Source organism: Scomber scombrus, chromosome 14, assembly GCF_963691925.1.
Source record: "Scomber scombrus chromosome 14, fScoSco1.1, whole genome shotgun sequence".
In the NCBI taxonomy this organism is placed as follows: Eukaryota; Metazoa; Chordata; class Actinopteri; order Scombriformes; family Scombridae; genus Scomber; species Scomber scombrus.
This window is the reverse complement of record NC_084983.1, coordinates 26,748,025-26,892,203: the sequence shown is the minus strand read 5'-3', so window position 1 is coordinate 26,892,203 and position 144,179 is coordinate 26,748,025. Positions and strand designations below refer to the sequence as shown.

General features: G+C 39.4%; 5 protein-coding genes across 5 annotated transcripts in view; 2 read left to right on the top strand and 3 right to left on the bottom strand.

The window, feature by feature from the left end:
• Positions 1-66,821: 66,821 nt before the first annotated feature.
• On the bottom strand, positions 66,822-71,274 carry mrpl22 (mitochondrial ribosomal protein L22). The gene is made up of 7 exons (XM_062433417.1): positions 71,216-71,274; positions 71,085-71,127; positions 70,031-70,166; positions 69,861-69,926; positions 68,581-68,658; positions 68,421-68,490; positions 66,822-67,126 (listed from the first exon to the last, which is right to left on the bottom strand). The coding sequence occupies exons 1-7, from the start codon at positions 71,241-71,243 to the stop codon at positions 66,918-66,920; spliced, it is 630 nt and encodes a 209-aa protein (XP_062289401.1). The 5' UTR covers positions 71,244-71,274; the 3' UTR covers positions 66,822-66,917.
• A 123-nt stretch (positions 71,275-71,397) lies between these two features.
• On the top strand, positions 71,398-103,219 carry gemin5 (gem (nuclear organelle) associated protein 5). Its single transcript, XM_062433274.1, has 28 exons — positions 71,398-71,621; positions 72,289-72,443; positions 73,879-74,060; positions 75,342-75,493; positions 75,594-75,692; positions 75,908-76,040; positions 76,569-76,734; positions 78,944-79,156; positions 81,975-82,060; positions 82,755-82,837; positions 84,928-85,064; positions 86,368-86,441; positions 86,915-87,096; positions 87,646-87,785; positions 88,079-88,250; positions 88,919-89,140; positions 89,750-89,806; positions 90,963-91,082; positions 92,059-92,154; positions 92,307-92,444; positions 93,450-93,597; positions 96,856-96,975; positions 97,069-97,279; positions 97,479-97,763; positions 98,901-99,072; positions 100,542-101,022; positions 102,574-102,655; positions 102,966-103,219. Exons 1-28 carry the CDS (start codon positions 71,480-71,482, stop codon positions 103,161-103,163), a joined length of 4,446 nt encoding a protein of 1,481 aa, XP_062289258.1. The 5' UTR covers positions 71,398-71,479; the 3' UTR covers positions 103,164-103,219.
• A 1,950-nt stretch (positions 103,220-105,169) lies between these two features.
• On the bottom strand, positions 105,170-116,683 carry cnot8 (CCR4-NOT transcription complex, subunit 8). The gene is made up of 7 exons (XM_062433189.1): positions 116,635-116,683; positions 114,567-114,846; positions 113,363-113,556; positions 112,332-112,493; positions 110,959-111,103; positions 107,213-107,323; positions 105,170-106,196 (listed from the first exon to the last, which is right to left on the bottom strand). Exons 2-7 carry the CDS (start codon positions 114,681-114,683, stop codon positions 106,068-106,070), a joined length of 858 nt encoding a protein of 285 aa, XP_062289173.1. The 5' UTR covers positions 114,684-114,846; positions 116,635-116,683; the 3' UTR covers positions 105,170-106,067.
• Positions 116,684-117,187: 504 nt separating this feature from the next.
• Positions 117,188-132,343, bottom strand: fam114a2 (family with sequence similarity 114 member A2). The gene is made up of 14 exons (XM_062432929.1): positions 132,136-132,343; positions 130,070-130,365; positions 128,533-128,632; positions 128,272-128,370; positions 127,572-127,678; positions 125,912-126,046; positions 124,742-124,906; positions 123,404-123,527; positions 123,221-123,306; positions 122,585-122,686; positions 121,651-121,775; positions 120,634-120,706; positions 120,155-120,208; positions 117,188-119,038 (listed from the first exon to the last, which is right to left on the bottom strand). Exons 2-14 carry the CDS (start codon positions 130,343-130,345, stop codon positions 118,937-118,939), a joined length of 1,548 nt encoding a protein of 515 aa, XP_062288913.1. The 5' UTR covers positions 130,346-130,365; positions 132,136-132,343; the 3' UTR covers positions 117,188-118,936.
• Positions 132,344-142,966: 10,623 nt separating this feature from the next.
• The window catches only part of alkbh4 (alkB homolog 4, lysine demthylase), a 7,368-nt gene continuing 6,155 nt past the window's right edge, over positions 142,967-144,179 (top strand). The window contains exon 1 of the mRNA XM_062433385.1: positions 142,967-143,083. Coding sequence (XP_062289369.1) covers positions 142,967-143,083 — 117 coding nt within the window. The remainder of the gene's footprint in view (positions 143,084-144,179) is intronic.

Below are 144,179 nucleotides of genomic sequence, written 5' to 3'. Positions count from 1 at the left end.
TCTTTTTATGATGTAGCAGTGAAGACTGATGGCTCTAACCTCTTAATTTTACTCTCAGAGTGAACCAGAATGATGCATTTGACTTAAAAATGTGCCTCCCTAGAGCGTCAGACTGAGGTCCAACCAACATAATCTCTCCAAATTCAGTAGGAAACACTGGTACGGTTGCAATAATGCAGTGCAAGAAAAAGTGAAAGACACAAAGTGAAAAGCGAGAGAATGTGAGAACCACCTGGAAACCAAACTGAGCTCTAATGACACCTTCCTCAGGCAGGAAGGGGGGGGGGGGTTGATTGACAGCCAGGCAGATGATCACTGTGTTTCAAAACCTCTTCCTCTTCCCATCGTCTCCGAACATCACAGCCAACCACCCAGAGCTCAGCCAAGGTCGATGACATTTCCTTTTTTCTTTCTTTTTGAATTTTCTTCCTTTTGTTGTTGTTTTTTTTCTCTTTTTTTTTTACTCCTTCGAAGCTTATGAGCTTTGAAGAGGTTTCATAAGCCCAAAGGACATTAAAGCATTTCAATGCATAGAGGAGTGTGTACCCATGAAATTCAGTATGAAGTATGAAAATCATCAAAATCCTCTGTAGTTCACAGCAGAATGGCTTTAGGTACAGAGCAGGAAATGAAAAACCCATCGACCGGCTGACAAAGGACTCCGGGTTCACGGCCGCTGATAAATATTTGTTTATGAATAGCTGGCAGGTTCAACACGTCAAACACAGACCGGATCAGCTGCTCCAGATCAGCGTCAAAGGTATACTGAGTTAAAAACAACTTCTACCAGACAATTATAAATAGATATAATGAGTCAACTATAAACATCATGAAACTCTTAACTTATACATTTGATATCAGCACAGCAGAGTCAAAGCTCCAGCAGCATTTATAGTACAGAACAATGTTATTAACCCTCACATACTGTTCATAATTACTCTCTGCACCAATTCACATTCATTCATAAATTCATAAGTATTAATATATGTTTGATTATTCCTTAATTAAGCAGCCAGAGAGTGAACAAGAGTCTATATTATATATATATATATATCTATGGAAAAAAAGACATTCACAATCACTATTTTATGGTCCAGGAGAACATTTTATAGAATATGAAGAATGGTGATTTTTGAATCTTTTTAAAAACACAGTACAAATTTGGACGTGCATATATAGAAATGTGTATCAGCTGCACACAAAAATAAATAAATGATGTATTTTATTTCCATTTTTGTATATTTGGGGTCACAATAGGAAAATTCCTATTAAAGAAATGTGTTTAGGGTATTTTCTTTCTGTAAAAAAGTGGTTAAATGTGACCCTAAACAGTATTTAAGGGGTTAATAGACTAACGTGTTTTAGTTTGCAGCCTTCATCAGGGTCATCATAAAACACATTACCAGTAGTATTTATATAGGGTATTTTTTTTTAAACAGAAACAGAAAAAATTCAAAAAGGTTAAAATAATGTACAAAAAAAAGTACGGAAGCATTTTGCATTCACTTGAAAAAAGAACAGATGCTTTCTTGCCCTTTTTGAGAGTTCGATTTAATGGAAGCAAACATGGCTGGCTTGTTGTTGTTTTGGGTTTGAGACACTGGGACACTGGGCTGATAAGTTTAACCAATCACAGATGATTTCTTTGTTCTCTTAGATAGACTATAATAGTTTAGGTATAATCTTTGCTCTTTGAGATAAGCTGATGTCATTCTTTGTGAATGCTGTCTCCTTATTGTACAATAATAATAGTTTAATCTTTAACCCAGCAGTGTTTTGTGTATTATTTCCATAGACTGTATATAAAATGGACGTAACATATAAAATCAGGGAGGCCAACATTTCCCAAATGAACATCATACTGCATTGAAGAAGGCTTTAAACTAGCGATTGAGACCATAAACACATTTTGAAAACGTTTACTGAGGTTAGAAATCAAGTGAGAAGTTGGTGAATTCTCCATTGACTTGTATAGAGACGGAAGTCCTTTTGACACCAAAACGGTCGCCCCCTGGTGGCCTTTTGATAGAATGCAGTTTTAAGTTACTTCCGTGTTCGCATCATTTCAGAGGACCCGAACTCCCCGCCTGATTATTTCATATTTATCAAGTGTTCCACTGAGATGCTGCAACCTGTTGCCTGTTTCATGGAAGGACGATCATCCTGCAGCTGCATTAGGTAACTGAGGAACCTCAACCCTATCTGATTGGGTGTGTATTATTTCCAGAGATGCCTGTTGATCTTCCTTCCACTGAAACAGGAAACAGTAAATATATGTAACTCTTGGTGCATCGTAGAGATTTAATTGGCATGTACATTTGAATAGTTGTAGTTTTTGTTTGTTTGTTTCTGTTGTTCTAAGCTTAGAAACAGGAGAGAAGTTGAGTGTTTTCAGACAATTTACACCTAATATTCTAGGTGGTAATGAACAAAACAGCATCTGTAGTCACTACCGGTATCAGTCTGGTGCATTTTGACATAAACATACATCTATATACTGCATGTTCTCCTCCTGCTTCCTCCCACAGACCAAAAAAACATGCAGCTTAAGTTAATTGGTGACTCTAAATTGCCTGTAGGTGTGAATGTGAGTGTGGATGGTTGTGTGTTTCTATGTGTTAGCATAGAAACCCGTCTTTCACCCAATGTCAGCTGAGATTGGCTCCAGCTCCCACTACGATCCTCTAGAGGATAAGCAGCAAAGAAAATGAATGAATACATCAATATCTATGAAGCAGAGAGGAAACCAACAGCTAATTAAAGATACATTACATCATCAGTTTTATCTTAGATATTTTATCTGTGTTATGAATCTGTCTTGTTGTTGTTTTCAATGTTTAATTAATGCTAGAAAAACACGTTATTGTGTGATTTAAAGAAACAAATAAAAGTCATCATGCCTGTCTCATTACCGCTTTGCATTATGGTCTATGTTCTGACGCCGTGGGTGTCGGAAATCGCTCTCCTTGTCTCACTTTGACTTATTTCCCCCCCTCCCCCTGAGTGATATTGTCGAATGTCAGTTAAAATGAAGGCTGCAACACACATTATGCGGGAGTGACACCACAATGTGACACTTACTGTTGATGTTTGAGATTGATGAAACGGTTTACATGAACCCCAGCTGCTTGTGTGCTTTTCCGGCTAAAAACCCCAACCGAGCGATGAGTCAGAAGTCATCAGAGGTGAGCGAGCAAATCAAAGAGCAGCTCTGACAATGCGTCTCTGTACAGCTTGTCTTTGATGTCTTTCAGTGTCTGGCTTCTCTGAGAGCACCGGCGCTGCGAGGGGCTCGGAAACGTTGGCTGGAAACCGACGTGTTTGTGCTATTACTTTGTTCTCCGGGTCAAAGACTAAATAATGGAGCCGTGTAGCCACCTGCTGCTCGCCGTCATTTACCTCCATCATGTTTGACAATAACAGGAGGACAGTCGGAGGACGGACAGCAGAGAGGCACAAGAGCCATTTATCTTAGAAATGTCTGTAAACGGGTTGAGAGGTGGAAAGTCTGCAGCTACATATTTTTCTGATTATGTCCAGCTTATAAAATGTCAGAAAAAAATGGTTTAAAAGCAATTTAAATGTGACATCTTTTATCTAACCAACATCACAAAACCCCAAAATATGCAATTTACCATAATATAAAACAGAAAAGCAGCAAACCCTCACATTTAAGGGCCTTTTTTTTATATACCACCACTAGGAGTTGCCGATGTGGATCAAATCCGATAAATAAGGGCATTTAAAAAGGAGATTTATACACATTGGAAACCTTTGTCCTAAAGTTTAGGTCCAAATTAAACATGCAGGTCTAAGTTGAGACATGTACATTTAGTGTCCAAAGGCCATTCATTTAAAATAAAAAGATAAATATGTATAAATCTAATATTAAAACATTCAGAAGTATGTGTTTAGGTGTTTTTCTTCTTCTTTTTTCTTGTTCCTCTTCTTTATGTTGTCACTTGTTCCGTCTTATTATCAGCTTGTCAATCAAATGTAAAACACTTTAAACTACATTATTAACCTGTATGAAAGGTGCTTTATAGATAATGTTTGATTGATTGATTGAAAAATGTTGACTACCACATACCTGTGATTTTCATCCTTTCAGGCTTCTGACTTTCTTAAGCCAAGCGATGTTTACTGTGCACCTTCTGTCCAAGGCTGAAGTTTATTGTAGGGTTTTTTTTTCCTATTACTGATCCATAACTGAACTTGTAGCCATTGTTCTGGGTTTTTCTATTCCACTTTGCTCCGCTCACCTTGGAGACCAAGTTCCAGATAATTCAGACACAGCTGGTTGTAATAAATCAAGTTCCAGGTGAAGCAGAAGTCTCATCACATCTCAGTGACATCAAACTCAACTCAATTGTCAATTTTTATTTATTTCCATGTTAAAATAACGAAACAAAATAAACAGTCTGTGGATTATCACAAGATAGAAATGACAGCAACATTGTTTTTACACAAATAACAAATAAATCCAATGTTTGAGAGGGTGTAGGATGAACTTTTCTAATCCTGTTAACCAATACATCCACCAGGGGGCAGCACAGAGTCAAAAGTTTATGACAACAACAAACATCGACAAAAACGATATGTTTAAAGTTTCTAACCAACTCACACAACCTTTCCTCAAAAAGTTCCGCCATTGTTATTTCTTCTTCGTGTCTCACTACAGCTACGTATCAGGTAGTGACAGCAACACTGCCCCCCACGGTTTCCGGTGGTACTGCTCCGTTTGGCTCGTATCCATGAACACCACACAGTTTGAACCACAGAAATATTTAAAAATTGTCAAAGGTGATTAAAATTGACTTTATTTTGGAAAATAACACAAATCTCCACATGTTTTACTCCTAATTTATAACCTTTACTTTATCATGATGTACTTTTGTACAACTCTAAACCTATGTATGAATCTTAAGTGGATAATAGTAGCACTTTTTTCTCACAGGTTTTAATCTCAGTGAGACTATTATTCATTTAAATAAAGGAAAAGAATAAAAGACATCTATAAGAAGTAGAGCCAGTCAATACCAGCCTTATCAGGTGATTGATTATGAACAAAGACGTACTAATATCTCTTTAGGCTTCAGACAAAACTCATCTTTATAAGCTAATTACATGGGTTTAACAAATCTGACCATAATAACATTTATATCAACATTTCCATTGCCTGAAAGATAAATCCGTCAGCCGTAATCCGAGAACACAGAGCACAAAGCGGACATCCATGAAAGAAGATATCGCTCAATTAAAAGAGTTACCAAGCTGCATTATTATTTACTTTTTTAATCACTCTATACTGCAACATGTTTGGATAAACAGGAAATTAAAAATGACAGTAATTGAGCTTTGTTCTTAATCACACAGACTGGAAATATTAACTTAAGTCTCGAAATAAATCGCCATCATTGCACATTCAAGATAAGCGTTATCTGTGTTTTTAATTTGTCAGAATTGAGAATAAATGAGCCGTCTGCGCTGTCAAAAGCCATCCAAAGACAAGCCGAACTCCATTCCAGGCATTTTGTGTCTTGGTATTTATTAATACAGCTGTTGTGACAAGCCTTGCATGTAATTTCCGCCGCAGTATGTTCCCGCTCTTTATCGTCAAATGCAATTAGCCGCGACCTACTTCACGAGAGAGAGAGAGAGAGAGAGAGAGAGAGAGAGAGAGAGAGAGAGAGAGAGAGAGAGAGAGAGAAATACTGTTCTTTAATTGCTTTGCATCCTGGAGAGCAGCAAAGTGGGGTATGTTTTATATAATACTGCCAGTCAAGCTGCAGGGAAATAACGAGGGGGGGGGTTAATGACGCGCGTTCAGGAGCGCTTATCAGGAGGTTAATGAATAATTACTAACTTCCATCTGGAAAAAAAAGGAAGAAAATGAGGAAAAGATCCCATTTCATTCAAATTATGGGTAATCATGAGAAAATTTATGGGATGAACATTAAGTGAGCAAATATATGAGATATGCAAATAGCAACTCAGCCCTTTGGCAAACCAGCAATTTATTAATGCAAAGAAAAAAGAAAAGTGACTCTCCATTTAATTCATTTATTGTGAAATAATATCATTAAACATATCCTGTTTTAACTTAATGTGGTTAAAGAATTAAACACGTAAAAAAAGAAAAAAACCAGGAATGAAAGCTGCTCTTAATCTTAGTTAGATGAAAGTGTTTTAATTAGTAGTCAATAATATGTAAATTAATTTCACGGTCTCTGAATTTACAGTTTATTTTTCATTAATTGCACATAATAGTCACATAATGCACTTTATATATGAAGTTCATGGAGGTTAAAGATTGAATCTATGCACATAGATTTTCATTAGAGCGCCACTTCATAGATTTTTCTCCTCTCTGTATTTTGCACACTGGGGTAAAAACTCCTCATATTACATTCATTATGGTAAACTACTAAATGGACAGTGTGTATTATCTCAGTGCGCTGCGTTAGTAGATCAGCTGCACATTTTTTTGCAGGTGATGTCAAGTTTGCACACGTTTTTACACATGCAAACCTTTAGTAAATCAGGCCCAGAGAACAGGTTTTTTCCACCTGTGTTAATATTTTGGTCACTAATACTCTCCCATATAGTGTTTTTTTTTTGTTTGTTATCCTCTTCCACTAGAACCTTTAATTCCATGGGATCACATTTCTGCTCATCCAAACCAGGCGGGGAGTTCCGATGCCAACGCAGAAGTAACTTAAAACTGCATTCTATCAAAAGGCCACCAGGGGGCGACCGTTTTGGTGTCAAAAGGACTTCCGTCTCTATACAAGTCAATGGAGAATTCACCAACTTCTCACTTGATTTCTAACCTCAGTAAACGTTTTCAAAATGTGTTTATGGTCTCAATCGCTAGTTTAAAGCCTTCTTCAATGCAGTATGATGTTCATTTGGGACATTTTGGCCTCCCTGATTTTATATGTGACGATAAAGCAGGGTATGCATTAGGGCGTGGCTACATCATGATTGACAGGTTGATTGGTTCACAGGTTCAGGAGGGCGCCTCATGCTCCTCCTGATGCCCATATAAGTAGAATCCCTGTTGTTATTTTTCCCGGCATTTTCAAGATGGCGCTGCTCAGATCCGATACCATTGGCTTCCGGGCAGCAGTCCACAAACCAATGGGTGACGTCACGGATGTTACGTCCATTTCTTATATACAGTCTATGGTCCAAACTCTCCATTAAGACACAAAACTCTCATTTAAATACTGCTGTCTGCACCTGTTGTCATTTACACAGTTATTCTTAGTAGATCACCTGCAAAACACACGTAAGTACCCTTTATTTGTAATCCTATTTATATGGCTGTAGTGTCTTCTAGCACATATTGTACCACCAAAATCAGATATCTTGGTGGACAAATAGGAATGTAGGTCAAGATCCTCCTTCAGGCAGCATCTCATTCCCCAATCAAGTGATTTTTATGGACATGTGTCTCTGGTGAGTTCCCATCAAGAGGTTGTGTCTCTATGTCACTCTCTGCTGCGGCTGCATGTTGTTACCTTTCACTCTTATCAGAAGAAAACCTCATTGTTTGAATATGAGGGGAACAACACACTACAGTATATACACACAATCCTTGTCCGCATCTGTCAGTCATATGACTCCTGTCATGCTCCCTGTCAGACTCTCTCGCTCACTTGGTCCATTACTGTCTCTCCCTCCCCCCCTTTTCACCTCCTCTTCTCTCCCTCCCATCTTCCACCTCCCCCATCTTTGTCCACAGAGATGAAGCCATCACTGGGAAGCTCTTCATTACCCCCTTCTGCTGCAACCTCTACCCTTCCTCCATCTAGTCTTATTCTCCTCATCACTTTTTTTTTTTTTTTTCTTCTGCTGACCCGAGCTGCACATTTGGAGTCTAATTATGATCACCTGTCCACGGTCAGACACACACATACACACACACACACACACAGTCACACACGCACATGCACACACACGCACACACACACACAGTCACACACGCACATGCACACACACACGCGCACACACACGCACATGCACACACACAGTCACACAGTCACATACACACAGTCACACATGCACACAAACACACACACAGTCACACACACACATGCACACACACAGTCACAGTCACATACACACAGTCACATACACAGTCACACACACACACAGTCACACACACACACACACAGTCTCACACAGTCACATACACACAGTTACACTCACACACACACACACATGCACGCACACACACACACACACAGTCACACACACATGCACACATACACACACATGCACACACACACACACACAGTGGGCTCTGAGGTGACTCACTGGTGTAATTCTCAGCTCTTTGAACAGCAGGTTTCAGTTTGCTGCAACTTGCATCAGCTCAACCACAGCTGAGGTTTTAGTCGATCAATTAGCTGATTAATCCACAACAATTAAACTGACTTTAATTTATTAATGGTTAAAAACAATTTACCAAGCAAAATGTTCTGATTTCAGCTTCCCAAATGCCAGGATTTGCTGTATATGCTGCATCATATATATATTCATATTTACTGGCTTCTGCATTAGATTCAATCAATACAATTAGAAGTCTAAACAAACACAATGTATGAAAGCTTCTTTTGTGAGGATGGAAATCTGATTTAGAAAAAAAAAAAGAAATACTCGTGAGGTAGAAAACATCAGCTGCCTCTAAACATGCACGACAAAAGAAGAGTGGCAAAGGCTGCGGCACAAATTAAATCTAATGGATATGTGACACACAAACACTTCTGTGTCCACACATGCACACCAGTCGCCTAATGAATTATAATTGCCTTTCTCTCCATCTCTCTCTCTCCATCTCTCTCTGTCTTCTGCTTACTAATTGCTCTGAGTAAGAGTGAGAGTGGAGATGAGAAAAATACAACCTGCATTTTCCCACTTCACCAGTTTAGCTCCTTTCAGTTTGTCAGATTTGTGACAGTCGCCACTTTGGAAATCTATACAAAGATAAAGGAAATGAAATGTTTGCAGCCTTTTACAGCAGCTAGAGGATGACCACAGCGAGTTTAAAAGGTTTATTCATGATTTAACTCCTTAACCCTCCCGTTGTACTCGAGTCAAGTAAGGAAGGAAGGAAAGATGGAAGGGAGGAAGAAGGAAGGATGGAAGGGAGGAAGAAAGAAAGAAGGAAAGGAGGGAGGAAGGAAAGGAAGGAAGGTAGGAGGGAGGAAGGAAGGAAGAAGGAAGGGAGAAAGAAAGCAAGAAAGAAAGAAAGAAAGAAAGAAAGGAGGATGGAAGGAAGGAATGATGGAAGGGAGGAAGAGGGAAGGAAAGGATGAAGGAAGGATGGAAGGGAGGAATAAGGAAGGAAAGGAGGAAGGATGGAAGGGAGGTAGACAGAAGGAAAGGAGGAAGGAAAGGAAGGTAGGAGGGAGGGAGGAAAGAAGGATTGAGGGAGGGAGGAAGGAAGAAAAAAAAGGACAGAGGAAAGAAGGAAGGGAGGAAGAAGGAAGGATGGAAGGGAGGAAGAAGGAAGGGAGAAAGAAAGAAGGAAAGGAGGATGGAAGGAAGGAATGATAGAAGGGAGGAATAAGGAAGGAAATGAGGAAGGAAGGATGGAAGGGAGGGAGAAAAAAGGAAAGGAGGGAGGAAAAAGGAAGGAAGGATGGAAGGGAGGAAGAAGGAAGGGAGAAAGAAAGGAGGATGGAAGGAAGGAAGAAGGAAGGAAAGGAGGAAGGAAGTATGGAAGGGAGGAAGAAGGAAGGAAGGGAGAAAGAAGGATGGAAGGGAGGAAAAAATAAGGAAAGGAGGTTGAAGGAAGGAATGATGGAAGGGAAGAAGACAGAAGGAAAGGAAAGATGGAAGGGAGGAAGAAGGAAGGAAGGATGGAAGAGAGAAAGAAGGATGGAAGGGGGAAGAAAGAAAGAAAGGAGGGAGGAAGGAAAGGAAAGGAAGGAGGGTGGGAGGAAAGAAGGATAAAGGGAGGGAGGAAGGAAGGGAAAAAAAGGACAGAGGAAAGAAGGAAGGGAGGAAGAAGGAAGGAGGAAGGAAGGATGGAAGGGAGGAAGAAGGAAGGGAGATAGAAAGAAGGAAAGGAGGATGGAAGGAAGGAATGATGGAAGGGAGGAAGAAGGAAGGAAAGGAGGAAGGGAGGAAGAAGGAAGGAGGAAGGAAGGATGGAAGGGAGGAAGGAAGGATGGAAGGGAGGGAGGAAGAAGGAAGGAAGGATGGAAGGGAGAAAGAAGGAAGGTAGGAAGGTAGGGAGGAGGAAAGAAAGAGAATCAGGGAGGATAGAAGGAAGGGAAGAAGGAAGGAGGGAAGGAAGGAACAGTCAAAACAGACGGGGTCAATTTGACCCAGGATGACGACACAAAGGTTAAACAAGCAACGTCCACCAGGAGATTCACACATATACACATTGTTTTTATACGTTTTTAATAGGTGCAACGTATCCTGGTGGAGATACAACTCATAAAATCCAAAGTATACAACATATATTTAAAATTATTTGTGGACATTTTTTACTTAGGTGCAAATGAGATAACTAGTAACATCAAAGTCATTTTCCACTCCGGCCTGTTTAAGGGTTAAAATGATGTTTTACCTTTCTGAGCAACAGCTATGGGTTCATTACTGGCTTACAGTATGTGTTTAAAGTAGCTATAATTGCTATTTTAAATGTAACCTGTTTGTAATATCAGGGTTGCCACTCGTAGTGATGAATCTACATATAATTATCAGTGACCCTCGGCTTTACGGAGCTTTACAGCTCATTGTTTCTCTCTCCGGCTGCAATTTTACTGTTTTGGTTCTCTCTCAGTGCTCTCAAATCATTGTTTAGTTGCAGCAGGCAGCTGTTTTCAGAGGAAAAAGCTCTATAAAAAACCCTCCTACTCAGCCCAAAACAGCAGCTGTAGACTATCTGGTGAACAAAGTGGAGCATTTAGCAGCTTAAAGAGCCAGATGTTTCCCTCAGGAGTTGGTAGAGAGTAAAAACAGAGCTAAAAAAGAGAGAATATTGGACTTTACATTCAGCAGGTGGAAAGAAAAAAGCTCAACACATCAACTTTAAAAGGTAAAATAATATGTGAGGGTTGCCTTAAAACCCAAAATGGTGAATCTTAGAAGTTTAATCCTAGAATTTTAAAATGAAAATGAAATTTTCATGTCAAGACGAAACTAAAACTGATAAAGAATTTTTTGTCCAGTCTGTGAGAATATCGAGTAAATAATGTTTTGGAAAGGAGGAAGGAAAAGCTGAACCTTTTCACTGGGAGGTGGATTAGAGCCAAATGAATCAATCAGAAGTTAATACCTTCCTGGCCAGTCTTAACCTGCCTCTTATACGCACACACACACACACACACACACACACACACACACACACACACACACACACACACACACACACACACACACACACACACACACACACACACACATTACTGCCAGATAACCCTGGAGTGGAGATTGATTCATGAGGCGAGTGTGAAGTTCAAACCAAGGACACCTGAGCACCTGCTTAGAGCCAGTGACTGCTGAACTCCACTCACACCTGATCACACCTGCACGCCACCACTGACAGGTCACATACACACACACACCCACACACACACACACACACAGAAATACAAACACGTGGGGAGAAATAATGTTGCAGGTCACGACTGACAACTGTTCTTACAGACAGAGGGGACTTCAGGTGAGAGAACATGCTTCTAATGATTCAGGCTCATTTTAAATAATAAGGATTGTTATCGTGTATCTTCTGCACTCGTTGGATCATGTTTTACCCATAAACTGTATATAAGAAATAGACGTAACATCCGTGACGTCACCCATTGGTTTGTGGACTGCTGCTCGGAGGCCAATAGTTTCGGATCTGAGCAGCGCCTTCTTGAAAATTTCCGATGCATGCTGGGAAAAATAAAAACTTATATGGGCATCAGGAGGAGCATGAGGCGCCCTCCTGAACCTGTGAACCAATCAACCTGTCAATCATGACGTAGCCACGCCCTAATGCATACCCTGCTTTATCGTCACATATAAAATCAGGGAGGCCAAAATGTCCCAAATGAACATCATACTGCATTGAAGAAGGCTTTAAACTAGCGATTGAGACCATAAACACATTTTGAAAACGTTTACTGAGGTTAGAAATCAAGTGAGAAGTTGGTGAATTCTCCATTGACTTGTATAGAGACGGAAGTCCTTTTGACACCAAAACGGTCGCCCCCTGGTGGCCTTTTGATAGAATGCAGTTTTAAGTTACTTCCGCGTTGGCATGTACATTTTTAATAAAGTAGAAGGGAGAATCTTGCCTGTAGATGTCATTTCAATCATACTTTACTTAGTTTAGGATAAATTAGGTTTTATTTTAGTGGGAAAAAACAATAATACATGTACTGTACGTCCTCTAAAGTGTTTAAAAAAACAGGTCAACACATCTACTTGGGCTCAGCGATGTGACTCATTCAGTCTTCCGGTCAATTTAATCAATTTGCAAAGCTTATCTCATTAGTCACTTCCAGAAATGTCCTTATTAACCAAACTTATATTAAATAATAAGGTCAGAAAGTGATCCGATTTGCACAATATGTGAAATTAAAGCCTTTCCAATTACACTTAGAAAATGGATTATTTTTGTTTTAACTCGTTCTCTCGAGTTCAAATCAGCACAATGTTTATTCAAATGAAGTTAATTGTTTCCTATTTCTCTTCTCCAGTGGAAAATATAATAAAATCTAACTGAAAATAAATCATGATCTGGAAACATATATACACAATACATAGTCACACACACACACACACATACACACCCACACACACACACACACACATACATGGACACACCAATTGTGACACCACACCATCACACACACACACACACACACACACACACACACACACACAAACACACATGGACACACCAATGTAGACACCGCACCATCACGCGCACACACACACACACACACACACACACACACACACACACACACAAACACACATGGACACACCAATGTAGACACCGCACCATCACACACACACATACATACACACACACAGCGGAAAATATAATAAAATCTAACTGAGAACTGAAAATAAATCATGATCTGGAACCACATATACACAATAGATAGTCACACACACACGGACACACACACACACACACACCGATGTAGACACCGCACCATCACACACACACACACACACACACACACACACACACCGATGTAGACACCGCACCATCACACACACACACACACACACACACACGGACACACACGGACACACCAATGTAGACACCGCACCATCACACACTCACACACAGACACACACACACACACACACACACAGACACACACACACACACACACACACACACACACACACAGACAGAGGAGGTCAAAATTTGCCACTGAATCAAATTCTCGACACACACTCTTCCTTCTCGCTGGGAGATGGAAAGAGTCCGGCGGCTTCACAGCGAGGAGATGATGTCTGTGCAGCAGCTTAGCGATGTCATCTGGATCAGCGTGTCATCAAGAGGCATTAAGGTCGCTGAGCGTCATGTGACAGCAGGAAAGGGCGAGTCAATTACACGGGGGTCACATGAAAGGACCAACGGGAGACATTTTTAATGCCTGTAACTTCACCGTCTCCAGCGGCTCCTTTAATGTTCCGCTTCTCCATAAATGTTCAATTTGTCTGTGACTGTTCATCATAACACATTTAAAGCCTCTATGTGAAGTTGAAAATGTTATTTATTGATTGTGTATTATATATTTAAGTTTTTTTTAACCCTTACACACCGTTCATAATCAGGCATTTCACAGTATCCCCCTCATAATTAGTCTTTAATAAACTGGTGATTAACCCTCCTGTTGTCCTCGAGTCGAGGAAGGAAGGGAGGAAGAAGGAAAGAAAGGAGGGAGGAAGGAAGGAAGGGAGGGAAGGAGGGAGAGAGGAGGGAAAGAAGGAAGGAAAGGAGGAAGGAAGGAAGACGGAAGGAGAGGAGGGAGGAAGAAGGACAGAAAGGAGGAAGGAAGGAAGGGAGGAAAGGAGGAAGGAAAGGAGGGAATAAGGAAGGAAGACGGAAGGAAGGGAGGAAGAAGGAAAGAAAGGAGGAAGGAAGGGAGGAAGAAGGAAGGAAAGGAGGACGGAAGATGGAAGGAGGGAGGGAGGAAGGAAGAAGGAAGGAAAGGAGGGAAGAAGGAAGGGAGGAAAGAAGGGAGGATGGAGGGAGGGAGATAGGAATGAAAGAAGGACAGGGGAAGGGAGGAAAGTAAAACTCACAGGTAACCAGTGAAGGGCAGATTGGTGTGATGTGGTCTCAATACTGATGCCAGAATAAAGTGTGGTGCAATAGTCCAGTCTAGAGGTGATGAAACCTTTTTCTAAGTCTGCTGTTGAAAGAAAAGACCTGATCTTTACTAACTGTCTAAGTTAAAGCAGGATTGTAAAACTTTGGTTGGGTTATTGTTATGACTTCAGTTTTTGAGTCGTTCAATTGCAGAAAATTCTTATTCATGTCATTTTTAATTTCGTTGAGGCAGGACATGACACGTGATTCATCAGAGGTACCATATATTATATATTATTTTACATAGTCCCTACATTATTATATATTATATTATATAGTTTGTTTTGTTATTGTTTCGTGTCCCCCTGACTTCTCAAACCAAAGTTACACCCTTGAGTACAATGTTATTACAACTGATAAAACTGGCGGAAATAAAGACTAAATTGTATAAAAATAAAAACCACACAAAAAAACCCAAAAGCAAAACAAACCCCAGACAAGGAGGATAAATTCAGATGATGAAAAGGTCTCTGAGCTTCCCTGAGGCATTCCTGAGGTCTATTAAAAGATGTATTTGGTCAAAGTTTAATGGTTAAAACACAGACTGGTCTCTGAATCTTTGTGTGTGTGTGTGTGTGTGTGTGTGTGTGTGTGTGTGTGTGTGTGTGTGTGTGTGTGTGTGTGTGTGTGTGTGTGTGTGTGTGTGCACGTTCAGGATGTTGTGCAGTAACAAAAAACAAACAAACATAAATACATAAATGTCATGGGACAGTACAAATGGAAGAGGACCAGAAAAAACCTTAATACGTGTGTGTGTGTGTGTGTGTGTGTGTGTGTGTGTGTGTGTGTGTGTGTGTGTGTGTGTGTGTGTGTGTGTGTGTGTGTGTGTGTGTGTGTGTGTGCGTGTGTGTGTGTGGTAGTAAATGATAATAATATTTATCAGCGTAACAACAACCACAACCACACCGATAGCAGTCATGGAAATGGAAATTGGTACTGATGGTCATTGCAACTACACACACACACACACACACACACACACACACACACACACACACACACACACACCCTGTATTGATCTATTTCCAGCAGATATTGAAAATACCAACTGAAATGGTTCAGCTCCCAGATGTGTTTTAGGGTTTCAAGAGTAATAAATATGTTCCAGCTTTCATTAAAAGCCGATATATTGATTTTTTCTCTGCAGGAATGAATTCCAGGAGACGGCCGGTCGAGCGGTCGATGTGTAACGATTACTTTGTGTTACTATTATTTAAGCAAAAGCACAATAATCACATCAAAATTTACACCTGAATTCAACATTTACATCCTTCTTTCTGGGGTGTCAGTTGTTTATTACTCGGACATTTAACCTTTGTGTCGTCCTCTTTCTCTCTTTCTTTCCTTCCTCCATCCCCCTTTCTTCCTTCCTTCTGTCCTTCCTTCCTCCCTTCCTTCTTTCCTCCCTCCCTCCCTCCTTCTCTCTTTCTTTCCTCCCCCCTTCCTTCCTCCCTTCTTTCCTTTCCTCCCTTCCTTCCTCCCTCCTTTCCTTCCTTCTTCCTTCCTCCCTCCTTCCATCTTCCGTCCTCCCTTCCTTCCTCCCTCCCTCCTTTCCATCCTTCTTCCTCCCTTCCTTCCTCCTTTCTTTCCTTCTTCCTCCCTTCCTTCTTTCCTTCCTTCCTCCCTCCTTTCTTTCCTTCTTCCTCCCTCCCTCCTTTCCTCCCTTCGTCCATCCTTTCTTTCCTTCTTCCTCCCTTCCTCCTTTCCTTCCATCTTCCTTCCTTCTTCCCTCCTTTCCTTCCTTCTTTCCTTCCTTCCTCCCTTCCACCCTCCTTTCTTTCCTTCTTCCTCCCTCCCTCCTTTCCTCCCTTCCTCCCTCCTTTCCTCCCTTCCTCCCTCCTTTCTTTCCTTCTTCCTCCCTCCCTCCTTTCCTCCCTTCCTCCCTCCTTTCTTTCCTTCTTCCTCCCTCCCTTCCTTGACTCGAGGACAACAGGAGGGTTAAAGGTGAGAATAATAAACACACTGCTCCTAGAATCACAACCTCAGTTTCAGGTCAGGTCTGAATAGTTTCAGAGCTTATAGTCGATGTGTTAAATATCTAAATAGGGTTCAGCAACACAAGAACTTCATCATTAGGCAACACAAGAACTTCATCATTAGGCAACACAAGAACTTCATCATTAGGCAACACAAGAACTTCATCATTCGGCAACACAAGAACTTCATCATTAGGCAACACAAGAACTTCATCATTAGGCAACGCCACTGATCAACATCCTGAATATAAAGAATATTGCTCAAAGGAAGGACGCAGTGTTGAAACCCTGTTGAGACTCTTTAAACTTCAATATGTTTATTTTACACACAAAAAAAACTTAAATTAAGAATGAAGTCAGTTCAGCTACGCAGTGATAAGCCTGTTCATGTGTTTATTATATTGTTTCTTACAGACTATTATTACTATGTTCACACTATACACCCACATTTTCCATAAGAGGCTGGGTGCTTTTGGGGATGTGTAGCCATGCAAATGTGGTGGGGTGTGTGTGTGTGTGTGTGTGTGTGTGTGTGTGTGTGTGTGTGTGTGTGTGTGTGTGTGTGTGTGTGTGTGTGTGTGTGTGTGTTAATAGTGAATGTGAGTGTTTTAATGCTGAATGTGTGTGTGTGTGTGTGTGTTAATAGTGAGTGTGTGTGTTTTAATGCTGAATGTGTGTGTGTGTGTGTGTGTTAATAATGAGTGTGTGTGTGTTTTAATGGTGAATGTGTGTGTGTGTGTGTGTGTGTGTGTGTGTGTGTGTGTGTGTGTGTGTGTTAATAGTGAGTGTGTGTGTGTTTTAATGGTGAATGTGTGTGTGTGTATGTGTGTGTGTTAATAATGAGTGTGTGTGTTTTAATGGTGAATGTGTGTGTGTGTGTGTGTGTGTGTGTTAATAGTGTGTGTGTTTTAATGGTGAATGTGTGTGTGTGTGTGTGTGTGTGTTAATAGTGAGTGTGAGTGTTTTAATGGTGAATGTGTGTGTGTGTGTGTGTGTGTGTGTGTGTGTGTGTGTGTGTGTGTGTGTGTGTGTGTGTGTGTGTTAATAGTGAGTGTGTTTTTTTTAATGGTGAATGTGTGTGTGTGTGTGTGTATGTGTGTGTGTGTGTTAATAGTGAGTGTGTGTGTTTTAATGGTGAATGTGTGTGTGTGTATGTATGTGTGTGTGTGTGTTAATAATGAGTGTGTGTGTGTGTGTGTTTTAATGGTGAATGTGTGTGTGTGTGTGTGTGTGTGTGTGTGTGTGTGTGTGTGTGTGTGTGTGTGTGTGTGTGTGTGTGTGTGTGTGTGTGTGTGTGTGTGTATGTATATAGCCAATAATTGTGGATGTTTGGTTTTATTTTACACATTGGAAACTATTGAATGACTAAAGAAAGAAGGGTTTAGGTGCTATAAGCAACCCTGACCTGCTTTATTTATTTATTCATATTTTTGTTTTTGTTTCTTTTGTTTTCCTTTCGGCTTGTTAGTAGATGTGGTGGAGGTGAGATGAGTCTTCATGTGCATGAGTAAAAAAAAATTAATAAAAAAGGCAATAAAGTTAAAAGCAAAACAAGGAGATTTGAAAGAAAGATAAATATTTACTGGCAGACGAGAGGGAGGAAAAAGACGACAACAGAAATAAAGAGAAAGAGTGAAAGATTTAAAAAAAAAAGTTGGATGGAGTGAAAGGGAAACATTGAGAAAACTTTGGAACAGAAAGAAAAATAAAAAAAATCTTCATGACTGCAAACGGACAAAAAACAAACACAAAGCAGCACAAAAAAAAAAACCACAATATTTTCAACGGACTGGATCCACATTGCATATGCTGGTCTGGTTTGTTGCTGCAGGCGGTCCAGGCTTCTTGCCCGTGTGGAGGGGAGCGGCCGCCTTGGGCCATAATAACATATTTACTGACTATAGTGAAGAGTTGTGGACTCTCAGGCTCAGAGGTCACGCTGCCTCTGGCTGACAGCGTCCACAGAGATACAAACAGCTCATCTCAAGGAATGAGCCACTGATTTGCAGATGATAATTTGAATGAATGAACTTTATTTATATATATATATTTATATATGTGTGTGTGTAGCGTCTTACATGTATAAAAACAGCTCAAAAACCAGAGAGAAATAGAACGAGTGTTTCTATTTATACAGTTAATTTGGAAAGAAAACTCATTAGAGAAAAATTAGACAGACAGACGGAGGAAGGAAGAAGGAAGGAAAGGAAAGGAGGGAGGTAGGAAGGGAGGAAAGGAAAGAAGGGAGGAAGGAGGGAGGGAGGGAGGGTGGGAGGGAGAAAGGAAAAGAGGAAGGAAGGAAAGAAGGACAGGGGAAGGGAGGAAGGTAGGGGGGAGGAAAGAAAGAGAGAAGGAGGGAGGGAGGAAAGAAGGAAGGGAAAGAAGGGAGGAAGGAGGGAGGGTGGGAGGGAGAAAGGAAAAGAGGAAGGAAGGAAAGAAGGACAGGGGAAGGGAGGAAGGTAGGGGGAGGAAAGAAAGAGAGAAGGAGGGAGGGAGGAAAAAAGGAAAGGAGGAAGGAAGGACAGAAGGAAGAAAGAAAGGGGGATGGAGGAAGGAAATAAATAGAGAAGGAGGGAGGGAGGAAAGAAGGAAGGTAGGGAGGAAGGACAGACGGAAGGAAGTAAGGGAGGAAAGAAGGAACAGTCAAAACAGACGGGGTCGATATGACCCGGGAGGATCTTATAAAAGATTAAAACAGGCAACTGTTTTTTATAAACTATATTAAAAAGATAAGTTTTGAGCTCCTGTTTAAAACCGTCGACTTGAGCCAATAAATCTAATATTTAAAAGCAGAGTTCCTTATTTTTGGGGCGTTGCAGCCTGAAGGATTTCGTGGTAACCTAGGTAACGGTTACAAGTTCAAATGCAGATGATAATTGAATTAATTAACTTTATTTACATATATGTAGCGTCTTACATGTATAAAAACAGCTCAACGTGCTTCTAAATTCAGCAGCAACAACAATAATCAGAGAGAAATAAAACAAGTGTTACTTTTTATACAGTTTATTTGGAAAGAAAGAAAGTGCACCAAAAAAAAAAATGGGGAAAATAATAAAAGTCTAAAACAGACAACTGATATTTATAAACTATATTAAAACTGACCCAGTAAGTCTAATATTTAAAGGCAGAGTGTGCCATAGCTTTTTGGGGGCGTAGCAGCTAAAAGTAGCATCTCTGAAGGTTTTTATGGTAACCTAGGGAACAGCTGTGGAGGATTTTTAGGGTTCATGGAGGATCATAAAACAATAGGAAGTCTGTGAGAAAGACTTTAAAATCAATTCTAAAAGATACAGAGAGTCAGTGTAGGACACATAAAACAGGATCAGTCTCAGATGATCCCTCTTTTTAGCGTCTCTTAAAGGTCTGTAATGTCCCAACAGCTGATTTTTGGGCGGTAAACCTCTAGAAACAAAAGCATGCACAAGCTTTTCACCATCTTGCAGGTTCAATAAAGGAATATTGTGCAAATAATAAAGGCAGTTTTTGTCAATAAATTACAATGAGCCTTAAAATTTAGGTCAGAATCTAAATTGACTTAAAGTCTTTGTAAAGTCAATTCATTGATTTACTTCTAAACATATTATACATGTTGGAAAATGGTTACAGAAAACATGTGAAAAGGCTGATAACTATGCAATACTGAATGGTGGAGATAGAGCCTTAAACTATTTTTCACCCTCTCATTTTTCCTGATTTTCTGAGCCTGCAAAAAAGGGCTATCCCGTGACGTACCCGCGTGAACATGGTCCCTCCTCTACCATATAAGACTGAGAGTCCGCTCTCCTCAGTGGTTAACCTGCCTAGTGGCGAGTTATTGTTACTACATCTAACACTACTACTACTACATTCTACAGTTAGCCAGTTAGCCGAGTTAGCCACCGAGCTAGCAGCTGAGTTAGCAGCATAAAGCTCTCAGACCTAGCGTCCATGTTTCTGGTAGAGGTGGTGACTTTGATTGACAGGTGACACTTGGTAGGGGGCGGGGCTTCAGCTGACTCGGCGGCCACTCCCACAGCGTTTGGGAGCAGAGAAATAGGCAGACTTTTACACAACTTTGAAGCCTAATTTCATATATTTGGCTATTTTTTTAATCATTCAAATTTGGCAGGGTGGTTAACAACACACTTTTATGTGGTATGTCAAACTCAGAACATATTTATTATTACTTTACACAGACTTTAAAGGTTTCTTTCTTGTGGTTGTGTTAAATCAAGGGTGTGTCTGTGTGTTTGTCTCTTAACATATTAAACCAAAATAAAAATGAAATTTAAAAACTCAAGGGCTTTTTATTCCTCTAGTCCACATATGAGTTTAAATCGTCGAAATTGGTACAAATTTGGGTTAAAACTTTCAGAGAATAATGTTCGGAGTGGTGACGGATCATCACAGGAAGTGCTGGAGGATCATTCGGCCTTCGCAGTGATACAACTACATATTCAACAGAAGGGGAAAAAGACCGAGGTCAACCTTGTAGCAAAGGAAAAGATTTGGAAAATAAAAATAATAGCAACACCACCCACTCATTTATCTGGCCTTGGAGAATAAATGAAACTAAATATTGCCTTTAACTTGTAGAGTCACAGTCCTCCTGTTACAGAGAGTAGAAAGTAGAGATATAGTAGATAATAGTAGTAACTTACAAAATTACAGCACACAGCAATTATGTGTATGTTCACAAATACATCACTAGAGACATCAGGTACTTAGAGACCTTTGTTTTATTATTATATTTTTACATTATTTAACTGTTATTCTATTTTATGTGTGTGTATGTTTGAGCAGAGTGAATGGAAACAGTTTTCTTTTTATGAGAGACAGCTAATTTTGTTGTATTGTGAAAATGCAATGAGAATAAAAACATTAATTCATTCATTCATTGTTGCATGTCTCTCCCCTTATTTCCTGTCGGCCCCTCTGCCACCAACTGTCCAATAAAGCCCAAAAAAGCCCCAAAAATAATACTAAAACACAAACAAACAAAAAACAAAAATTGTGTTCTTGAAAATGTAGTTTGTTTGCTAATTTGTTGTATCAGTAACTTTCCATTTGACATATGACACTCCTTAACTTTCTCTGGTTCCCCCTCGATAGAAATGATGATGATAATAATAATAATCATAATAATCATAACACTAATAATAATAATAATAATAATAGAGATAACATTGATTTTAAAGCACTTTCCAAAAACAAACTACAAAGTGCTTTACAAAGACATAAAACCAAAGATAAATAAAATAATTATATAATATTAGAAAAAATCATAGACTGTATATAAGAAATGGACGTAACATCCGTGACGTCACCCATTGGTTTGTGGACTGCTGCTCGGAGGCCAATAGTATCGGATCAGAGCAGCGCCATCTTGAAAATTTCCAGTGCATGCTGGGAAAAATAAAAACAGGGATTCTACTTATATGGGCATCAGGAGGAGCATGAGGCGCCCTCCTGGACCTGTGAACCAATCAACCTGTCAATCACCACGTAGCCACGCCCTAATGCATACCCTGCTTTATCGTCACATATAAAATCAGGGAGGCCAAAATGTCCCAAATGAACATCATACTGCATTGAAGAAGGCTTTAAACTAGCGATTGAGACCATAAACACATTTTGAAAACGTTTACTGAGGTTAGAAATCAAGTGAGAAGTTGGTGAATTCTCCATTGACTTGTATAGAGACGGAAGTCCTTTTGACACCAAAACGGTCGCCCCCTGGTGGCCGTTTGATAGAATGCAGTTTTAAGTTACTTCCGTGTTGGCCTCATTTCAGAGGACCAGAACTCCCCACCTGGAAAAAATACACACATTTGCACTGAAACACAAAATATAAACAAAGTAATAGAAGAATAAATAGAATAAAATAAAGCATTTTAAGAGAGATTGTTCCAGAGTCGAGTCTTCTCTCTCTCTCTCTCTCTCTCTCTTCTTTCTCTCTTGTCTTTCATTCTTCCTCTTTTTTTTTCAGTGAAGTTGATTAAAGCATATTTAAACTTTAGTATCCTGAAATTCATTTCCATCCCTTGAATCCCCCAGGATCCCCGTACGGCAATTAGTTTGATCAATTGTAAATGAATTTGATAAAATGCATCGTGAAAGCACAATGTGAACTGAACATGCATATTTATTGAATCTTGAGGCTCTGTCAAAGAATCTATATCTATCTGTTGATATTAGCATACATAGTGCATATTCCTTATTTAATCTGGGGCTGATTAAATATTCCAGCATTAAAGTAGTCGAGCTTCCTTGTGAAGTTTGTTATTTGCACTGTAGACAACAGAACATGCACATTTCTACGTCTATATCTTTTATTGTTGCGGTTTAAATTAAATCTCTTTTGCAGCATCTGAGTTCAGCCTCTTTCTGAAACAAGCTGTTTTAGTTCCTGTCTCTTTAAGAAACGATCCTAATGAGCCAGCTCTGCTCTGATTGGTTAACCAGCTCCAGACGCTATGAATAAACTAACAGTAGTAGCTGTATTTTGCTTCTTTACTAAAAAATATGCAAACAGACAATGAAAACAACCAATAGAAGAATCTGCTACATCAGGGGTGGCGAACCATGTGCTATGGAGAGCAATGTGTATGCAGGTTTCCCTTCCAACCAAACACTTCAACAGGTGATTTCACTGATTAACACAGCTTCAGCCACAGAGGTGTGTTAATCAGTGAAATCACCTGTTGAAGTGTTATATATATCTCTCCCTTTAGATAATAATAGCTCTGGGCTTTTAAACCAACGCTGTCTCCTAGAAATGACTTTAAATACTGCTGGCTGCACCTGTTGTTATTTACAGTTATTGTAAGTAGATAACCTGCAAAACACACAATAACTAAACCTGCAATCTGTTGCACTGCACACGCAATTTAGTACTCTTTATTTGGGATCTTAGTAAATCGGGCCCTGTGTGTCATATCCTCTGACCATCACCGTTATCAAAGTGACTCCTGCCTTCACCGTCTCAAGCAGAGAGATTATAGTGTTTCCTTTACTGTGACTTTAAGGCCGATGCTTGACCCTAAATATGTCTTGTACGTCTGACTCTATAAGCATTAAAATATAACGCTTCATTCATTCAAAATAACGTTACGTAAACATAATCCATGCAGCGATTACGTTCTTGCTAATGCAGTGTAATTATTGGTGTGAACATTATTTCTAGGAGTGTTATAATGTTCATAATGGCTCCATTCAGTAATGACAGGGACTGTTAGAAATCAGCTGGTTATGCTGCTGCTTTAAGTGTTAAATCAGCTACACATTTATTACATTTCTCTCTCTGTGTGCATATTTAAACCTTGTGTTCGCTGCCTTTCTGTTAATGTGAAAGCTTTTATTTCATATTTGTTGAAAAATGCTACAGAGGTTAGAATACTAAGAAACTGTCTCTTTGGTTTATTCCAACATGAGACCCAAATGTAAAAAATTGCCTTAACATTAACGTAATGAAGAGGGGCATTTGACTGTCAAAATATGTTGCAAACACACAAGGGGAGGCTAAATTTAATTCCCTTTCTTTGGGGATTCTGTCCGAACAAATGACGATAAAGATAATTGTGAGTGAGAGCTGAATAAACTGGAGGGAAAGTTGGGAGCGTGAGGGTTCAACATGTTGCAAGGCAGGAGTAACGCTGGCCCCTTTCATCATGAATCATTGTAAGCTATATTATGATCAGCCGTGGCTAAACTGAGAGGAAGCACTCGATTTCCTGCAGAAAGAAAAGAAAAAGAGGAAACATAACTCATATGGAAGTTGGGTAAGGAGAATTGCAACTGACTCCTGCCATACTGTATAAAATGGAAGGAAATTTGTTAAGGGTGGTATTGAATTAAAATTGTTATTCAATCAAAGTGATGTAAGAGCCCTTGACAGTGTGTAATTGCAATCAGTTAAATTGCTTAATTCAAACGGAGAGCCATGGGGAGCCAGAGTATGCAGAGAGAGAGAAAAAGAGAGGGAAGCAAATAATAGAAAGAAGGAAATAGAGAGAGAGATAAGTAGAAAGAGAGAGAGAGAGAGAGGGAGAGATTGTGCACATTTTATTTATTTAATCCTAATCACCTCCAACAATATTTACATCAGACTGTGCAATTAATTAAATGTGGATATTGCAAAATGTTGCAGTAAAATGTCACTATGTCAGAAAGTGCTAAACTAATACACTTCTTATTGTTTTCCTGTTGTTTATAGTGTTTAAAATGTTGTTACTTGGTCTAATTACTGAAATAAATGCAAAATGCCTCTGTGTGTGTGTGTGTGTGTGTGTGTGTGTGTGTGTGTGTGTGTGTGTGTGTGTGTGTCAGAGTCCAGCAGCACATATAAATGGTTTTGGTTCTTGCCGACTGTCACTAAACGAGTGTTTATGCTGTGAAACCAGTGCAAGCAATCACATCTCAAAAATAAGCTTTCTGCAGAAACTAATCCCACTTAAGTGTTTGGTTTAAAAATAAATAATAATAAGACTTATAATGAATTCCAGTTGAACCTATTATCTGAAAAACTCTAATTATGTTCCCAACTGTCATGTAAAACTTCTGTCCTTCCTTCCTCCTTCTTTCTTTCCCTCCTCCCTTCCTTCTTTCCTCCCTCCCTCCTTCTCTCTTTCTTTCCTCCTCCTACCTTCACCCTTCCTTCTTTCCTCTGTCCTTCCTTCCTCTTTTCCTTCCTCCTTCTCTCCTACCTTCCTTCCTTCCTTCTATCCTCCCTTCCCTCCTCCCTCCTTTCCTTCCTTCCTTCTTTACTTCTCTCCTTCCTCCTTTCCTTCCTTATTCCTTCCTCCCTTCCTCCTTCCCTCCTTTCCTTCCTTCTTCCTCCCTCCCTCCTTCATTTCCTTCCTTCCTCCCTCCCTCCCTCCCTCCCTCCTTTCCTTCCTTCTTCCTCCCTTCCTTCCTCCTTTCCTTCCTCCTCCCTTCCTTCCTTGACTGGAGGACAACAGGAGGGGTAAATAAGTATTCCTAAAACAATAGTTAGGTGTTTGGTTTTTAAAAAATGATAATAAGACTTATAATGAATTCCAGTTGAACCTATTATCTGAAAAACTATTATTTATGTTCCCAACTGTCATGTAAAACTATATTATATAGTATATCATAAAGGAGAACGAGGGCTGGTAGTCACACTTTTTTACTTTCCTTTGAATTCATCATAAACTGGATCCTGAACAGATTCCCTTTTAATTTTCAATATCTTACAACGTGTCTTGAAGGGATTTTTAATAGCCAAAGTTAAAATAAACCACCACAAACTAAAGTGTGAAATAAGCAGCAATATCCTGTAAACTGTGAAGTTTTTTTTAACTCATCCATCTAACCCCAAACTTCAGACTTTGTGACTCTATAACGTCACCACGACAACCTGTTTCGTTTCTCAGCAGACAAGACTCAAAATGCACGGCCAAAATCTGCAATTAGTTAGAAACATACAAATTTCCAAGCGTGTGTTTGGAGCAGACGGAGAGGTCCGGTCCTCTGAAATGAGGCCAACGCGGAAGTAACTTAAAACTGCATTCTATCAAAAGGCCACCAGGGGGCGACCGTTTTGGTGTCAAAAGGACTTCCGTCTCTATACAAGTCAATGGAGAATTCACCAACTTCTCACTTGATTTCTAACCTCAGTAAACGTTTTCAAAATGTGTTTATGGTCTCAATCGCTAGTTTAAAGCCTTCTTCAATGCAGTATGATGTTCATTTGGGACATTTTGGCCTCCCTGATTTTATATGTGACGATAAAGCAGGATATGCATTAGGGCGTGGCTACGTCGTGATTGACAGGTTGATTGGTTCACAGGTTCAGGAGCGCGGACAGATAGACTGCAGGAAATAGCCGTGAACTTTTTTCACACCGACAGTTTTTTCCGGAGTTTTGTTGTTATAGTCGTAACAGCTAACTTGGTTAGCATCACCAGGTTGCCGGTGTAGACTGTGGTAGATCCAGCCCTCGCAACCTCCCCCGCTCCGCCTCAGTAGAATCCGTGTTTTTATTTTTCCCGGCATGCACCTGAAATTTTAAAGATGGCGCTGCTCAGATTCGATACTATTGGCCTCCGAGCAGCAGTCCACAAACCAATGAGTGACGTCACGAATGTTACGTCCATTTCTTATATACAGTCTATGGTTTGGAGTTTAGACTTTGACTAATAAGGCTGAACTCTTCATTTGCATGTTTTTCTCCTGTCTCCTTTTTCTATTTACCTCAATCATTCATGAGATCTAGCCATAAAACCTTCACATCCAAAAGTTGATCAAGCTAGTGAGGTAAAAAAATTTTTTTTTTAAACTTTTTCCAGTATGGGTATTTTCCAAGCAGCCATGCTGGGGGGTAAAAAATAGGTATTAGTGGTTTGAAGTAGTTCACTCCCCTTACTCATATGAACATCAGTGTATAATCAGGCATTAAAGTGGAGTGTGTTATGGCACTTCACAGAGAGGCAGTTTAAAACATTTCAGAGTGTGAGAAAGATAAGGAGATAAAAAAAAGGAAGAGAAAATGAGATGAAAGGAAAGAAACAGATATGAGAGAGAGTTTCATCAGAGAACCGGAGGAAACCAGATAAAGAAAGAAAGAAAGTGGAGGAAGAGAGAGAGAAACAAGGAGCTCTCTGTCACATCCTTCCATTATTTCATCCAGTTTTCAGCGCAAAGAGAGCCCTCTGATTGAAATAATACATTTGGAGTGTTAGTAATGCCACCTTAAGTGCTGCTGGAGGAGTAGGGTGAATTAATCGCCTCCTTGACTCGATCTCAGCCAATTACATTATCCCCTGATTTATGAAACAACAGACCTGAACGCCACCGCAACCTTGAGACCGAGAGGTGCTGACTAAAACCCGTCCTCCAAAGGCAGGATGAGAGAAATGTTAATGATGAAATAACATGTCAGACAGACGACAATCGCGGCAAAAAACGTGTTCATTTTGATGTGTTTGTATGTTGTTTCCAAACCTTCGTACGTTATGTTTTAGATTTGTTCGTATAACATCGGCTACTGGTACTGGAGCTTATTTATTTGTAATTGTTAAATATGTTTTATTCATTTAGTCGTTTTATATATTTAGATTTTTAGATGAAATACCTTCGAATGATTTGCTGTTTTTTGTATTTCTTACAACACCAGAAGCCAAGTATATTTAGTTTTTTGGATTATAAAGTTAACCTTCGTATCGTCCTCCCGGGTCAAATTGACCCCGTCTGTTTTGACTGTTCCTTCTTTCCTCCCTTCCTTCCTTCCGTCTGTCCTTCCTCCCTTCCTTCATTCCTCCCTCCATCCCCTTTTCTTCCTTCCTTCTGTCCTTCTTTCCTTCCTTCCTTCTTTCTTTCCCTCCTCCCTTCCTTCTTTCCTCCCCTCCCGCCCTCTCTTTCTTTCCTCCCCCCTACCTTCCCCCTTCCTTCTTTCCTCTGTCCTTCTTTCCTTCCTTCCTCTTTTCCTTTCTCCCTCCCTCCCTCCTACCTTCCTTCCTTCCTATGTTAATATGGACACCTGACTGCTGCTTTAAAAAAAAGTTTTTAAGACAGAAAAAAACATATAACATAAACCACTTTTTATATTCTCTACAAAAGAATTAGATTAGACTTGGAAAACTGTTGTCTCTGTTAGTCAGTGGACAGACAGAGAGATGCCCCCCGGTACAAAACAATCAGTTTCCTTTACTTTTAATTTTCACCGACTCTGGGATCGACTCCACGGCTTTATTCCCAGGAGCATCTGAGAAAAAGACAACAACCAGAAAAGTCAGCAGCAGCACCAGCCTCCCCGTCTTTTGACAGGCATTATGGGTGATTGGATTGTCTGTATCTGCGTGTCAGCGGCCGTGAGTCGAGCAATGGAGACCCTGAAGCTGATTAAAGGCTGGCGCCGTCCTCCGCCTCCTAAACAGCTTGTGACAGGCTAGAGTCCAGCAGGCTCCACGGAGGCTCCTGCTGCAGCGAAGCGGAGATCGGAGGTGCCATCGCTGCTTAGACTGTGTGTGTGACAGGAGCAGCTTTGCAAGCAGGACGGACAAAAACCCACAGAAATCAATGGATGCTCAGCAGCTCTGGTTGGCTGCTGCTGTTGTGATGTTGCATCTGAAAGCTGATCTGATTGTCGTTAGCTGGCGGATTGGCAACAGAGATGCAGATAGAAATTAAAACCAGCTCCCCAGAACGTCCTTTTCAACCTTAGAGGACTATCTGTATTTTTTGAGTGGCAGACCCACAAACAGCCGACTTAACGGCTACATGCAACAGTAAGCACAGAGCAAGGAGTGAACATAATGACTTTGCTCAGTACAGAACAAAGTCCCTCTCAGCTAAAAACAAGTTAATGGCTGCTAACGATATCCAAAGGCAAAAGAAAACAAAAACAGGTATTTTCACTGCATCAGGGGGAAAATATTATTCAGAGCTGTTAACAGCAGGAGATTACCAAGCCTTTACTTTTCTGGTCTTTGAGCTCCAAGGACGCTAATAGCTCCTATTGATATTCAAGGCAAAGCGTGCAGCATTTTGCCTTTTTCAGCCACATCAAAAGAAAGCAAAATACTGCAGCAGGATGAATAGAGGCTGGCTTTTCTTGTTATGTTTTTTTTATCAAACTCATTATGTTACATCCAGAATACAGTGTTCTTTATTTTCCTGAATACAGAGAATAGTATGTCAACAAGTCTGCACACAAACAGGATGTGTGCAGTTTCCATTTGTACGTGCCTAAAATCCCCTTTTTACTGGGCTGTTTTCTGCATATACAATGTAAACGTGGCTGTATTAATCTTTTAAGAGCATGTGCTGATATATTTATCATTTACTACAGTGGGCTAGCTTGATATTTAATGTAGCTGCAAAACACATATCTCGCAATTTACTTTTAGTGTGATGCAGGAATTTGTACCTGCAGGTAACGTTGAGACACTTTCAAGTGCTAATTGGAAATAAAAGAGCTGGAGAGTAGTTGCTTTGAAAGTTGTGTTGATGATGTCATACATAGTGAATGAATTAACCCTGCCATAACCCCACCAATGCAAACATACACTTAATATTCACAATGCTTTTCTTTAAAAACAACTTGTCTTCCAAATTTAAAAAAATACTTTGTAACTGACACTTGTAGGTGTTTTCTGAGTAGATGCTATAGTTACATATATATATTTATATACATATTGTTGTTTGAACATAAAAGATCTGTAACATTGTGTTTTGCACCATGTTTCAGCAAAGCATCGCTCACTCCTAGAAACTGGCAACTTTTTTTCAGGGTTTTTTTTTTTTTTTTCTCACGGCAAAGTCCATTCTCAGTGTTTGTGCACTGAGGCTTCAGAAACTTTCCCCCTTTGGCAGATTAATGTGAAAAAAGCTTTGTAGTGTCTAACTGCACATACATACATCACTCTGCACAGTGAAGCTCAAACACCACAGTCAGGCGACAATCAGAAAAACATATTTTTGGGTTGAAGGGGACTTTGAGAGTTAAAAAACACTTATTTTGTTTTCCAGGAGAGATGTGACTAAGATAGTAGGCTGCTTAAAAAGCAATACTTAATCCTTCCACTGGCTTGAAAAGGAATCAAACTTTCTGAGCAGCTCTTGCAGATGCAGCGGTGCAGCTAAATCAATTAAATATGGGACTTTAACAATGGCTGCATCTGTATACTGAGTGTGTGTGTGTGTGTGTGTGTGTGTGTGTGTGTGTGTGTGTGTGTGTGTGTGTGTATGGGAGAGAGAGAGAGGGAGAGTTGCCTGAGCTCTCTCCTCCTGAGAGAGGGCGAGTTGACAGTGCAGGCCAGGCCAGACAAATGACCATTTGCACATACACAGAGACCTACATTCAGGGTCAAGTGTTGGGGAGCCACAGATCCATTATCGAGATCAGCCTGTGGAGGATCCTGGTGTCTAGACATTGGAGCGCATTACATGATTAAGTTGAGTTAAGATGCTGCACAGGTCGAGTGTGTATGTGCACACCTGTTTGTGTATAGTGTGTGTGTGTTAGCATGTGTGTGTGTGTGGTGCAGATGAGGTGTACGCGTTACTTTAGCAGCTCGGGGCTCTCCTTGAGCTTTCAGATGAATCAATCCTCGGCCATCCAATTTAGCCTGTGGGGAAAGGGGCATCGATCCAGGCTCGGGGTTTTCCACACATGGTAGTGACTCCGGAGAGAGAGAGAGAGAGAGAGAGAAAGAGAGAGAGAGAAAACACTCACTGCACTTGTACTGCAACAGCCACTGCAGCATATTTTACATCTTGTTGCACACTTCAGAAATCTGTAAAATGATTCCTCTCCTTCTCTTTCTTCTTCTTCTTCTTCTCTGTCTTCCCCTCTTTCTTCTTCTTCTTTCTCTCCTCTTTCTTCCTCGTTGTTTTCCCCATAAGTGCAGAGTGATGTTAAGCTCTGAGCAATTTCTCTCCTGGGAAGAATGTAACTTTAGGTTTAATAAACTCCTCGTTGTAAAGATGTGCTCAGACTATAAACACAAAGGGTAATTTAAAAAGTAGCATAATTTGATTTATTGGTTTACTAAGTAGGTACTAATATGTTGACATATCAAAGTATGAAAAACATCCAAATTGACGGCTTTTCCTTCAGCTGCTGTTTCAGGGTCCTGATATTTTGGCTCACTGCGACACTGGCAAGACTCACTAGCACACTTAATGGTATTTTCTTACTATACCAAGTTAAATTGTTTGCTGTAAAAAAAATAAATAAAAAAATGCACCTACACAAGTTAAAAATGTTTCAAGCTCAGCAAATAATTCACACTTTCCGCAAGTCAGTATAGCTCTACTTTATGAGTGTACAGTGGCAAAAAGAGATTCAGTCAACTGTCTCCAAAACACACACACACACACACACACTCATACACACACACACACACACACACACACAGCTGTCAAGTTAAATTGAATGAAATAAAATATGGAGAAAATTGGAAATCTATCTGAACGTACCTCAACTGTCCATGTGTTGTCTTGTGTGAAGCAGTTGTATCGATTTTTTTATTATTTATATCGGGCCCAAAAGGTCATTAAAGGGGAAATATTCTGCACGTTTCCAGCTCCATATTTATATTTTAAGGCTCTACTAGAATATCTTTGCATGATTTCCAGTCATTATTTATCTTCTACTGGCCCTTTATGCAGATCCTACTTATATGGGCATCAGGAGGAGCATGAGGCGCCCTCCTGAACCTGTGAACCAATCAACCTGTCAATCATGACGTAGCCACGCCCTAATGCATACCCTGCTTTATCGTCACATATAAAATCAGGGGGGCCAAAATGTCACAAATGAACATCATACTGCATTGAAGAAGGCTTTAAACTAGCGATTGAGACCATAAACACATTTTGAAACGAGGTTAGAAATCAAGTGAGAAGTTGGTGAATTCTCCATTGACTTGTATAGAGACGGAAGTCCTTTTGACACCAAAACGGTCGCCCCCTGGTGGCCTTTTGATAGAATGCAGTTTTAAGTTACTTCCACGTTGGCCTCCGCTCAGAGAACTCCCCTTCTGTGTAAAACTGACAAATAATCACAAATATGCATGATATGTCCCCTTTAATGGTCAATTCACCCTAATTAAAAACTAATAAAATCCATTAATCACAGTGGAAATCAATGGATTTGTCTGTGTTACTTCAAACACCAAAAAGTGTAATTTGAGAACAGTTCATCTCTAATTGTAAAACTTCACTGTCAACTTTAGATTTATTCGAGGCATGTATCACTGCAGATTTGGCCACACATTGTTTGCCTGCCACTTGTATACTAGGTGAGATAAAGAGATGAGAGAAAACTGCAAAGACTCGATACAAAGAGGCTAAAAACAGAAGTAGATTTTTTTTAAAGAACATTTAGAGGACAGAAGAGCACAAGAAGAGTGAGGCGCTGAAGGAGACTGATACCTGTAAACGCATTCAGTTGAGCTAAACGGCCTCGTTGAGATGCTTCACAGTACGGCTCAAATAATGACAGCAAAATACTGCCTGGCCATCAAACCACATATAAACCTTTATCACCCTCAAGCTTTGACATTAAAAACACCTCAGAGTAAACAGTCCCCCTTATAACCAATATAACCAAAGCTCTCCGTCAATGCTGTACGTCTTGCATGTTGATCACCGTCAACACTTTGTCAGAAAATCAATGTCAGTCTGAGCCTCCTAAAGTCGCACGCTACACACGCTCATTGGAGCATTATATGATGGACCACAAGGGTCTGGAACATGGATTATGTCCATCACTCTGTTTACCTCATTGCACTGTCTGAATGTGTGTGATCATTTCTGCACTAAAAGCAATAACAGATGTAATGCTGCAACTTTTTGAGTTTTTATTTTACCTGTAATTTCATGATTTCAACCCGTCCTGGTGTCCTTGCACAAGATACTGAATCCCAGATTGCTCCCAATCAGTGGCGTGCACAGACTTTTTGAAGGGCAGGGGCGAAAAGCAAGAAAAAGGGCACATACAGCGCGTTCTCGCCACTGAAGAGGGTACTTTAGCATGCGTTTTTGCCACCCAAGAGGGCATTTTAGTGTGTTTTGCCAACCAGGAGGACACCTTAGCACGCGTTTTGGCTCCCAAGAGGGCACTTTAGCGCACGTTTTGGCTCCCAAGGCGTTTTTAAACAATTGGGCCACGAGGGGGGGGCGACCCCTTGTGCACACCACTGCTCCCAATGGTTATTTTAACACTATAAAACACTTAACCCTTTACATACTGTTCATATTCTGACCCATATCTTTACACTAATTCACATTCCTAAATTCCCCAATCAGTCATTCATTAATGTTTAATTAATCCTTAATGAAGCTCTCAGAGAGCAAGCAGAATGTATTATATTTATTTATGGGGGGAAAAAAGACATTTACAATCACTATATTATGATCAAGGAGGACATTTTATACAATATGGACATGTTTGAATGGTGATTTTTGATATTTTTAATCAATATTTGTATCAAAAATGTGCACAAAAATAAAATAATGATGCATTTTATTTCCATTTTTGTATATTCACAGTCACATTAGTAAAAGTCCACCTAGAATAAATGTGTACATGGTGTTTTTACAGCTCTCACATGTTAAAATGAACAGTATGTAAGGGTTAAAAGCACTATATTCACCTTATTGACCCACTTTGATGAGAGATGACCCCTCCCTTTACCAACACCTGTTTATGGAAGAAAACTTTTTAAACATACAACACACTGTTGGGAAAGTTTCCCTGAGATACTCTCTTGAAGTCTGGAAGTCATTTCTTTCATCAAAGGGAAACATTTCCATTAAAAGCAGAACATAAATCCCACTTTTATGCATCTTCGTCTATCAGTCACACACTCACACTTTCTCCTCTTAGGCTTTTTGGGAAATGGTCAAAACTTATTTTCTGAGGCAGTTAGCATTTTTCAGACTTGACACATGTTTCACTCCATGATTTCTGCTGTAAAGACTTAAGAAGATGCTGTCAGCTTGTTTTCACTTGTCACAAATATATTTCTTCTGTGGCAGAAAAACATGTCACCAGAGCCTTCAGAAACTCCTGCAGGTTAACCTGAGCTAATGAAACACTGTTAGGTGTGAATGTCTCAAATGGAATTGGAAACACTACTTTGCAAAGCAACACGAAGGCTGCAAACAGTCCATAATGTTACACTCATAACTACCTGCCAACTCCTTGAATAAAATATTGGCACCCCTGCACTTGACGCTATGGTAGGAGACCACTGCTGACACTTGAGTTTGCCAAAACTTACGTGACAAAGCCAAAATCCTTCTGAGAGAACATACTGTTGACAGATGAGACCAAAATAGAGCTTTTTGATAAAGTACATCATGGTACTGTTTACAGAAAATGAAATGAGGCCTTTAAAGAAAAGAACTGTTCCTTCGGTCAAACATGGTGGAGGTTCACAGATGTATTAGGGTTGCTTTGTTGCTTCTGACATTAGATGCCTTGACTGGGCATCATGAAATCTGATGACTACTAAAGAATTTTGGGGCACAACGTAATGCCCAGTGTCAGAAAGAAGCGTCTCTAGCAGAGGTCATGGGTCTTCCAGCAGGACGATGATCCAAAACACACGTCAAAAAGCACTCAGATATGGTTAAAAACAAAGCACTGGACAACAATGAGTCCAGATGTGAATCCCAAGGAGAACATCTGTGCAGAGGGAGAAGACATCCTTCAAATCTGAAAGATGTGGAGCAGTTTTGCAAAAAAAGAAGTGGTCCAAAATTCCAGTAGAAAGGTGTAAGAAACTCCTTCATGGTTATAGGAAGCGACTGACTTCAGGGTGTGCTACCAAATATTAAGCTGAGGGTGCCAATAATTTAGTCCAGTGCATTTTTTGAGTTCTGTGTTGAATTTGTTCGAATGCAAACAAAATAAATACACACGTATGAATAGCAAAACATTTGTAATTGCAATAATGTTCTGGGAGATGTGGTGCATTATCTGACAGAAGTGCAGAGGTGCCACTTATTATTGGCCATGACTGTTTATTCAGGCCAATACAGTAAATGCAGTCAGTATTTGTCATGTATTTAAAATACAGCTTGATATCTAAACTATGATATGTAGCCATGCAGACTGTCTGACATGTGGTAACTTTTATTATTTAGATCATGATTTAATTTTTCAACACTTACCAAACTAGTCTTCACACAGTGCTTTATAGAAAGAGGAGACAATGCTAAAAGGATGACCAGCTTGAACATCTCAGCATTAAAGCAACATTTTTACATGTGCACTATGATATTTAACTTGGGATCTTTAAAACACACTACTGATACATTCATCCTAACCCTCCCCCAACTGTAAAGTAAAAAGAGAATATATAAAAAAAACCTAAATTGCCATGTAACTACAACACAACAGCCACTTCAGATATGCTGTGTCCAATTGCTTTGAAACTTATAAGTGAATATGACACATAAAATATATGATCATGCTAGAAAAACCCCCAAAAAACCATTTACTGATACCATGTAAAGAGAAGCAACAATGGGGTAACTCATCATGGAAAGAGACAGTTATTGATCATTTTTACCATCGCTGACTCCAGACTCTTTGAAGCAATAATTGCAAGGCAGAAGAAAAGCTTATTGAGGGCTTTTTACCCCCTTTTCACAGACAATTTAAAGTACACAGCGCCCATCTTGTCACACTTCTTGTTAGACCATTTAATCTCTCTCCAAAGATTTGATGCAGTCAAACTGGCGGGCTTGCATCAAGTGTTTGGAGAAGGATTAAGATGGAGGGTTGGTGGCACAGTGATGCAGTGGCTGAGGCTCTTCTATGTGGAGATTGCATGTTCTGGTGGGATCTCTCCAAGTTCTCTGGCTTCCTCCCACAGACCAATAACATGCAAGTCTAAATTGACTGTGATGTCTCAAGAAAAAGCCTTCAGAAGTGCTTCAAATCTTGAGCAGCAGTCAGTTTCAGTGTCATTCAGGTGTTTGTGTGTGAACCTGGAACAGTTTTGTTTTATTGATTGTTCACAATAGATAAGTCGTCCCTAACATGCACAACATTTTTGCAACCAGGGCTGCCAAATTGGCGTTACCCTGGTAACAGATACTAATAAAAATGTGTTGTTGGATGTTCAAGAGCAGATGAGAATCCTTGACTGTGAATGGTGAGAGAATATGAGAATATAGCAGTGCGTTTTATTGAAAAATTGGAATTACTTTTCTGTAACTTTCATACTTTGCAAAGTTATCCAGTGGGCCGGATTGGACGCCTTCGCAGGCCGGTTCTGGCCCACGGGCCGTACGTTTGACCCGGCTGCTCGAGAGGATAAGCGCCACAGAAAACAAATGAATGACTGAAAATGGAGGGCTCTAAATGTTGATTTGTAGCTGAGCTTTTAGACTCAACTGACACTAAGATTTTTAATGAATATACAAACATCAAGCTTAGATGCTGCTTATAGGATAGATTATATAGTCTAACTAGTTAATTAAAGGACCATCCCAAAGGTCTTTCTGGTTGGATTTGGTTATTGGTTTTGGTGATTTTAGTAAGCTATGGAAAACATCTAGTACTGTTGTGAAGCTTTTTTATTCTACATAATCAGAGTCAGTCATGCAAATACATTTTATTTAACTGTATTAATTACATTTGTTGTTCTACAATAATAAAGACACCAAATAAGCAAGAATGGACTTTGATTTAGCTCTTTTTCTTGCATTAAAAAGTTGTTGATGTTTTAAGCATCTGTTATATCGGAGTCATATTTCAGTCTTTAGATAATACATCAAACACATCACAGAGCACATATAAGTGGAAGAATGCGTATTTGTTGCCAGACTATAGCTCCAACAGTCCCAGCAGCTTGTTGTCCTTGAGTCTCAATGCCTCCTGGAATCTTTGCCACAATCTGCTAAAAAGATGAGGTTCATTTATCTTTTTAAGTGGGAGAAGCACGCTGCGATGTTTTCTTGCTTGCAACAATCCACAACCTTCCCCCAAAACAAACTTGCGTGCAACATTTCCAAAGCAATTAAGGACGTAATTAATGAAACCCAGCACCTGTAGTGCCAGAGCAATCACCAGAGAGGGGACAGTGAAAAATGTAGCAATCAAATTAATCAAGCAAAAGGCACAGACCAATTACTCACAAACCATCTAGAGTATGGCGCCACACTCAGAGAACAGGTGATAGTTATCATTAAATTAGAGGGAGATCAGCGGCTCGGGCTGGTTTATCATGTGGGACCTTGATGAACCGCGGGCCGGGCGCCGCATTTGTTGCGGGCGCAGTGGCAGACAAGGCGGCCCATATGCTCCATTTTTTTTAAGAGGAGAGAGAAAGGGGGGAGAGGTGTTGAGATAATGATTAATGAAAATGTGAGTGACTCTGCAGCAGCAACACAACAACAACATCTGGTCCTGCATCGGGCCCTCGTGTACATCCAGTGGATCAGCGGTGGTCCTGCAGGTGAAAACACACACGACACACACGACACACACACACACACACACACACACACACACACACACACACACACACACAAACCTGCAGCTGGAGAAAGTTGTCAGTTGTTCAGCAGGTTTGAGAAACATTTGCAGGTATTTCACTGATTCCCTCACTACTCAGGACGGCAGCAGAAGAAGCTCGAATTCTTTACTTTTCATCACTGGATTTCAGACAGAGTCGACTTCCTCGGCTCGGTTGATGGAAAATCAAATCCAGAAAACAAACAGTAAGCCAACACTGAAAAATGTACCATATACATCTGCACTATAAATAATACAACTTTTATAAAAAGTCAACTAAATTGTGATGGATCACATCAAAATGAATTCAGCAGATGTAAATTAATCAGTCTACAAATTAGTAATCCTCTTGTAATGATGAATACAGATGGATGTCTTATTACAGGCTCATGTGACCCTGGTATTATATTATCATGACCCGACTCCATGACAGAGCAGAGAGGGAAACGCAGGCCGAAGGCAAATAAACAGAATAATCAACACAAAAAACAACAGAGAAAGAAAGAAAAAGATGGCATGTGAGCATCAGTCAAATCAGTGGTGAGACCATGTGTGTGTGTGTGTGTGTGTGTGTGTGTGTGTGTGTGTGTGTGTGTGTGTGTGTGTGTGTGTGTGTGTGTGTGTGTGTGTGTGCGCATGACACAAATTGACAAATGTGCTGGCGAGCTGAGAGAGAGAGAGGGAGAGAGAGTTCCTTGCCAGGAAGTCACCATCTTATAGGATGGCAGCACTGAGCCCAGGTGCTGCCAACTAAGGTGTCAAAAGACTCATCCTCCAGTTACCTGCTGCACAAAAAACAAAAAACAGCATAAGAAGAATCTACTTAGAAATATAAAATATATTAGAAATTCCATTGAAGAAGTTCCATTTAAGATTTTGGAGATGGGAACTTTACAGGAAGTCCTCTCAGCCTTAATAGGGACCTTGATAGGACCCACCGGACTGTGGAGGTGACGTAATCATTCTGTAACAGTTTCGATTGTCGTGTTTGAGTTTTATTACACAATCAGCACCGAGTCAACCTCAAACCCCACCCAGGAATTTTTCAGGGCCTCGTTTTGCCCCTGTAAAAGTTCCAGGAGATTATCCTTCATTGGCGGTTCCTGCTATGGAGACACCCGCCAACGGTCACAGCCCCGTAAAATTACCCCGAAGTTCCTACAGTGGAAACGGGCCGATATAGAGAACAACCTAGAGACCTGCCAGAGGACCATTACACCCCCCTCAGCAAGAATGAAGTCCATGAAAGCACCAAGTTACCCTAACTACAACAGAGATAACCAGACTACAACCCACTCATCCCATGACAGTATTTGGCTAATCCCCCCCCAAAAAAACCCTATATACATGACCAAAAGCCAATCTGCAGTGAACCATTACCTTCTCCAGTGGTCCAACATCCAGTGGTGCAACCAGGGATTTTGTGCCTTATGAAAAGATATCACATTGGTTCCTCACCACCACACACAGGTCATACCAACCATGCCCAATGTATGTAACCAAACCTCTACCTGTGCAGGCTTGCAACTCTCTTGTAGTCCAATAATAACTGCACAATATTTACTGACTCTGAGCTGTGATAATATAACACTGTGTAGACATGCAGGAAACACTCTGCATACAAATAAAGAGTTAGTTTAATGCATTAGTTTAATTGTAAATGAAATATTCTATTAATATCCTTTGAATCGTCCTGACTTTTCACCCCCTTATAGCGCCCTGCCAACATCCCTTGCACCAGATTGTCCACATTTTGGACGATAACAGAGATCTACAGCACAGAGGAAAAAGATAATGAGTCTTTGGATACACACACAATCCTAGGATGAGTTCATTGTTGATTTAGCTCTGCATGTTTATTGACAATAAGCAAAACAAAGAAAATCCCCAGTCTTATCCTTTAAAGGAGCAATGAGTCTCTTTTATTCCTAAACAAACACAGTCAATCAAAAGTTGTAACATGGGTTCAATCTGATGCCAATTGGGACGATTTTAAAAAGTTGGCAATCAGCAGCATCGTGTAAAGTTCTATTAAAACTCAGTCAGAAGTTAGTGAGATAACGTGTGTGATGATGAGATGTGGTGGATCTGTATTCTCTCCCTAAATTTCATCACGGGGGGGGGGGGGGGGGGAGGCATTAAAGGTTGTTGCTGACGCATTTGTCTTAAGCTGCCATCTCTTCTTTTTTACATTCCTCTAACTTACACATTTGATACAGCTTTGAACTCTTGAAGATATGCCACGCTGCTTTAACCGATGATCAGTCATGGTCCTCTCAGCGTCATCCATCAAGGTTCATTTTCTAGAACTTTGTCTCAAGCATATTAAACACGTTGTCTTCCCTCAACGACACAGGCTAATTATTTGGACAATAAGTGACAAGTTGCATCATCCATCCTGAAAGAGGGATCCCCTCCTCTATTGCTCTTCCTGAGGTTTCTTTCATCTTTCGTGTGTTGAGGTTTTTTTTGGAGGGAGGATAGAGACTACTTAAGCCCCTTGAGGCAAATGTGTGATATGTGATATTTGGGATATATAAATGAAACTAACTTCACCAAGTAAAAACACTTTAATTATAGCTCAGCCACCGGGGAAATCATGTCATTCATTCCAAAACTCCAGTAGACTTTTAAAGTAGCACAGAGACATGGATATGAATGTATCATACAGGTTCTTAACACTCACATACTGTTCATATTCAGATTCATATATCATAACACAAAAATAAGAAATAAATAAACAATGCCTTAGAACATCATCGCAGCATTCAGCTCAACCAAACTTGATAAGAAACTATAATAAATATAACAAATATAAGAAATATAACAATAAGAAGTATATATATATACTCATATTCGGTTTCTACACCAATTCACATTAATAAATTCCCCTTTTTTTTTTAACCCTCCTGTTGTCTTCGAGTTAAGGAAGGAAGGGAGGAAGAAGGAAGGAAGGTAGGAGGGAGGGAGGGAGGAAGAAGGAAGGAAAGGAGGGAGGAAGGAAGGAGGGAAGGGAGGAAAAAGGAGAGAAACGAGGGAGGGAGGAAGGAAGGAAGGGAGGAAGAAGGAAGGAAAGGAGGAAGGAAAGGAGGAGAAGGAAGGAAAGAAGGAAGAAAGGAGGAAGGAAGGGAGGGAGGGAGGAAGGAAGGAAGGAAGGAAGGAAGGAAGGAAGGAAGGAAGGAAGGAAGGAAGGAAGGAAGGAAGGAAGGAAGGAAGGAAGGAAAAAAGGGAGGAAAGGAGAAAGGAAAGAGGAAGGGAGGAAGGAAGGAAGGAAAGGTGGGAGGAAGGAAGGGAAGAAAGGAAGGAAGGAAGGAATGAAGGTAGGAGGGAGGGAGGGAGGAAGGAAGGAAAGAAGGACAGAAGAAAGAAGGAAGGTAATGGGGAGGAAATAAAGAGAGAAGGAGGGAGGGAGGAAAGAAGGAAGGAAGGAAGGAAAGAGGGAGGGAGGAAGGAAGGACAGAAGGAAGGAAGGAAGGGAGGAAAGAAGGAACGGTCATAAACAGACGGGGTCAATTTGACCCGGGAGGACGACACGAAGGTTAAAGGCTTAAATTCGGCCCTGAACGGTATGTAAGGTTTCAGTCATCACTGTTTTTAGATCATGTGTTTTTTTATATTTTATTACATTTCTTATTAAGTATTTAACCTCATCGCCTCTTTGATGTGAGCACTTCTAACCAAGCACATATCTCTCTGCTCTCTTTCTCTGTTGCTGGTCTTTTATTTTATTTATTTTTGAACATCTTTTACCTTGTTATCTGTGTGTGATCTGTTCTTTCCCTCCTTGGACAGTGAAGGTTATCTTATCTTATCAATCACATTATTCTCTTAAGCTCTGGAACAGAGGCAAAGCTTTTTTTTTTAGATGGGCATTAGTTCAATATCCCTCCAGTTTTAGACACAGCAGGGTAGATGTAGTTGTTCAATGCTAACAAAACAATCCATCCTTTATTATTATTGAATGTTTGTTTTCAAATGTAACTCTCCACTATAGTAGTAGATACTCATATATATTAGATTAAAGACATGAAACTCCAAAAACTAGTTTCATCTCTTTTATAGAGACCGATAAAAGAAAACAACCCTGGTGCAAATTCATAAATAATGTATTGTGGCCACTGATAGCACCATGATTTGTGCAATGCGCTACATGCACTATCTCAAGGTCTGATTCATGAATATTACACCAATGATATGATGGTGCAAACACGCCCACAACGTCTTGCAGCTGAGTGCAATTTGCCCTTGTTTTTTACATCTGTTTGATTGAGCTGAGCTGTTTCCATTGTTTCTGGCTTTTCTCCACATTTCAGCACTCAGATTAGTCCGTAATGAAGTGCAGAGAGCACAAAAGCCTCAAATTGCATGTCTTTAATTAGCCGAGCTGCGCCCACACAGAGCTCTACACAATCATAAAGGAAGTTGTATTTTGCTTCTTTTACTTCTGTAGTATTTCAGTTAATTCAGGGTTAAACATAGAGACATATAACTGAGAATCGTCTGTGTTACAATTGCAGGTGAACCACGTGGCCAATGAGCAACAGATACAAACTCAACAAACAATACAGGGCCAAGGACTGAGCAGTGACTTACCAATGAATTAAATGAAGATAATAACTCACTGATATGGAGTCAATGAAGAGTTGAGTTATCATCAGATGGTGAGTTCCGGTCCTCTGAAATGATGCCAACATGGAAGTAACTTAAAACTGCATTCTATCAAAAGGCCACCAGGGGGCGACCGTTTTGGTGTCAAAAGGACTTCCGTCTCTATACAAGTCAATGGAGAATTCACCAACTTCTCACTTGATTTCTAACCTCAGTAAACGTTTTCAAAATGTGTTTATGGTCTCAATCGCTAGTTTAAAGCCTTCTTCAATGCAGTATGATGTTCATTTGGGACATTTTGGTCTCCCTGATTTTATATGTGACGATAAAGCAGGGTATGCATTAGGGCGTGGCTACGTCGTGATTGACAGGTTGATTGGTTCACAGGTTCAGGAGGGCGCCTCATGCTCCTCCTGATGCCCATATAAGTAGAATCCCTGTTTTTATTTTTCCCAGCATGCACCTGAAATTTTCAAGATGGCGCTGCTCAGATCCGAAACTATTGGCTTCCAAGCAGCAGTCCACAAACCAATGGGTGACGTCACGGATGTTAAGTCCATTTCTTATATACAGTCTATGGCTCTGACACACATCTAAACATCAGCTGATACTCTCAGATTCAGATATATACACTGTGAAATTGTTTGTAGTAAAGCAGAACTTATGGCTGAAAATCCAAGATAAGCCGACCCTTTAGGATGCATTTCACTCCTTTTTGTGAGCGCTTTCTGAATTTCGCGGCTTGTTTTTAGCGGGCACAAAAACACCACAATCCTTCTGTGAATGCACCCCTCTGAGCAATGAAATGACCGTAATAGCAGTAATCAGCAGGACAACATCATTTGTTTGCTTTCCCAAACTGTTTCAAATCATTGTTAAAAACATCATGATGTTTTATGATGGGACAACACTGTGGTTAGTGGTCTGGTGTTCTGGTGGGCTCAATTATCACATTGTTAAGGTTAGAGAAACATGTAGTTTGGATTAAAGCTACTAATTCCTAAATGTTATGCCGCATTTACACAACATGATTTTCCACTCAGCAACAGTTTTTGGAGATAATTGACAAAAGCCCCCTGATCTGAGGCGGGAGGAAGGAAGGACAGAAGGACGAAAGAAAGGGGGATGGAGGGTGGAAAGAGAGAGGAAGGAAAGAAAGAGAGAAGGAGGGAGGGAGGAAGGACAGACGGGAGGAAGGGAGGAAAGAAGGAACAGTCAAAACAGACGGGGTCCCGGGAGGACGACCCGGGAGGACGACACGAAGGTTAAAATAATATTTCTACCATTGTTGCAGACTATCACATCAACATGTACTTTTCCAGGCTTTTGCTTTTAATGTCTTTTGCATGTTCTGTGACCCTGCAAAGAAATGAATTGTTGTGTGTGGATTTGTAAATAAATGGTGAATTTCTGCTGGGACCATGGGGGGGGGGGGGGGGGGGGGGTTGAAAGCAAAAGGCTGAACTGAGAGCGTGCTGGAGTGTGAACGGCGTTGTGCATTTCAATTGTGTGAAGCGGCGGCCGAGCAGAGTGAAGTGTGAGAGGTGCTGTCCGTGGTGCTGATTAGTCTGGACGTGCGTTACAGGTCGGCTGAATGGAAACAGCTCTGATGGACTGTGTGTAATAAACCATGATGACCTCCTGCTAATCCACACACACTGCAGCCCAGAGTATCAACAACATGGCCAGTGCATGTCCAGCTGGCCAGTTGCCATTCTGTATCTGCTATGGTTCAGTACACTGCATTGGAAATTTTAATTTTTGAACATATATAAAATCTTTATTTAACCCTTTGTAGGTCACACCAAGAAAATTGTATTTAAAAAAATATTTATTTGTTTTTCCTATCTCTTTGGGGCCATGGCAACATCAATTTTCGTTAAGATTTAGGCAGCTTTATTCATATAGCGCATTTCATACACAATGGCAACTCAATGTGCTTTACATATAACAAACATTTAACAGTAAGAATTGGAAACTAAAAACATGCAATTTGAGAAAAAAATAAAACCCATATAATAGTAAAACAACATGGAAACATTAAAACATACAATTAAACACAGAAAAATAGAAAGAGAGAGAAATAAAATACTAGAATAGAGCATTAAATATAAGGTTGCAGCATAAAATAATGATTTTCTTTAAAATAATTAAAAGGACATAGAGTGCAAATGAAAGATTAAAATCTGCTGGGTTAGGGTTGTAATTGCTTTTCTCAGTGTATTTTGTCTGCTTTGTTTGTTCCATTCACAGTTTTCATTGTATCAAAGCACAGATGCTGAGGCCAGTTTCCCCCTCACTTTTCTATTTTTATTTTTAATTGTTGTTATTATATATATTTGTAATTATTTGGTTTGTTCTATGTGTTCATATTATTTTCTGTAGAATTGTGTAATTTTAACATTTTTTAAGTGGATGCTAAAATGAGCCCATTTTGGTTTTCTGTCAATTAAAAAAATGTAAAAAAAAAAAACATTTCTTCTTTTCTTATTGGCGTTTTTCTTATTACAGACATCTACCAATTGGTTGAGCGTGTTTTCAAAAAAATTTCCGAAAGTAAATTCAAGTTCAAAAATGTCTGCAGCAAGATCGCTCATGTTGGCAATGATTTCGGTCTTGTGTCTTTCATCGTTGGTTGTACACTAACGCAGCCTGTATCTATAGCAACCATAGCACAATCTGGTGTTTTTTTGTGCATTACATGCCTCACACAAGTGGTAAAGATTGCTGAAAAAAAGTTTGAGTTAAATAGATTTAGTTCATGACACAAAAGGCGCTTTTCCACTACACAGTTCTAGCACTACTTGGCTCGACTCGACTCGGTACGGTTCCAGGAACAGACCTTTTCCATTAGAAAAAAGTACCTACTCAACGTGGGCGGGGTCGTCATAGCACGGCTCCGCGAAACTGCAGTGACTTTGTTTTATACGCGACACAAAACACATAAACAATGGAGGACATGAAGGCAGTGGTGTACTTGCTGCTGTATGAGGCTTTTTGACACACACACAGCAAGAAAATTGAGCTGTATGGCTGTAACGCTGTTACCGGTATTTAAAAATGCCGGGTTTTATTCTTGTGTGGGACGGCTCATGACTCTTCCAGCGACACATTAACTCGTTAACACATTAAGTATCGGCTTGGCTCGCTTGGAACCTCACCAGAGCAGGTACTAAAAAAGGACCAGGTACCAGGTACTTTCCCTAGTGGAAACTTCCAGTGACTCTCTGACCAATCAGTGGCCGGCATTCTGTTGACGTCACATTTAGTATCGGCTTGGCTCGCTTGGAACCTCGGCAGAGTAGATACTAAAAAGTACCAGGTACCAGGTACTATCACTGATGGAAACGCAGAAAAAAAACGAGCTGAGTTGGGTCGAGTTGTGCTGGAACTGTGTAGTGGAAAAGCGCCAAAAGTGACCATTGGTAAAACTTTGGCAGACCTACAAAGGGTTAAACAGGGAGGGCAACTGAGAGCAAGCTATAAAAACAATAAAAGTTACAGTATACATCAACAGATTATATAAGTAAGACGTCAATTCAAAGACAACAAATGCATTGACAATGCTTTATGTCATTCAAAAGAGATTTAAACTGATTAAAAGGGATTAGCTCGTCTAATTTTACAAGCTTCTGCAGATTGTTCCACTTATGTAGAGCAGAGTATCTCAGTACTAACATGGTGATTTTTGCAAAGACCAAATAGTCTTGGGACCTAGTGCAATGTGACAATGATCTATAGTTAAAAAGAGAAGTTTTCCAATAAGTGCTTTGTAAATAAAGAGAATGCAGTCCTGTCTTTCTCTTCTCACTGCCAACGACTGCCCTCCTCATAGTATACAACAATGTGCTCTAAACCCATCCCTAGAAAATTAACCTAAGGGCAGAATGATAGACTGCATTTAGAGGTTTGAGAGTAGAAGCAGGAGAGTGCTTATAAATTACATCACCATAGTGCATAACGGGGAGAAAGAAAGAAAAAAAGGTTGATTAAACAATTTACTTTCTGCAATTCTGGGTAATACATTCCTTAGTTCTGTAAAAGAATGCCAGTTTTGCTTTTAAGGACTTAGTCAGTTCATTAATATTCTTTTGAAGCACAGCCAGAGACCAAGATATTTATAAGAGGATACTCTTTCGATAAGTTTTCCATTAAGGGTAGTTATATTCACTTCAGTGGAACTATTGGTCGCTTTTCTAGAAAACAGCATTTTGTTTTATTAATTCAATTCAATTACTTTATTGTCATTGCACAACAGTACAATGAAATAGTGTGTCCCTTGTGGCTAATAGGAAATAAACATAAAACAACATACAATGAAACACATACAAAACACTATGGATTAATAAAAATTACTATAAAAATGGTAGTAATTAATATAGATGCAGTATATATCAGAATTAAAAAGTAATTTAACATCAATTAAAGTTTGTCTTACAGCTCAGAAATGAAAATGCAAGTTTTGAACTGCATGGGCAACAGAGGGCGCTGTTCTATGTAGAATAGTGCTTTCCATGTATTGATGAATTGTACTATTTCTAACATTGTCTTCTAAGTTATGTATAAAAAAACTGCGATTAAAAGTGGTCCTAGAATAGAGCCCTGTGGCACACCGTTGGTGTCCTTACATGACTTTTCATCAAATCCAAGAAGCACAGGTGGAGTAATTTCTCTTAACCTTCGTGTCGTCCTCCCGGGTCAAATTGACCCCGTCTGTTTTGACTGTTCCTTCTTTCCTCCCTCCTTCCTTTCCTTACTCCATCCCCCTTCCTCCCTCCTTCCCTTCCTCCCTCCGTCCTTCCTTCCTTTCTTCCTTCCTTCCTTCCTCCCTTCCTTCTTTCTTCCCTCCCTCCTTCTCTCTTTCTTTCCACCCCCTTCTTTCCTTCCTTCCTCCCTCCCTCGTTCCTTCTTTCCTCCCTCCCTCCTACCTTCCTTCCTTCCTTCCTTCCTTCTTTCCTCCATCCTTCCTTCCTTCCTTCCTTCCTTCCTTCCTTCCTTCCTTCCTCCCTCCCTCCCTCCTTTCCTTCTTCCTCCCTTCCATCCTTCCTTCCTCCTTTCCTTCCTTCTTCCTCCCTTCCATCATTCCTTCCTTCATTCCATCATTCCTCCTTTCCTTCCTTCCTCCTTTCCTTCCTTCCTCCTTTCCTTCCATCTTTCCGTCCTTCCTTCTTCCTCCCTTCCCTCCTTGACTCAAGGACAACAGGAGGGTTAAACTTTTAACAAGCTTTTAAGAAAATTATACTTGTTTTTCACTTTGGATACCAAGCATCGATTAGCAGAGATGGAAAGTTTGCAACTAGCTGATGAACTTAGTGGAACATTTAGCTATTAAAGAGGTAGATATTTCCCTCAGGAGTTGCTTTAGGATACAGGAGTGAATATTAAACTTATAATTATTAAGTCTGGCCAGAAACATGACTCCAAATAAATGTTTGTCTGTGTCTGTTGGATGTGTAAATAAGCAAGTGTTTCGCGACACATTTGCCATTACAACTACTGTATATAATGTGAGTGTTGTGCTTAATGTCTTTCTGCTCCAAAGTAACCAAAAAGAAAAGTATTAATGTTTTATTCAGTGTTTCTGTGTGTCCTTGAGGCCTAACAAATATGTATTGAATGCATGTAGTTCCTCATAAAACATTTGTAAAGTTGATTTCTTTTGCTAGTCCCCTTTTTCTTGATGTATTACCAACCAGAAAGATCAATAGAATAACATGACTTGATGATTCAATACACGTTTCTGTCACCACTATGTAGTCGGCAGGAATGCGTATGACATTATTCATGTGCTGCTTGTATGTGTACTTTTTCTGTCCTTGTGTGCTACAGTACATGCTGGTAAAGCACAACAAACAAGATACACAAAGAGAGAGAAGAAAAATAGGGCTCCATAGTGCTACTTAGGCTCAGAAAGCCAACAGGGTGCCTTTAACATCGTGGTATGGGCGTCTCTATAGAAGTAAATGTAAAAGCCAATGTGGTTAAAACAATAAAAATGCCAAATGCATTTTTAAAAGATGGGTACTCCTGTAGAAAGCACCTAGGTTGGGATAGTTTTTAACCCTCCTGTTGTCCTAGAGTCAAGGAAGGAAGGAAAGGAGGGAGGAAGGAAGGAAGGGAGGAAGAAGGAAGGAAAGAGGAAGGTAGGTAGGAGGGAGGGAGGAAAGAAGGACAGAGGAAAGAAGGAAGGGAGGGGGAGGAAAGAAAGAGAGAAGGAGGGAGGGAGGAAGGAAGGAAAGGAAAGAAGGAAGCAAGGAAGAAAGGACGGAGGAAAGAAGGGAGGAAAGTAGGAAGGTGAGAGGGAGGGAGGAAAGAAGTAAGGAGGGAGGGTGGGTGGGAGAAAGGGAAAGAGGAAGAGAGGAAGGAAGGGAAGAAGGACAGAGGAAAGAGGAAGGGAGGAAGTTAGGGGGGAGGAAAGAAAGAAGGGAGGAAGGAAAGGAAGGAAGGACAGAAGGAAGGAAAAAAGGGGGATGAGGAAGGAAAGAAGGAAGGGAGGAAAGAGAGGAAGGAAAATAAGAGAGAAGGAGGGAGGAAGGACAGACGAAAGGGAGGAAAGAAGGAACAGTCAAGACAGACGGGGTAAATTTGACCCGGAAGGACGACACAAAGGTTAAACTATATATGCACACAGTAAAGGTTTTATTTATTCAGTGTAGCCGTGGTTAGTAGTAACAGTTTGAGTTGTGAGGTTTACCAAAGTCAGCTGTTCAACACAGATACCAAAATAACCAAAACTCGAGCACCGAGTGGCTTCCATTTGGTTTGGATTAGTTTCTTATCTGTACTGTACAGATGGATACTACAGTGAAAACACATTCAAATTGTTGTCATTTTTTGATTCACGAGGTTCTCAAAAATTGGCCCAGCTCGGACACCAGAGACACACAATCCCATTATACTCAGTTGCTGATTGTGAACTACATTTGGAAATGTGACTAATTCTCTACTCTTTTTTTATTTTTTATTCATTTCTCTTTTAACAGCTCGACTGGAATAGGAACAAACACATCATTAAATCAGCAATGTCCCACTGTCGCTGTCATTATGAAACTCGGTTTGATGCCAACATCTTTCATTAAAAAAACATGCAGACATTTGGGGCCCTGAGTTCCCCTCGGTACGGAAATATGACGCTAATCGTGGACACAGTGGACACCAAGCCCATGGAAAATTACTCTCTCTGCTTTAGGAACGTTTTCAAATAATACCATTAAAAAATAATAATTGATGAAGTTGGCTCTGAGCAAAGGCACTAAGCACTTTAAAAGCTTTCTGTCGTCTTACAATACAATTTCCAAATCAATATTTCATTAACTGGATAGAGGTGCAATGTTCCTTGTTAATAAAGAAGGTTTGGCTCAGCACAGAGTTAACGTTTAGCCTTAGTGAATTTCAGGCAGGGAGGTGGGCAATTATGTTCCACCTGGCCTTCACACACACATATATATACACACACCTGCTCCTCCCTTGATTGTTTCTGTGTTTATGGGCCGTTTTATGACCGGAGAGCCCCTGATCTCCTGCGTCGGTGGGCATCAGGTGACTTTCCCGACGGCAAAAGCAAGAAACAAATGTGAAGACTCGTCTGACTTTGGCTCTAATTCAAGTGACAGAAAAGGTGCAAGCTGCCACGCTAAGAAACGCTGTAAATGCAGAGTGGAAATCAGGAGCAAATTAGCTTACAGAAAGACTGCATGCATCACATTCATAGAGCTGATTTGGATTAAGGAAGAGTTGGACTGAGTTATGACCATTGAGAATATTTATAACCACACAGCTCTGACAGCCTCATCTCATCAACATTCAACATTCATATTCAAAACTGGGGGATTGCTTGTTTCAGCTGTTCTTCTCTTACTTGTGGGACTAGCATTTTTACATTTATTCGAAAAAGTTTCACAAGCATATGGCAAAAAATAGTTTTATATGTCAAGAGTGTAATACCCCAAAACAATAGTTAATTTAATCACGGATAGGTGGAGAATGTGTAAGTATGATTGGTCTGTGATGATCCTGAAGACTCAAACATGAGACGAAACAAGGAGTTCTCTTCAAAGCACGTTTAATACGAGTTTGGGTCATAAGGCTACATACATGAGTCAAATGACAAACAAACAAAAAGGAGCAGCTTGTATAGTATTTCTGACATGCCAGCTGTTCTCCACTAAGTTTTTCAGTCCAAATCTCTCAGCGCCCTTTTTTTTTATCAAGCTTAGAGACCTTAAAAAAAACATACTAACAGTGAGATAATCTGATCTGACTGTAAGTGTTACTTACACTATTACATTTAAGTGGTTTTCAATGGAGAGATTCATACTTGGTCCCTCAACACTTTTATATATATTATTAATTATATTCGCAGAGCATAAGTGACGTAACTCATGTTATACTTCTTGATCTAAGTGCTGCAGTCTATCTCAGGATACTTCTAAACCAACTTGAAGATTGGTCTCTCTGGTACAGCTCTGAACTGATTTAATACCTAACTCACTAGAATATATTTTCTTTAACTCAGTGACCATATCTCAAACAATCATGAACTTCTTTTTGGTAATCCACAAGGTTCTATTCTTGTCCCTTTACTGTTGTATCTGTGTATGCCACCACTTGACTAAGATCATGGAGTCATTGTTATGGTGTAGAGATGGGTCATTAAAACCAAATAAATGAATCATCATTTGTGGGGACTAATATTGAAAAACTTTAATGAAGAGTTGAGCTGAGTAGTCCAGTATGACGGGTTCATTAGCAGCTGCTTGATAGCAATTTTCACTTTCAGCCACTAGGAGGAGCTCTATTTATTTTTCTGTAAAGCACCTCCACCTTGTGTTGAAGTAGACATCGAGTGAATTTCTACTTTGACTCGGTAGTAAGTTAGCCTGCTAGCTAGCTGACTGGAGGGAACATGATGCAGAGTCAGACGAAGCCACACAAAAGTCCAGCGTGGTTTAAAACCTTCCAGAAAGTAAAAGGATAATGTTGTCAGGTGTGAAATATGTGGAGCAGAGTTGAGCTATGGTGGCTTCACATGGACAAAAAGCTGCTGTCTGCTGTGATGGTTACTACGGGAGACGGACTTGACGCTAATCACCAAACTAGTACGTCAACGGTTATAACGGCTCCTCGAAAGTTTGACAAAAGTCTCAGAGAGAAAACTAACGGTACGTCTCTCATTGCTAACATGATTGTAAAGGAAATGCCCAGCGATGACAGGTAGGAAACTATGTTTTCTTAATTAATGTGTCTGTAAAGTTATTAAGGTTGATTATTATTTAAATTAATACAAGTTTGAGCAGTTAAAGCTTGTTTTCTGTTATGAATATTGAGTTATTTTTTGACGCATTATCTATTTAGCTCTTGTGAATGTTGGCATGTAGTGAATATTCGGTTATTCTTTGGTTTTTACCCACCGATTAACCGACCATGGGCTCATGCACAACCCTATTATGGTGATAAGGCTTCATCATATTTATTTGTAGTGCAAGGATATACTGATGCCTTAAATCCATTGATAAATTGCCTCCCCAACATGTTACAGTGGACGAGTAATAATATCTTATAACTACTAAAAATGAACAAATAGATAAAGATACTTAGGAAACTTGGAAGTGTGGCTCTATAGAAGAAGCCTGAAGCAAAAACAAACAAAACAATTCTTGACTCTGAGTTGGATTTTAAATCACATATAGACAATGTTACAAAGATTAAAGGACGATGCCAAAAAGTTGATCCATCCCTTTGTATTTTCTTGTCTAGATTATCAGATTGCGTCTATACTGGATTCCCTAAAAACACGCAAACACTCATTGATAGCAACAAAATGCATCAGCCAGAAGTTTAAAAAAAAATTGGATAAGAGAACATCTTACACCGGTTCTACCGCCAATACACTGGCGACCTGTAAAGTTGATTTTAAAAATTATTTTAATTGTTTATAAGGCCTTAAATGGTTTATCACCTTGAAACCTCTCTAATTGCTTATCTGAGTACGTTCCAAATTGTTCCCGTAGGTCATTTAGTGCTGGTTTGCTCAATTTACCAAAAATGGATCTCAAAAAGTACGATGAAGCAGCTTCCTGTTTGGAAAGGTTTGAAACCAATTCCCATTACAAATCAGACAACCTCTATTAATAGTTTTAATAAACAACTCAATACTTTTAATTATCTTGCTTTTAATTAATTTCCTTTTTTTAACATCATTGTCATTATTTGATATATCTCATTTGTTTCATGCTTCTTTTTTATTTATATCTTGATATTGTTTTTAACATTATCAACTTGTTTTTATTAATTATATTATCCTTTTCTTTTCTTTTCTTTTTTAACATCTCTTTAGGGGTTTGTTATTTGTACATTTCACTTCTTCTGACTCCTGTAATAATAGCTGTTATTGATTTTCATTATTTCACTTGTAAAACACTTTGAGTTGCTTTTTATGATGAAAGGCGTTTTGTTATTATTATAATTGTTATTGTGCTGATTATTTATGTGGTTTCTTCAAGTAACAGTGTCCAATACATTTATTCTGAAAACCTTAACCTTACTGTCCTGCCCTGGTGTTTTTCCACACATACCACGTTAATCGACATGGACTCATTTCATTCGTCTTCCTCTTTCTGCCATTTCTTCTGTCTGTCTTAACTACTGTCTGTCAAAACGAAGGCAAAAATGTCTCTGGTTCTGGTTCTAAGTGGTAGTTGTCCTCTGGCTCGTCCCTTACATATTGTTCAGGTCACATTTTACCCATTTTGACATTTGACAGCTGTAAAAAACACCCCAAAATATTGTTCTTCTACTCTGACATTTGATGACTTGTCCTAAAGTGGCCCAAAATCCACAAAAATGAAAATATTTGGAAATACTTTTATATAGGTGCTACTAAATGTTTGTCCATTGAGGCTGTTCTGGGTCAGATGAATAGTTAATAGTTTTAATAAGATAGTAGTCATGAGGATTTCTTTTTATGATGTAGCAGTGAAGACTGATGGCTCTAATGGTTATACAATAAACCCCACAGCTCCATAAAGTTCTGCTCATTTTACCTTTACATATAAAATAACATTTACATCATTAGTGCTATGTTATATTTTCATGTCTGAGGTAAAATAGGACATGATATTGTGTGATAGTAGCTGTTCTTTATTGATCAGTCAGATTGACTATTGATGCTTTCTGAACACATCTGTGGGTCAACATTTGGTATAAACACTTTATGAAGGGATTCGGGATAGACCGGGTCAAAACTGACCCAGAACATACTGTGATGGTGTACAATATGAACAGTGTGTAAAGGGTTAAAGGAGCTGTGCTACTCACATTTGAGTTTAGAGATTTGTAATACACTTGTGGAAACCCTGTTTACTTTCATATTTTAAGTGATGTCCAAATGTCCAGTGAGCATCATTTTAACCAACAGTGCTGAATTAAAATTATCCTGCAGTGCTAAAAAGAAAATTAGACATGAGTGTACAATCAATACTCTCTAACAAGAACTAACTCAAAACAAACAGTACATGTTGGTGGCTGCAGGGTCATTTGTACTGATATTGTGTACTGATATAAAAAGAGTGAATAATATTCAGTCGGAGCTACTGTTTTTATACTTCCTCTTAATAAATAAATGGAATAAATGACTCAGAGATGTTATGTTGTTGCACGCTGATGCAAAAATATAACCTCAATGTTCTTTGGTGGGCTTTTTAAAGGCTGTACAAAATATTGACACACAGAAAATCCCTGCAACAGAACCGGCAGCATGACTCCTGATTCTTTTTTTAAATTTTAAACTAAGAAAAACATTCATGCACAGATGTTATGATAAAAATCAGGTTTATTCTCATGACAACTGAAAAACAAGCTGATTTTTTAATCTCTTTTTATACATTTATTCAGTAGGGACCACAGATGGATGTCATTCAAAAGTTTTGATTAAGTATCTTCTCAAAGTTTGATAACATGTGAGTTTTGAGGAGTTTGGGGCACAAAGATATAACCATGTGTGAATCCCTAAAGATTTTAAGCAATTTTTCTTCAAGGGCACCACAGTCTGTTTGTCAAGTGCAACCAAAGCTTTAACATTCAAGCACAGCACTATCCATTTGTACTTGTTTATCGGTTGCTTTTAGTGTGTACATTCTGATTTTTCGGGCCCAACTAGAAGCTTCTTTAAAGGACAGATTCACAATTTTCCTGGCTGTGCTAAAACAATAATCAGTAATCAAGTGAACATTTAAAAAGGTTAGCCTTACGGTAATGATTCCTCCTGTTCATACTGACCATTAGTAGATCCCTTCATAATGCACTTATAAGTGATGGAGGACGAGATCCACAGTCCTCTTTCTGTGTAACACTGTATTTTCAAGTTGATGTGAAGCTAAAATGAAGCTTCAGCGTCCAAATGAGTCAAATCTTCATCTTCTATGTTTCAACGTTACAGTGTTTTTAGTGCCAAAGTCTTTGTGTTACTATACTTCCACCACAGCTCAACAGGAAACACTAAGAGGGAATCTGATGCTAAAAAGACTGTAAATACTACTACTACTGTAGCAACAACTACTACACAAAGTACTACTTCTACTACTACTACTACTGTAACAACTACTACTACTACTATTACTACTGTAAAAACTACTACTACTACTACTGTAGCAACTACTACTACTACTACTACTACTATTACTACTGTAACAACTACTACTACTGTAGCAACTACTACTACAAAAAGTACTTCTTCTACTATTACTACTACAGCTACTACTGTAACAACTACTACTACTACTGCTACTGTTACTAGTACTACTACAAAAAGTACTACTTCTACTTCTACTACCATTATAACTACTATTACTACTGTTATTACTACTACAAAAAGTACTACTACTACTTGTACTTTCCCACTCAGTAAATGTGTCAGATATCACTTGATATGACTAACTCAGACTGATGAAGCTCAATAGAAGCTGATCATCGACGTTTAAATGACTGTGTGGAAACACTGTAGATTTTGTCCTCCATCACTTTACATTGAAAGCACATTTGAAGGAGATCTTTTAATAGTCAGTATGAACAGGAGGAATGATTACAAAGAGGAAAACCAATGTCAGTGCTCATATGGAAACCTGATTGCTGGGTTAAGATACACTTGAAAAACTGAAATTACCCTTTAAAGTGTTGAAAAACAGGAACATATAGATCATGTCACATCACTCAAGGTATCAATAAATGAAGATATGAAATTGTACCCAGAAATGTATAATTTGGACAAAAGGAAGGAGGCCTGGTGGAGGTGATGTGAGACCTTGTGCTTCGATCGTGTTTGTTTCGCTTATATTTCTGACTTTGTGCCTCCGCAGTCTGCAAAATTCACTTTACTTTTATTCAGTTTTGGACGGATTTATGGAGAGAAATCACTGTGGAGTTCTGGCATCAATGCAAATTCAGTGGTGCTTGTCATTCAGGGCTGTGTGCCTTGTCGTTTGATTGACTATTGTACGGCTGTAATGAAATATTGGAATGCACATGCACAGTATCAGAATTACAGAAAGTCAATTTTACTGTAACACTCTTTAATAGTACCTTTTTCCTCAGCCTGCTGCACATCATCCCTGCACTGCATGGCTCTTAGCGTAGAACTGCAGCATGCGTGACGAATTGAAATATTGAAATTCATCTTGATGAATTGAAAGACATGAGGCACACATACCCGGCAGGATTGTGTCAGATTGATTTCTGTGTCTCTGGTTTCATGTGGGATGTGATCCGTTGGAGGAGTCCACAGACATGTTGGGGGGGGGAAGCTGTCCTCTGCGTCCTGTTAAAAAATTGTGACTCTCAGGGTTTGTGATGCTGCTGCTGCTTCTCCTGCTGCTGCTGCTGGAGTCTCACACAGGCAGTTTGGGTCAGGAGGGCTCAGATGTGATGCAACAGTGACACCCAGTGCACTGAAAATGCATTAGTGATGCTGATGTGCTGCCAGGCATGTACTCTGCTGTGTGTCAGAGAAATCTTCATGGTAATTGCTGCCAAGAAAACAGGAACATTGACTCCTTTACCTACCAAAATACCAGATACCACTTCCTGGCTGCAAGCAATAAGAACTGAATGTCTGTGTGTAAAACCTATGCATACTAATGTATACTGTAATTACAACTTATTTTGAGATTTATGTAGTGTTGGGTCACAAATTCAGAATTAACTGTGAAAACAAATACACCAGTTACTTATTTTCCACCTTTATGCATTGTATTTAATTAATTTATTTTAATTTTCTAACATACTATTTGGACTGCTTATTTGATATAGTTGTAAAAGTAAATGTTTCCCCAAACCTCTGACTTTCACTGATTGATGGACAGATTGTAATTATCATGTAGTCCTTAATAATCACTGGACTCAGAAGCTTCATATAACATTTGCACACCTAAATGGATATGCCATACTTTTCTCTCCCTTGTTTTTTAAATGTTTTAAAGGAAGTCAGTCAGTGTAGCTCGGCTTAGCTCATTGGGAGATGCAGAACAGCACATATGCTTTGTGTTCTTGAACAAAGCATTGAGACAACATACAGCAGGGAGGTTTAATGGTTTGAATCTGCTGTCTGCTTATCTAAAAGGCCTCTCAGGCTACAGCGTTTCATTGATGTCTACCTTTAGTTATTATACATGTTTCTAGACTCTAGAAACCAGGCCTATGAGAAAATGGAGAGAGGTGGTTTGAGCAGCACAACAGCAACATATTTATCTATATTTTGATGATTTGATTACTGTTTGTGACATTCGGAGTTGGTTGCTGCCCTTAATGAAGATGTTAAAGTATCTGTATTGCAGATACAAGCAGCCATAATGACTTTCAGTTGCAGTGTCATTGAACTCACCTTTAAAGACACAGTAAAGACATCCAGAAGGAGCTTGGAGCCGTTGCTGGTTGACGTGGTTCAGCATCTGATAAGGTTGCCTCCTGGACGCCTCCCTGGGGAAAACATTGTGGACATGTCAAACTGGGAAGAGACCCTGAGGAACACATTAGAGAGATTGCATGTCCCATTTGACCCGAGGACACTTTGGGATTCCCCATGAGGAGCTGGAAAACGTGGCTGTGGAGAAGGAAGCCTTGGGAAAAGCCTCAGTATAGCAAAAGAGCTTGTTGTATCGTCTGATAGGATCTGAAACAACCTCTCCAACATCAGAATCGGTGGGAAGTCGTTGACAATTTTTTGTAACTTTCCAAAAACAGAGAATACAACATTCACACTCACCTTATGCAGGTGTTAAAGTAGATTTCTCTTTTACTTTTATACCACAAATGCATTTGAGGAATGAGAGATGAGAAGAGTGTGTTGATATTCCCAGCTTTAAGATTCATTGGTACATGTCTTTATGGTGTGGTCAGTCAGAACAAGTTGAATTACTTGACTACAGACCACCACAACCCTGATAAGCAGCAGAAAATGGATGAACATAAAATTGGACAGTAAAAGCTGTGAAACCCATTGGAGTAGACTGTAGGTGGTGACTTTAGTCCTTATGCACTCTTCTCACGAACGAAGCCATAATCTACCTTTCAAGCCAACAGGATATGTTTAATCCTCAAAAGATCCAAAAAAGAGTGTGCTGAGAAAACTGAGAATTAAAATAGAGCTTACTGTTGTTAATTAAAAAAAACAAATCAGCTAAAATACAGAAGAACAAGAACAGACTTCTTCTAAGGTGCTTTTGTTTCTGCTACCTTTGTCCCATTTTTTAAATCCCTGTCAAAGAGATATAGACTGTGAGCTTTTTTTTCAGGGGGAAAACAGGTGAATGTAGCGTTATTGGAGGCAGCCCAGAGAGCTAACAAAGTGTTTTGTGTCTGGATTTGTTTCTCAAGGGCAAAGCATCCAGCGCCGGCCAGCAGGCAGCCCGCTCTGTGGTGTTTGTGCCGAAGATTTCATTTGGGAGCTAACACCATTTTGCGGATGTCATTCTCTGCAACCACAAAGAGAGAGAGAAAGAGAGGGGGGGGGGGGGGGGGGGGGGGGGAGAGGGAGAGAGAAAAAAAAACATAAAATGGAAAAGGTAAAAGGAAATGAATAACATCCTGAGGCACTCCCCACACAACTGGCTTCTGATTTCTATTTGTTTCTCAATCTGAGCCTCCGCTGGGCCGCCCAGCACGTTGACCGACAACCAACATTAAAAACAAATGAAAGGAGGCATCACGGCTTCCTATTCTTTCATCCGAGGTGTGTGTGTGTATGTGTGTGTCTGGCCCGCCTGTGTACAGAATATTTTCAATGCACAATTTCACCCGTCATGAATAATAAAGTCCAGACTATTTGAATCTTTCCTCCAGTTAATTCCCAACGCTGGTAGCATGTTTTCTTGTCTTGTTGCTGGATGAACTCATGCTTGGAATGAGACGATACATAATTCACTTCATGTAACCACTGAACTCCTCGGTGGCATCCCTGCGGAGGGATGTTTGGGGGGCAACAGAGCCGGAGAGAATCTTAGTTTCGCATTTCTGATCATTTATTTATTTTACGACTTCTCATGAAAACCACAATGGTGGGAAATAAATGTTTCACCACATTTAGATTCTGGAAATGATGTGTTAGTTTTTGCACATGCTTACAGTGTATGTGTGCATGGTGCTTATATAAGGAAATGTTAGTTTGCAGGTGGAGCTTACTGTGTGGTAAAAGATGTGTTTACTGGTAAAGTGGATGAGTAATATATGAGTAATTATCCCAGAGGAACGTTTGTCTTTGCACAGACAGCATCTACAACAGGAGGGTCAAACTCATCTTCATTCTGATGTTCAGACAAAGGAAGGAAGGAAGGAATGAAAGAAAGAAAGAAAGAAAGGACAGATGGAAGGGAGGAAGGAAGAGAAGACAGGAAGGAAAGATGAAAGAAAGAAAGAAGGAAAGATGGAAGGAAGGAAAAAGGAAAGAACAGATGGAAGGAAGAAAGGGAAGAAGGAAAGATGAAAGAAGGAAAGATGAAAGAAAGAAAGGACAGATGGAAGGAAGAAAGGGAGGAAGGAAAGATGGAAGGAAGGAAGATAAGACAGGAAGGAAGGAAGAGAGAAAGAAAGAAAGGAAAGATGAAAGGAAGGAAGAGAAGACAGGAAGGAAAGATGAAAGAAAGAAATAAAGAAAGGACAGATGGAAGGAAGACTGGAAGGAAGGAAAGATGGAAAGAATGAAGAGAAGGAAGGAAGAGAAGACAGGAAGGAAAGATTGAAGGAAGGAAGAGAAGAAAGAAAGGACAGATGGAAGGAAGAAAGGGGGAAGGAAAGATGGATGGAAGGAAGGAAGAGAAGACAGGAAGGAAAGATGGAAGGAAGGAAGGAAAGATGGAAGGAAGAAAGAGAAAGAAAGAAAGGACAGATGGAAGGAAGTAAGGGTGGATAGAAAGATGGAAGGAAAAGAAGACAGGAAGGAAAGTGGGCCAGATGGAACTCCTCGGCGTGCCGGTTCTGGCCCACGGGCCTCATGTTTGAGGTCCCTGATCTACAATGAGTCACTGACAGACATGATATGAACACAAAGCTAAATATAAAGTGAAAAGGTTGAATTATGAGCTGGCAAAACTCCAGAGACACTTACTAAATTATTCCAGCTCCGTGTCAGCTGAGCATCATCTTCTGAAGTTAAAGTCGAGTGGAATAAACACTGTGACTGTGTAACGTGTTGGGTTCCACTCAGCTTAAGTTTCAGCTCATCATCAGGCTGCATCTTTACTGTTTTGGTTCACTCTCAGTCCTCTCAGCACGCAGCTCAGTGTTTGTTTTTGTCTGTTTTCAGAGTAAAAGCTGCTCAGCACCAAACGGCAAACAGACACACTTAGCTGCAGACGAGCTGGTGAAGAAGTGCAGCATGACTGAAAGTTTGAAACTTAAGAGCAGAGAAGCTTTATGTAAACACTCTTCAAGGTAAGACTGTGTATTATGTTTTATATAATGAAACAGGTTTGCTAAATATGTATCCATTAATTACAATTTGAATCAGAGTTTGAATGTAACAGTACACATAAATATAAAATGAACACGTAAGAAAGCAGAAAAATAAATATAGTATGTTTCCTGTACAAAAATGATAAATAACTGTAATTTGTCATAATACTTAAAATAATAGTTGAGTTGTTTATTTACAGATAATGTCTATAAAATTATATAATAAATAATGTCCAAGATTTACCTTAAAAATGACAAAGAAAAACATTAAATTGTTAATATGGACATACACTTTTTATATAAGAGGTTACATATCTAATTACTGATAATTATTTTAATTTTACATATACTTGTATTTAATTTAAGAAAGCAGGAAAAAAAACTATAAATAACAGTATTTTTGAATATTATTTGAAAAAACAAAAATGACTGTAAAAATGTAAAATTATTTTCTAGGGTTTCTTTTTTTTGTAAGTGTATAGTGGAGCATTAAGCAGCTAAAGAGCCAGATATTTCTCTCAGGAGTTGGTAGAGAGTAAAAACAGAGCTAAAAGAGACAGAATATTGGACTTTAGATTCAGCAGGTGGACAGAAACACGACACAACGAATGATGATGTTGATCAGTGGAAATAAATGTTCACTACTTGTTTACACTGCCCCCAAGTGGCCAACAAGTGGCCACTCATTTTTGGAGATAAAACAGCTCCTATCACACAATATCATGTCCTATTTTACCTAAGACATGAAAATATAACATAGCAATAATGATGTAAATGTTATTTTATATGTAAAGGTAAAATGAGCAGAACTTTATGGAGCTGTGGGGTTTATTGTATAACCATTAGAGCCATCAGTCTTCACTGCTACATCATAAAAAGAAATCCTCATAACTACTATCTTATTAAAACTCTTAACTATTCATTTCACTAAAACACATGGCAATAGATACGGAGATAATCTGACCCAGAACAGCCTCAATGGACAAACATTTGTAGCATCTATACAAAATATAACATTTTAATATATTTTCATTTTTGTAGATTTTGGGCCACTTTAGGAAAAGTTATGAAATTTCAGAGGTAAAGACAATTAGGGTGTTTTTACCTGAACAGTATGTAAAGTTTAAAGAAAATACATTCAATAATACACACACACACACACACACACACACACACACACACACACACACACACACACACACACACACACACACACACACACACACACACACACACACACACACACACACACACACACACACGTGGGCTGGTCACTCTCACACACACATGGCTCAGTATTCACACATCCATTAATCAGCAGTATTGCATCACTTCACCAACACTCAGAGGAAAACACTGTTATCTGACAGAAAAGCCCAGATGGACCACGAGCCTCTCAGGTTTATTGGCCGAAGCTTTGCCAAACATTTTTCACTTCAATCTCAGCGTGTATCTGTGCGTCCGAAGCCGCCGGCAGAGAGAAAGGCAGTCATCTGTACAATGTCGGCTAATTGGTGGAGGCATGACACACGAGCATGTAGTGTGTGTGTGTGTGTGTGTGTGTGTGTGTGTGTGTGTGTGTGTGTGTGTGTGTGTTTGCATGATTACAGTTGGAAAGGAAGAAAGTTCTCAGAAAACAAAACTTATTGCTGTTTCTCTGTGCTCTTAAATGCACCGTTGCTTTGTTTACTGACTTCGTGGATCAATGAGTGAATCTTCCGGTTTAGTCTCAATGAATTTAAAGAGACACTAACCGATTAGTTCATGGATTTTTTTTGCGGGAATGTTCTTCCTTGTCAGACTGTACTGACATCTTTAGTTGTAATGACAAATGAAAAGCTCAGTTATCGGAAAAGGATTTTAGAATTTATTTAGTAAGTGATCCAACAGAACAGAACAGGGAACTTTACGGGGTTGGTTGTCGCATTCATTAGATCTCGGTCTCTAGAGAACATTTAGTGTTTTTTTTTAATGTGAAAATGTAAATATCCAACTCTTCAGTGTTTCTCTTCTTGGCTTTCACATAATGAGTTTATAACAAAAAAAAATAATTACCATTAAAAAGTATGAAGAGAGAGCGATAGTTATTTAGGTTTTTTTCGTAGCTGCGCCAAAACATCTGGTTGTTAGCTTTGCTGGTAGCAAAAAATCCCAGTTGGATATGTTTGTCACAGTCTCTTCAGGGTTGGCTGCCACATGTTGGCATATATACATATATGATGTGATATATTTAGTCCTTTCTTTCTTTTAAGAGAGCACAATGAGCAGGAATTTAGGCAGGAAGACAAACAAAGAGACAGATTCCTCCAGATGTGAAGCTCTCAGAGCAGTCAGAGAGGTTAAAATGCACAATATTGTTATATAAGGATTTTAAAAAATGCATTTATAGGAATGATTTTTCCTGTTTATGTTCTTTTGGTGCAGAAGATTTCAATTAAACTAAACCAAACCCCATAGTGTGAGACTACCAACCACACAATGGGGACGGTTGTCAAAAGAGCTCAAGACATATTATACGGCTCATATCTTTTGAACAGAATCAGCTGAAGGAGAGTAAGACCTTTTCTATTCCTACCTGACACTTTAGGCTTTCATTACAAATTAAAAGAGAATCTATTCAGTATATGGTTTATGAGGAATATAGGAAGTAAAAAGTGTGACTACCAACCCCAGTCTGAATATGAACAGGAGTCTGCCCACAATAATGTGCTGATAAGTAACCTTAACTCTTAGTTTGTTTTCATCTGGATTTGTTTTTGTCATCATTAACTCTACATTCATCTCATCATTTCATACCATGCGTCTACTAATTCCCCTCACCTGGTTTTTCCCTCGCCCATCTCCTCACCTGCAGCCCATTTGCTCATCAGTCCCTCAGTGTATATATACCCGTCCATTCTCACCTGCTCCCTGCCAGATTGTGTTGTGTGTTTCCTGCCAAGCTCTCCAACATTTCTCATTCTGTTTCGCCTGTTTTTTTTTGGACCTTGGATACCTGCCTGCCCCTTGTCAGATTTGTTTGCCTGTTGGACTGATGTCCTGGTTTTAACAGACTTTTGTGTCACCCTTATTAACCTGTAATGTCAAACAATGAAATGTATCACCTGGTTGTGAGATGGAAATGGGTCAATGATGTGATGCAACCCAGTGTCAAATGGTTTAACCAGTATTTTCTTCCTTAAAATTCAGATTATATATATACAGGAAAATACATGTGGAATAAATATAATCCACTTTTAGCAATGCACCACTTTGTTTTGTAGCAAATTTTACATCATTTGTCAAAACTTATTTAGAAAAAATGGTTATGCTCAATATTGACAAAATGCTTTAAAATTTAAATGTATAAATACTCCAGAAATGTTTTTCTTTTCATTTGATGTTTTAAAATGAAGTAATTATTGGTATAAGTCCACTTAAATACACTGTAGGTGGATAAAATATTTAATATTTATCATTCTTTTGTGGTTACACCATTTGACATTTTCAGGAGCATTCAGTCTTACTTTTGGTAAAAAATTGTGTTTTCAGTGCTCATCTTGCCAACACTTATTTGTTACTGAGCCATATATCTTTTTGGATAAAAATTGTGAAATTCTGGCCGATTTCTTTTCTTTTTTTGACTCTCAATTATCAGTGTTGGCAGCCTCCAAACATCCAGTATGGATAGCTGAAAACTGTGTGACTATAACTGTTTTAATAAATTGTGAATAATAAATATTCCACTAAATGTTTTCTCTACACAGAGGTAGAAGGAGGGCATGAAGAGGCAGACCATCAGGTAGTAAAAGTCTATAAAAGAGAAGAAGAAGAAAAAGAAAAAGGAAAAGAAAAAAAAAAGATTAAACCTTTTGGTCTTTTCAGAAGCCAGCGCTGCTTTGTGCGGTGGGACCGAGGTGGCCCCCAACCTGAGATTGAGGGCACTTGTGTGCTGAAATTGGGGCCAGCAGATGGCATTTTATTTGAAAATACACTCGAAGCTGCTCAGAGCTGACAGGGGCTTTGGATGGGGGGGGCGGAGGGGGGCGTTGTGACGGGGGGCGGGCGTTGTGACAGGCAGATACACGAGCTTTATCGCTCACATCAAGGAACAGGAAACTGAAGGCCAATTAGGAACAGTGAGACCAAAGCACTCTGGGACACAAAATACAAATTCCCAAAGAGGAACATGTTTTCATTCTTCCATCTCACTTTATTCTCCAGAGGATGCTTTTCTCTTCCTCCTAAATTCATTTTTTAAAAGCAGAATAATGAAAAGTTGGAGGCTGAGTAATCAAACAAATAGAAAAATAGTAAACAGATGAAAAGAGAAAGATGATGCTTTTAAATGAATGTAATTAACCCCTCCTGTTGTCCTCGAGTCAAGGAAGGAAGGGAGGAAGAAGGAAGGAAGGAAGGAAGGAAAGATGGACGGAAGGAAGGAAGGAAGGAAAGGAGGGACGAAGGAAGGGAGGAAAAGAAAGAAGGAAGGTAGGACAGAAGAAAGAAGGAAGGAGGGAGGGGGGGAGGGAGGGAGGGAGAAAGGAAAAGAGGAAGGGAGGAAGGAAGGAAAGAAGGACAGAGGAAAGAAGGAAGGGGAGGAAAGAAAGAGAGAAGGAGGAAGGAAAGAAGGACAGAAGGAAGGAGGGAGGGAGAAAGGAAGGGAGGAAAGAAGGAAGGAAAGGAGGACAGAGGAAAGAAGGAAGGGAGGAAGGTAGGTAGGGGGGAGGAAAGAAAGAGAAGGAGGGAGGAAGGAAAGGAAGGAAGGAGTGAAGGAAAGAAGGATAGAAGGAAGGAAGAAAGGGGGATGGAGGAAGGAAAGAAGGAAGGAAGGAAGGAAAGAGAGGAAGGAAAGAAAGAGAGAAGGAGGTAGGGAGGAAGGAAAGGAAAGGAAGGGGCTTTTAGATAAGAGCAACAACAAAAAAAACTAACAAGTTGAATGAATGAGCAAATAACACATCAATCCTCCCACCAGTGTGACTTACAGGCATTTAAAACATAACGAGTGCTGTAAACACATAATTAAAGTATTTTAATTTAATTCCCATGACATGTTGTCTCTGTTTATTTTGCTCTTACCTACAACATTTATATTTAAATGTACCTTTAAAACCTCTGAAATCTCCTCACTCTGAGCTCATCATTTCATGTGTTTTTATGAAGGTATAGCGAGGCGGCTCTGAGGACGCCTGCAGGCCGGTTTCTCACCGAGCTGCGGTCCAAGTGACGGGATGAAGAGCAGTGAAGCTGACAGGTTTATACTCAGAGGAGGTGTTGTGGTGATTCCTGTCACCCTTAAAAAAAAAGTGAAGCTGTGACAGTGTGACACACACTTAGTTATATTCTCCTCAGGTGCAAGTGGGATGTTTCTTATTTGCCTGTTTGGTGTTTTGGTGACTTGCTGAGTGCTGCAGTGGGAGGAAGAGGAGGAGGAAGAGGAGGAGGAAGAGGAGGAGGAGGCACAGCAGAGGGATACTTGTGTGTAGTACTCTGTGAACACTCTGGACTAACTTCGTAAAGGCCTGCGGTTTATTAAGATGCTTCAGTAAATATTTAATACGCTTCCGATTGATCCGTTCTTATTGGAATTGGCTGAAGAGCCGGTCGGTGTCGTTGATGGCTGCAGAGTACAGACACAAAGTCTAAAACACAAAGTCTGAGACACAAAGTCTAAGACACAAAGTCTAAGACACAAAGTCTAAGACACAAAGTCTAAGACACAAAGTCTAAGACACAAAGTCTAAAACACAAAGTCTAAGATGGGGGGGTAAAACATGCGGCCTGTGGGCCAGAAACGGCCCACCGAGGGGTCTGATCCGGCCCTCTTTCCTTCCTTCATTCCTTCCATCTTTTCTTCCATCTGTCCTTTCTCCCTTTCTTCTATCTTTCCTTCCATTCTTCCTTCTTTCCTTCATTCCTATCTTCTTTTCCTTCATTTTCTTTCTTTCTTTCTTTCTTTCTTTTCTTCCTTCCATTTGTCCTTCCTCCCTTTCTTCTATCTTTCCTTCCATCCTTTCTTCCTTTCTTTCTTTTCTTTTCTTTCTTTCTTCCATCTGTCCTTCCTCCCTTTCGTCTATCTTTCCTTCCTGTCTTCTTTTCCTTCCATTCTTCCTTCTTTATTTCGTTCCTTCCTTTTCTTTCTTTTCTTCCTTCCATTTTTCCTTCCTCCCTTTCTTCTATCTTTCCTTCCTCCCTCTTTTCCTTCTTCTTTCTTTCCTTCCTTCCATCTTTTTAATGGTCCAGCCCACATGAGATCAAATTGGGCTGTTTGTGGCCCTTGCTCACAACCAATCAACAGCAAGCTTTCTCTGATTTAACGCATCATGTGATTGGTCCACTGCCACAGCAGCTACAACCCGTCTGTGGTGGTGAAGTCGTGGTGAATTTGAGTTAGCGCGTTTAGCAGTTCAGCAGCCAAGATGCCACCTAAACGCTCTAAAGTGTGTCTACACTACACGCCTGATACACCAGATACAAGACAGAGACCTACATGTGTTAATGGGAATCTAATGAATTGGTATCAGAATCACTTTAAAGGTTCTTAGATTATAAATTGTATAAAAAGATACCCAGCTCTACTGTCTACGTTAGCCATCAAAGAATGTCAACAGGACACAAAATGACAGTTTTGATAAGAAGCTATCTTTATAAATAAATATATGCTTGTTTTTTTGTTAAACATCATCAGTAAATTTATATAATCCCTATTGATTTAATACTGCATATGTGTACTTATTATATTTATGTATTTATTGAGGCAACAGGTAGTATTGTATCATTTATTGTTGTGCAAATGTTCAACTTTACTTTTACTTTCTTTGTTCTTTTTAACTATGGCGGCAGCTGTCTCAGCACGTAGAGTCCAAGACAAATTTCCCAAAGTATCTATCTATCTATCTATCTATCTATCTATCTATCTATCTATCTATCTATCTAACTGGACAGAGTCAATATTATTTAACTAAAGGACAAAGAAAAGTGAGCAATGTTAGAATTAAATCACTCGTTAATTTATTTACAAATATCAAATGAAACATTCACACAGAGAGAAACAATAGTTATGATAAGTTGCTGGATGTCTGATCTATAGACTGTGGATGATGGTTCGGTTCTTCAGCCTCTCCACGTACTCTTTAGCCTGGTCGAAGCTCGTCTTCTCCTCCGTCTTAGGAGGCGATCCCTCCACCAGTTTAACAAAGTAGTTACAGTAAACTTTCTCCATGATGCCAAACATCCCTCTGCCATGGTAACGGATCCGCTTCAGGTACTTCCCTTTGCCGGAGTAGGACTCGGCTGCAGGAGGCGAGGGGGGGAGGAGACGGGAGGGGGGAGGGTGTTCGATTAGAAAGAGGGGGATGAGATAAACAGAGAGGAAGATAAGGTACAGAATTACTGGTTTAATCATAGAGGTGCCTTTGAATGAAAACAGGTCAAAATAACAAGAATGGTGCAGAGTTAAAGCTTATCTGTAATGACGTCCGCAGCTTTGTATAAACGACTCGGAGTCTTAACACCAGAGAAATCTGCTGCTTTTTTTAACTAAATATTTATTGAGCAGCTTCCTCCTCCTACTGAAGGTCATTTTCTCACTTAGAAAAGGTTTTATTTTCTGTCTTTTGGCACAACGGCTGACAGCGTGATGAGTAATATGACATTTCTGTGAATATGTTTGGAAGGGCAAAAAATTATTCATTTGCGAGTTTTAAGCCTTTGAAGAAAGTTTCAAAGCCTAAAATAATGTTGCTTATATATTTCTAAGTCTTATATTATTGTCCATTTGACGTATTAACTTGCAGAATGTGTCAAAACCTCCTCAGTAACTATTTAATGTTGAGATATTACAACTCGCTTTAACTAAAGACATTAAAAACAACATTTATAGAGCAGAATCTAAGAGGCTATTCATATTAAAGCCCGGCTGATATTAATAATAATATTAATAATAATGCATTTTATTTAAAAAAGGATCCTTTCAAAGCACTCAAGGATGCCTTACAAGACCGAACATTAACAGTACATTAAACAATATAAATCAGCTAACATTGATGTGGAAGTAAGTATAATTTTTTACAAAGATAAATAAATAAATAAATAAATATGAATGTGATTACATAGTCGGGATATCAACCGATCACAGATATATCGGTATTGGCAAATATGTTGTCCTACATGTGCCGATTTTTTTCTTTCTTAATTAAAGTTTAATATATGCATTTTTTTTGGTTCTGTTTTATTTTATTCGTAGATAACTATAATTATTAAATTCCCAGTGAAGTTTACTGTTTCAGTGCACTGACACATTTATCCCACATTTGAGGGATCATTGCTAAAAAAATTTGCATTTATATAAAATGATCTTCAAATAACAATAATATCGTTTATCGTGATTATTTCTGAGACAATATATATCGTCCAATAGAAGCAGTTATTGTGACGCACACACACACACACACACACACACACACACACACACACACACACACACACACACACACACACACACACACACACACACACACACACACACACACACACACACACACAGCTGCAGAAGGTGAAGAAGGAGAGAAGCCCTGCAGACACTTACCTACATACAGGTTAGATTTATACTCTACGTTGTGATTCTTCACCGCCTTCTCCTGAGCTTCCAGAAGAACCTGAACAGACGAGAAATGAGGGACGACGTCAACAATAATACAAGAATAAATGACAACTCAATTAATGAAACCATGATTGTGACTACGGACCTCTTTCATGATCTTAGCTCCTTTCTTGTCGTTGAACTCCAGCTGAGCGACGGCCTGGTCGATGCTCATCCCCTGGATCTGTGGAGGAGAGAAAACACTTAAGACGATGCGACCAAGTGAAGGTTTGGCAAGATGAGCAATTCAAAAATATGTTTAAAAAAATATATTTAAAAGCAGCATCAGGTTTGTTAAAATGTACATTTAGTATTTTTGTTGGTTTTATATCATTTGAAATCACATTTGCACCATTTTTTACCAAAAGTAAGACTGAATGCTCCTGAAAATGTCAAATGGTGTAACCACAAAAGAATGATACATATTACATATTTTATCCACCTACAGTGTATTTAACCCTCCTGTTGTCCTCGAGTCAAGGAAGGAAGGAAGGAAAGAAGGAAAGATGGAAAGATGGAAGGAAGGAGGGAAGGTAGGAAAGAAAGGAAGAAAAGGAGGGAGGAAGGAAGGAAGGGAGGAAAGGAACGAACGAAGGGAGGAAGGATGGAAGTAAGGAAGGAAGGAAGGAAGGAAAGATGGAAGGAAGGAAGGAAGGAAGGAAGGAAGGAAGAAGGAGGAAGGGAAGGAAGGAAGAAAAGGAGGGAGGGAGGAGGGAGGAAGGACAGATGGAAGGAAGGAAGGAAGGAGGGAGGAAGAACAGACGGAAGGAAGGAAGGGAGGAAAGAAGGACGACACAAAGATTAAGTGGACTTATACTAATAATGACTTCATTTAAAACATGTACATGTTTCCTGATCTCCATGGTTACCAGATTAAATGTAATATTTAGAACAATTGTATTCCATTACCTTTATTTAATATAAAGTTATAATGTAAGATCATGCCAAACTAGTTGATTTGGTGTTTTATTGACAATTTACTGTTTTTAAGCAAGTTGAATTATTTGGTACAAAGTTTTTATGGTTACACCACTTAGACATTTTTGCCATAATCCTCTAATATATTCTCTCAAAATGGATTAAAAGCAGAAATTTGATGCTGGGTCCACAAAAAAAGAACGTGTGCAAGTTATTCATTTATATTTCCACGTTTAAATTTTAAAGTATTTTGTCAATATAGAGCAGGAGTTACATCACATCATTGACCCTTATAATATATATTTGAGCTTCAAGCTTTAAAAACTGTGTTGTGAAACTCAACATAGTTTCATTATAAAACATCTAACTTCTTGTTTAAAGAGTCTGGATGTTTAAAAGATGATTCACTGCTTCATGTTTTGGCACCAAAGTGTTTAAGGATGTGATTATTTATGACAGAAATCTCACCATTTTTGCGAGGTACCACATCTTGTCTTTGCTGTATTTAATCTGTCTCCTGGAGTGGAAAACTTCCTGTGAAAAGAGAAAAAAAACACCAGAGGGTTCAGATTATTCACACTGAAATAACAGAAGAATTTCACCCTCTGCTTCTTTATTATTATTTTAGAAAGACGTACAGCTGGTCTGCGGGGCTCGTCTGGAAGCTGCGGAGGAAACACCTGTAGGTTCTTCCTCTCCCAGTTCTTTGCCTCCAATGATGTGCTGGTGTGGAAGCATGAGAGCTGCTGAGGGCCACCAACCAGAACCGGTAACCTGGAGAGAGGAGGATGAAAAAGAAAAAAGATCAGACATGCATTTAAACCAGCTCAGATATTCACACATGCTAACATCTGTGGTGCTTTATCTGCATGTATGTAACGTTTCATCTGCCTGTGACATTTTACACTGATGTCTGATTATGTGTAATGTTGCTGATACTGTGAACTGAGTCTTATTACCAACCAACAATCCAAATATCCACCAACGTCTAGTTAAAATAATAATCTAAAGGTCACAAACTTCCCCATGTGAGAGAAGCCCAGCTGTGTTTTAGGATGAAAATGGCTTATTCTGATTATTATGTGGAGTCCTTGAACATGACTGATGATTTCTTAAAGTTTTTCCCGATTTATCATTATAATAATTAGCCGTAAACAACCCAAAATCAACCTAAAGTTTCTTGTTTTCATCAGGACGAAGAGTCGACAATCCAAAGATATTCGGTGTATTGTCACAGAGGACTGAAGAAACCAGAAAACATTCATGATGCATATGTAAAAATGTGCATCAGCTGCACAAAAAGGAAAATTAGATGCATTTTATTTACATTTTTGTAAACTGTGGGTCACATTAGAAAAAATCCAATTAAAATAAATCTGTATAATGTGTTTTTACAGCTCATAAATGTACAAAATTGATCAAATTTGACCCCTGAACAGTACAGCAAAGTCAGTTATTTAAGCATTTATCAGCCTTCAAACTAACCTCAACGAGCTGTTTCTAATTTAATTTCCACCTTCAGCTACTTCACACCTACTAATCCTGATTATGCACGTTTTAAGCTGATCATATTAAAGCATTAATAACTTTATACTGTAGATGAGAAGCAGCTGATATGAGTTTAATTTGTCCTTCTGCAGCAGTGACAGTGATAGCATGTTAGCTCCGATGCTAAATGTTATTGATACTTACCTTGAGTGTAGCAGCCTGGTTATACTCCTAACAACAGCCATACCTGCACACAGTTACGATACATAATTACAATTAATAATAACAATGATATAATGGCTAAATGGTAGAAGATTAAGCTTAATTTCTCTTACCTCGACCTGTCGTAGCGGTGGCTGCCATGTTGCAGTTTTTTTACGACCTTCGCTTTTTCTTTACGTGCTCACATTAAAGAACGTCTGTGTTTGAAGTTTGACCCAGCAAGGATTCCGTAGTAGGCGCCGGTGTGGATTTACGACACCACGCTGAACGTACGGCTGTCGTTGCTGCACCACCGGATAGTGTTGGTTGCCATGTGAGAAGTTTAGTTTTTGGTAATTTCTAATAGTTTAAATAAGGTTTAAAGTGTCCGAGCAGACATGCACGAGCGGTCGCTACCCGCCTCCCCTAATTGGTACTGCTCGCGCTGCAGTGACGTCAGCAGCACAGGGGTGCTGGGTGTCGGAGCCAAAAACATCATCTACTTGGTGGAGGTGTGTGCGTCCTCATGCAGAGTGTCAGGTGAGTCTGATAACACACACACACACACACACACACACACACACACACACACACACACACACACACACACACACACACACACACACACAGAAAGAGAGAGATAGAGAGAGACACACAAACTACTACTAAAACCAGCTCTGCTCCCAGTACAACCAGCAGTGCTCCTAGTAAAAAAAGCACTGCTCCCAGTACAACCAGCACTGCTCCCAGTACAACCAGCACTGCTCCCAGTACAACCAGCACTGCTCCTACTTCAACCAGTACTGCTCCCACCACAACCAGCTCTGCTCACAGTAAAACCAGCACTGCTCCCAGTACAACCAGCACTGCTCCTACTTCAACCAGCACTACTCCCACTACAACCAGCACTGCTCCCAGTACAACTTACACTGCTCCCAGTACAACCAGCACTGCTCCCAGTACAACTTACACTGCTCCCAGTACAACCAGCACTGTTACCAGTACAACCATATTTAAAGTGTGTGTAAGTTCAATACTGTACTTCCAAACTATTTGTAACGTCCCTTTAATTTAGTCCCAGCCCTAATAAAGTCTGTAGTTTTGTGAGATATTTGATGTCTTCTCTCTCAGTTCGGCTGCATCTTCTCCATCTCTGTAAAGACACTGACGTCGAACCCTTTGTGTGTTTTCATTCCTCTATCTCCAGGTGAGCTCGTCGGCCATAAAGGTTTAGTGTCGGGCTTTTCGTTCTGTCAGCACGCCGGCCAGAACCACCTCTGTGTCAGCTCCTCCAACGATGGCAACGTTCGCTTCTGGGACTCGGACAGCAAGACTCTCATTAGAGAGCACACAGCTCATCAGGTGAGTCCTCCTGTAGGTGGAGATGATGATGCAGCAGCTCTCTCCAGCTCGGATGCTAAAGCATTTTATCTTGATGTTATGATGCCAGTAAATGTCTGTTCCAAGGTGCATGAAGAAGGAAAAAAAGGTCTGAAGATGGTCAAAGCAACACTTGTAGTAAACAGAACAACTTTATTAATAGACCAACACATGCAGCCTTCATCAGACTCATCTTAAAACACTTTACAAGCAGTATTTTAATAGGATAGTTAATGAAAACAACCAGTAATATGCATCCAGGTGTGTATCAGCTAATGGGTAATCCACCAAGGTAGGTTTGGGTATTTGGTCATGTGACTTCAAGCCAATTATTATTATCCCAGACAGGTAAGGAGGTGAGGAGAGGATTCAATAAATTACATTACTGACACCATATTTGGTCCATGAACCAGAAAAATACAACCCGAAAATCTAAACTGTGTCTATTTGATATGACGTATTGGCTAACATGATGTATGCATAAATATACATATGCATATTCACATATATAGATACATACATACACACATACATATATGCATAAAAAATACTCTCATACACATAAAGAATATGCTAAATTTGGGAGTAAAAGAGTAAAAAAATATAATAGAACATTATAAAGTAAAACAGCATAAAAACTATTAAGAAATGACATAAAACGAGATATTTAAAAAAAACTTAAGAAAATCACTAAAAGCTATAAAATCTCTATAAAAACTATAAATCTGTAAAAACTATAAAATCTCTATAAAAACTATAAAAACTCCATGAAAACTATAAAATCTATAAAACAAAATCTATAAACTATAAAATCTCTTAAAAAAACTCAGTGATTGAAAACTCCTCATTCAGGCCTCCTGGAAATTAACCTTTGAAATAAAAAAAAAATTCAAAATGCTTTTCTCTCTTTTTTTCCTGAGGAAATTGACATTGACCTCTTTGGCTCGGCTTAAAAGCTTCTAGGCCGATTAAAAATAAAGATGTCCGTCTAGATCACACTGTGTGATACACACCGATGTGGTCAAGAGAGAGAAAGTTAAACCTTATTTACTTTCCATTATTTACTGCAAAATTCTGCCTTTAAGGGCAATTTTAACGTGACTTTACTCCAAAAGAAAAAAACCCCCAGTAGTCACAGACAGGACGATGAAACTTACATTTTAACAGACAGATTCAGACCTTGACTCGGTGTAGTTTTCAATTTGTAATGAAGAGAAATGAAAATTAAGACACTGTGCATCAACCTTGTGATACAACTGGTGCTTTATTGCTTCTTCTGTCTTTTTAAAGTTATCTTATTAATAGCAGCTAATACTTATAACTGTGATTTTAGTCTGAGATACTTATATTAAATGTGTAGTTTTAAAAATGCTCACACACTCACTTCCAGCTGTTGTCTCCTCTCTCTCTCTCTCAGAGCCCGGTCTCGGCCGTGCACTGGTCCCCGCTGGATAAGAACCTGGTGGTGTCTGGAGATGAGAAGGGCGTGGTGGTTTGTCACTGGTACAACACGGGAGACACCAGCAGCTTCTTCCCAGAGCCCAGGACCATCTTCTGCCTCACCTGCTCCCCTCACACCTGGAGCTGCGTGGCTGTGGGGTAAGAAGAAGCCTGCAGAGTCACGGCACCGTACACACTGCAGAGTCACGGCACCGTACGCACTGCAGAGTCACGGCACCGTACACGCTGCAGAGTCACGGCACCGTACGCACTGCAGAGTCACGGCACCGTACACACTGCAGAGTCACGGCACCGTACGCACTGCAGAGTCACGGCACACTACACACTGCAGAGTCACGGCACCGTACACACTGCAGAGTCACGGCACCGTACACGGCACCGTACACACTGCAGAGTCACGGCACCGTGCACACTGCAGAGTACACGGCACCGTGCACGCTGCAGAGTACACGGCACCGTACACGCTGCAGAGTCACGGCACCGTACACGCTGCAGAGTCACGGCACCGTACACGCTGCAGAGTCACGGCACCGTACACGCTGCAGAGTCACGGCACCGTACACGCTGCAGAGTCACGGCACCGTACACGCTGCAGAGTCACGGCACCGTACACGCTGCAGAGTCACGGCACCGTACACGCTGCAGAGTCACGGCACACTACACACTGCAGAGTCACAGCACCGTACACACTGCAGAGTCACGGCACCGTACACACTGCAGAGTCACGGCACCGTACACACTGCAGAGTCACGGCACCGTACACACTGCAGAGTCACGGCACCGTACACACTGCAGAGTCACGGCACCGTACACACTGCAGAGTCACGGCACCGTACACGCTGCAGAGTCACAGCACCGTACACGCTGCAGAGTCACGGCACCGTACGCACTGCAGAGTCACGGCACCGTACACGCTGCAGAGTCACGGCACACTACACACTGCAGAGTCACAGCACCGTACACACTGCAGAGTCACGGCACCGTACACACTGCAGAGTCACGGCACACTACACACTGCAGAGTCACAGCACCGTACACACTGCAGAGTCACGGCACACTACACACTGCAGAGTCACAGCACCGTACACACTGCAGAGTCACGGCACCGTACACACTGCAGAGTCACGGCACCGTACACACTGCAGAGTCACGGCACCGTACACACAAAATCTCAAAATGATTCAATTGTTTCAGCTACAGAATCAGAATCAGCCATTAAAACTACATAAAATCAAGCTACTACTACTAGTACTAGTACTAATACTAGTATTACTGCTACTACTAGTACTACTACTAGTACTACTACTACTACTAATAATAATACTACTACTACTACTACCATTAATACTACTACTACTACTACTAGTACTACTACTACAGATAATCCTAATATGCAACACTGTTATTATACTATTTAAGGTACAAAGATGGGATGATCGTGCTGATTGACGTGAGTAAGAAAGGCGAGGTGTTGCACCGTCTCCGTGGACACGATGATGAAATACACTCGCTGGCTTGGTCGCCGCTGGCCAATGAGGTCGCTCTCTTCAGCAGACCTGAGGACAGTGAAGGTAGCAGCTTTAAAAATATACTCAGAGTACATTATGTGTGTGTGTGTGTGTTAACTCTGTGATGTGGTGATGATTTTTGTTTTTATTCTTCATCCCTTAGTAACCAATGGCATAGCAACAGGAGAGGAGAGGGGCTGCTATCTGGCTTCTGGGAGCAAAGACCAGACGGTGAGGGTCTGGAGCACAGCGAAGGGCAAAGGTGAGAGAATCAGCCAGTGAGCTACAACATTTATGTATGTATGTAATATTGTTGTAATATCGATATTGAAGTGTTTAGTCTAAAATATTGTGATATTTGATTGTGTCCATATCGCCCAGTCCTAGTTATGCACATATTTTCCAGTTTGGAATTTGAAAAGAGAAAATAAAAGATCTCAAACTCATAACTCTCTGTATTCCCCCACCCTCCTGCAGCTGTGATGACCATGAAGCTGCCGTATCTGAAGAAGAGAGGCTCTGCCGTCGACCCCGGGGTCAAAGAGAGACTCTGGCTCCACGTCCACTGGCCTAAGGGACGGCCGACGCAGCTCGTGTCCAGCTGCTTCAGGTATAAGACAGAGCCTGATGAAACGTAACAGCTCAGTAGTCAGTAGGGTTGGATTTGATATAATTAATTATAATTAATTAAGAAGAGAGGTGCGTACTGTCCCTTTAATTAATAATATTCTGGGTCTTATATTGTTTTAATTCTTGTACCTCTACTGTAATCCAGGGATAAAAGCATTGATACTGTACAGAGGCAGTGTGATCTGTAAAAGCTTCAATGAGTTACTGAGCATGTGTGTGTGTATCTTTGTGTTTGTGTGTCTGTGTGTGTGTGTGTGTGTTTGTGTCTCTTTGTGTTTGTGTGTGTGTGTCTGTCTATGTGTGTTTCTATATGTCTGTCTGTCTGTGTGTGTGTGTGTGTGTGTGTGTGTGTGTGTGTGTGTGTGTGTGTGTGTCTCTCTATGTATGTGTGTGTGTGTGTGTGTGTGTGTCTCTCTATGTATGTGTGTGTGTGTGTGTGTGTGTGTGTGTGTGTGTGTGTGTGTCTCTATGTGTGTGTGTGTGTGTGTATCTCTCTGTGTCCATCCAGTGGTGAGTTAGTACTTTGGGACTTGACTAAGACGGGGAAGCACCGCTGGTCTCTGTTCGGCTCGTCTTCGGAGGGTCAGAACCACAACAGGATCGTCTTCAACATGAGTTCAGTTCAGCTGCAGGACGGCAGAGAGCTGCTCATCAGCACCTCTATGGACCGAGAGGTGCGTCATAGCATCACACTTCCCTCCTTTCACCTTAACGTGTACCTGAAAAGTTCACTGTTTACTTTGCTGATGATTTATTAGTTTAAAAGCAGAATATATTATATTACTTAAGGGACGAGACTTTGTGACCTTTTTTTTTAGTTTAAACACTGAATCAGCAGTCGGGTCTCACGTTGACATTCAGCAACTTCAGCTCTGCTTGCTCTGCTGTTTTTTAACAAATCTATACTTATGTGCATCAGGATGGATTTTTACCTTTTTCATAAAAGAGGGGAAAAAGATGCACTGATCCAACTTTTTTCAGTCCCGATAATGATACCGATACCTGGGCTTTGCATATCGGCTGATATCCGATACTGATCTGATATCATTGTTGAATTAATAAACTATAAACCTCACTGTGTGGGGAAGAGACTGAAGGCAGGAGGCTTCACTTAAACATTATTTTCCTAACGTTGTAAAACAAAATATAACAAACTAACACATAGATATATATAAGGGTCAATGACGTGATGCAATGCAGTGTCAAATGGTGTAAAAATCTGATTATATAGAGATTAAATAAATGTGGACTATATATATAATCCATTTTTATGTTTTTAGGATATGTCCTGCTCAGTAGTGACAAAATGCATTAAAATTTAAATGTAGAAATACTGCAAAAAAAAACCCCAAAACTTTTCATTTGGTGTTTTTAGATGTAGTAATTATTAGTATAAGTCCACTTAAATACACTGTAGGTGGTAAAATATGTAATAGTTATCATTCTTTTGTGGTTACACCATTTGACATTTTCAGGAGCATTCAGTCTTACTTTTGGTAAAAAAAAAATGGTGCAAATGTCATTTCAAATGATATAAAACCAACAAAAATACTAAATGTACATTTTAACAAACCTGATGCTGCTTTTAAAACTATTTTAACATATTTTTGAATTGATCTTATTGCCAACACTTATTTATCACCCATAAATGTACTGAACTCTTATTTATTATTAACATTATTTACACAGGCAGCAACTTTGAACAACATTCAAAATAAACTGTAATCAAACTTCTTTGTAAACATTTATTTTTGCATGACTTTGCATGTGTAGAAAACATAGAATCTGCCCCGTTATCCGATTCCCAATCTAGCTATTCAGTCAATATCGGGACCAATATCTGATATTAATATTGGATCGGTGCATCACTAGTGAAATCTGGTGAAGAATAAACTGCTTTACATCAATACTTTTAGTTTAGTTTAGTTTATTATGCACAAGTTAAAATGTACACAGATAATATCAGATAATGACAGATATAATATAGAGAGCAGGGAGAGGCAGAAAAATATATATAATAGAAGAGTATTAAGTATTACAGCATAAAAACTAATAAGAAATTACATAAAACGAGAAAATCACTAAAAGCTATAAAATCTCTATAAAAACTCCATAAATCTGCAAAAACTTTAAACTCTATAAAACCTATAAAAACTCCATAAATCTCTATAAAACTTCTTTCTTTGAAAACTATAAAAACTATAAGATATCAATAAAATATCTATAAAAACAAAATCTCTAAACTATAAAATCAGAAAACCTGAATGGGCTCCACCTAAAAAATAAATATTAGATACATTTCTTGCACCGTTATTTATGAGCTGATGAGTTGATAGTAGTTAAAGAGCTGGTTCGGCTTTTATTGATAACTTCTGATTAACCCTCCTGTTGTCCTCCGGTCAAGGAAGGACAGGAGGAAGGAAGGAAGGAAGGAAGGACAGAAAGAAAGGAGGAAGGATGGAGGAAGGAAGGAAGGGAATAGGGAGGGAGGTAGGAAGGAAGGAAGGAAAGAAAGGAGTAAGGAAGGAAGAAAGGAGTGAGGAAGGAAGGAAAGGAGTAAGGAGGGAGTGAGGAAGGAAGGAAGGGAGGAAAGGAGTAAGAAGGAAGGAGGTAAGGAAAGAAGGAAGAAAGAAAGGAGGAAGGAGGAAGGAAGGAAAGGAGTAAGAAGGAAGGAGGTAAGGAAAGAAGGAAGAAAGAAAGGAGGAAAGAAGGAAAAGAGTAAGATGGAAGGAAGGAAGGAAAGAAAGGAGTAAGGAGGGAGGAAGGAAGGAAGAAAGGAAGGAAGGAAAGAAGGAAGGAAGGAAAGAAAAACAGTCAAAAAAGATGGGGTCAATTTGACCCGGGAGGACAAACGGAGGGTTAATGGTTTAATTCATATTCCAGGTGAAATGTTGGGACTTGTCGTCTCTGGACTGCTGCTGGACTCTTCCCACTCTGGGCGGTTTCGTCTACGCTCTGACCTTCTCCCCCGTGGGCGCCGGGTGTTTGGCGCTGGGCGTCGGTGACAACATGATCCGGGTGTGGAACACGTTGACCACACAGAACCAGTACGACACCAGAACCTTCTGGCAAGGCATCAAATCCAAAGTCACTGCGGTAAGACGTTTGTTGGCTTTTGCAGTATTTAACTTTTATTTATTTATATTTTTAACCAATGCAGCAGTTTAGTGCTGTGTTTAGTTTAACCCTTAAATACTGTTCAGGGTCTAATTTGACCCAGAGTTATATTTCAGACAAGAAAACACAACATAAAAACTTTTCTTTTAGCCACTTTTCCTTTATATGACCCAGAATATACAACATTTTTTAATATTTCAACTTTTTGTGCAGCTGATACACATTTGTGTTCAGTGTTTGACCCATATTTATCCAAAAATACAAAAAAACACCATTCAAAATATTGTTTATTCATACACGGTCGCCCATAAAGTTGGAATAATTTAGTTTTCAGCATAGACTGTATATAAAATGGACGTAACATCCGTGACGTCACCCATTGGTTTTCTGGACTGCTGCTCGGAAGCGAATAGTATCGGATCTGAGCAGCGCCATCTTGAAAATTTCAGGTGCATGCTGGGTAAAAAAAAAAACACAGATTCTACTTATATGGGCATCAGGAGGGGCATGAGGCGCCCTCCTGAACCTGTGAACCAATCAACCTGTCAATCACGACGTAGCCACGCCCTAATGCATACCCTGCTTTATCGTCACATATAAAATCAGGGAGGCCAAAATGTCCCAAATGAACATCATACTGCATTGAAGAAGGCTTTAAACTAGCGATTGAGACCATAAACACATTTTGAAAACGTTTACTGAGGTTAGAAATCAAGTGAGAAGTTGGTGAATTCTCCATTGACTTGTATAGAGACGGAAGTCCTTTTGACACCAAAACGGTCGCCCCCTGGTGGCCTTTTGATAGAATGCAGTTCTAAGTTACTTCCGCGTTCGCATCATTTCAGAGGACCGGAACTCCCCGCCTGGTTTTCAGACACATTCCTCTTTTTATTTTCTATTTATACACATCAGTAATCACCTTTGACCAGGTGCAATGAGATTGATCAATACAATTTTGAGAATATTTACACTTTATCTATCAAGAATAAATCACACTGTCACAATCATTTCATGAGAACAGGTACAAAATATTTTATTCCAACTTTATGGGCGACCGTGTATTTAATTACTTTTTCTTCATCAACAAAAAGGTTAAAAACTAAAGAATAAACTCTCTGCTCTTGTATGTACAGAGATACGAGGGAATACTGTTAAATGCAATATGAGCAGTATGTAAAGGGTTAACTTCTTTTCCATTTCTTTTCAATTATGAGATTTTAGTGATAAAGTTTTGTGTTTCTTGTGTTTAATGAACAACAAATGATGCAGTATGATATAAAAATGCAGCTACAGTCACAGTTGTGATTTCATCCTCCACAAATGCATCTATGAAATTAAAAAGAAACTTTAAAAACTTCATAAAATGTCAAAGATTTTATTCTATTATTGATGAATCTGCAGATTATTCACTCATTAATTGAAAATAACGCCTTTTTAAATGTTTTATTTTATAGGAGCAATGATCCAACATCTAAAAGAATTCAGTAATAATAATAATGATATAAATAAAATATATTATTATATCATTATTATGTATGACAAGAAAGAAAAGCATTAAATCATCACATGTGAGAAGCTGAAAACAGCAAATTATGATTTTTTGGTTATAAAAACAGCTGATTAATTTTATATTAATCGACTTCTTGCAGCTTTAGACTTAACGATGTGTGATATTATATAAACACATCGTAGTTATATTTCATATGGTCATCATGTTGGTGCTTTGGGAGTTTTTCTCTAATGTATTATGTGGAAGAAGAACTCAGAGCTGTGAGAAAAAGACAAAAACAATTACATTTCTCTTCTATCTAAATGTCTGCTTTTTAATAAATGCTTACACTGAACTGCCGATAAGACCACACACACACACACACACACACACACACACACACACACACACACACACACACACACACACACACACTCTTATCACCCGCTCCCAGGCATAAAATTCAAAAAGAAACATTAGTGTAAGCTCTCAGCGACTCAAGCTGTGAGATATTAATTCAAACTTAACTCGATTCTTCATTGAAATCTTAAAACCATCCATCATGTGTGAGGTCGATGCAGCGGCGGAGCGATAGTCCGACATCTCGGCCTGGTTTCACTCAGAGCAGGTAGAAACTTAACCCTAACCCTTATTATTATTTATTATTATTATTAAACCTGGCAAAGATAAGAATAAGAAAGAAAGAAAGAAAGAAAGAAAGAAAGAAAGAACAAGAAGTAGGAGGAAAGAAAGAAAGAACAAGAAGTAGGAGGAAAGAAAGAAAGAAAGAACAAGAAGTAGGAGGAAAGAAAGAAAGAGAGAAAGAACAAGAAGTAGAAAGAAGGAAAGAAAGAAAGAACAAGAAGTAGGAGGAAAGAAAGAAAGAAAGTACAAGAAGTAGGAGGAAAGAAAGAAAGAACAAGAAGTAGGAAGAAGGAAAGAAAGAAAGAAAGAAAGAAAGAAAGAACAAGAAGTAGGAGGAAAGAAAGAAAGAACAAGAAGTAGGAAGAAGGAAAGAAAGAAAGAAAGAAAGAAAGAACAAGAAGTAGGAGGAAAGAAAGAAAGAGAACAAGAAGTAGAAAGAAGGAAAGAAAGAACAAGAAGTAGAAGGAAAGAAAGAACAAGAAGTAAGAAAGAAAGAGAACAAGGGGGAAAGAAAGAAAGACAAAGAAGTAGGAGGAAAGAAAGAAAGACAGAAAGAACAAGAAGTAGGAGGAAATAAAGAAAGAAAGAAAGAAAGAAAGAAAGAAAAAGAAGCACTCCGTGTAAGATAAAGAGCATTAAGAGACGTTTTCCTTTCCTTCACAGCTAGCGTGGCATCCTAAAAGAGAAGGATCGCTGGCTTTTGGAACAGATGATGGGAAAGTCGGCATCTATGAAGTCTTCTCAAATAAGTAAGCTTCCTGTCTTTTCTTCCTTTCTTTTCTTCCTTTCTTTGTTTAATCTGATTATTTCTACATTTATATTCACCTCGGTTCCTTAGTTTGGAAACTTTAGTTGGAAGTCGTGAAGTTAAACCGTTTAGTATATGGGGATTAATGGGAATATACGGGAATTAATGTGGCTATATGGGAATTAACAGGGATATATGGGAATTAACGAGAATATATGGGAATTATTGGGAATATACGGGAATTTACAGGAATATATGGGAATTAATGGGAATATATGAGAATTAACAGGAATATATGGGGATGAACAGGAATATATGGGGATTAATGGGGATGTATGGGAATTAATGGGAATATACAGGAATAAATGGGAATTAACAGGGACATGGGAATTAATGGGAATATATGTCAATTAACAGGAATATATGGGAATTTATGGGAATTATCATGAATATACTGGACATTTACAAAACTGCATGTTAACCTATAACATGGAACTTAAATGTAGTTATAAAAAAATCATGTTGTATCATAATCTTGGTTAAAACAACCAGATTTAATATAAATCGAGTTGATCCATTGTTGTTGCTATTATCATTCACTTCATTACCCCCCCCCCCCCCCCCCCCCCCCCGCTGCTGTGTCCTTGTCACATCCTCCTGACTGGTTGTTGCTCTGCTTCGTCTCCTCCTCTCAGACCTCCGCAGATATCGAGCTCCTATCACAGAAAAACCGTGTACACGCTGGCTTGGGGACCTCCAGTCCCACCGATGTCATTTGGTAAGTTCCTAATGAACTGGTAGCGACTGCTGCTGCTCTGACCAAGCAGAAAACACTCGGCGGTGAGGGATTCCCGAAACAGGCCAGTCAGCAAAAACCACCCCTCCCAAAAAACAAACAAACAAAGTCCCAACATCTCCGCACGCCCTTTTTTTTCTAATCGACTTCTTGTAATTGAACGAGCTGAGAAAACACTTAACAGCTCACCTCCTTCCACTTCAGCCGCTCGGTGGGAAATCAAGACGCGGGAAGTTAATTTTAGCAGCTGTCTGCAGATGACATTTTGATTAGCGTATCAGTCACTCGTAAAAACGTAATTGTTGCCTCGCCAACAATCTGCTGATGGCTCCTAAACAAAGGGGGAAGAAAAGGAGGCTGTTTTTTTTTTTTTGAAGTTGTTTACCTGCAGCACTGCAGCACCGGTTCAGCTCTGTGGTGGAGCGCTGCGATCTGATTGGCTGAGATCGACCTGTAATAGGTGTGCAGAGGGAACGAGCAGCAGCTGTCTCTTTACCTGCTGACTGTGCACTAACGCAGGCTCAACCACACATTTAAAACCATTAACTTGTTCTATAAAATGATTTCAGATACAATCCTTTTTTCATTTTAACCCTTTACATACTGATCATATTCTGCACCCTCATAAAAAGTGTCTATACCAAATGTTGAACCACAGATGTGTTTAGAAAGCATCAATAGTCGATCTGACTGATCAATAAATGTGTGATTAAACCTCCTGTTGTCCTCGAGTCAAGGAAGGAAAGGAGGGAGGAAGGAAGGAAAGGGAGGAAAGGAGGGAGAATGGAAGGAAAGAAGGGAGGAAGAAGGAAAGGAGGGAGGAGGGAAGGAAGGAGGGAGGGAAGGAAAGCAAGGTGGGAGGGAGGAAAGAAGGAAGGAAAGAAGGAAGGGGGAGGAAAGAGAGAGAGAACCTCCTCTCTTTCTTTCCTCCCCCCTTGTCCTCAAGTCAAGGAAGGAAGGGGAGGAAGAAGGAAGGGAAAGAGGGAGGAAGAAGGAAAGGAGGGAGGAGGGAAGGAAGGACAGAAGGAAGGAAGAAAGAAAGGGGGATGGAGGGAGGAAAGAAAGAGAAGAAGGGAGGGAGGAAGGACAAATGGAAGGAGGGAAGCAAGGGCGGGAAGAAGGAACAGTCAAAACAGACGGGGTCAATTTGACCCGGGAGGACGACGATTAAACCTTGATTAATGTGTCAGAGAGCAGAGAAAGTGTATGTTTTAGCTTTTACACCACTAAACATCTCCTATCACACAATATCATGTCCTATTTTACCTAAGACATGAAAATATAACATAGCAATAATGATTGAAATGTATTTTATTGGTAGTTTTGAGTCTCTTTAGTCACTCCATCTCATAGTTACCATGGTAACTAGATGGCAGCTGTTACTCAAACTAACTGTAGGTTGTTTTTAGTCATTTTTGCATCTCTTTTTGGTGGTTAAATGTTATTTTATTGAAAGTGTATTTTGTATTTTTGGAGAAAAAACATCTCCTATCACACAATATCATGTCCTATTTTACCTCAGACATGAAAATATAACATAGCAATAATTATTGAAATGTTATTTTATTCATTTTTATTTAAATTGCACACTTTTCCTTGCCAAATGCATCATTTTGGTGCACTCTGAGAGCAAAATTAAGACAGTTTTATGCTTTAGTAATTCAACTACTGGTGTTATAGGTTTGAATGATGATTACACAGAAGAATAAGAAATAGCTGTATCTTTATGAAGTCCTCTTACAAAAATGAAGGCTGCACACAAGTTTTGGAGTTTCTATTAAAATGTATTCAGTCAGGATGCTTCTGAAACTGTATTTAGGTTATAATAAGACACCAAAACACTTTAATTCAAATTCAACATAATGAAATTCTTCTGATCCTCAATACTGATCAGTGAGATACAAACAATGTTCATAAATAACACTGACAACATTGGATATAACTGATTTATTTTCAGTCTCAACAGCAAGTCCAATAAATTAATAAACCACATCGTTCTGCTCCTTCTAGCGTATCATCATCAGTGATTTTGTGTGTGTGTGTGTGTGTGTGTGTGTGTGTGAGACGTTCAGGTGCAGCGGGAGGAAAGTCGTCCCACAGCTTGTATAGCTGCGCTGGTGAAGGCGTCATCCTGCAGCACGATCCATCTAACCTGAGCGGAGAGGCGTCAGATATCGACACACTGATCAAAGACACCAACAACATCAAGGTGGGAGGAGGAGGAGGAAGCTGATGTTAATTTAAGAGCCGGTGCCAGGATCGACTCAGTGAAACCACACAGCGCTGTTTATTACACTCAGCATGTTATTAGAGAGCAGCAGCTGGGTGGGAGAGCATGTACACACAGGATATACTCTTATATTTCCATTTAGATAAGTTAGAAGTAGTTTAACCTACTTAATTTTTAAAGTCCTTATATCGGGACAATGGGTTTATCTTACTGTATAACACAATTAATTTACTAGTGTATTCACCGAATGATAATGAAGTCCCAATGACCTGTACTTCTTGATTAGTGGTTGCTAAAATTAGCCAAATTTGTGTCAAACTATAAACATTATTAAGCATAAATAAACAAGTTTCAACCAGGCGGGGAGTTGTGGTCCTCTCAAATGAAGCCAACACGGAAGTAACTTAAAACTGCATTCTATCAAAAGGCCACCAGGGGGCGACCGTTTTGGTGTCAAAAGGACTTCCGTCTCTATACAAGTCAATGGAGAATTCACCAACTTCTCACTTGATTTCTAACCTCAGTAAACGTTTTCAAAATGTGTTTATGGTCTCAATCGCTAGTTTAAAGCCTTCTTCAATGCAGTATGATGTTCATTTGGGACATTTTGGCCTCCCTGATTTTATATGTGACGATAAAGCAGGGTATGCATTAGGGCGTGGCTACGTCGTGATTGACAGGTTGATTGGTTCACAGGTTCAGGAGGGCACCTCATGCTCCTCCTGATGCCCATATAAGTAGAATCCCTGTTTTTATTTTTTCCCAGCATGCACCTGAAATTTTCAAGATGGGTAGGTGGCACCACTAGGTGGCACAAAAAAAGTGTGTACAAAAGAGAGCAACAGGCCAAAGTTAAGTATAAGGTCCGGCAAACCCAAAATGTAATGTCCCCATATGAGGATGCAGGAGGTTAATGAATCAAAATTAAGTTTTAAATTACATTTTAAAGATAAAATTCAGTGCAGAATTGACCTTCTTTGACACACATCACTGAGCTCCTGTAAGAGACACAACGATGACCTCGACCTCTGTCTGCTCTCACTGTCCTCTCACATACCTGCACACACGGTTCATATCGCCTTTAGCAAACCGGGAGCGTCTGTCAGCTGCACTCACACCTGACAAAGGCACCTCCAGGTGGAGCGCAGACCAAGGAGAACTCAACATGAGGAGTAGCGTGTTCATGTTTTAACGGTGCAGATCCTGCGGCTTTGTGTCAGTAGCAGAATGTAAACGCAGGTGATCTGTATACGTTATGAAGGTGAGCTCTGCTTCCCAACAGCACAAACTGTCTCCACATACCGACCTCAGATGGAAGCCAGATGGGAAAGTGGTCGCCATCGGCAACGAGGACGGGTGAGTGAACGGGCAGGCCTGACCCGTCTCAGCCTGTAGAGTCTGCTGACAGTGTTCAGCCTGCAGGCTGCAGAGTAATGGATCAGTACTCTGATAACTAGGTCACATTATGAGCTACTACTACTTCTACTACTACTACTACTACTACTACTACTACTACTACTACTACTTCTACTACTATTACTACTACTACTGCTGCTACTACTAGTACTGCTAGTACTACTGCTACTAATACTACTGCTAATACTACTGCTACTACTACTACCATTACTGTCTGCTACTAATACTACTACTACTACTATGTTCTTGTCATTTAGTTTCAAAAGAGCAGATATCATTTTCTTCAAAACAGCCAATATTTAAGAAACTTTTTCTATCACTTCTATCTTGTCTTTTTTCCCCCTCATTTTAAATACATTTACTGATTTTTCTTTCTTTTTTGCACATGTCTGACTTCCTGCTCTGTGCTGCAGGTGCATTGATGTATACGAGGCTCCCAGTCTGAGGCTGCTGTGCAGCATCCAGCAGCATCACAAGATCATCAACACGCTCCGCTGGCATCACGACCACAGCGCTGCCTCAGAGCTGCACTTCCTCCTGGCTTCAGGCTCCAGCAACGCCATCGTCTACGTACACGACCTCCGCTCAGTCATAGGTGGGACGAGATGTTCACTCACTAACCCTGTCTGAGGAATTTAACCTGGAAAGCACACAAATCTGAATAATAATGATAATAATAATGATAATAATAACTTTATTTATATAGCACCTTTCATTCAATAAATGCAGCTCAAAGTGCTTTACAACCTAATAAATAAAGTGTTTTTCATAAAAGGAACATAACATTTAAAAAAAGAACAGAAAAGAAAGAGGAAAGAAATAAAACAAATGTAATATTAGATGGAATATAATATTAAGAATAACCATAAAATTATAGAGCGTTAAAGTCGAATAAAAACTGCATCAAAGTGAGTAGATAAGTTTTGAGATTTGATTTGATTATTACACATCAAACATTTATTTTGTGTGTTTGTGTTTGAAAGTCTCCAAAATAACTGTAAGAAGTCACAAACTACAGTAGAAGTAAAAGCTACGTTATTAATATATAAGCAGTTATTTAGGGAGGAACATCACATCTTAGTTCTGTAACCCTTTTTAAAGAGCTCAGCAGGTATTTGAAGGCATCATTTTGTTATTCACACAGAGAATCCTCCGGAGAGCCCTGCGGTGTTGACGGAGCCGTACCGCCGGCTGTGTGGTCACACAAATAAAATCACCAGCATGGCTTGGAGTCCGCACCACGACGCCCGGCTGGTCACCGTCTCGTACGACGGCACAGCGCAGGTCAGTAGAGGGCCGCAGATAGTGGGGAAATCACAATGAACAAACAAGTATAAACATATGTGTTTTATAAATGAATAGTTACTGGTGCATTCAAATAAACCAGTCTTTAATAGGAGAGTGTTTATCCCAGCATGACACCTCCCAAAATAGACTGTGACTTATACACCGATGTGACTTATACACCAGTTTTTATAATATATGATTTTGTGGTACATTTAGTGAGATCTGTCTTGCCTTGTTTATCATTCTTCCTTAAAGCAGAAGGTTTCCTCTCATTAATCTGTTGTGTTCAGGTGTGGGACGTTCTGCAGGAGGAAGCTGTCTCTAACTATCGGGGTCACGTCGGTTACCTTTTATCTGTCGACTGGTCGCCCGTCGACCCCGATGTGATCTGGACCGGAGGAAAAGACTTCACCCTGCAGGAGTGGAGAGTCTCCAAGCAGGAGTTCACTAAACCGCCTAAAGGTGAGAATCATGTCACCAACTCCTCCAGCATTTAATAATAATAATAATAATAATAACTTAATTTGTAGAGCAGCTTTAATACAATAAATGCAGCTTAAAGTGCTTCACATTAAAGAGCCTAAATGCAGCATGAGTCATATTGCTTTTGATTAAGAATTCAATTGTTTATAATCTTTTTTTTCTATTTTATTGTATTTGTTTTGATGTTTTAAAATGTTCATCTTCTTATTTTTCTATTTTATTTTAAGCTATTTTATTATTATCTCCTTATCAATTATATTTGTCTGTTTCTTTTGTCTTTTAATCTATTTTTTAACCAAGTTTTAATCCAACTTTTATTAAACTTGATCTTTTATTTTTTATTTTTAATCTATTTTAACCTAGTTTCTTTTTACTATAGCTTTTAATAAACCTTTTCTCTTATTCGTTCTTATTTTACTTATTTCATTTTTACTTATTTTATTGACATTTTTTAATCATTGTGATTTTCTCTTGCGTACATTGGTCTCAATTTTTGTACTTTTTATTTTTTTGTTTGTGTTTTATTCCTTTTCTTTATGTCTCTTTGAACTTTGACCTACATTAACCTGGATGAAAGCTGCTGTATAAATAAAGTTTGATTGATAAAAGCCAGTTAAACATCAGTTTCTCTGCTCTCGTCCTCTCAGGGAAAAAGACGGTGGACTTGTTGGAGAAGGTGAAGGCCAACCCCAAACTGAAGAGGAAGAACAAGAAGTCATCGGGGGCATCGGGGGCCGCCGGAGCGACGCCTCCTCCGCCAGAGATGAACGGAGAGTCTGTTAGAGGAGGAGAGAAGACAGGACAGGAGCCGTCTGATGAAGACGAGAAAGATGAAGTCAGCTCCACTAACAGCTCCATACCTCCATCAGGTAACGGAGGACTAAACACACTCGCCTAGGGGGGTGGAATTCCAGGAATGTTCAAAGTTGGGAACAGGAATTAATGGGAATATATGGGAATGCATGGGAATTAATGGGAATGTATGTGAGTTAATGGGAATATATGGGAAATAATGGGAATATATGGGGAATATATGGGAAATAATGGGAATATATGGGAATGCATGGGAATATATGGGAAATAATGGGAATATATGGGAATGCATGGGAAATAATGGCAATATATGGGAATATATGGGAAATAATGGGAATATATGAGAATATATGGGAAATAATGGGAATATATGAGAATGCATTGGAAATAATGGGAATATATGGGAATGCATGGGAATATATGAGAATATTTAAGACATATATGGGAATATAGGTTTGTATACAGTTGATTAGCCAAAATGTCCAGTTAATTTCCATATATTTCCACAAATTCCCCAGCTTAACTTCCCATGGAAGATTGCTGGAAATTTACCAGAAACTTTCCTGCCCCTTTGCAACCGTACACATGACCGATTTCATAAAGAATGAGATTATTGTGACCTTTTTAAAGTGTGACGTTAACTTGACTCTGAAATGTCTCATCAGCTGCTCTCGAGCCGTACAGACGACCGGCCGCTGCAGTAAAGAGCAAAGACAAAGCAGGTAAATAATTCTCATGTGATAAAGTAACTTTGACCCAATTAAAGTTACTTAACCTTTGTGTCGTCCTCCCGGGTCAAATTGACCCCGTCTGTTTTGACTGTTCCTTCCTTCCTCCCTCCCTACTCCTGTCTTTCTTACCTTCCTCTCTTTCCTTTCTTCCTTCCTTGTGTCCTTCCTACCTCCCTCCCTCCTTCTTTCCTTCCCTCCTTCCTTCCTTCTTTCCTTCCTCATCCCTTTTCTTCCTTCCTTCTGTCCTTCCTCCCTCTCTCCTTCTTTCCTTCATTCCTCACTTCCTTCTTTCCTCCCCATTACCTTCTTTCTTTCCTCTGTCCTCCCCTCCTTCCTTCCTCCCTCCTTTCCTTCCTCCCTTCCTTCTTTCCTCCCTCCTTTCCTTCCTTCTTCCTTCCTTCCTCCCTTCCTCCTTTCCTTCCTTCCTTCTTCCTCCCTTCCTCCCTCCTTTCCTTCCTTCTTCCTCCCTTCCTTCCTTGACTCAAGGACAACAGGAGGGTTAATTGAGTGTAATATATCATTTTCTCCCTCTGAAATTATGTGTTCCCTCCCAATTCATGTCCTTGTCATGTTTTGGGAGGGTGGAAATATTGTTCATGCATTATTCCCGCAACGCAAACTTAAACCCTACCTTTTTAATTTAGCTTTCAATTGAATTTTATTTATCTTTTATTTTCTATTTAAGCCTGTTTTTACTACTTGGACTCTTCTGTTTATTCTATTTTATTTTCTTCTTCATAACTCACCTTCTATATGTCTGTTTTACTTCTTTACTTTTACTCTTTTACTTCCTAACATCTGCAGTTTTACTCTGACTTTATTTTACTCTTTTACCTTTTTACGTATTTTTTATCTTTTATTAATCTTTCATTCGCTATTTATTTAATTTTATTTATTTACATGCTTATCCTACCTCTGCTGGTTCCTCTTTGCAGATTCTTGAGAGTTATGATAGTTTCCTGAGTTCCTGTTTTTAATGATTTATTTTTCGTAAAAAATGTTACTAAAATAAAGTGTGTGTGTGTGTGTGTGTGTGTGTGTGTGTGTGTGTGTGTGTGTGTGTGTGTGTGTGTGTGTGTGTGTGTGTGTGTGTGTGTGTGTGTGTGTGTGTGTGTGTGTGTGTGTGTGTGTGTGTGTGTGTGTCCAGACTTGCTGAAGAGGAAGAAGCCTCGCTCCATGCTGCCTGTCAGTACTTCCATGGATCATCGCCCCAAAGATGAGCTGCTGCAGGACTGCATCACTCTGGCCTCCGTCAAACACAGCGAAGGTACTAATAGAATAAAATGTCCAGAAGGTTTAACTGTGTTTTATTTTAAGGAGGTCGCTAAAAGCCAGGAAGGAAAGAAAGAAAGGACAGATGGAAGGAAGGAAGGAAAGATGAAAGGAAGGAAGGAAAGATGGATGGAAGAGAAGACAGGAAGGAAAGATGGAAGGAAGGAAGAGAAGACAGGAAGGAAAGATGGAAGGAAGTAAGGGTGGATGGAAAGATGGAAGGAAGAGAAGCCAGGAAGGAAAGAAAGAAAGGACAGGAAGGAAAGATGGAAGGAAGAGAAGACAGGAAGGAAAGATGGAAGGAAGGAAGAGAAGACAGGAAGGAAAGATGGAAGGAAGGAAGGAAGGGAAGATGGAAGGAAGGAAGGAAAGATGGAAGGAAGAGAAGCCAGGAAGGAAAGAAAGAAAGGACAGATGGAAGGAAGGAAGAGAAGACAGGAAGGAAAGATGGATGGAAGGAAGGAAGAGAGAAAGAAAGAAAGAAAGGACAGATGGAAGGAAGTAAGGGCGGATGGAAAGATGGAAGGAAAAGAAGACAGGAAGGAAAGTGGGCCAGATTGGACTCCTTGCTATGGTAACGACTGCTGACTTTCAGCAAACCAGTAAATTCTGCCTCTGAAACTGAAGACCAAGGGCCCGACTGATACTGGATTTTAGGGGCCGATGCCGATACCGATATTGGGGAACAAAAAAATTCCAATATGGAAACATTGGCTGATAATGTTATATGTCCAGAATATATACATACACACTTTTTTTTTAGCAATGGCCAAAAAAAAAAATCAGTAAATGCAGGATTAAAGGTAGATTTTTGCCATTTTCGTGTGGACAAGTTAATTGACTTGACTGTGTGTGTGTGTGTGTGTGTGTGTGTGTGTGTGTGTGTGTGTGTGTGTGTGTGTGTGTGTGTGTGTGTGTGTGTGTGTGTGTGTGTGTGTGTGTGTGTGTGTGTGTGTGTGTGTGTGCTCCAGCGCCCCCTGCAGGTTGTGTCCCAGGTCAGGGAGAGCACATCCATCTGGGTCTCTTCACTGACCGACAGGCTCTGCATCGCATGTTTGAAGCAGAAGGTTTGTTGTTGTTTTTATTTTCATCCTTTTTTCCTTTAGTTGTAAATCTACTGTTCATATTCTGACTCTTAATTAGTCTTTTAAAAATAGTCTGATATACTCGTGATGAATGAATGAGTGTGTTCTTCATGCCGTCTGTCTGGTTTCCTCAGAGGAGAGTCACGTGGAGGCGGGTCACTTTGAGACCGTGGTGTACCTGCGGCTGTGGAGCGGTGACCTGGAGGGGGCGCTGCAGCTCGCTACGGAGAAAGGAGAGCTGAATGATCACCTGATCTCCATCGCTCCCATGGGTGACGACTCCTTTACATTCAGCATCTCATGTTTAGACTCATAGATGATGCAGAATGATCAGGCAAAATGGATAAAAATGAAAAAAGAGAGGGATTTATTTTACATATTTGTCATTCGAGAAGAAAATTAGTTTTAAGTTGCTGCATCTTACCAGGATTATTATAAGTAACTAAAATTATAACTAAATACTATTAATTTAGTGTCTCAATACAAAGAGATACTAAATTAATATTCTGATGTAAGTTTTTGAATACAATTCTTATATTAATTTGACTTTCTCGTCATTTTGACTTTAACTCAGCTGCTCTGACTCATTTATTAGATGTTGTTTTTTTATTTAGTTTTTCAATTTGCTTTTTATTTAATTTCAGTTTAGTTTTAGTGAGTTTAACAAGTGATGAAGTTGAGTTCTTATTTTGAGGAATTGACTAGTTTTAGTTTAATTTTGTTTAGTTTTAGTTTCATTTAATTTAGTTTTAGTTTCATTTAATTTAGTTTGAGATTTTCATGTATTAGGAGGAAAGCTTTGATTTGTAGAATCATTTTCCGCCTTTAACGAAACGACAACGAAGCTGATTTTATGTGCAGTTCACTTTAGTTTTAGTTAGTTTAACAAGTGATTTAGTTTAATTTTATTTAGTTTTAGTTTTGCAGGTATTAGGAAGAAAAGTCTTATCTGCAGTTCAGTTTAGTTTTAGTTAGTTTTGCATTGTTCATTGTAGTTTTTATCTTTATTTCAGTTAACTAAAAGATTTTTTCACTGCTAGTTTTAGTTTTAGTTAACTATATTAACCCTGCTCTGACTTCATCTTTAGTAACCTGTAAATCTGTCAGATCTCTCCGTGATACTGAAATCAACACAAACTTTTCCTGCACTTCTCCGACTCTTGTGTAATTATAGTGTGTCCTGATTTGAAGTTAAAAAGATGATGAAATACATGAGGAGGCTTTCTGTGAAGACACTGATTTAGTGTGTTTTTGTCGTCCCCCCCCCCCCCCTCTAGCTGGGTTTGAGGTGTGGAGTCGGACGGTGGAGGCGTACGTGAAGCAGCTGTGTCTGCAGGAGCAGTACCTGAAGGCATCGTCTCACCTGCTGTCAATCAACAGGCTGTACGAGGCCGTCGACCTGCTGCGCTCACACAAGCTCTACAGGTTCAACCTCTCTCTATGTCGACCCTTATTCACTGTGTGTGTTTATAATGGTGCTAAATTAATGTGCTTAATCTTATCTCATCAAACTTTATACAGCAGCTTTAATTCAGGTTAATAATGTAGTTTAAAGTGTTTTACAGCTGATTGATAAACTGATAATGAGACAGAACAAGTGATAACATAAAGAAAAGGAATAAAAACAAAGAGACAAATGCAATCAAGAGAAAATGAGAATAATAAAAATGTAATAAAAAGAGGTTTAGGATGTTTAATAAAAATCTAAACTGAGAGAAAATAAAAAATAAGAGAATAAAAGAACAGGTTTATCAAAAGTTAGAGTAAAAAAAGTAAGTTAAAATAGATTAAAAAAGACAAAACAAAAGTAAAATGAAATGCAAGAGATAGAGTTTATTAGAATTAGGTTAAAAAAAATTAAAAAGACAAAAGAAACAGAGACGAATAAAATTGATAAGAAGGTTAAAAAAAATATAGAATGATAGTAATAATAAAATAATATAAAATAAAGTAGAATAAAACTTTAAAACATGAAAACAAATAAAATTACAGTAGACGATAAAAATGCAATATAAAAGATTTAGGATGTATAATAAAAATCTAAAATGAGAGAAAATTAAAAATAAGAGACATGTTTATTAAGTTAAGAGTAAAAAAACTACATTAAAAAAAATTAAACAGACAAAGGAAACCGATGAATAACACTGATAAGAAATATAAAATTATAGTAATTAAATAACATAATATACAGTAGAATAAAATGTTAAAAAATTAAAACAAATAAAATAAAAGTAGACAAAAAAACCCAATAATAATATAATTATTTTATAGAATTTTATTTTTCCTTTTATTGTTAAACAACATAACAATCACACATAATAAACATCTATCACAACTATTCAGACAACAATGACAGTATCATCTCTGGCTGTTAAAATAATATAAAATAACAGTTAAAATATGTATTAATAGGAGTAAAGAGAAAGAAATACAATTGGTTAGAAAGAGAAGAAAAGGGGAAAAGGAAGTGGAAGGGGGGGCAATGTATGATTAAGGCAAAGTGTAATGCTAAGGAAGAAAAAAATAAATAATAATATATAATATAATTCTTAATCAAACGTCAGGCTGCTCTCATGACCCAGGCTTCTTGCTCAATATACTAATTTATTTGTTGTTGTTTTTTTCCATTTGAGTCTTTTTTTAGTCTCACAGTAAACAATCGGTAGTAGAGCGTCAGTAGAGCTTTAGTAGAGCTTTAGTAGAGCTTTAGTAGAGCTTTAGTAGAGCTTCAGTAGAGCTTCAGTAGAGCGTCAGTAGAGCTTTAGTAGAGCTTCAGTAGAGCTTCAGTAGAGCTTCAGTAGAGCTTTAGTAGAGCTTCAATAGAGCTTTAGTTGAGCTTCAGTAGAGCTTCAGTAGAGCTTTAGTAGAGCTTCAGTAGAGCTTCAGTAGAGCTTTAGTAGAGCTTCAGTAGAGCTTCAGTAGAGCTTTAGTAGAGCTTTAGTAGAGCTTCAGTAGAGCTTCAGTAGAGCTTCAGTAGAGCTTTAGTAGAGCTTCAGTAGAGCTTTAGTAGAGCTTCAGTAGAGCTTCAGTAGAGCGTCAGTAGAGCTTCAGTAGAGCTTCAGTAGAGCTTTAGTAGAGCTTCAGTAGAGCTTTAGTAGAGCTTCAGTAGAGCTTCAGTAGAGCTTTAGTAGAGCTTCAGTAGAGCTTTAGCAGAGCTTCAGTAGAGCGTCAGTAGAGCGTCAGTAGAGCGTCAGTAGAGCGTCAGTAGAGCGTCAGTAGAGCTTCAGTAGAGCGTCAGTAGAGCGTCAGTAGAGCGTCAGTAGAGCGTCAGTAGAGCGTCAGTAGAGCGTCAGTAGAGCGTCAGTAGAGCTTCAGTAGAGCTTCAGTAGAGCGTCAGTAGAGCTTCAGTAGAGCTTCAGTAGAGCGTCAGTAGAGCTTTAGTAGAGCTTTAGTAGAGCTTCAGTAGAGCTTCAGTAGAGCTTTAGTAGAGCTTCAGTAGAGCTTTAGCAGAGCTTCAGTAGAGCGTCAGTAGAGCGTCAGTAGAGCTTCAGTAGAGCTTCAGTAGAGCGTCAGTAGAGCTTCAGTAGAGCGTCAGTAGAGCGTCAGTAGAGCGTCAGTAGAGCGTCAGTAGAGCGTCAGTAGAGCTTCAGTAGAGCTTCAGTAGAGCTTCAGTAGAGCTTCAGTAGAGCTTTAGTAGAGCTTTAGTAGAGCTTCAATAGAGCTTTAGTTGAGCTTCAATAGAGCTTTAGTAGAGCTTTAGTAGAGCTTCAGTAGAGCTTTAGTAGAGCTTTAGTAGAGCTTCAGTAGAGCTTCAGTAGAGCTTCAGTAGAGCTATAGTAGAGCTTTAGTAGAGCTTCAGTAGAGCTTTAGTAGAGCTTTAGTAGAGCGTCAGTAGAGCTTCAGTAGAGCTTTAGTAGAGCTTCAGTAGAGCTTCAGTAGAGTTTCAGTAGAGCTTTAGTAGAGCTTTAGTAGAGCTTCAGTAGAGCTTCAGTAGAGCTTTAGTAGAGCTTCAGTAGAGCTTTAGCAGAGCTTCAGTAGAGCGTCAGTAGAGCGTCAGTAGAGCTTCAGTAGAGCTTCAGTAGAGCGTCAGTAGAGCTTCAGTAGAGCGTCAGTAGAGCGTCAGTAGAGCTTCAGTAGAGCGTCAGTAGAGCGTCAGTAGAGCGTCAGTAGAGCTTCAGTAGAGCTTCAGTAGAGCTTTAGTAGAGCTTCAATAGAGCTTTAGTTGAGCTTCAATAGAGCTTTAGTTGAGCTTTAGTAGAGCTTTAGTAGAGCTTCAGTAGAGCTTTAGTAGAGCTTTAGTAGAGCTTCAGTAGAGCTTCAGTAGAGCTTCAGTAGAGCTATAGTAGAGCTTCAGTAGAGCTTTAGTAGAGCTTTAGTAGAGCGTCAGTAGAGCTTCAGTAGAGCTTTAGTAGAGCTTCAGTAGAGCTTCAGTAGAGTTTCAGTAGAGCTTTAGTAGAGCTTTAGTAGAGCTTCAATAGAGCTTTAGTTGAGCTTCAATAGAGCTTTAGTTGAGCTTTAGTAGAGCTTTAGTAGAGCTTTAGTAGAGCTTTAGTAGAGCTTCAGTAGAGCTTTAGTAGAGCTTCAGTAGAGCTTTAGTAGAGCTTTAGTAGAGCTTCAGTAGAGCTTCAGTAGAGCTTCAGTAGAGCTTTAGTAGAGCTTTAGTAGAGCTTTAGTAGAGCTTCAGTAGAGCATCAGTAGAGTATTAGTAAAGTGTATTAAGGTTGTTGTTGTGCTTTATTTCAGGGAGGCCATCGCTCTGGTCAAAGCTCGGCTGCCGGAGGACGAGCCGGTCCTGAAGGAGCTTTACACCGTCTGGGCCTCGGCGCTGGAGAGAGACGGACATTTCTCTGCTGCTGCTAAATGGTGAGAACTGGAAGGAATCAACTCTAGCTTCCTCTAGCTTCTAATAAACAGAGTATTTAAATTAACCATTTCTTTCTTTGTTTAATCTCCTAGCTACGTGGCTGCCGGCGCTAGCTTCGACGCAGCCAAAGTCATCGCCCGGAAGAACGACGTTTCCTCGCTGAGGACGGCGGCCATCTTGGCGAGGATCTCCGGGGAAACGGCTCTGGCTCAGTCGCTGGCGCTGCGCTGTGCTAAAGATCTGGCTGCTGCTCAGGACTGGGTCCCAGCTCAGGAGGTGCTGAGCTCCCAGGACAGTCTGCTGGTCAGTGGAGCAAATACCTGAACACTAAAGTCAACATTCATTTACTATTAAAGGGTCTCAGGCCAAGAACTGAGAGATAAGATAAGATATGATAAGATAAGACATAAGATGCCTTTATTAGTCCCACAATGGGGATATTTGCATTATTACAGCAGCATTATTATTGAATATAAAGTAAATGTCTTGGATGTTGTTTCAGGTCCACAGGCTTCACCTCTGTGTGGCGGAGCTGCTTTCTGCTGTTCTGGCTCCAGTCGTTCCTCAGTCCTGCGTCTCCAGTCACGCCTGGACGAGGACGATGACGACGACGACATCACCGCCGGGCGAGCGACGCGTCCGCCTGCAGGACCGAGTGAGAGGAGTGTGGAAGCAGCAGTTTGGTGTTTCTCAGGACTCGGCAGGTCATCGTAGCGTCAGAGCTTTGCTGCAGGAGCTGAAGTCTGCAGAGAGTCCGACGCCCACCGCCAGCGTTCCTCTCAGACAGGTAAACAGTAAACAGGCTGTTATTAGTTTATAATGATTAATAAAACATCACTTTATAAACTTAGAGGCATTAAAGGGATTTAAGTAGGATGTCAAGTATACTTATAGTTTGATGTTGTTTATTCTGCATCTTTCAGAACTTCTTAGTAGTTTTATTGTCATTATTTTGAGGATCAGACAACAATATAACAATATTTAGAACAATTAAAAAATAATTTAAGACTTTAAAGCTTTGCATTTGTGCTTCTTGTCAAATGTTTCGTGTTACTAAGTAATTACTCTTTTTTTTTTAATTTTAATTTATTTACATTTTTTATTTTGTTGGTTTGCACTTTTCTTCACTTTGCTTTGCATCCGTCTTTTTTCTGCACAATAAAAATAAATTAAACGACACATTCAAACATAAATGTAGATGATTTTTTTAAAAAGTATATTTTACCTTTTTAATCTATTTTAACCTATTTTTTTATTTAACTTTTAATAGTTTTTTTCTTAGTCTCTTTTATTTTTTATTCATTTATTTTTTCTAATTTATTTTACTTTATTAAAACATTTTTGTAAACATTGGTATTCTTATTTTCTCTTGTGTGCATTAGTCTAATTTTTTTTCTTTGTTTTTATTCCTTTTCTTCATGTCGTCACTTTGTTCTGTCTTATTATCAGCTTGTCAATCAGCTGTGAATCAAATCACTTAAAGCACGAACTCTCATCACAAAACTTCGGCAGAAAGCAGACGTTTCTTAAATCATTATTTATTAAACTATCTGTAGAAATGTTTTGTTTCTTCCTTTTGAGCTTTTCCAAATTCTCCTAAAACCATATTTTTAACCTTTCTGACGATATCGGACTCAATATTTCTGTCTAATAATTAATATTTTCTCAAGATGTTTGATGTAACTAGACAGAGAGATTTCATCTTTGCTGTCTCTCTCTCTCTCTCTCTCTCTCTCTCTCCCTCCCTCCCTCTTTATCTCTCTCTCTCTCTCTCCCTCTCTCTCTCCCTCTCTCTCTCCCTCCCTCCCTCCCTCCCTCTTTATCTCACTCTCTCCTTCTCTCTCTCCCTCTCTCTCTCTCTCTCTCTCCCTCCCTCCCTCTAACTCCCTCTTTCTCTCTATCCCTCCCTCTCTTCCTCCCTCAGGTGCTGATGTATTCATCCCTCCATCTGACCCGCTCTGTGTTGAGTTGGTTATCAGATGATGATGATGATGATGAGCAGGTGATGAAGGAGTTGTGGCGTTCGGTGTCTTGGTTCAGAGACTCAGGAAACTTCAGTGTGTCAGCAGAGATCTGCAGGATGCTTTTCCCTGAAGGTTCGTCTCAGTCCGTCATTCAGAAACCGGCTCAGCCTGTCATGTTTCAGTGTTTCAGTGTTTCAGTGTTTTCATTGATCCTGAGGATATTGTGTTGTGGTGATTTGGCGCCACCTGGTGGTCGCTGCTGGTTTTGGCAGTTTTGTTAAAAGGAAACTTTAGACCAATTTTAAGGATGAAAAAATAAGGTTAAAAATATAAAAGTCTTATTGGTACAAGAGACTCTGAGGAAGGCAGCTGTGCTTATACACGCTTTCTGTTTTTTGGTAAGGCTTTTTATTTTTAACCACTTTAGTGTCTGGAGTTGGATTTTGGGTTTAAGATTTTTATGCTACAGCCAATCCATAGATGTATCTCTCTCTATCTCTCTCTCTCTCTCTATCTCTCTTACTTTCTCCCGCTCCCTCTCTCTCTCTCTCTTTTCTCTCTCTCTCTCTCTCTCTGTCTCTCTCTCTGTCTCTATCTATTTCTTCCTCTCTTTCTCTCTCTTTTCTCTCTCTCTCTCTCTCTCTCTCTCCCTCCCTCCCTCTCTCTCTCTCTCTCTCTCTCTCTCTCTCTCTCTCTCTCTCTCTCTCTCTCTCTCTATCTCTATCTCTCTTACTTTCTCCCGCTCCCCCCCCCTCTCTCTCTCTCTCTCTCTATCTCTCTTACTTTCTCCCGCTCCCTCTCTCTCTCTCTGTCTCTATCTCTTTCTTCCTCTCTTTCTCTCTCTTACTTTCTCCCGTTTTTTGAACAGGCTTTTTATTTTTAACCACTTGACTGCCTTGGAGTTGGATTTTGTGTTCATATTTTTATGCTACAGCCAATCAATAGATAAGATCACATTTTTTTCCTTTTCATAATAGTCTTGTCCTCCTCTGAGAGAACCAGGTGTGCTCCTGTTTTTATTCCTTTCTGCTGAACTTTACAACAAGTTTAAAGCAGGACGTCTCCTAAAAAAAACACCATTTTTTTTCTAAATAGGGTTTTGACAAATTGTGTAAAATGTTACAAAACAGTGTTGTGTTGCTAAAAGTGGATTATATGTATTACACATTTTAATTCACATTTATTTTCCTGTGTGTATATAATCACATCATTGACCCATCTACAGTAATGTTATTAGCTTATTACCTACTTAAAGTAGGACAGAGGAAAGAAGGAAGGAGGAAAGAGAAGGAAGGAGGAGGGTAGGAGGGAGGGAGGAAAGAAGGAAGGAGTGAGGGAGGGAGAAAGGAAAAGAGGAAGGAAGGAAGGAAAGAAGGAGGGATGGAGGAAGGAAAGAAGGAAGGGAGGAAAGAGAGAGAGAAGGAGGAAAGACGGAAGGGAGGAAAGACGGAAGGAAGGAAGGAAGGAAGGAAGGAAGGAAGGAAGGAAGGAAGGAAGGAAGGAAGGAAGGAAGGAAAGAAGGAACAGTCAAAACAGACGGGGTCAATTTGATCCGGGAGGACGACACAAAGGTTAAGAGCCATATTTTTCTCTGTTATCAGGTGACGTCGGCGTTTGTTCCAGGAAACAACACATAGAAGGAGAAGAAGAAGAAAAAGAAGGAGGAGAAAAAGAAAAAGGAGAAGAAGAAGCTGCAGCTGACAGTCTGCAGGCGTTCGTCCTCCAGCATCGCCTCTATGAGCGCTGGTGGAGCCTCTCAGCCGACACACAGCGAGTCCCGAATGGAGACGAAGCGAAGAAGGAGGACGAAGCTGTGAACGGAGCATCATCATCATCATCATCATCGGGACGCAGCGTCGATGATAAACTGGACTTTGACGCGTCGCCGCTTCTGTCGGAGCGTCACGCCGCCTGTCAGGCTGCTCAGAGATCAGTGAGAGAGATCCAGGAGCGTCTGTCCTCCATGGTGCTGCAGCACAGCAGCAGAGCTCAGGGAGAACAGCTGGATGCAGATGTTTCCTCCTCTTCCTCTTCCTCCGTCACCGCAGCAGAGAGCCGGGAGACATCTGAGGCCGGAGAGAGGTGAGGCATCCGTTATTGATTATTGATGATCGTTAGTTTAACAGTGTTTGGATTTTATTATCACATCTGTAATTATATGAATCAGAAAGGTTAAACTGAAGATTTCATCCCAAATAATGTCAGTAAACAACTTTTCTGATGAGTTTCTTTACAAAACTTTAAGTCTTTAAATCTCTCAGAGCTCAACGTTGATTCTTCATCTTCATTTCAAACTCTGATTGTGTATAAATTGGCTTTTTTTTAGGACATCTATCTCATTGTGAGTCATTTTCATACTTAAATTGAGCCCCTTGTCCCAGATTGGCATAGACAAATGAAATTCGGTACACATATGTATTATGTAAAGATGCACAAAAAAGTCTCTTGGACCCATACCCTAACTCCAACGGAAAGTCAGCCATTTTGAATCGAATTTGCGATTTTGGCGATTTCCACGCATTGTATGTTTCCGAACTCCTCGTACAGATTTAATCCGACCAACTTCAAATTCAGTCGTTATGATCTTAAGACATTGTAGATTATCAAATTATCAAAATCTTTCGCCCACATTAAACCTGCTGGCCGTGGGGCCGTTCATCGCTGATTGCAGCTTTAATTATTATTATTATTATTATTATTATTATTATGGCTGAATTGGAGCCATTTTTAACTACTGACTATTTTAATCCAGTCACTAATAACTATCAGTGTCAGATTAAGTACAGTATAATCCTCTTTAACACGGAGGCTGTAATAAGAGTATTAAATAAACTCTTTAAAGTTCAGTGTTGTAAATGTAGTTTCTGACAGTTTTAAAGCTTCTCTCGTGTCTCCTGGAAGTTTTTACAGACACTGAATAAACTTTGAAGTGATCACAGTATCAGAGATGTGAGAGATTATAAGCTCAAGATCCTTAACCCTCCTGTTGTCCTCGAGTCAAGGAAGGAAGGGAGGAAGAAGGAAGGAAGCGAGGGAGGGAGGAAGAAGGAAAGGAGGGAGGGAGGGAGGAAGGAGGGAGGGAGGGAGGAGGAAGGAAGGGAAGAAGAAAGGAGGGAGGAAGGTAGGGAGGAAGAAGGAAAGGAGGGAGGGAGGAAGAAGGAAGGAAAGGAGGGAGGGAGGAAAAAGGAAGGAAAGGAGGGAGGGAGGAAGGAAGGGAGGAAGAAGGAAGGACGTAGGAAGGAAGGGAAGAAGGAAAGGAGGGAGGAAGGAAGGGAAGAAGAAAGGAGGGAGGAAGGAAGGGAAGAATGAAGGGAACGAGGGAGGAAGGAAGATAGGACGGAGGAAAGAAGGAAGGAGGGAGGAAGGAAAGAAAGAGAGAAGGAGGGAGGAAGGAACAGTCAAAACAAACAGGGTCAATTTCTTCTGTTCAGGATCAAATTTGACCCGTTTTATTTTACATTTAAGAGCCGTAAAAACACCATATACACATTTATTTTAGCTGGACTTTTACTAAATGTGACCCACAGTATATAAAAATGGAAATAAAATACATCTTTTTTATTTTTGTGCAGCTGATAATATTCTATTTTCTTTCTTAATGTCTCTTTGTGTTTTTTTCTTTCTCTCCTTCAGGCCTGCAGAGACTCTGCTCTCATTGTCTGTGAAGATGTCCGAGTATCAGAAACATCTGGCCGACTTCCCCCAGATGATAAAGGTACGACAGCCAACACATCACAGTATTTAACCTCTTAGGTCAGGGGTGTCAAACATAAGGTCTGTGGGCCAGAACCGGCCCGCTAAGGGATCAAATCCGGCCCAATGGAAAACTTTACAAAATATTAATATTACAGAAAGATAATTACAGTTTTTTCTATATATATATTTATAGGTAATTATATAGTTTTACTGGTTTAACCCATTTGAGATCAGTATGTGACCCCTGAACTAAAAATGAGATTTAAAGCAGTAAGCATATATTCATCCTGATATTGACCCATCACATCTGTCTCTGTGTTCCCCTCCAGATGTTTCCTCACCCAGATGTTGTTGAATGCTGTCTGGTCGTCCTTCACCTCAGCAAATCTTCCTCGTCTGTCTCCGAGTCGATGCGGCACGAAGCCAAAAGTCTGCTCCAAAAATACGGAACGAGCCCCTCCGTCCTGAAAGCGTCGCAGTCATTCCTCACTGAACCCGAACCCGAACCTGTAACTGTCACTCAGTAGACTGAGAGGAGCAGAAAGAAGCACTTCCACTGACTGTACAGCCTTTTTTTGTTTGTTTGTTGGTTGAATTAAATTTGGATTAATTACAAAATGATCCTGAGTTGGTTTGATTGTGACTTTAAAAACCTGGAGGGAGATTCAGGTGTAAGCATCACTTGTTGCTAGGCAGCATTTTAAAGGTTTTAACCCTAGACTGTATATAAGAAATGGACGTAACATCCGTGACGTCACCTATTGGTTTGTGGACTGCTGCTCGGAGGCCAATAGTATCGGATCTGAGCAGCGCCATCTTGAAAAATTTCAGGTGCATGCTGGGAAAAATAAAAACAGGGATTCTACTTATATGGGCATCAGGAGGAGCATGAGGCGCCCTCCTGAACCTGTGAACCAATCAACCTGTCAATCACGACGTGGTCACGCCCGAATGCATACCCTGCTTTATCGTCACATATAAAATCAGGGAGGCCAAAATGTCCCAAATGATCATCATACTGCATTGAAGAAGGCTTTAAACTAGCGATTGAGACCATAAACACATTTTGAAAACGTTTACTGATGTTAGAAATCAAGTGAGAAGTTGGTGAATTCTCCATTGACTTGTATAGAGACGGAAGTCCTTTTGACACCAAAACGGTCGCCCCCTGGTGGCCTTTTGATAGAATGCAGTTTTAAGTTACTTCCTTATTTAAGTATTATTCTACATGCTTTAACAGGTGTTCCTTATAAATAATCATGAAAATGTTATTTACACTTTATAACATCGCATAAAGTGACATTTTTGATTTCTTTTGATTGGCTGTCGTGTCTTCATGTTAAAATACAGCTGAACGTCTTTTATTAAAACTACTTTTTATATATTAATTTAATCTGTAAATGTTTATTCTAATGTGACTCAAGTTAAATGTCAAACCACAGTTTACTGAATCTGTTACACAAAGACCTGAGACAATTAGTCAATTAAGAGAGAATTAATTAATTAACCAGGAACTAGTTTGATTAATTCATTTAAGCAGAAAATGTATAAAAAGCCAAAATATTTTATATCTTTCTTTCAGGTTTTGAAATAAATAACTTCATTATTTTACTTTAAAAATACCTGAAACTATAAATAAAGTAATTAAATGTGCAGCTTTTACAGAAAAACCAGAACTAGACATTTGACTTTTTTTCTTTGCTTGATAATCAATTAGTTTTTTTTATAATGTCCTATAAATTAATTGACTTACTATGTCAACACTAAGTTGCAGCACATTAAAAAACATTATCATTAACCAGCAACTAGTTTGATTAATGAATTTAAGCAAAAATATTTGTATTTTTTAGGCGATTTTCGGTTGATGTATCTTTTGGTTTTAAAATAAATAACTTCATTATTTTTCTTTAAAATGCCTGAAAATATTAAATCATTGAAATTGCAGATATAACAGAAAAAACTACACATTTGGCTTTTTATTTTGCTTAATTATCCATTTGTTTTTGTTTTTTAAATGTCCTATCAATTAATAGCTATGTCAACACTAGTTTTTTTATTTTATTTATTTATAGTTTAATAAATTAATTTAAACCAAAACAAGGGAAAAAAAGCCAAAACATTTATATCTTTAAACTTTCCAACAGGTGAGGTGATTATCCACATCTCTGCTGTATTGTATTTTGGGGTTTTGAAGTAAATAACTTCATTATTTTAATATTTTTATACTTTAAAAATGCCTGAAACAATAAATAAAGTAATTAAATGTGCAGCTATAACAGAAAAACCACAACTAAACATTTGGCTTTTTTCCCTTCATTATAAATTAGTTATTTTAATTCTACTATAAATGAATAACCAGCTATGTCAGCACTAGTTTTAACGAGTTTAGTTGCAGCACTTTTTGTTTTTAAGTGTTTTTTCTACTTTAGTGAAAAAGATCAAATACTTTTTTTTTTTACATTCAAAATACAAAAAAACAATTTAATATACAACTGCTTAAAACAATGAATGTAAAAACAACATGTGTAAACCTGACTGTGGACAGTTTTTAGGAGGGGGGGGAGGGGTGAAATGTACAGAACAACAACAGTAGTTTTTACCCAAATGGAGGAAAAAAAAGAAAAGAAAAAAAAAAACACACACATGCATAACCAACGACACAGTTATACACATCTGACGCTTATTGTTTCTTGTTTTTAAAAAGTTTGTTTTTCTTTTTTCTTCTTTTGTGTTTTTGGAAAAAAGCTAAAACATTTTTTTTATTTTCATCAAAATTATACATTTTTAATTTACAGGCCCTTCCAGCATTAACTTAAAAAAAAAAAAAAAAAAAAAAAGGAAAAAAGAAGAGAAGAAGTAAAGAAATCCCTGCTACAAGAGGAAAAAAGTCCCGCTGGCTGGTGAGAGTCGATGTTTTAAAGTGAAGAATCTGTGTTATTGGTCTGAAATCACAGTTGGATACAGGAGCTGGTCCCATGCTGTTAAAGAAGGGTGCAAAAAAAAAAAAAAAAAAAAAAAGAAGAAGAAAAACACAATAGAGAGTTTAAAAAGAAGTCTGAATATATGCCCATATACTCAGTAAAAGCGACTAAAAAAGAAAAAGAGAAAGAAACGTCCTGTCAGGTTTGGGGGGGTGTGTGTGTATGTGTGTGTGAGAGAGTGTGTGTGTGTGAGAGAGTGTGTGTGTGTGTGTGTGTCAAAGAGTCATTTTTTACAGTCGCTCAGGTTCAGGAGGGGTGAAGGGTGGTGGAGGGTTTTTAAATTTTAAAGATTTGGTTTTGTCTCGTGTTGAAGGGGAAAATCTGCTGGTTGGCGGAGGAGGAGGGGGCGGGTTGGGCAGGGGGGGCGGGGGGGTTAAAAACAAGTGCGTGCTCCACTTGAAGAGTCGACCTCTCTCTCTCTCGCTCTCTCTCTCTCTCTGGCTCGGAGGGTCAGTGCTTGTTGTTGGTCTCCTCTTGGCCCGAGCTGGAGAGGCCGTTCTGAGGTTGAGTGGAGCCCGAGCCGAGTCCGTACAATCTGCCGCAGTACTTCGCGTCGTCGATGTTGTCTTCAAAGAAAAGCTGAAGGAAGAAAATAAACATAGAAGAGGTTTTAAGTTTGAGGAACATCTCAGCATGTTATATATTTAAATGCATTTATTGTGGGTCAACTAAGGCTCATGATTACGATTTTGGAGGGAAATGATTTTTGTCATTTTCCTGCAAAAAGCCGTGCATGCATATTTCCGTCCCTCCCCCACAGCATGCACTGGACAAAGGTTTTATTTTGAAAGCTTAGACAGGAAGTCGCCACAGCTCTGTTAGTTTGACAGAAGCTGAAACACAACATGCGAAATGTTTTTAACTGTAAATAAAAGTGCAGAGTTTCCAACCTGCTTCAGACGATGCTGAGTTTACTAATTATTAAAAACCAGGAAGTGATGTGTGAATTATCATCAGCACTAATATCTCCGCACATGTTCTGCTGTGTGTTGCTTTAAGCGGCAGATAAAAGGCTGCTGGGAGAGAAGATTAATTAAGCCAAATGGACAAGAAATGCATAATGTTTCTAAAGTTTAAAAAAAAAATCATTTTAATAATCGTGATTTCAGTTTTGACCCAAATAATCATAATTATGATTTTTTCCATATCAGGTATAGGGTCAATGAAGTGATGTAACCCAGTGTCTTGTTGGTGTAACCGGTCATTTTTCATACAGGGAAAATAAATGTGAATTTAAAATGTAGAATAAATATAATCCACTATGTTTATTAACTCATTTTACATCATTTGTCACAAATTATTTAGAAAAAAAATAGTTGTTTTAGCTCAATATTGACAAAATGCTCTAACGTGTAAATGTGTTTTCGACATGATTACTCAAGTTTCGTCCCCCCTCTGTCTCTCTCTCTCTTTTTTTAACCCTTGCGCTTCACTAACGACATTTTTGGCTTTTCATTTTTAATTTTCTTGATAATTGTGGGCTGTTTACATACATATGGCATCAAGTGTTTACAATCTCCTGCTCTACTTTAAAGAAGAACTAAAGCTGAACAAATCATATCGTAGAAAAGGTAGAAATCATAAGATGCTCGTACCTCTTTCATCCTGAAGAAGGCCATGCCGGTTAGCAGAGAGTCCGATCCGGCCTGATGCTGCCGTCCGATCCTCTTCAACTCCAGCTGGTCGGCTACTTCCTGCAGACCTCCCTGAACACACACACACACACACACACACACACACACACACACACACACACACACACACACACACACACACACACACACACACACACACACACACACACACACACACACACACACACACACACACACACACACACACACACACACACACACACACACGTTTAAAGACTTTCAGTACGACACACACACTAAAATAAATCTGAGGCCACCATTAGATTTATGGTGCTATACTAACGCTATAATAACCATAAATAATTATTTTATCAGTCTCTTTAATAAAATACAAACAGAAAATACAGGAAATGTGTATAAAGTATTAAAAAAGAAAAAAGAAAACAGCTTCTAAAGGCTAAAGTGGCAATTAATAATAATATTTAATAATTAATGTTTGTGTACATATTTCACAGTACTGTAAATATACACAAGACAAGAAGGAAGGACGGAAGGAAAGATGGAAGGAAGGAAGGAAGGAAAAGAAGACAAGAAAGTAGGAAGGAAGGAAGGAAAAGAAGACAAGAAAGAAGGAAGGAAGGAAGGAAGGAGGAAGGAAGGAAGGAAGGAAGGAAGGAAGGAAGGAAGGAAGGAAAAGAAGACAGGAAAGAAAGGTGGAAAAAAGGAAGGAAGGAGGGATAGATGGAAGGAAGGAAGGAAGGAAGGAAGGAAGGAAGGAAGGAAGGAAGGAAGAAAGAAAAAGAAGACAGGAAGGAAAGTGGGCCAGATTGGACTCCTCAGCGGGCCGGTTCTGGTCCACAGGCCTCATGTTTGACCTCCCTGCTTTAGAGACATTTTACTTTCTGACATAATTAAACATATTTTATCTTTTCTTATAAACACAGACTTCATCCCCCTCTCCTTCTCTCTCCTGTGAGTCTATCTGCTCTCAGACTTCATCCCCCTCTCCTCTCCTCCTCTATCATGTGAGTATATCTGCTCTCAGACTTCATCCCCCTCTCCTTCTCTCTCTCCTGTGAGTCTATCTGCTGCTCTCAGACTTCATCCCCCTCTCCTCTCCTCCTTCTATCTCCTGTGAGTGTATCTGCTCTCAGACTTCATCCCCCTCTCCTCTCCTCCTTCTATCTCCTGTGAGTGTATCTGCTCTCAGACTTCATCCCCCTCTCCTTCTCCTTCTCTCTCCTGTGAGTCTATCTGCTCTCAGACTTCATCCCCCTCTCCTTCTCTCTCCTGTGAGTCTATCTGCTCTCAGACTTCATCCCCCTCTCCTTCTCTCTCCTGTGAGTCTATCTACTCTCAGACTTCATCCCCCTCTCCTCTCCTTCTCTCTCCTGTGAGTCTATCTGCTCTCAGACTTCATCCCCCTCTCCTCTCCTTCTCTCTCTCCTATGAGTCTATCTGCTCTCAGACTTCATCCCCCTCTCCTCTCCTTCTCTCCTGTGAGTCTATCTGCTCTCAGACTTCATCCCCCTCTCCTCTCCTCCTTCTCTCTCCTGTGAGTCTATCTGCTCTGACTTCATCCCCCTCTCCTCTCCTCCTTCTCTCTCCTGTGAGTCTATCTGCTCTCAGACTTCATCCCCCTCTCCTCTCCTTCTCTCTCCTGTGAGTCTATCTGCTCTGAGACTTCATCCCCCTCTCCTCTCCTTCTCTCTTCTGTGAGTCTATCTGCTCTCAGACTTCATCCCCCTCTCCTTCATCCTTCTCTCTCATATGAGTATCTGCTCTCAGACTTCATCCCCCTCTCCTCTCCTCCTCTCTCCTATGAGTCTATCTGCTCTCAGACTTCATCCCCCTCTCCTCTCCTCCTTCTCTCTCCTATGAGTCTATCTGCTCTCAGAATTCATCCCCCTCTCCTTCTCCTCCTCTCTCTCTCCCGTGAGTCTATCTGCTCTCAGACTTCATCCCCCTCTCCTTCTCCTCCTCTCTCTCTCCTGTGAGTCTATCTGCTCTCAGACTTCATCCCCCTCTCCTTCTTTCTCCTGTGAGTCTATCTGCTCTCAGACTTCATCCCCCTCTCCATCTCCTCCTTCTCTCTCCTGTGAGTCTATCTGCTCTCAGACTTCATCCCCCTCTCCATCTCCTCCTTCTCTCTCCTGTGAGTCTATCTGCTCTCAGACTTCATCCCCCTCTCCTTCTCCTCCTCTCTCTCTCCTGTGAGTCTATCTGCTCTCAGACTTCATCCCCCTCTCCATCTCCTCCTTCTCTCTCCTGTGAGTCTATCTACTCTCAGACTTCATCCCCCTCTCCTCTCCTTCTCTCTCCTGTGAGTCTATCTGCTCTCAGACTTCATCCCCCTCTCCTCTCCTTCTCTCTCTCCTATGAGTCTATCTGCTCTCAGACTTCATCCCCCTCTCCTCTCCTTCTCTCCTGTGAGTCTATCTGCTCTCAGACTTCATCCCCCTCTCCTCTCCTCCTTCTCTCTCCTGTGAGTCTATCTGCTCTGACTTCATCCCCCTCTCCTCTCCTCCTTCTCTCTCCTGTGAGTCTATCTGCTCTCAGACTTCATCCCCCTCTCCTCTCCTTCTCTCTCCTGTGAGTCTATCTGCTCTGAGACTTCATCCCCCTCTCCTCTCCTTCTCTCTTCTGTGAGTCTATCTGCTCTCAGACTTCATCCCCCTCTCCTTCATCCTTCTCTCTCATATGAGTATCTGCTCTCAGACTTCATCCCCCTCTCCTCTCCTCCTCTCTCCTATGAGTCTATCTGCTCTCAGACTTCATCCCCCTCTCCTCTCCTCCTTCTCTCTCCTATGAGTCTATCTGCTCTCAGAATTCATCCCCCTCTCCTTCTCCTCCTCTCTCTCTCCCGTGAGTCTATCTGCTCTCAGACTTCATCCCCCTCTCCTTCTCCTCCTCTCTCTCTCCCGTGAGTCTATCTGCTCTCAGACTTCATCCCCCTCTCCTTCATCCTTCTCTCTCATATGAGTATCTGCTCTCAGACTTCATCCCCCTCTCCTCTCCTCCTCTCTCCTATGAGTCTATCTGCTCTCAGACTTCATCCCCCTCTCCTCTCCTCCTCTCTCTCTCCTGTGAGTCTATCTGCTCTCAGACTTCATCCCCCTCTCCTTCTTTCTCCTGTGAGTCTATCTGCTCTCAGACTTCATCCCCCTCTCCATCTCCTCCTTCTCTCTCCTGTGAGTCTATCTGCTCTCAGACTTCATCCCCCTCTCCATCTCCTCCTTCTCTCTCCTGTGAGTCTATCTGCTCTCAGACTTCATCCCCCTCTCCTTCTCCTCCTCTCTCTCTCCTGTGAGTCTATCTGCTCTCAGACTTCATCCCCCTCTCCATCTCCTCCTTCTCTCTCCTGTGAGTCTATCTGCTCTCAGACTTCATCCCCCTCTCCTTCTCCTCCTTCTCTCTCCTGTGAGTCTATCTACTCTCAGACTTCATCCCCTTCTCCTCTCCTCTCCTCCTCTATCCTGTGAGTCTATCTGCTCTCAGACTTCATCCCCCTCTCCTCTCCTTCTCCTCCTTCTCTCTCCTGTGAGTCTATCTGCTCTCAGACTTCATCCCCCTCTCCTCTCCTTCTCTCTCTCATGTGAGTCTATCTGCTCTCAGACTTCATCCCCCTCTCCTCTCCTTCTCTCTCTCATGTGAGTCTATCTGCTCTCAGACTTCATCCCCCTCTCCTCTCCTCTCCTCCTTCTCTCTCCTATGAATCTATCTGCTCTCAGACTCGGTGATGTTACCTTCAGGTTCTTGCAGCTCTTCATTAAGTACTTGACGTCGTAGATTGCGGGGAAGAACAGGTTGAGGATCTGGAAGAAGTCGTGTTCCTCTTCAGGGAGCCGAGCGTCCGTCAGGAGCTTCACCAGGTAGCCGAAATCATAACCGCTGAGAGAGAGAGAGAGAGAGAGAGAGAGAGAGAGAGAGAGAGAGAGAGAGAGAGAGAGAGAGAGAGAGAGAGAGAGAGAGAGAGAGAGAGAGAGAGAGAGAGAGAGACAAGGGAGTAGCAATGTTAAAAACATTTACATTCTCCTTTATTACTAAATATTAATGTTACAGATGGTGATAGCTTCACTCTCTCTGCCCACATACACACAGATATTATAATAATAATAATAATAATAATAATAATATATATATGAAACAAATAAGGCTTCAAAATGTAATAAAACTGTTGTTAAAATAAGACAAATTAGGAATATTTGCTCAGTTTTAATGAAGAATTGTATCTGAGCTGAAATATGACTTTGAATTGTAAACAGAAATATGTTTATTCTCTTTGTGAAACTATAAGTTCATATTTAAATATATTGATACAAAAGAGATAGAGAGAAAAAGAGGGAGAGAGAGGGAGGAGCAGAGGGGGAGAAAGAGAGAGAGAAAGAGTGAGAGGAGCAGAGAAAGGGAGAGAAAGAGGGAGAGCGAGCAAGAGAGAAAGAGAGCAAAGGAGAGAGAGGAGCAGAGAGAGAGAGAGCGAGCGAGAGAGGGAGAAAGAAAGATAGAGAGAGGGGGGGAGAGAGCGAGCAAAAGAGAGCGATAGAGAGAGAGACAGAGAGAGGAGCAGAGAGAGGGAGAGAGAGAAAGAGCGAGCGAGAGAGAGAGGGAGAAAGAAAGAAAGAGAGAGAGAGAGAGAGAGAGCGAGAGGAGCAGAGAAAGGGAGAGAGAGAAAGAGGGAGAGCGAGCAAAAGAGAGAAAGAGCGAGCGAGAAAGAGAGGGAGAAAGAAAGAGAGAGAGGGGGGAGAGAGTGAGCAAAAGAGAGCGATAGAGAGGGAGACAGAGAGAGGAGCAGAGAGAGAGAGAGAGAGAGAGAAAGAGAGAGCGATAGAGAAAGAGAGGAGCAGATAACGGGAGAGATAGAAAGAGGGAGAGCGAGCAAAAGAGAGAGAAAGAGAGCAAAGGAGAGCGATAGAGAAAGAGAAAGGAGCAGAAAGAGAGAAACATATATATTGTTTATCACTCATTTCTGGGACAATATGTATGTTTCTCTGAGGGTTAGTTATCTTTGACACTAACCTGTGGAAGGAGATATATTTATTTATATATATATATTATATGTTACTAACCTGTGGAAGGAGAGACATAAATATATATATATATTTATATATTTCAGACCAACCTGTGGAAGGAGAGCCACTTGACGTTTTCACACAGCACCAGACCAGACGTCATGAGGAGCTCGGCGAAGTAAAGCGTGTCGATTCCTTCTTCTTCATGTTTCTTAAACTGGAGGCCGGAGTTCTGCAGCAGGTCGATGGAGTCCTGAGAGTACATGTCTTCTCTGAGAGGAGATTAAAATAAGATAAAAGATATTAGTTTAGTATTTAGTTCACGTCCTTATTCTATTTTATTGTATTTGTTTTGATGTCTTAAATGTTTTATTGTTTCCTACTATTTCACATTCCTCTATTATCATTCTTTAAGTGTTATCTTCTTATTTTATTCGTCTGATTCTATTTTCTTTTTTAACCAAGTTTTAGTCCAAACTTTTGTCTTTTATTCTATTTTATTATGTTTGTTTTGATGTTTTACTTTTTTTTTTTACATTATTATCTTTCTATAATTTTACCTTCTTATCTTATTTCACTGTTTCTTTCGTCTTTTCATCTCTTTTTTAAGCTAGTTTTAGTCTTTTATTAAACTTTTTAACCTAGGTTTTTTTTTACTTTAACTATTATTGAACCCTTTCTCTTTTCTCTCTTACTTTACTCATTTAATTTACTTATTTTATCAAATTTTTGTCAATTATTCTCTCATATTTTATCTATTTAATTTATATTTTACTTATTTTATATTTTCTTAAATTTCTGTTATCATTCCTTTTCTCTTATTTAATTATTTATGTTCTACTTATTTTATTCCAATTTTCTAAATATTTGTATCATTCTTATTTTTACTTATTTGTTTTACTTAATTTATTTAATTTTTTTAAACATTTTTTTTTTAAATCATTCTTATTTTCTCTTGTGTGCATTAGTCTCAATTTTTGTCTTTTGACTTATTTTTTCTTTATGTTGTCTCAACTTTGAAACACTTTGAATACACTAGTCTGTATAAAAGCTGCTATAAATAAAAGTCTGATTGATTGATTGATTGATTGATTGATTGATAGATTCTCGTCCCGGTGAGCGTAGTCGTTGGTCGACTTACGTGAGGTTGAACTTGAAGTTGAACTGCCACGTCGTGGTGCCGGGCGGATAATCTCCGTCCTCGTTCATGAAGGTGAGGCCGAGCTGGATGATCTTCAGCAGGTCGACGTTGCACCTCAGCAGCTGGTACTGGTAGTCCACCGTGCTGCGAAACTCTCCGATCGGTCGCACCACCACTCCGGGGAATTCTGTGTCCTGGTGAGGAAAAGAAAAAAAAAAGATATTTGCACCGAGTTGTCTGATATTATTCTAGTTTTAGCTTCACTTCATTGTCTCCCAGTGTGTGTCAGAATACATTTAAAGCTTCTTTTACTGGTTTTTAAAGCTCTAAATGGTTTTTTTGGGGACCGACCAACAACACACAAGATAAGTGCAGCTTTTCTTTAATTATGCTCCAAAATGATTAAATACTCGACCTTAAGCTGTAAGAGATTTGAACATTTTATTTATTTAATTGGTGTAACTTTAACTTATTTTTACTGTCTAATTTTTACAAATTGCCTCATTTTATTTATTTGCTGTTTTATTTTATTTTTCTCTGTAAAGCACTTTAAGCTACATCCTTTTTATGAAAGGTGCTTTATAAATAAATATTTATTTTTTTAAAATTTTAGTAATTATTATATTGCATTTATTCTGGCTTTTAATTAGTGTCATTTTAACTATTTTTTTTTTACAAATTGTCTAATCTTAGATTGTATTGTTATTGCATTTATTATATTTATTTATCCTGGCTATTAAATAGTGTCATTTTAACTTATTTTTACTATACGGTTTTTTTAAATACTCTTATTTCATCATTTTATTTCTTTCCTATTTTCTTCGCTGTTGTTTTGTTTATCTCTTTAAAGCTATATCCCTTGTATGAAAGCTGCTCTATCAATAGATTTTAATATTATTATTTCATTAGTTTTTATAGATCCACTACTAAAAATAAATTTGAATTTATATCCAAATATTCTGTGAATATTTTATTTATCCAAAGTCATTCAACAAAAAAGTATAAAGATGTTTATTTTAACTTTAAATAGAATTTTTGATGTTTTAATCTGACTTTTATTTGTTTTTAAATATTCAAAATAAACACTGATTCATTCCTGAATTTAATAAATAATTAAAAGTCAACTGTTTCAGGTTTTATCTTCACTAAGCTTCGGATACATGCTCTCCTCCTCCTCTTCCTCCTCCTCTTCTTCATCTCTTACCATTGCGATAAAATTGTAGCTTTGGATAATCTGTCGTATCTTCCTCATTTCTTCCTCCACGTTGCTCGCCCAGACTTCACAGATTATCTGACTGGAGTCTGTGAGTGCGGCTGGCATGTTGGCGGGTCACGGGACAAAAAAAAAAAAAAAGAAACAGAAGAAGAGAGAGAAGAAGAAGAAGGAGAAGAAGAAGAGCTCAAACCCCGGCGATCCTGCAGTGCTGGTGAAGGACGGCGGGGGGGCGGGAGGGGGGGACGGCGGTGTGACGAGGAAAACAACTCTGAAAGAAAGAAGATGGAAAAATAGTTAAATAAAAGAAGTGGAGTAAAATGAGTCTAACAGCTTCATTATGAGAGAGAAATTGATTTATTTACTGCATTTCATTCTTTAAAAAAATGACTCACAACATTTAATCGATTGTGAAAAAAGTGGTTGGTGATTAATTTAATAAAAAAGTGTTTTGCAGGTTTTATACTGTAAAATTAACAGTGGCATGAATGTTTTAAAAGTCTTCCTAAAGCTGTATTAATTAAGTGAAATGTTGAGAAGCATTGTCTTTTCAAAGCAGTCAGGAGGAAGAGATACCTCGTGTCTAAATGTCGTCTAAATAATAAATAAATATTACCAGAAAACATGTGTTACCACCTGCCTGAGCGCTTTTTAACACTGTTTCTAGTCCATTAGGGAAGCAAATATAAAACACTGCATGAAAGCGATAATGTGGAGCTTCTGCTTTGTGAAGTGGTCTGATGAAAACCATTTAATTTTAAATCTAAATAAGACAAAAGAACTTGTGATTGATTTTTTAGAAAGAAACAAATACCGGTGACTCCTGTACTCATCAATGCTGTGGATAAAGCTAGTGTGCTTTTTTATATGCTGTTGTTTGCTGGAGGTTGAAGTCAGAGTACAGAAATAGGATTAACAGGATCTATCATTGGTTTGCCTCCTGACTCATTAGAGGTTGTCATGGTGAAGAGAGGAGGCAGGAAACTCAGTAGCATCCTGCACAATAAGGACCACCCATTGTTTGGACTGAAAAGCTCTTTTAGTGCCAGATTAGTGACGCTAAGGTGCTCTACAGAAAGATTTAGAAGGTCTTTTATACCTGGTGCAGTGAGGTTTATTAATGAACATTGTTGTTGACTGCTGAGTGTTGCTTTGAGCTTATCTTGTACTGCCTGAGTCTGTATGTTTCCTTGCTGTATGTTGGGTGTCTTTGCGTGAAAGTGACATTCAATTTCCACTGTAAGGGATTAATAAAGTACTTCTTATTTTATCAGATTTTAGAGGGGATGATTCAATGTTATATCTAACTATCCTCAGAGTCGTTTTTTAAATATTTAGTCTCTACTCTTTTACATTTTCTCCTCCAAAGAAAAATTGTGTTCATACAACTCATAATAGATATTTTGCATTTATAGAAATGTTCCTAACATAATAAAAAAGATATATAAAAGCTACAAACATTTATATTTTAATACCAAAAAACATGAGATATTATACTTTAGTGTTATTGAACATTAAAGTTAAGTCATTGTTTAATATTTTAGTCTCTACTCTTATTGACAGAAATGACATTTTCTCTTCTAACTCACTAAACACATATTTAACCATGTATTTAATATAATATTTTAGTGTTTTTATAGTCAATAAAGTTAAATTAACTCTTTAACAGTGAAGCTTGTTTACACTTTCACACAAGCTAACTCAGCTAATTTCTATGACAATTAACACAAAATGTAACAAATAATCAATATAACATGAAGTATTATAGTATAACTAATAACTCCTAACATCTCTGTAACTTTTAATGGCTATAAAAATGTAAAATATTATTAAATATTAGCAGAAACGTCGCAGAGAGGCTAGCTTAGAGTTAGCATTAGAGGCTAACTGTGGCTAGCTGAGCCTCGCGTTAGCCTAAAAGCTAACACAACCGGAGCTAATTAGTTAATGAAAACGCGCTTTATTTACACTTATCAGGGAGTTAAAGTGGCTGCACAACTTGTACACAACCCGGTGAGTTAGTGAGTAATGTTATAAAATAGATAATAATATTTTTTACCTCAGAATTTCCCTCGATGTAAAAGCTGCCGAGCTAGTTCGTAGCACCGTCTGTCTTCTTCGTGGGTTTCTTTCTCTTTCCTTTTTTCGCAGCTGCTGATTCTTCTTCTTTGTGTTTATTGGCGGGTTGTTAAATAGGACGCTGCTGCCACCTGTTGACTGGAGGGCGCAACTACACCAAAATATTTATTATAAAGCAACATTTATCTCTCATTTGAAAATGTATTGATTAGTTCATGTAGATTTTGGAATATAAATAAAATATATTTTATAAATAAAGTGGGTTTAATTTGTACAGTGACACCATTTAAGTCCATGTGTGCACCAATTAAGCTCACGTCATGTTTTATTTACTAAATATACAAAAGAATATTGAATTTTAAATATTATTTTAAAGAATTCAAAACAGCAATATATGTATTCAGTAACATGTTAATATTATTTCATTGGAACCAACACAGGATTTTAACCTTATATCACTTCTAAATGTATTTAAACGTCTTGTCATTGATGCCAAAATTAGACGACTATAAATCTTACACACAAAACACAGATTGGGCATTTAAGAAAGCACATTTATTTTAAAACCATCTCAAATACCTGATGTACAGTACAGTATATATATCAGCATATTGACCCACAACACAAAGCTGTCTGCGGGTCAATATCAGAAAAAAAGAAAAGAAAAGAAAAAAGTGAAATTAATTGAAGATAAACGGCTAAAAAGAAGACAATCCTTCATTCTTCATGGCAGGTAGAAGCTCCTTCGTCTGATAAACGAACACCTGAAGTTTTAATGAATGAATAAGATCAGAGTAAACAACTCTAAATTACAGTCTGTACGTTGACATCGGAAATGTAGATGACGAGGGAAGAAAGAGAGTGGTACGTTTTTTCCAGTTATGTCACAATGATGCTGGATCCCCTTTTTTAAAAATAGTGTCTTCCTAAAAAAAAGCAGATTTAGTCCCTAAATGAAGACACCAAATTATTAATTAGACATTTAAGCTGTGTGGAAACATAAATCTGGTCTATTACAGGTTTTTTTTAATGGTTCCAGGACAAAACTTTCTTGAGTCCAGAAAATGAGACAGGAAGTGATCTGAATACTGAGACGTTAATGTTCTTATTTAACCTTTGGGTCGTCCTCCCGGGTCAAATTGACCCCTTCCTTCCTTCCTCCCTCCTTCTCTCTTTCTTTCCTTCCTCTGTCTTTCCTCCCTTCCTTCTTTCCTTCCTCCATCCCCCTTTCCTCCTTCCTTTCTTCTCCCTCCATCCTTTCCTTCTTCCTCCCGTCCTCCCTCCTTTCCTTCCTTCCTTCCATCTGTCTTTCCTTCCTTCTTCCTCCCTCCTTTCCTTCTGTCCTTCCTTCCATCTTTCCTTCCTTCCTTCCATCTGTCTTTCGTTCCTTCCTCCCTCCCTCCTTTCCTTCCGTCCTTCCTTCCATCTTTCCTTCCTTCCTTCCATCTTTCCTTCCTTCATTCCTTCCTTCCATCTGTCTTTCCTTCCTTCCCTCCTTTCTTCCACCCTCCCTCCTTTCCTCCCTCCCTCCCTCCTTCCCTTCCTTCTTCCTCCCTTGACTCAAGGACAACAGGAGGGTTAAGAGCCAATACTGATGTTCAAATCTCAGAGAATCAGATCATACAACAGGTGTCATAAGATCCACGGGACTGTAAACTATTTAAAACCAGTCTCCAGTCATGATTTGAGGAAGACACCAAAAACTAAACATAACAATCTGAGACATCGGGAGATTGTTTTTGGAAGAGTAATCCTCGGCTTCTTGAGTCAGATAGAGTCAAGTTTGTCAGATAAGAATCGGTCAGCGAGTTCAGTCCTTAACAGCAGCTCCAGATCCAGATATAAGCTCTGGTGGGCAATGTTTAAAAAAAAAAGATATGCATAGAAAACCAGCTATTTACTGCTCGGTAAAGAGGAAAATACATTATCGATATACCTTCCTATTTATTTTACAGGACACACCTTTGTTGTTACTGCCTCCATCCTTTAAGTCCTTTATGTCCTTTATGTTTTGTGCTCTTAAAGGCAGAAAACAAGTAGTGTACATGTTAGAATAAAGAAGGAGAAATAACATGTTTGTCCCTCTTCTTAATAGTAATATGTGAATGTTCCTCCTCTTAGACTCTAGACGTTCCTCAACACTTTAATTCAATGAGTCGATCGACTGCACGTTACAAATAAACAAAGTTAACACTGTTTGACAAAAAAAAATAAAAAAACATTTTCCCTCTAAATTGATTTTAGTCCTGAGCTGTTTTTAAGGAAGTGACACCAGCTGCTGCTCACTGCTGTGTGGACTCATCTCTCCTCTGGATGTGGGAGATCTCCAGTATGGGCATCAGCAGCTGGAAAGCATCCTGGATGTAAGAAGCACTGTTGGACGCCTGCGAGAGGGAAGACGATTAATCACACAAGTTTTTTAATATCAGAGTTAAAACACGCATGTAAAAATACTTCCTTAAACATGTTATTTGGGATGTTTAAAACCTTTTTAACCCCTTTAAAATAAATCATTTCTACCAATGCTGTAAGATAATTCCCAGTGTTCCCAGTAAAGTTTCCCCTTATTGTTCGAGGGTTTCTTTATTCAATCTAATTATGATAGAAAGCGTCTCATTTTTGGACGATTTTTTGAGTCCTTTTTTCATCCAGCTCATTTCATCAAGAGACAATAACAATTAAATGTAGAGCTGTGCATCGTCTTCATCGCCATGACAACAGACACAGATATAGTCTAATAATAGTTGGTAAAAAAACAACAAATTTGCAAATATTCTGATGCTCGATTAATCATTTTAATAATATATAATAGTATAATTAATAATAATAATATATAATAGTATAATTAATAATAATAATATATAATAGTATAATTAATAATAATAATATATAATAGTATAATTAATAATAATAATATATAATAGTATAATTAATAATAATAATATATAATAGCACAAATGCCAATATATAAGCTTACATGATAGTTAAACTGAATATTTTTGGGGTTTTAGACTGTTGGTGAGATAAAAACAAGACATTTGACAACATTAGCTTGGATTTTCCAGCAGAAGCATATAAATATTAAACAGCAGAGGTGTCTAATTTACTGGAGATAACAAAACTTGCACCTTTGCATGTCAAAAACAATGTAATTAAAAAAAATGAATAAATAAATAAATTCTGTGTTAAAGTAACTGCAGCTTTGTGTATGATTGTATTGGAAAGTAAAATAAAATGTCATTTTTAAGACTTTAAGGAAGATTAATATCCAAAAACAGATAGAAATAAAACTGAAACAGTGTGAAGTAGAGCGCTGTGCATCGTCTGCATCGCCATGACAACCGATTTTCTGTTTGTTGTAAAAGCTGACTCAGATATAGTCTAATAATACAACACATTTCCAAAAATGGATATAAATAATAACAGTGTGAAGTAAAGTACTGTGGTAATAATAATAATAATAATTATAATAATAATAATAATAATAAAAAGACACAAACCTCTAAAAAGACTCCAGTTATCAGCGGGTTGAGGACATCGCCCTTCTCATTTGACTGTAAAACAAAACGTTGAACTCAGATTATAAATGACAGAGGCAGATATTATTATATATAGTATATTAAGAGTTCTGCTATGATTAGTTTGACTTTTAAAGTAGAAATGAATAAAACAACCTTTGCCTTTCTTTACTTTAATGGTTTAAAATGACATGATAATGATAATTTTGTTTGCTAAGCTCTAAACAACCTGCCTGTACTTTACCATAATCTGTTAGACCTGCACATTTAGTTTAGTTTAGGTCATTAAACTCAAATAAATCTGTATAAATAAAGTAAATAATCACATGTCCCTTCTTCATCTCCCCCAAAAACAGTGGCAAATAAATAAATATGTTATCATCATGTTATTTACTATGTCTACATTAAAACTATAAGTGGAAGATTTAATCTCAGAGCTTTCATTGAATGGTCAGACTTACCCCGGCTGTTGTTAAGCAGGACGTGAACTTCTTGGAAAGTAGTGAAAGTTCTTTACACAGAACCACCGTTAACCTGCAGATAGAAAACAAGGAAAACACAGTTAGTTACAGATTGAGCCCATTTATTCATGGAGAGTTAATCAGTTTATAACTGAATATTTGCTGCATGCCGACATTCATAAGAGCTAAATAGATAATGTGTCAAAAACAAACCTTCATCTTCATAACAACAAACTTTAACTGCTCCAACTTCCTTCCATCTTTCCTTCCTTCCTTCCATCTGTCTTTCCTTCCTTCCCTCCTTCCATCTGTCTTTCCTTCCTTCCCTCCTTCCTTTCCTTCCTTTCCTTCCTTCTTTCTTTCCTTCCATCTGTCTTTCCTTCCTTCCTTCCTTCCTTCCATCTGTCTTTCCTTCCTTCCCTCCTTTCTTCCTCCCTCCTTCCTTTCCTTCCTTCTTCCTCCCTCCTTTCCTTCCTTCCTTCCTTCCATCTGTCTTTCCTTCCTTCCCTCCTTTCTTTCCTTCCTTCTTCCTCCCTCCTTTCCTTCCTTCCTTCCATCTTTCCTTCCTTCCTTCCCTTTTTTCTTCCTCCCTCCTTCCTTTCCTTCCTTCTTCCTCCCTCCTTTCCTTCCTTCCTTCCTTCCATCTTTCCTTCCTTCCCTCCTTTCTTCCTCCCTCCTTCCTTTCCTTCCTTCTTCCTCCCTCCTTTCCTTCCTTCCTCCTTCCTTTCCTTCCTTCTTCCTCCCTCCTTTCCTTCCGTCCTTCCTCCCTCCTTTCCTTCCATCCTTCCTTCCTTCCCTCCTTTCTAATTTAAATTATAATCAGTCTTCATTTCTTTCCAGAAACACATTAATTAAAACAAATGTTTGTTTTGATGTAAATCACAGTTGTGTATGAAATGCTCTTTATAAATAAATCTGCCTTCATACCAGAATACACAGCTCCAAGATTATTTGGTTATTGGGTTTTAATGACCCTCCCTACTAACTGTACTTATACAGATGACATCATCGTCTTACTGAGACAGGACGCCGGCCTCCGTGCTGCCGTTGGAGAAAAGGATCATCTCGGCCAGTTTGTGGAAAAGTTCGATGGATCGAGCCGTCAGCTCTGCCAGACTCCTGATGGCTGCGGCATGAACCTCCTGGTTACACACACACACACACACACACACACACACACACACACACACACACACACACACACACACACACACAGACAGACAGACACACACGCACACACACAGGATCACACACAGTCACACACAGAGAGACACAGACAGACAGACAGACAGACAGACAGACAGACAGACAGACAGACAGACACACACACACACACACACACACACACACACACACACACACACAGGATCACACACAGTCACACACACAGAGAGACACAGAGAGACACAGAGAGACACACACACACACAGACAGACAGACAGACAGACAGACAGACAGACAGACAGACAGACAGACAGACAGACAGACACACACACACACACACACAGACACACACACACACACACACACACACACACACACACACACACACACACACACACACACACACACACACACACACACACACAGTGAAATATGAAAAACAACATGCATACAGGAACATGTGTTGGCTGGTCAGTAGCATCATATCATGTTTTTAATCCATCATATCTAGTTTTATTATTTTACTACATTTTATTCTTACCATTTCTTTCCTCTCGTGCATTAATCTCGAATTGTTTTACAGTTTTTTTGTCTTATTATCAGCTTGTAAATCATCTGTGAAGCACTTTGAATCCCACTCAGCTGAATAAAAGATGCTTTACAATAACAAATACTACCACACCATTAATGAAAGTTTCTACTACTTTCATCAGTATCATTTAAGAATACTGTTATATCAATTTTGAATTTCTCCATATCGACGATGGTTCATATCGTCGTATCGTACCTCTACAGAGTGTGTTTTCTTCCCGTCCTCTTCGTCCTCTTCCTCCTCTTCTCTCTCTGGTTTGGTCATATCAGTGATCTGGCTGCAGGTGCTCTTGCAGGCCTGTTGGAAAAAAAAATATAAAAAATTAGGTTTTACACGCCTACTATCACACAATAGACATAAAAATATAACATAGCGATAATTAAGAACTTTATGGAACCATAATAAGAAATCCTCGTAACTACAAATAAAGTACTTTTAACTATTTATAACATAACAATATCAGTATAACTATTAACTATGTATTTAACAAAAAGTTTAAAAATGTTTAGCACCTAAACAAAAGTATAACATATTAAAATATTTTCATTTTTGTGCATTTTCGGCCACTTTTAGATGTTTTTACTGCTGTTAAATAAACATTTGAAGCAGCAGAAAAACGGGAATTACTTTTTTTCAATTTTCATACTTTGCATAGTTAACCAGCGGGCCAGATTGGACCCTTTGGTGGGCCGATTCTGGCCCTCGGGCCTTATGTTTGACACCAATAAAAACAGACGTTCAATACACACTAATAATAAATTTGTGTTGTTATATTTGGCTGCCACATGCTCCTATTTATTATTTTGTTCAATTAAATGAACAATACCAGACCTTGCTGAGTTTGTTGACTGTTGCAGAGACGCTGAGACCCTCCAGAGCCTCCGTTATCTCCCTCTCAAACTCCGAGCCGTCTTCATCTGGAATATAAAAAAAGTATCACGAATCATGTCAGATATTGTACCAGCTGTGGTGTTAACAGTACGTGCAGCTGTGCTCCTCTCACAGGACGTTTACCTTTCTTCTCGTCCACTTCCTCGTCGTCAAACTCCACCAGAGAGAAGGAATCCTTGATGAGATCCAGCTCTCCTCTGAGCTGCACCACCTCGTCTCCTGATAGAGTGGTGAGCACCGACTTCACCTGCAGGACACACGAGGGACAGCGACTAATAAGCAAGATGAGCTAATATTCAAAAATATGTTAAATAAATAGATTTAAAAGCAGCATCAGGTTTGTTAAAATGTACATTTAGTATTTTTGTTGGTTTTATATCATTTGAAATGACATTTGCACCTTTTTTTTTACCAAAAGTAAGACTGAATGCTCCTGAAAATGTCAAATGGTGTAACCACAAAAGAATGATACATATTACATATTTTATCCTCCTAGAAAGAAAGAAAGAAAGAAAGAGGAAGATGAAGAAAAAAGAAAGAAGAAGAAGTTGGAGGAGGAGAGAAAGAAAGCCTAGTAAGAAAGAATACACAGAAAGAAGCAAGAGGAGAAAGAAGGAAAGAAAGAAAGATAAAGGAGGAAGAAGAGAAAGGAAGAAAGGAGGAAGAGGAGAAAGAGAACAAGAAGTAGGAGGAGAAAAAAAACAAAGAAAGAAAAATGAGTAAGAAGAGAAAGACAGAAAGAAAGAAAGAAAGAAAGAAAGAAAGAAAGAAAGAAAGAAAGAAAGAAAGAAAGAAAAAAGAAAGAAAGAAAGAAAAAAGAAAGAAAGAAAGAAAGAAAGCAGTCAGGTTCCTGATCTCCATGGTTACCAGAGTAAATGTAATTTTTAGAACAATTGTATTCCATTACCTTTATTTAATATAAAGTTATAATGTAAGATCATGCCAAACTAGTTGATATGGTGTTTTATTGAGAATTTACTGTTTTTAAGCAAGTTGAATTATTTGGTACAAAGTTTTTATGGTTACACCACTTAGACATTTTTGCCATAATCCTCTAATATATTCTCTGTCATACTAATAATGACTTCATTTAAAAACATCAAATTAAAAGAAATATTTTTTGGAGTATTTCTACATTTAAATTTTAAATCATTTTGTCAATTTTTTTCTAAATAAAGTTTTGACAAATGATGTAAAATGTGTTAAAAACAAAGTGTTGCATTGCTTAAACTGGATTATATTTATTACACATTTATTTTCCTGTATATATAAAATCTGACTTTTATGAATAAATACTGGTTACACCAATAGGACACTGGGTTGCATCACATCATTGATCCATGCACAAATAAATATAAATAAATAAAACACACACTGAGACACAGATATGGATATTTGAGGTTGTGAGATATCATGCAGTGAAATAATCTCAATATTTTAGAAATGAGACTCTCATCCCACCTTAGACTCGCTCTCCCGGGACAGGATCTCCAGAGCCTCGAGGTGCGACAGACCCTGATATTCATCAAACAGCATCCCGTAGTGAGCCACCGGCTTCTTCTCTGAATCTGACGAGTCCTTCTCGGCCGTCTGCTGCTCCTCTCGCTCCTTCGCCTCCCTCAACACCTGAGAGACGGACACATGAAACAACAACAACAAACAGTTTAACCCCTTGTGCCTCAATTAAGGAAATGTTACACATGACTGATTAGGGATAAAAATGTGATTAAAATATTACAAATTAATTATTTTCCACTGTCAATTAATACTTTTTTAAACCAACATCAGACCTGATAATAACAATCCATCAAATATTTGTTCATTTTCAGGATTTTAACCCTTTAAATGCCAGTTTTTCACCTTTTTTAAATGCTCAAAGCTCAATAACCGTCTCTAACTTCTACAGTAAGTGTTATATATTATATTCCAGTACCGTTGTAAAGGGCTGAAACTTTCAATGGGGATCATGGGAATAAATGGGAATTAACTGGAAATTTTGGGTAATTTAAATACAAACTGTATCAACAATATACAAACATAAAATAAATGCAAACTAAAACGACATTTTGACTGATTTATTTGTGATTATAACAAAAACATGAATGTTGAGTAAAATAAACATTTTCCCTTCTAGAGATCATGTGTGCATGTGATGGAGGAATGCACAGTGCATGTAGGAGGTGCAGCCCTGCAGTCAGTAATGTACTATGTGCATGTGATTGAAAAAACAGGGGAGATATTCAACTGTATTTACATTAAATCTGCTTGTTTTAACCAAGATTAAGCTGCAAGATTATTTTTTTATAACTACATTTAAGTTCCCTGTTATAGGCAAACATGCAGTTTTTCGTAAATTCCCAGTTTATTACCGTTAATTCCCATATATTCCCATAATTAATGTCTATTATTCCAATTAATAATGCTATTAATGCAGACCTGCAAGACAATACAAAGCCAGGGCTCCAAAATGACCAGAACACAGGAATGAATGAAACAGTCACAATTTGGCAGGAGGATAAAAAAAAAGTAGTTTTAATTTGTTTTAATAAGATATAGAGATTTTTTTTTCTATACAGTGTATTATAGACCTATTATATGTAATTTGGTTGAAATAAACTGGTCTCTGCCCACCTGAGACAGCGTGGAGTTCCTGATCATCAGTCCTTTGGTCTTCTTAAAGCCGGGGTCGCCCTCTGCTATCACATCCATGGTCTTCTTCCCGATGAACTCCAGAGCGTCCAGACCGCCTGTTATCACCGTTTTACCCTGTGAGCACGATGAAATATGAAGAGGTTTAGCTTCACTGAAATATCCACAGCAACAACAACCTGCTTCTTTAATTTTTTTCTGTTTTGAGATTTGGAAAAAAAAACAAACAATAACAGACAAAAGAGAAATGTGCACGAGGAGCCGATAAAATCCATACAACATAAAAACTTAAGAGTAAAGAAATAGAGACAAATACGAACAAATAAACATACAAAACTAAGGTGTTAAAGTTGTATTAAGAAAGGTGAAAGTGTATCGATGCATAGAATATGATAGTGACAGTGATTATGATGATATATTACTTAACTCTACTTATATGGGCATCAGGAGGAGCATGAGGCGCCCTCCTGAACCTGTGAACCAATCAACCCGTCAATCACGACGTAGCCACGCCCTAATGCATACCCTGCTTTATCGTCACATATAAAATCAGGGAGGCCAAAATGTCCCAAATGAACATCATACTGCATTGAAGAAGGCTTTAAACTAGCGATTGAGACCATAAACACATTTTGAAAACGTTTACTGAGGTTAGAAATCAAGTGAGAAGTTGGTGAATTCTCCATTGACTTGTATAGAGACGGAAGTCCTTTTGACACCAAAACGGTCGCCCCCTGGTGGCCTTTTGATAGAATGCAGTTTTATGTTACTTCCGTGTTGGCCTCATTTCAGAGGACCGAAACTCCCCGCACACCTGGTTAGTAGATGACTGACATGAAACTATAGCATCTTTAATTAAAGAAACTAAAGTTATTATGAAGGGAAATCTACTATAATAAACAGTATGAGCCTGTTTGCTTTGTAAAAAAAGCATCAAAAGAAATAAAAACACTTTAAATGTGAGTTAAAAAAGTGCAGAAATGGAGACAAATATCTTTTCATGTGCAGCGACTTTTAGTTACATCAGTCTGTTTCTGACATATTGAGATATATAAATGTATAAGATAGAGAGTATAATGATAGTTTTTAGGATAATGTGACATACTGTAGGATGGATGGAAGGGAGGAAGAAGGAAGGAAAGGAGGGAGGAAGGAAGGAAGGGAGGAAGGAAGAAGGAAGGAAAGGAGGTAGGAAGGAAGGAGGGAGGGAAGGAAGGGAGGAAGGAAGGAAGGAAGGAGGAAGGGAGGAAGAAGGATGGAAGGGAGGAAGAAGGATGGAAATGAGGGAGGAAGGAAGGAAGGAAGGAAGGAAGGAAGGATGGGAGGGAGGAAGAAGGAAGGAAAGGAGGGAGGAAGGAAGGAAAGAAGGAAGGAAGGAAAGGAGGGAGGGAGGGAGGGAGGAAGGAAGAATGAAGGAAAGGAGGGAGGAAGGAAGGAGGGAAGGAAGGAAGAAAGGAAAGGAGGGAAGGAAGGAAGGAAGGGAAGGAGGGAGGAGGGAAGGGAGGAAAGGAAAGATCGGAAGGGAGGAGGGAAAGGAAGGAAGGAAGGACAGAGGAAAGAAGGAAGGTAGGAAGGAAAGAAGAAAGGGGATAGAGGAAGGAAAGAAGGAAGGGAGGAAACGTATCTAGAGAATGAGACGTACTGTGCTCTGGACGACGCTGGAGAACGACGACAACATTCCCATCGCACTTCCTACGACCGCTGTGGTGCCGTCTGCCTCTGGTTTATCCGTCTCACTGCTGCCTTCATCTGCCAGGAACACACACACACACACACACACACACACACACACACACACACACACACACACACACACACACACACACACACACACATATTCATATCCAGGGTATCTGCAGATTTAATGACTTTCAAGACCTTTTAAAACCTCTTTAAGTCAAAAATAAAACAACAGCTGCTGCAAAACAATACAACAAATTAAACAGCTGTAATACACAGTTATGAGCTTTATTGAAATTATAAAACTTGATCTATTTATTCTGTGTAAAGCTTAAAAAAACAGTGATGGAGGAAGTATTAAGATCCTTTATTGGTGTATAAATACTAAAGTCACTGCAGTAATAGTCTGCATTACCACATGTAACTGTTGCATTTATATATATGTATATTATGAGACATAATAATATATAATATAATATAATATGAGATATATTAATGTAAAAGCAGGATTTTACTGTTGTAGTGGGTTGAAATGGAGCTAATAATGATAATAATGATGAATTTAAAGCTTAACTTTCTACACTTCCAGACATTTTAATATAAAAAAATTTAAATTTAAGACACGTTTAGGCTCTTTAAGGATCCGCAGAGACGCTGCTTACCTTGTTTCTGCTCTTGGTCCACCTGAGCCGACACCTCGGTCGGACTCGGGATTCCCAGCGATGTCTCGGCCTTCTCGATCGCCTGCGTCAGACCCTGACCTGCACACACACACACACACACACACACACACGCACACACACACACACACACACACACACACACACACACACAGAGAGGTGATACAATCAGAATATAACAAAAAAACAGCCATATTTATTCCACATGATACAGAAAGTTTGGGTTATGTTGTTTATACTCACCTACAGTTGCCACGGTAGCTGTTGCCGTGGATAAGATGGATTTGCCCCAACTGCCCCAGTAGCCCCAACCACCCTGAGCCACTGTGGACTCAGTAGGAGCCTGACAGAGAAGAGGAGGAAGAGGAGGAGGAAGAGGAGGAGGGGGAGGATGAAGACGTGGAGGAGGATGAGCAGGAGGAGGATGAAGAGGAGGAGGAGGAGCAGGATGATAAAGAGGATGAAGAGGAGGAGCAGGAGGAGGAGGAGGAAGATGAAGAGGAGGAGGAGGATGAAGAGGAGGATGAGGAAGAAGACGAGGAAGAAGAGGATGAAGAGGAGGAGGAGGATGAGGATGAAGACGAGGAGGATGAAGAGAAGGAGGATGAAGAGGAGGAGAAGGAGGAGGATGAAGAGGAGGAGGAGGATGAAGAGGAGGAGGATGATGAAGAGGAGGAGGATGAACAGGAGGAGGATGAAAAGGATGAAGAGGAGGAGAAGGAGGAGGATGAAGAGGAGGATGAAGAGGATGAAGAGGAGGATGAAGAGGATGAGGAGGAGGAGGAGAATGAAGAGGAGGATGATGAAGAGGAGGATGAAGAGGAGGAGGAGGAGGAGGGAAAGAAAAAACAAAGAGAGAGAAATCAGTTACTTCTCTACACAGAGAGAAATGAGCTTTGTTGTGACCTCGGGGTCAGAGAAGAACCAACAGACACAAAACTACAAACTCAGACTTAATGCTTGAATACGGAGGTTTTTAAAGGGGGTAAAGGGCCACCCTGAGGTGGAGGGGGGGGGGGTTTAAACAGTTTCAGCTGAGGCTCAGTGAATGGAAGTAAAGAAATTACATTAGTTATCAAAAGGAGGTAACATAGAAATAGTCTATAAATGTGTGATTTGGTTGAAGAGATAACTCAGATACAGTGATTTTAAGAGAGATTTAATCTTCTTCCCAGAGTTAAAAACTAATAAATGACTCAGGACAAACTTTATTTTATGTATTAGGTGTCTTTAGTATTGTCAAACAACAACTGTTCAGTGTTTATAGGATCAAATAATAAATAATAATTAATAATAATCATGATCCCAACTAAGTAAGTACACTTTTACCAAGCTTTGTCTGAGGTGAGGCTCTGAAACCTGGATACTGTTTAGTGCAGGAGGCGTTAAAGACAATTTTGCAAAGTGTGAAGATGACAGAAAAATAATTCCAACGTTTTTAACAAACAACGCTGCTATTCTCGCTTAATTTCGTTCACCATTAACAGTGAAGAACGTCCAACTTGAGATAACTGACTTGTAATGTGAGTCAGATTTAAAAGACAAATCTTGGTGGGCTTGGACACATTTTATCAGTGTCTCTTACAGAGTAAAGAAAGTGCTGCCAGGTAATATTAGATTATTCTCTGCATGCAGAACGCAACTATTTTAAGGATGTTAAAGTCAACTCATAGGTAATACAATCAACCAGGTATTCCCAGAGAAAAAGAGTAAATCAACTTTAAATAGAACTTCATCCGTCTACTTATCATTTCTTCCAGTGTGATTTTCTCATCAGTACCTTTGCCGGCTGCTCTTCTACTTTCGGCGTCTCCTCTACTTTGGCCGCAGGTTTGGGCTCCGGTCTCCTCCTGGTTTTCCTCGTCGGGGCCACATCGGTGGAGACGTCAGGAGTGTTAGTGGTGTTAGTGGAGGAGGAGGTGGGGGGCGAGGAGGGAGGCGAGGAGGGGGGCGAGGAGGCGTCGTCGTCGGGCGTCTCGGCCGGAGAGTCATCGTGAATCTCTTCCTCCGGTGCCCCCTTCGAACCCTCGGCTGCATTGGCTTCGCTGTCGGACATCTTAATGTCTTAGTGCATGCCTGCAAAGTGAGAAGAAGAGAAGAAGAAAAAGAAAGAAGAAAGGATATAAGTGTGAGTCACAACTTTTGAGAACTACTGGGAACAAAAAATAAAGTTTGTGGGTTAGAAACAAACTCGCAGAAGACCGACTGGATGAGTTAATGATAATTTTAATGAGATAATTCATCCACTGTTAGATTCAAACACTCCTTCCATGAGGAGGGAGGGAGGGAGGAAAGAAGGGAAGAAGGAAGGAAAGGAGGAAGGACGGAAGGGAGGAAGGACAGAAGGGAGGGAGAAGGAAGGAAAGGAGGGAGGGAGGGAGGGAGGGAGGAAGGAAGGAAAGAAGGAAGGAGGGAGGGAGGAAGCAAGGAAGGATGGCAGGGAGGAAGAAGGAAGGAAAGAAGGGAGGGAGGAAAGAAGGGAGGAGGGAAGTTATATAGTAATAAAACACTGTAATTTGCGGTGTTGATGTTAGTTATCTGTGAAGCTGTAGTGTTAAAAGTCCAGTCTGGGCTTTTCTGAACCCTAAACTGAAACAAAAAGGCTCCAATTCACACAAAAAAGTAGAATATACTGAACACTGTATTTACTGAATATGCACATACATCATACGTCACATACATGCAGGGTTGGGAAGGTTATTTTGGAAATGTAATAGGTAACAGATTACTAGTTACTCTGTTTAAAATGTAATAAGTAATGTAACTATGTCAATGACTTCATCAAAGTAATGTAACTTATTACATTTGATGACTTTTCTAATTTTTCTAACCAATGTTTTCAGCTGTTAGGGTAAATGTTCCTTCCTTCCTTCCTTCATTCCTTCCTTCTTTCTTTCTTTCTTTCATTCCTTCCACCTCTCCTTTCTTTCCTTCCTTCCTTAGATTTAAGATCAGCTGTTAGGGTAAATGTTCCTTCCTTCCTTCCTTCCTTCCTTCATTCCTTCCTTTTTTCTTTTCCTTCTTTCTTTCTTTCATTCCTTCAACCTCTCCTTTCTTTCCTTCCTTCCACCCATCTGTCCTTTCTTTCTTTCCTTCCTTCATTCCTTCCTTAGATCTAAGATCAGCTGTTAGGGTAAATGTTCCCTCCATCTGTCCTTCCTTCTTTCCTTCCTTCCTTCCTTCCTTCCTAAGATCAGCTGTTAGGGTAAATGTTCCCATTAAGCACCAAAATCTCAAAAGTCCAGCTGTTTTTCATGGATACTGACATGATTTATAAGGGAGATCATTTCTTATAAAGCAACATTTATCTCTCATTTGAAAATGTATTCATTAGTTCATGTAGATTTTAGAATATAAAATAAAGATATTTTATAAATAAAGTGGGTTTAATTGGTACTGTGACTCCATTTAAGTCCATGTCATGATTTATTTACAAAATATAACAAAAAATATTGATTTCAAATAATTAAAAACAGCAATATATGTATTCAGTAACATGCTAAATATAAACAAAATAACGAAAAAACATGTAACTAGTTACTCCCAAACACTGCATGCATATAATTAAAGTTGGACATAATCTACCTTATAAATAGATGTAAACATGACATATTTCATTAGTAATTAATATTGTTGTATAGTTGCAGTATAAGGTGATTTATTATAGTTTAAGACACAGATCTATGTGTGTTGCTAATAGTTTTTATGAGCTAAACATCCTGTTTAAGTACAACACAACTAATGCTATGTATAAATAGGAGGAAGGTGAGTTATAATCACTATTAAACCACATGTTTACAGTGAGAAATAACACACATTTCACTAGTTTTTATCTACTAAACTCACCTTTTCGTTGCCTTCAGGCTGCTAACACTTCCCTTTTCCTTGAAACGAGCAACAGAACAACTTTATCTTCTTTGTTTCGGGTTAAACTTTTGTTCCTGTACTTCACATGGATCTGACTTGTACATTAAATATGTATAATATTAAGGTTTTTATGTCTATTTCTCTTCGTTTTTTGTCCTGCAGGATTAGCCACGTCACTTTGTTTTCACTGACAGGGTCCAACGGTGACGACAAACTTCCGGTTATAGCGTCTTCAAAATAAGAGTCTGGTTTGTTTTTGTTGTTGTTTTGTACCTTAAAGCAGGGGGGTCAAACATGCGGAACATGCCAGAACCGGCCCACCGAGGGGTCCAATCCGGTCCACTTTCCTTCCTGTCTTCTTTTCTTTCCTTCCTTCCATCTTTCCTTCCTGAAAACTCCCCCTTGGCTCTTTTCTTGAGCTGTTCATGAACATATTAATGACTTTTGTTTGTATGTTGCTGTATTCAATGTATTCATGGTTCTTGATTATATATTTTTAATGTATAATTTATGTATGCACTGATGCACTTCATGCCCAAGGAAAAAGTTACCCGACGGGACATTAAATATATATCTTATCTTATTTTGTTGGCACAGAATGGGTTTCCGGCGGTGTTACAGAGTTTTCCGACTCCCACACAAAAAAATCTGACTCGATTTGACGTGAACGCGTGCGAACACACACACGCACACACACACACTGACACACACGCACGCGCTGATAAACGTGTATCAGCTCCATAATGAAATTACCACATTGAAAACAAAAAGAACTCCCCGTCGGGGAATCGAACCCCGGTCTTCCGCGTGACAGGCGGAGATACTGTCCACTATACTAACGAGGAAGGCGAAGAATCTAAGGGATCACGTGGACTAAAACATTGAGCGAGAGACCTTTACTAAGACTGTAAACAAACTTCTCACATCCACAATTCATGGATAGTGTGTCGCTAACAGGAATTTTGCAACGTAATGACATTTGCAGGTATGTTTACGTATTTTAGTGTCCATGTGGTTTAGTCAAATGTAAAAAAAGTTCTTTAAACATTCAGGTGCTCTTGAAGTGTTTGTAAAAAGTAAAGTGTTTGAGCATGAATGCCTGTCTGAATGAGGTTTATGAGTCAGAGAACAAGCAGTAATAGACTCAGGTTTATTAAAGCAGTTTTCATCATAACTCTTTGCACTGGTTTAGCTCAGTGGTTACTTCTATCAACCTTTCTTCCTGTAAGAATACTGATCTCCATCCTGTTCGTGGGATCGAACCACGGGTGCTGTCCAGTGTTTTGTGCGTGTTAGATGTAATAATAATAATAAAAAACTTTATCTATATAGGACTTTTCTTAACAAAGTTACAAAGTGCTTTACAGAAGAAATAAAACCAAACAAGGCGGACAAAAGTAAGAAATGAACAGCACAGAGATAAGACAGAGGCACTGAAGTAATGGCGCTTTTCCACTACACAGTTCCAGCACGACCCGCCTCGACTCGGTTTTTTTTGTGTTTCCACTAGGGAAAGTACCTGGTACCTGGTCCTTTTTTGGTACCTGCTCTGGTGAGGTTCCAAGCGAGCCAAGCCGGTACTAAATGTGACGTCAACAGACTGCCGGCCGCTGATTGGTAGTTGTCGCTGGAAGAGTCATGAGCCGTCCCACACAAGAATAAAACCCGGCATTTTGAAATACCGGTAACAGCGTTACAGCCATACAGCTCAATTTTCTTGCTGTGTGTGTGTCAAAAAGCCTCATACAGCAGCAAGTACACCACTGCCTCAATGTACTCCATTGTTTATGTGTTTTGTGTCGAGTATAAAACGAAGTCACGGCAGTTTCGCGGAGCCGTGCTATGACGACCCCGCCCACGTTGAGTAGGTACTTTTTTGTAATGGAAAAGGTCTGTTCTCGAACCGTACCGAGTCGAGGCGAGCCGAGTCGTGCTGAAACTGTGTAGTGGAAAAGCGCCATAAGATCTATGCCTCTGATTCCTGTTTGTCTCATCATGACATGATGACGTTAAACTAAGCAAAATTGATTATTGTATACAGGACTAGCTATATCAAGAATGCCATTTTTAGTGTGAAGTGTGTAAAATTGGCTGCAGCAGAACTGAGGTGAAGACAAACTTGAGTCAACATATGATGGATGTAAGACGGTCAAATGTCATAGCAATTACTTGAGCTGCATGAATGTGTGTTTGAATGATTATTATGAGTTAGAGAACAAGCAGTAATAGACTCAGGTTTATTAAAGCAGTTTTCAGCTTGAGTCTTTGCACTGGTTTAGCTCAGTGGTTACTTCTATCAACATTTCTTCATGGAAGAAAACTGATCTCCATCCCGTTCACGGGTTCGAACCACGGGCGCTGACCAGTGTTTTGTGTGTGTTAGATATAACAATAATAATAATAAACTTTATCTATATAGCACTTTTCTTTACCACTGTATGGTGTTCGGGTCTGTGGGACCAGTTTTCTTTTTTTTTAATCAAAATAAAAACAATACAATAAATTATTTTTTCAAACTCAGAGTCATTGGCCTTGGCTCATTTTCTGTGAAGAACATAATTCAGAACACATTTTCAATGACCACACACTGTACGCCACCCTACACATTCATATTACGTACAAGATGGTGTGTGTGTGTGTTTGTGTGAGAGAGAGGGAGCGCATGTGTGTTTCTGCAGCTGCCATTCCCACACAAGATTGCAACATTCAAGCACTTACACCTGGTTGCTCTCACATTCCCGCACATTTCACCCTCTGTCTTACGGGAACCAATCTTTATTTTCTCATACTCTATCCCAGCTACAAATTTGGGGGCGGGACACAATAAATATAGCTTTGCCAGTGTGGTTCATTATCACAACTGATGAAGATGGCCAAAAGATTTTCTGAGCTCAGAGGGCCTTGGAGTTGATTTTCAAAGAGAGAAGATTTTGATGATGATGTAGAGTTAAAGCAGTTTTCAGCTAGAGTCTTTGCACTGGTTTAGCTCAGTGGTTACTTCTATCAACATTTCTTCCTGGAAGAAAACTGATCTCCATCCTGTTCGCGGGTTCGAACCACGGCCGCTGACCAGTGTTTTGTTTTTTTAAACATATTTTTATTGGCTTTTTCAAACATTAACAGCCACACAACAATACAAAACAACAACAACAAAAAATAATGATAATAATTTAAATTTAATGTAGTTAAATTAAGTTTTCAGTAGTTTCGCATCATCTCACAACTCAAGATCATTTCTTTGTACTTCTGACCTGGATAAAGTCATTCATGCCTTCATATCATCTCACCTTGATTAGTTTAACTCCTTAAACTCATGTACACAGTCATGTTTATTCTGTTTATACCATAGACTGTATATAAGAAATGGACGTAACATCCGTGACGTCACCCATTGGTTTGTGGACTGCTGCTCGGAGGCCAATAGTTTCGGATCTGAGCAGCGGCATCTTGAAAATTTCAGGTGCATGCTGGGAAAAATAAAAAACACAGATTCTACTTATATGGGCATCAGGAGGAGCATGAGGCGGAGCGGGGGAGGTTGCGAGGGCTGGATCTACCACAGTCTACACCAGCAACCTGGTGATGCTAACCAAGTTAGCTGTTACGACTATAACCACAAAACTTTGGAGAAAACTGTTGGTGTGAATCAAGTTCATTTCTTATATACAGTCTATGGTTTCTGCCTCAAAACTGGAATTCTCTTCCTCCCCCATCCGATTCTCCCCCACTATCGAGACTTTCAAGAATCACCTAAAAAATTACTTCTACTCCCAAGCTTTTAACTGTGCCTAACAAAAACAAGTAAATAAATAAAACCAGCTCAGGTGTTTCAGCTGAGATCTCAATAAGTTTGTGCTGTTTATGCTCTAGGGGCCTGATTTACTAAGATCCCAAATAGTGGGTACTAAATTGCGTGCACAGTGCAATAGATTGCGCGTTTCGTTGCGTGTGTTTTGTGGGTGATCTACTAAGAATAACTGCGTAAATGAAAACAGGTGCAACAGGTGCAGACAGCAGTATTTAAATGAGGGTTTTGTGTCTTAATGGAGAGTTTGGACGAGCAGAAAGCTGTAAGCACAAAATGAAATGTGATCAGGTTCTAGTGGAAGAGGTTAACTAATATATTGAGTTATAACAAAAACAAATATTACCAGAAAAACCGACATATGGGAGAATATTAGTGACAAAGTCGATGCTGTTAGTAAAACCACAAATATTCCACTCCGAAAATATTAACACAGGTGGAAAAAATCTGTCCTGTGCGTATTCTGGTTTCGTGCCTCCGTCTCCTCGTCTCTACTAAATGGACAGCGCGTACTATCTTGGACAGTTGAAAGACGCAAACCTCAGTGCGCTGCGTTAGTAGATCAGCTTGCACATTTTTTGCCGGCGATGTCAAGTTTGCACACATTTTTACAAACGCAAACCTTTAATAAATCAGGCCCTATATGACCATGTACTTTATTATTGATGTTATTGTCGTAATTGTTATCATCATTCTGATTTTATTCTTATGGTTTTTCATGTGTGAAGCACTTTGGATCAACTATGTTGTGTTTAAAGTGCTATATAAATAAAGTTGCTCAGGAAATTTCAGCCTCACATGGAAATGACGACAAATTATGTAAAATTTAAATGTGTTTAAATTGTGTTTATCGCTGAAAGATGTTCATTTTATCCATAAAAACTATATAATATCCTTTCATATCAGTTAATGGGGGAAATAACACATGTAAAGAAAACCTTTCTATAAGAATTTAAGAAAGTTCAGATAGACAATTATCAGATTTGTAACTAGATTATATTATATTATTATTTATTTATATATTTACACATTTATTCTATCTACATATATGTGTATCTACATATTTACACATTTGTTCTATCTACATATATGTACACATGTATCTACATATATCCATATCTTCATACATATTTTGTACATCTGTGTAAGTTAGTCCGGTTTTAGCTGTCTCACTGTGACTCTTCCTGGAGCTTCTTCTTCCACCTTTTTGGTTTCCGAAGCCCCAGAAAGTGACGAGCTTTCTTCCAGGCAGAAATGCTGCCTTCTTGGATCTTTTCCTCAGACCGTTCAGCCACTGCTGCGAACTCCTCCACCTCATTGTGAAGAGCCTTCTTCTCCATTAATTTGGACTCCACCTGTGGCTTCTTCTTTTTCTAACTTTGTGGTTTCCTCAGTCCCACAAGGTGGCGGACCCGTTTCCAAGTGGACATTTTAACTGCGTTGAGTGTCTTAGGAGGTGTCAGACACTCACACTCCTCTATCGCAGTCTTGTGTTTAAGGTGTGAGCGCTGTGCATTAAGCTCAGATGTCTGCTCCTCCACTTGTGTCCACAGATCACTAACAGGGACCTCTTCCTGTAAGACCGTTGTATCTTCGGTCTTCTGAATGAGGGTTTCCTTCTCAACCCTCAGTGTCTGCATCAGATGATGACTGGTTTGGAGAATGGAACAAGCCATATCATTCATCTTCTGCAGCTGGTCTGTGGTGCAGTCTTGGGAGATCACATGGTTTGAGGCCAGCAAAATGACACCAGCCACATCATGGATCTTTTGAAGTCCTTGATTGAGTACTGTCCTACTCTCATTGTTTAAATCAATGTCACACCACTGGCTGGACCTATGATCTGAGGTGCTAATGATTGAGTTAGCCATGTCTTTGATCAGTAGCAGGTCTTCGTGGAGATATGAGGCTGTCCAAATGGAACCTGCCACATCAAGAATGATCTCCAGTTTCCGATGGAGTGATGTGTTGCTGACATTTTCAACCTGGGGCTGAGAGTCCAGTACCTCCACCTCTCCCTGAAGATCCTCAACCATCTCAGCGAGGCCTTTCTGCAGGTCGGTTATTTCCTGCTCATCCATCAGTGTCTGGATCAGATGGTGTAACATCTGCATAATTGAACTAGCCCTATCATTGATTGTGTCCAGTTCTTCATTGTGACATAGTTGATCGAGCCCATCAAATGAGGATAGTAAAATGTAATCTACCATTCTATTAATCTTCATCAGCTCTTGATGGAGATGGGTTTTTTTCTCATCCTCCAGATGAAGATCGCTCTCACACCATCTGCTGGCTATGTCGTACGAAGCCCTAAAAATGGAACCTGCTGCTTCTTTCAACTCCAGTTCTCTGTTGAAAGGTGTGGTCCTCTCGTTCGGCAGATGAAGGTCACATGGGCTGTCTCTTTGGTATGAGGCCAGCCAAATGGATCCAACCATGTCAAAGAGATGCTCAAGTTCCCGATGGAGTAACGTGTGGCCATCATACTCCACCTGGGACTGGGAGTTCAGGTCCTCCACTTCTATCTGATGTTCACCCTCCGTGATGGAGACTTCTTCCTCCAGGACAGCCACCTCTTCTGCAGTGTTATGAGGGAGAGTTTCCTGCTCCCCCTGCAATTTCTCCATCAAACACTGTGAGGTGAGTAAGATAGAACTGGCGGTGGTGTTTATATTGTCCAGCTCTTCTTCACAACGTTCACTGTCTGCCAGCTGTGAGACCTGAACAATTTCACTAGCCATATCGTAAATGCTCATCAAGTTTTGATGGATTAACGAGTTTGGCTCATTCTCCAGGTCCGGATCACTTTTACTCCAGTCAGCAGCTGCAAAATATGAGGCTTCAAAAATAGAGCTAGCTGTATCACCAATGGACTGCAGTTCATCGAGTGGTGTGCTCTCCTCTTTATCCAGATACAGGACACAGTCAGTATCGCAAGAGGCCACCCAAATGGTACCAGCCATGTCGTATATTTTTTGGAGTTCACGATGGAGTAAGGTGTTCCTATCATTCTCCACCAGAGAGTTCACATCCTCTTCATCTTTCTCTACATCCTCCTCTGTCACGGGGACGTCTGGCAGCAGGAGTGATGTGTCTTCTGCCATCTGCTGAGGAAGGGCTTCCTGCTCATCCCCAAAATCAGATGGCACCTATATTCTCCAGTTCTTCCATGTCAAAGATTTGGCTGTCCACTTTGTATGAGACCAGCCAAATGTTACCAGCCATATCGTTCATCCCCATGAGTTCCTGATGGAGGAACGTGTTTTTGTCGTTCTCCAGAGGCAGGTCACTGTCACACCACTGGCTGTCCAAATGATATGAGGCCCTAAAGATGGAACTGGCTGTATCACTGATGAACTCTAGTCGTTCATTGAGTGGTCTGCTCCTCTCATTCTCCAGATCACATTCAGATGTTTGGCTGTCTGTGCGGTATGACGCCACCCAAATGGAACCAGCCATATCGCTTCCAAGCAGCAGTCCACAAACCAATGGGTGACGTCACGGATGTTACGTCCATTTTATATACAGTCTATGGTCCCGCTCCACGATCCACCGGTCTAGGCTCTGGCTCGCCTTCAGAATCCACTCATACAAAAAATAAATAAAGTAGTAGTAATAGCATCTCGTTTGAATAAAATCTTATTCATCTCGTTAATCTTTCTTCTTCATGTATTTATCTTTTTATCTATTGATCTTAACTGTACAGTATTAACTCTCTTTTTATCTTAAATCAATGAACATCAACGAGTATCATATACAGCTGCACAATAACTTTTTTAACAGCCAACAAACAATTATGTATATGAATTTTAAATGGTTTTAACTCATCACAGCTTAATGTACACAAATTATGAAATGAATGACTTTCAATCATGTTTTTACCCAAGAAAATTAAATGAATTATCTTCTGTAAATTCAATTGCACACAGCTATGTGTGTTTTAACTCAACAACTAGCTCAAACTAGTTTAATCCAGCTTCCTTAGCTGTATAGCATATGCTAGCACAATCAACACAGATATCAATTTTCCCCACAGAAATACACAATAAAATACATTTTCCACCGCATCAAACATGTTTATCTGTCTGTTTTTAAACACTATCACAGAAACATAACTATACACAGTGGAGACATATTCAATAAAATAAGAAAATACTTAGCTGTGGGCGGCATCGCTAGCATGCTACGCTAATCGTTTATAGCATTTACTCACCAGAGTTTTCACTCGACAAGATCAATATCCACACGGTCAGGTTTTGGCACGAAAAAACCCTCTTCCTTGTATGGAAGTCATCTAAACTGATAACTCGAACAAAATTGTGATTTTAACAACTTTACAGTCAGTTTTCACTCGCTCGTCTATCTTGTGGTGCTCTGGTCTGCATCGGTGCATGAAAAACACAGAGAACAGGGAAAAACAAGGAAACTAAGGGCGTACTCACACTAGGCAATCGTACCAAGCACGTTTGCCCCCTAAAATCCGGATTATTTGGCTAGTGTGAGTGCAAGTGTACCGTGCTTGAGTACGGTACACTTCCCTGGTACGGTACGGTTGGAAGAGGTGTGCTTGAGCACGGTACACTTGGTCACGCATGCGCACTAGGGATTCATATTTTTCCCGAAAATAAGACATTTTAAATCCCGGGAAAAGAAGCCAATTTTCCAGGGAATCCCGGGAAATCGACGATTTTGAAAAAGGCAACACTAGCTGAGCCCTGGTCATTTCAAGCAACACGTAATGCAACGCGGATACATTATGTATGTATGGGTTCCCAATCCAACCATTTTTTGTGTATTATTTTATCATTATTAAGGCAAAAGAACTCAATTTATGGCCATCGACATTATAATGAATAGGCTATAGGCTTAATATTAGTTTGCATCCAGAGTGCTGCGTGGACTTCATTACATCTGCTGCACGGCTGGTACCACAATTATGAAATGGTAAGTTTATTGTCTGTGACTCTGTGACCCCCATAAAAGTAATATTTTACAAATCTGCATTATATAAACTAACAAAATTCGTTAAAGTAAGTCATTTGGTGACTTCTAAGTCATTAAATTAAGTCTTACTTTTACTGGCGTAAAGAGTTGAATCAGGACGTCTTTTTTACACAAGTATGTAGTACTGCATACTACACAGGCATGACTCAGAAGAACAAGCTTGCACTTTTTAATCATAATGCGTTGTGTTAATTGATTGGCTGTGTTGTGTTTTACCGGCATGTTTTATGAGAGTAAACTGTTTATATGTTTTTGGGCAACGTGTTGGAGGTAACCGTGCTTGAGTACAGGTAATGTGAGTGCGTGCCAGCGGGGGACAGGGGAGGGGGGACATCCGTGCTTCAGCACGGTATGGAACAACTGGCCCTAGTGTGAGTGCGCCTGAGAGGCGCTGTCAGCGTTTGTGTGAGATGAATGCGCACCCTGCTGGTGAAACTAAGCAATAGCATCTGAAATCTACTTAAGCTGTATAGCTCTACATATTGTAAAGCTGTAAACATTGGGGATTACACTGTGTGTGTAACTAATGGGCGTTACACAAGCATTTCCTTAAATATTCCTAAATAATTTGTCATTTCCCCAGATCCTGATTAGTTGCACTGGACAACACAGCCGGCCATTAATGAAGCTGGGATTGTACAAATGCCTGGATAACGGGGACAGCAGATCTATCTATCTATCTATCTATCTATCTATCTCAAATGTAATCAAAGTATTAAAAATAAAATAATGAATCAGAATTATGCCTAAGTACAGTATAAGACACACATGCAGCCCACTGATTGGGTCCATGTGGTCACATAAATAAAGTTATAATGTAATATCATGCCAAACTAGTTGTTATGGTGTTTTTATGGTTACACCACTTAGACATGTTTGGCATAATCCTTTAATATATTGACTCAAAATTGATTAAAAGCAGAAATTTTATGGAAAAAAAAACCCCCAATGTGTGCAAGTTATTCAAACGTTTATTTTCACACTTTAACCCCTTAATTTAAATTTGACTAAACCACGTGGACACAAAAAGACGTAATTGACCCGTAAACATACCTGCAAATGTCCTTACGTTGCAAGTGAGAAGTTTGATTACTGTCTTGGTAAGGGTCTCTCGCTCAATGTTTTAGTGCACGTGATCCCTTAGGTTCTTCGCCTTCCTCGTTAGTATAGTGGACAGTATCTCCGCCTGTCACGCGGAAGACCGGGGTTCGATTCCCCGACGGGGAGTTCTTTTTGTTTTCAATGTGGTAATTTCATTATGGAGGTGATACACGTTTATCAGCATGTGCGTGCGTGTGTGTGCGCGCGCGTGCGTTTACGTCAAATCGAGTCAGATTTTTGAATGGGAGTCGGAAAACTCTGTAACACCGCCGGAAACCCATTCCGTTTTTGTTTTCAATGTGGTACTTTCATTATGGAGGTGATACAAGTTTATTAGCGTGTGTGTGTGTTTTGTGTGTGTGTTTGTGTGTGTGTGTGTGTGTGTGTGTGTGTTTGTGTGTGTGTGTATGTATGTGCGTGCATTAGAATAGTAGTGGGTACTAATTAAGAGTTTCTCCATTTCTTCCTTGATGTTTTTCCAGAATATCTGCATTTTGGGGAAGTCCCAGAAAATGTGAGTATGATCCCCCAACCAGACCACAGTTTCTCAAACATTTTTTTGTCACATTGCTTTTAAAAACACAGCGGAGTCTAAAAAGAAACCTCATCTTCACCTTCATACCAAATCTTTCTATATCTGGCTCCCCACCACATTTGTTGTTGTTTTTTTTTATCTAGTTTTTTTCTTGCATAATAGATTACAACCGGTTTGATTATTTCCTATATGTTTTAGACAGATGCAATGCCTGCTTGTTTGAAATTTTCTCTTAAAATACATCTTTCATCCCCTTTCTGTTGTCTGATGTTGAACTAGGAAACAAACCCCTCATGCTCCACGTGGTGGCAGTATAGATGTATTTGAGCAGCAGCTCTACAGTGACAGTAGAAGAAGATGCGGCTATGATGGCTCCTGGCAGCACTGACGCTGGTAGCTCTTGTGCTTGTAAAGGCATCAGGCGGTGTCTCCTGTGTGAGAAGATAAAAGAAAATACACATCTGGAAGCGAGTGAACCAAAGGTAAATATTTATTATTAAAAACTGTCTTTTACCTCAATGTTAGTAACAGAATATGAACATTAAACTGCTACTAGAGCCTTTTAGAGCTGGCTACGGATCCCCGCAAGGGATAATACAGCCTGTGCCTAAAGTACAACAGTAAAAGTACTGCAGTATTATGAGTGATGTAGTTAAAGTACTGCAGTATTATGAGTGATGTAGTATGCAGTATTACAGTAAAAGTACTGCAGTATTATGAGCGATGTAGTTAAAGTATTACAGTAAAAGTACTGCAGTATTATGAGCCATGTAGTATGCAGTATTACAGTAAAAGTACTGCAGTATTATGAGCGATGTAGTATGCAGTATTACAGTAAAAGTACTGCAGTATAATGAGCGATGTAGTATGCAGTATTACAGTAAAAGTACTGCAGTATTATGAGTGATGTAGTATGCAGTATTACAGTAAAAGTACTGCAGTATTATGAGCGATGTAGTATGCAGTATTACAGTAAAAGTACTGCAGTATTATGAGCGATGTAGTATGCAGTATTACAGTAAAAGTACTCCAGTATTATGAGTGATGTAGTATGCAGTATTACAGTAAAAGTACTGCAGTATTATGAGTGATGTAGTATGCAGTATTACAGTAAAAGTACTGCAGTATTATGAGTGATGTAGTATGCAGTATTACAGTAAAAGTAGTGGTTTGGTCCTCTGACTGATATATTATTATTATGACATCATTAGATTATTAATAGTGAAGCATCAGTGTTAGAGCAGCATGTTACTGTTGCAGCTGCTGGAGGTGGAGCTAGTTTACACTACTTTATATACAGTTAGCTAGTTTAGTCCAGTGGTTCCCAACCTAGGGGTGGGGCCCCTCCAAAGGGTCAGCAGATAAATGTGAGGGGTGGTGAGATGATTCACAAATGTGTTTTCAGTTTTTTTGACTTTTGAAAAATCACTATTTGGTGGAGCTGTTAACAACTCATAGACATCTGAAATGTGACTGGTTTCATCTTTAACAATGTGTTATATTATTATTATTATTATATTATATTAAGCTTGTTATATTATCCATTGTGTCAAATCTTCACCTGAAAAGTAACTAAAG

Bases quoted from the DNA above. Each gene is read 5' to 3' on its own strand.
- mrpl22 (XM_062433417.1), bottom strand. From the start codon at position 71,243: ATGGCAGCCACCGCTACGACAGGTCGAG. The intron at 70,167-71,084 runs GTAAGTATCAAT...TCCTCTCTCCAG, and splicing joins ACCAGGCTGCTACACTCAAG to GTTACCGGTTCTGGTTGGTG. The intron at 69,927-70,030 runs GTACGTCTTTCT...CTCTTTTCACAG, and splicing joins ACGAGCCCCGCAGACCAGCT to GAAGTTTTCCACTCCAGGAG.
- gemin5 (XM_062433274.1), top strand. From the start codon at position 71,480: ATGCACGAGCGGTCGCTACCCGCCTCCCCTAATTGGTACTGCTCGCGC. The intron at 76,041-76,568 runs GTATAAGACAGA...GTGTCCATCCAG, and splicing joins CTCGTGTCCAGCTGCTTCAG to TGGTGAGTTAGTACTTTGGG. The intron at 89,807-90,962 runs GTAAATAATTCT...GTGTGTGTCCAG, and splicing joins AAAGAGCAAAGACAAAGCAG to ACTTGCTGAAGAGGAAGAAG.
- cnot8 (XM_062433189.1), bottom strand. From the start codon at position 114,683: ATGCCAGCCGCACTCACAGACTCCAGTCAGATAATCTGTGAAGTCTGG. The intron at 113,557-114,566 runs GTAAGAGATGAA...TTTCCTCACCAG, and splicing joins GCTACAATTTTATCGCAATG to GACACAGAATTCCCCGGAGT. The intron at 111,104-112,331 runs GTTGGTCTGAAA...TCTCTCTCTCAG, and splicing joins AAGTGGCTCTCCTTCCACAG to CGGTTATGATTTCGGCTACC.
- fam114a2 (XM_062432929.1), bottom strand. From the start codon at position 130,345: ATGTCCGACAGCGAAGCCAATGCAGCCGAGGGTTCGAAGGGGGCACCG. The intron at 126,047-127,571 runs GTACGTCTCATT...TCGTGCTCACAG, and splicing joins CCAGCGTCGTCCAGAGCACA to GGTAAAACGGTGATAACAGG. The intron at 123,307-123,403 runs GTAAACGTCCTG...TTTATATTCCAG, and splicing joins GGAAGTGGACGAGAAGAAAG to ATGAAGACGGCTCGGAGTTT.